The 144179-nt window shown below is 41.1% G+C and overlaps 4 protein-coding genes across 9 annotated transcripts; 2 read left to right on the top strand and 2 right to left on the bottom strand.

The window, feature by feature from the left end:
* The first annotated feature begins 44916 nt into the window (after positions 1-44916).
* Positions 44917-53653, top strand: PRDX4 (peroxiredoxin 4). Its single transcript, XM_032198096.1, has 7 exons — positions 44917-45190; positions 47442-47559; positions 48643-48759; positions 49242-49364; positions 50408-50538; positions 52139-52173; positions 53525-53653. Exons 1-7 carry the CDS (start codon positions 44917-44919, stop codon positions 53573-53575), a joined length of 849 nt encoding a protein of 282 aa, XP_032053987.1. The 3' UTR covers positions 53576-53653.
* Positions 53654-56151: 2498 nt separating this feature from the next.
* On the bottom strand, positions 56152-79086 carry ACOT9 (acyl-CoA thioesterase 9). 5 transcript variants are annotated; one of them, XM_032181869.1, is made up of 16 exons: positions 79040-79086; positions 77980-78071; positions 76329-76355; positions 73434-73479; positions 69583-69753; positions 69453-69490; positions 66883-66966; positions 66188-66291; positions 65326-65399; positions 62673-62740; positions 61728-61839; positions 60523-60613; positions 59956-60041; positions 59119-59206; positions 58780-58930; positions 56152-58524 (listed from the first exon to the last, which is right to left on the bottom strand). In XM_032181869.1, the coding sequence occupies exons 2-16, from the start codon at positions 78059-78061 to the stop codon at positions 58466-58468; spliced, it is 1281 nt and encodes a 426-aa protein (XP_032037760.1). In that variant the 5' UTR covers positions 78062-78071; positions 79040-79086; the 3' UTR covers positions 56152-58465. The 5 variants fall into 5 exon arrangements, with proteins under 5 accessions (XP_032037760.1, XP_032037768.1, XP_032037777.1 ...); XM_032181877.1 differs by lacking the exon at positions 76329-76355; XM_032181886.1 differs by lacking the exons at positions 77980-78071; positions 79040-79086 and having other exon boundaries at positions 76319-76336.
* Positions 79087-83889: 4803 nt separating this feature from the next.
* On the top strand, positions 83890-86784 carry SAT1 (spermidine/spermine N1-acetyltransferase 1). The gene is made up of 6 exons (XM_032207523.1): positions 83890-84147; positions 84408-84459; positions 84546-84629; positions 85785-85886; positions 85968-86008; positions 86294-86784. The coding sequence occupies exons 1-6, from the start codon at positions 84082-84084 to the stop codon at positions 86462-86464; spliced, it is 516 nt and encodes a 171-aa protein (XP_032063414.1). The 5' UTR covers positions 83890-84081; the 3' UTR covers positions 86465-86784.
* An 11538-nt stretch (positions 86785-98322) lies between these two features.
* APOO (apolipoprotein O) lies at positions 98323-128957 on the bottom strand. Of its 2 annotated transcripts, XM_032202588.1 has the most exons (9): positions 128904-128957; positions 125459-125569; positions 122967-123086; positions 119601-119655; positions 118502-118597; positions 115648-115739; positions 109604-109711; positions 101206-101301; positions 98323-98354 (listed from the first exon to the last, which is right to left on the bottom strand). In XM_032202588.1, exons 1-8 carry the CDS (start codon positions 128910-128912, stop codon positions 101233-101235), a joined length of 660 nt encoding a protein of 219 aa, XP_032058479.1. In that variant the 5' UTR covers positions 128913-128957; the 3' UTR covers positions 98323-98354; positions 101206-101232. The 2 variants fall into 2 exon arrangements, with proteins under 2 accessions (XP_032058479.1, XP_032058487.1); XM_032202596.1 differs by lacking the exon at positions 98323-98354 and having other exon boundaries at positions 101201-101301.
* Positions 128958-144179: the final 15222 nt, after the last annotated feature.

Here is a 144179-nt window from a genome sequence, read left to right as displayed (position 1 = left end):
CGGTCACAACTTCAGCCTTTGGCTCTAGTCTCTCACTGGTGCTGCTGGCTCCTGGCAGCAGGATCCCAGACACCCCTCTTCATTCAGGCTTCCCCCACCACAGCTTTTCACTGTAGTCTGGGCTTTGCATCCTAGGGGGTGCTGGACCCTGCAGCCCTCAGCATCCTGAAGATCCCCACATCCTCTGCTTGCAGCCAAAATGCCTTTGGTCAATATTTTCTGGTGGTGAGCTGCTGAATGATCCTCTGTTTGCTGCTGGATTTGAGATCCAACTTTTCTGTGCTTTTAAAAACTTACCGTTGTAGAGAATGGCAAACTGGTCTGTTCCTGCTACTTTCTGACATGCGTGACAACACTACAGCAGAAATATAGTACACACCCTTTATTTAGTCTCTGTAAAGCTCTTGTGTTAGTGCTTAATGTAATATATTACTGAGTAATCTAAACTCTGCCCACAAAATGAGCATAAATTGACATCGAAGTTAGGACAATGCAACCTGTGTTGTTAATTCCCAGCCATCTACTGTAATCCAGTATTCATCTGAGAGATTTCCCTCCTGGTAAATTTTAAAAGTTCTTTACACAAATGGTGCTTTCCTTGGATGCAGAACACCAGGAAATGTCTTTTTAGCACTAAAATAGTACAGAGCATACTCTGTAGGTATGTACACAAGCACAACAGAACAGACAAGATACAGATGCTGGATAAACATTGTGGTTTTTAGAGAAAAAACATATAAAAATACACATGACGTACCCATGTATACATTCCTTCAGCGGAGCAAACACCCATAAAAATTACTGAGAACTGTGCTTGAAGTTAGTTACAAAACAAGCCTCCTCCACGGGTGAAGCTGAGGAGGGGCAGAGAGGGAGGCAAGACAAGCAGGTGAGGAGCACTGCCCCTGGTGTGGCTCTGGGCTTGCTGGTGCGAGGGCAGCAAGGGTGCTAGCAGGGACCGTGGCACGCTCGCACGCTGCCTCTCTCCCTAGCCCTCTCACCACTCTTTTACTTCCCACCACTCTGCAGAGCTTTCCAAATGAAGAAGCTGTTTCCATGACACCAAACCCTTAATTTGAAGCATACGTATAAACAGCCTCAGATTGTGATCACAATGCACCATTTCGTATTTATTCTGCGCTTTTTGGGTTCTGCTGCGGGCACAGGCAGCCCGTATGAAATCCAGCATACAAATTTCACGTTATAACAGGTAAACGGTTTCACCGTTACTGTTTTACAAATACCTTGATTTTCTTCTCTATTAAATTTCTTGTCATGTTTAATAAACCTAAGGAGCAGACTAGTTGATTAATCAGGCTGCTCTCTGTGCTTTCCACTCCTAGCCAGGGCGGGCTCTCTGGTGATTTTTTTTTTGGTGCAGTCTTAGCTCACTGCATCCTTTTCCCTGGCTATTTAATTTTTCTCGAAAGCTATTTTTTGGTCACTTTCTTTCTATCTCCAGAATGCTATTTTATAGTCTTCTACCATGGCAAACATACAATGAGAAATTACGAATGTAAATAGTGTCTTCCTTTATTTATCTAGAAGATAAATATATATCTAAAAGATAAATAAAAGAACACTCTTCCTGCATATAAGAGCTGTAAGAAAGTATATGTCACATTAAGAAAGACATAATATTGAAATGAGTAATGAATAGCACTGTCATCAATGGAACTTACCCAAAAAAGCCATTTTATTTTTCAATTTCATAATTGTGTCTACTTAATCACACAGTTTCACTTACTTTCTTGAGGAAGACATTAGTACAAATATCCTCTGCTTGAAACGCTATAATTGTTTGACTCCCAAAGGGGGGGAAGCAGGAGGTAAGGATGGAGGATGAAGGATTTGCGCATCCCCAGCATCCCCTCCCTCACCTAACTCCTCACGCAAATGCAGCGCACTGGCAGAAGCGCCATGCGATAGCAGCTCAGTATTATTCACATCCTCAGCTTCATTAACAAGCCCAAGACACCTACAGGATATACACCCACACACATGCTAAGTCAGCTGCCGGGGAAGGCACGCATTTGCTGAATGCATGATTTTCTGTTGCCTGGCGCTGGCGAGGCAGCCGCACCCTCGGCTCCCTTTTCCACGGGAAGACGAGCACAGGGCCTCGCGTCCCCCTGCTCCGGGCCGGGAATGGTGCTGCGGCTGCAATGCACGTGGCATCCCTCAGCACACAGGGGAGACGCAGGGAAAACTACAAGGTGGCACATTTCCATCTGGCCCTCATTTGTATGCTCGCTGTTGAGTAGCAGCTCATACCTTTGGGCCGTATCTTTCACCGGCCTGGAAGACACTGAGCAACAAAATACAGAAACACTGGGAGCAGCATTTTAATATGGAGGCCTGGAGACTTCCTGAAATTGGTACACGAGATACAGCACTAAATAAATCAAGTGATTCAATGCAAGAGCAAAACCAGTCCTGGCCCTTTTCCTGTCCCCAAATTATTGAGAAATTCCCATGTGCAGAGTCCGGGGCTTTATGGGATGAGAAAAGCAGAGACACTCTTGCAAGCAGAGTGGTATATTAGGGCAAAGGATGCAGAGGATTTCAGAACCGGAGCAATAAATTCTTTTACTGGTATCTTTTCCCCATCCATGGTGACTTGCTTAGACTTTGGACTTTTCCCCAAAAATCAGCCTGTTCCAGAGGCTGAGGAAGGCCCCAAGACTCCCTGTGCTTCCCAGCAGGTGAAAAAGTTGTGTGTGTAACATGGGCAGGCCACCACCACCATCCACGGAAAGCAGCAAGATGAGTAAAACTTGAAATCCCTTCAACAGCAGAAAGCTCCTGGGATGTAGAGATGCACAACACGAGTGACCAGCAAAGCCCAGAGGATGGCCCCCACAGCTGACAGGAGGTCATAGGAGTACATGCACACCTGTGCTGCCCCCCTCCATCCACCTGGCTGCTTCAGCCTGGCACCATCTCCCCTCCAGCCTGGTCACCGTGACGTGATACAGTCTCTAATTTGATAACACCTCCTTCCTAAAGCAGCACCCTCTCCAAGCGGGGCCTGTTCACCCCCGGAAAGAAAAGCTCTTTGGGGCAGAGGTGGTCTCAGGATGGCAGCAGCAGGCAACCAGCCCCGTCTCGCCATCCCCTCACACACGGGGCTGTTGTGGAAGAGGGCTGGTCATGTACAGCCTGGTGAGTCTTCATCCAGAGAGCCTCTCCAGGCAATTCATGCTGAGTTAAAGGCTGGTTCATGGAGCCACTGACCCCATAGTGGCCTGCTCCATTACAGGTTTCCTCTGAAAACCTCAAACAAGGTTTTCAGTCACCTGTCAGAGAAAGACAGCAGCAGGGCCTCACATCACATACGTGAGATGAAGACAAATACACAGGAACAAAGATGAGTCTGAAGCAGCAAGTACTAGATGATATTAAAAGAATCAGAGGGTTTGGGGTTTGCATCCCTGCCTTGCACACGGGCTACCTTACTATGGGGAAAACCTCAAGCATCACCGGCATCAAGCCTGGTGGGTGAAGCATGGCTCTTGTGGGCAGGTCCCACAAGAACTGCTGAGGGGTCTGGCCCCAGGGCACACGCTCGGGGCTTATCATGGTTTGTGGAGGGCAGGACAGTGTCCAAGATGACCTAGACTGTGGTCAGGGAATGAGATGATGCACTGGGAAGCATTAGGAAAGAGGCAGGGTGACTAAGGAAGGACAGAGTGGCTTGCTGCATCACACAGATGGGATGACACGAGAGAAAAGTGATTTGAACAGCAAAGAAGGCCTTTTCAATTCTGGGTAAGGGTTTATACTATTAGGATGCTGCCATTCTGCCTGTTAGTCTGAGGACTGTTCATGCATCTCTATCTTTTAGTTGAATAATTTTTTTCCCCTTTAATAAACTTGCTTATTAAGTCTTGCTATCACACCAAAGGAGTAATTTGGATTTAATTTACGTGTCTCTCTCTGTGCTTTCCATAGCTATTGCTCCTTTTACTTTTTCTCCCCTATCTGCCAGTCTTTTTAATTCTCTGTCTTTTGTGTGAGCCTTGTAGACCAAGGATCATACCTATTTCTATTTTTGGAAACCACCTACAGGGAATAAATTATGGTAATTAAGTCCAGCAGAATTAGATTGTAGTGACTGCCAGACACGGAGTAGTCACTGTCAGATGTCCTCAGAACAAGATCATCTGTTTTTTGCCCTCAAGGAAGATGTACCAGGTCAGTATCATGGAAGCCCATGTCTCTAATCTCTGGCAAAGCACATGGTGATTCTGCCTACAGCCAGGGAGTCATGGGGAGACTACCAGATACTTGAGTTTACCACAGAAAGGATATAATAACATCACTGAATGCTGAATTTCAAATTGAATTCTAGAGTTCCTGTTTGAAGCTATGCTTATTCCCTTGCTCAGGCCTTTTGGGGAGTAAAAGGGTGGAAACAAGCTTTGAACACAATTTTCATTTTACACATTTCTGATATTTGAAATGTTTCAAAATGATTAATGATCTACATTTGGCCTCAGACAAGCGGTAGCTTATCTAATATTATTTTTATGAAAAATATGAAAAGATGAAAATGCAATTCCCATATATTCCAAGTAAAATCTTCCATTTATGTAACAGAAGAAAAAATGGTTGAGTGTCCTAACATCAAAGTAAGTTTGTGGTATAGGTCTCCCCAAGGAAGAAAATTAGTTTTCCATTTGAAGATGCTCAGTTCAGTAGCTTTAAGGTGAAGGATGCTGAAGCTGAAATAGTCACATATTCAGCTCAGACACTTCAGGTTGCAGTGGTGTGATGCTCTAGAGGTAAGAAAGCTTAAGAAGACAAGGTGCAGGTTGGATTGCCCTAGCTTGCTCTTGACTGCTTTAGGCACATTTCCTCTACTGGTGCCTCTAAATGCCTCAAAATGTTTAAACATGGCCTGTGAAGGAGAAAAAAAAATATATATATATATATATATTTTTTTTTTTTTAAAAAGAAAAGGATGTTTGTGCCCTTTTCTTGCTGCTTCTTGTTGTTTAAAAGAACACCTCAAAAGCTGGGAGGCCAGGCTCTTTGTTTTTTGCTGGCTTTTTGTATAAAGAATGCAGGTCTTGTTTCTTGTTCGAGAAACAGCTCGTGGCAGCCGTGTGTGACTGGAGCCGCAGGAGTCCCACCTGCTCTCACGGAGCCTGGTTTTCACAGCTGCAAAGCACACAGCCACCCAGCAGCCAGAGTGGGTCTGGGTACCTGCATATATTGAAATGAGATTATTGTGGATGCTTTTTGCCCTTCTCTGTAACCGAAGTAACCAGAATAATGCAGACTAACATATCCATACTTATCTTCCTGGGTAATACATGTATATCAGCACAAAATGCGGTTTCAGACTGTCCATAGCAGGCCTGTGCTGTCCCAGCTGGGTGCTGCCAAGCCAAGGAGCTGGTATCTCTGGAAGGGCTTCTCTGTCCAGTAACAAACTGCTCAGCCAGGGTGGGAGGAAATTGGACCACTCTGAGCATTTTTCCCCACACTGGGGATCATGACAGACATGATCAGCAGAGCATGGGGAGAGCAGAAGAGAATAGACAATTTGGGTATGTGCCGGGTCTTCCCTCTTCTCTTGCTGGTGAGCTGTGAGTGTTGGAAGTGGTTGTCCTTCCCCAGCAGAGCTGCTCCACGGCCTGTGGCCCTCAATGAACCCCGTGTGGAGCAGGAGCCACCTGGAGCCCTCCCCACTGAAGGGAGCTGCCAGTACCTGCCCCAAAACAGATCATTTCTAAACAAACATCAGAGTGAATGCGGAGAGGCATCCCTTTCTATTCAGGGCTTATGTTCTCATGCATTCATATTGCAAATGTTTTGTTGTGATCAACCCCTCTGAGACATACTTACAGATTTCCATGATGGCTAAGATAAAAAACAAGGACTTCAAGGCATACCCTGACTCTACTAAAATTAGGGACCAAAGCCCCACAGCATTCAACAGGTCTTGATCTTCTCCTGTGAATTGCTGACCAATTGCAGATATTAAATGTCTCCTCAATCACACACAACAGACTTGAGCAAGGAAGCATTTCAGGACATTAACCTCAGTAGTCTACTGTATCAGCTCCTTCAAAGGAAATACAACAGGAAGGAGTCAATAAGGAGTTTCAAACAGAATCACTGAATGGCTGAGGTTGGAAGGGACCTCTGAAGATCATCTAATCCACCCACCCCCCTGCTGAGCAGGATCACCTAGAGCACATTGCACAGGATGGCATCCAGGCAGGTCTGGAATATCTCCAGAGAAGGAGACTCCACAACCTCTCTGGGAAACCTGTCCCAGTGCTCTGTCACCCTCACAGTAAAGAAGTGTCCTGTCATATTGAGCCAGAAAACAAATTAGCCCTTTTTCCTATACCTTTTCTTGCTTTCTCAGACTAGTCCTAAGGAAGAGAGAAATTTTGTATTGATGGTTGAAAACCATTCAACTGTTGGACAATCTGTCATCTCCTCACACTCTGCTGAGGAACAGCTATTTTTTTAACACCTGTGAAAGATCCTATTGACATTTCTTTCAAGATTTCTTGGCTAAAAGAGCCCCTCCAGTCCTTTTTTTCTTTACTCTAATGTGCTTTGTTAGACCTTCATCTACATGTGGTTGAGGAACAGCCAAGCAGTTCAGATAGCTCTGCCCAGCAGCCCTCTCTTTGTCAGTATTTCACATGAGGAAGTCTTTAAAATACCAACAAGTTCTATCACAAAGATTTTTACCTTATTTGTTATTGCCAGGCTTGGTGAATAATTTGGAGGAAGGCAGCCAAGGTGGCAGAATCCAATAAAATATCCTCCTTTTAACTCTACTGATCACAGATTTCTGAACCATTCAGTTCATTCTGTCTTAATCCATCCTCTGGATCCACATCACCCCATCTGAAAATGCACATAGTGGATAAGAACAACATATTTAAACAACCAACATGTCTTACTATAATGTCGTAGTTTGCACTTGCATGGGGACAACAAGTGGCAAGAAACATAAAATATAGTTGATAAGAAGCAGGACCAGCCCCACACACAAAGGTGCTCCCTTTGTAAAGGGGAACCCCTGAGACTCCATCATGTGGGGAACCTACAGCTCCAGCGCTGAAAATAAAAAATTTAAAAAAAAAAAAAGAAAATTGGGAAAATCTGTTTTCTCCAGGAAGCTGATATGGTATCACTGACAAATGCGGAGCTACTGAGTGGTAGCTACCTATCTGGTGAACAGCACCAAGTGCATTTTTATACTCTGAAAACACATTTCTTATTAATTTAAAAAGGTTATCTGCTTGGGGCTATTTATATCTGTCTCTTCTATGCAAATTTTAATAGCCAAGCAGCAAACTTCTAGATAAAGACATCTATAATTGAAATGCTGACTGTAGCATCCTAAACTGTACCATTATAGCAACCCATGCAGAAGTTTTCATGCCCACAGAATTTCAATCCCAGCCCAGCTCTTGGGACTGCTGTATTCCACTTTAAAGAGCAAATGTAACAATTATCTGGTACTGAAGAATAAACCTGGACAAATTACATGAACACTTTAATTAAAACACATCATGACAAAAGATCAGGAAGAGAATAGTGAGGTAACATCCATAAAAAAAAATGTGTTGACACTACTCTGAAATATTTCCCAGTTGTAGAAAATGTAATTGGATTAAGTGAAGAGGAAACAAATTCAATGTGATAAAGGTAATAGATATTTATTGCTACAAAGGATTAGCCAACATTACCTTCAAACACAAGCTGGATGTTAGATATGATAATTTGATAAGCAGAACTTGCTTTTCCCTTTCATATGTTATCAACTTATTTTATTGTGATGTACCATAAAGGAAAAAAAAAATACATTATGGGTTTGCTGGCCTGTGGGATAACCTTGAAATTGTGCCACTGAATTCCAAATCTTTTTTTAGATCTCCGGGATGGGACCAAAATAGTGTTGGAAGTATGTGGAAGATTAAACTGAGAAACAATGCTGGTAAATACAGAGTGTGACCTTTTCTTTGGGTAGAAAAAGCCCCTGCCACCTCCGCTCATTGGGAGTCAAGGCACAAATGAAAGTGCCTAGAGGGAGGAGGGAAAAAGCGTACTCAGAGAGATAGCAAAACTTCCTCAGCTGTGAGCATTCCTTATCAAATTAGAAATAGCTATTTTAAGCCAGCTCTCTATACATATTATGTATATGTAAATATTGGTGACATATCCATTTCACATCTATACTAGTTCCTTGCCACGGGCTGTGATGAAGCACATTACATTTTCTATTGTAAATAATGACTCATGTCCTATCTATATTAAACTAAGCAGAGAGGGGAGGCACAATAGCTACAAATACAGAACAAATGTGTGGTTTTTATAATTTCTGTATTCTTGTAACTATCCTGCTCTGCTCTCCTTCAAGCAAAAAGTCAGCAGTTTTGACTGAGTAAGGGATGTAATAAACAAGGAGTCGAGAAAGTATATTTTGTCTCCAAAACAGACTTCCTGACATCTACATCATTACAAAGTAATTGGATTCTTCCTAAATTGCCAAGTTCTTCAGAGGTGGACCTGTGTCTGTAGGACTGTGCCTAGCCCAGTGGGGTTGCTCCTACAACAGCAGTAACAAACTATTTGTATAGCCTGAAGGGTGGGACCTTTTTTTTAACCAAGAAAAAAACCCACAGAACAAATGTATGACACCATCAAACACACTCATTCCAATTTGTTCTAACTCAGTATTGACATTTTCCCCATTAGCTATCACATCAGTGAGATTTTAATATAATTATTTCAGAACATTGCTAAGCTCTTGTCTGCACTTGGAAATTTACCAGAATAGCTACAGTTATTCCGAGATGGTTTATTTCAATATAAATCCCAAAGCGGGACCTCTTACTCCAAAATAAGAGTTCCTGTTTCCAATTTAATTTAATCTAGTTCTAAAATATCCTCCTGGGAGCTTATTCTGGAATAGCTATTTTGGTACATTTCCAAATGCAGGCAAGCCCAAAGTCAGGGATTGGAGGCTGCAGTTTGCTGAAGAGAAAACTCTATTTCCACTTAAAAAAAAAAAAAAAAAAAAAATCCAAACCAAATAAGCTTCAGAAATCCATCCATTTCAGAAATATAACCCCTTGCAGAAAAAGGATATAGATCCTAATTTAATAATAGTAGTTGCTTAACTCTGCACACATTCATTTCAATTAATGTCTCACATCACAAATCCTCATCAAAAGAGACACTCCATTGCCCTTTTTTCATCTACACATCTGCTCTCAAAGCCAAAACAGACAAGCAAACAATCAGAGTCAGAAACTAAACCAAGAAAATAATCTAGCTCAAGCAGCCTTCTCATCCTGAGAGAAGAGGAATGCCAAAATCTCCAGTAGCTCAGCCAAGGGCTTCACATCAGCTGTTGATTTTACACAAAAGGGATTCAAATGCTGAGCTGTTAGGCAGTGTACAAAAGGTACAGAAAGCAAACTTTAAGAGAAGTAGAACGAAGCTTGCACTCCTACCTGGAGGGAAAAAAAAAAAATATATATATATATATATATATATATATTGCTTTTTAAAAGCTGCTATACATTTTACTACCCCAAAGCCCCAAAGTTTAAATTTTCTACAACCTCTAGAATACAAAATGAACTTGAAGATCTCAGTGTTGTATATTAGCAGATAAATTTTTCGCTAATTAAGTTAGCTCTTAGTTTCTCATACAATCCTCCTGAAATCTGTGGAAAGTCATAAGGTTTTAACGTTCTAATCTAACCTAGTAAGGTTAGATATTTGGACCTATTCCTCTGGGATTTCCACTATATTACATAGAGCAGGCATTAAAAAAAAAAAAAAAAAAAAAAAAAAAAAAAAAGCTTCCTAATTTTCCTAATTCATTAAATGTTATTTCTACTACACCTGTCCCATGGCCTGTCATCTCTGGATTGTGAAGGTTACCAGTAACATACCTTTATTTGCTCCTTTTCCACTTATCAAGCTAACAAGAGAAATCACAGCTTTCTTATTCTCTCTAGAAGCCCTTTCACCGCCTGACCATGCCCAACACGTGCACGGCAGCACTAACTAATGCTGTCGCTGGTAGCCTCCAGAGCCAGAACTTGTCTGATCTATTGTGCATCCCATGGTCATCTTTGAAACCTGACCTGGGTACCACTGACATGTGGGTCCTCTGTGCCTCCCCTGGGATATCCCAAGCCCTACCCTAATCCAGCATCCCTGCAAGGGCCATCCCTGCAAGCCAGCCTTCTCAGTAGCCTGGCTTCACACTGGGTCATGGGCAGCCAAGACCTTGGATGCAGGGAAGGTGTCTGCTCCTTTGAACAACATCCTCTTGGCAAGTCAAACACGTGGAGAGGAAAGGAGTACATAGAATTGCTTTGGGTCCTTTCCCTGCCCACAAAATACAGCAATGACACCTGCAGCAGAAAGGCTGCCACCAGGTACACAAAGGGAATATGCCATGGTCTTGGCTCCCCCTCTTCCACAGGCAAGATTCATCCCTTCTTCCTCCAGCCGCAGAGGAGAGCAATGGTCATCCTCTCCCCCATGATGCTGAGCTGTGCCTCACGGCCGTAAGAGAGACCTCGGCATGTCCCGAGCTGCACAAGCCTGTCCTGCTTGAGACAGAGACCAGAGAGCAAGAAATAGCAACAAAAGCCGTAAGCAGTCCTGTGAGACACCTGCTCCCAGTGAGCCCCAGTCCTCTCTGATCAACTCTTCCTTGGGACACCACCGTCCCTCCCCGGGAGGGCTGCCCGCAGCTCACACCACCTCCCCGTCTGCTCCTCTCCTCCACCTCCTCGTAACGTCGCCGCCACACCGCAGCTGCACGGGGTACAAGGAGTTGCAAAGTGAGCAAATACCCCCATCTAGCGTCCCTGGGTGCTAAAGAGCATATTCTGCAGTTTCCCATCTCTTTTAGTCCCTCCAGGCACCCTGATTCTTGGCGAGAAGGAAGCTGGTGAATTTTGCTGCTCCCTCTATGAGAGACCGAAATTTTCCACTGCCCATCACTGGGCAAGTTCTCAGCCAGCTCACTGCTAATTGCAAGGTTTCTGCAAGTCTAATGCAAGCTCTCTCTTATTATTCCATCCTGTGTGGTCGATATATCTCTGAGGTTTCTTTCTTGGCTTTGTTTTGCTAATCTGGCCACAAGGAACCAGCAAATTAGTTCAAGAGGAGAAATCAAAGGGGTTTTCGTGTGGCCCTTGCCCCCTGTTTTGCACGCAGAGCTTCCAGCTCCCAAAGGTCTCCTCAGCTCTTCTAGAAAAGCTCTCTGGCTACGGTAGCATGTTATTTGAGGGTGAAATGCATTAGCCTCTGTTTGCTCCAAATTTAATTCATCTATTTAAATAATTTAATACAGCATCCATCAGTATGAAAGCTGGGCAAATTGAATCCAAAGGATTTGAAGACACATAGATTAAATAAACTACCTTGAAATCCTGGCTCTCAAATTATTGCTGTCCCTGGATTAATTCTACCTTAATTAGACCAAATAATCTTCTCAAACTGATTAAATTAGCAAAATAAAGATGAAATAAACATAAAGCAAAAGCAAGTGGAATATAAACAGCCTATATAAAAGCACAAGCCATAATACAGTGCCTCAAATCATACACTGAAACTCATTCAGCTTAGGCTCTCGTTAGAGTTCTGTAAAGTCCTGAGAGGCATGAAAGGGATGAATAAGGAGTTTTGTACCTCAAAATACAAGAATGAGGGGACATCATATGAAATCTCCAGCCAGAGCTTTAAAACAGACGAAAGGGAGGACTTCCTGACAGCGTGAATCATCAAATTGCCAAACTCATTACCACGGAAAGCTGCAGATGCTGAAAGCCCAAGTAGAATTTGACAAATTAACAGAAGAAAAGTCCACAAAGAGTTATCAAACACAAAAATCAGGAAATCTTTAAGCCATAAACTGCTGTGGGGTGGGAGAGCATACTGGGGAAATGTCACTCAGTATTTTCCTTGCCGTTACACCCTTTCCCTAATTACCAGCTACTGTCAGAGACAGGATACTGAGCTCGCCGGGCCCTTTGGTCAAGCATAATGGGGCTATTCTTATACCTGACAAGTCATGAATTGAATATACTTTAAATTGTTGACACTGGCTTCAGAGTCTTGTACCAGAAGGTGACTAAAGAGCATCCAAGCTAAACTCCGCTAATGGAATGCAGGATAACAATTAGTCTTGCAGGCTTATCTAACCTGCAAGAGTTGTTCGTGTCGCTGTTCCAGTTAGCTGTCAAACCTATTAAGCACTGTTATTGTAAATACTACGTCAACAGCGCGTGCTGACAGCTAGTTACAACAGAATAGACAACAAGACTCTAGGAAAGGGTCCAGGCAAGCAGATTCAGCAGCAGCAAGGACTTTTAGGACAAAAAAAAAAAAAAATCCTTCTTCAAATAAGAAAACCATGGTCAACAATGCTTTGTTTTTTTTCTGGATAGTCCTTTGAAAGAAAGAGTAAGGAGAGCACATTGTACTTGCCCCAGCTGAACAGAAGAATTTATGATCTGGGTCAAAATGTTTTCGCCCAAGCTAGGCCCTGGAAATGAGAGGTAGAGGAGGTCACCACTCCAGAAGATGGTGTAGTTCCAGTGCTAAATTCAAAAAGATGTAAAGAAATTACCTCCTTTTATACCCTTCCAGTAAGTGGTGCAGACCCAAATCCCACCACTTAATAGGCACCACCACCACTTGGCAGGCTGATCTTGCCCCCCTTTGATGGCAATGGAAGATTTCAGAGCAGCAAAACATCCAGGCATCTCAGTTTTAAGCCATTTAGCCTGGAAATCATTAACAGGAGAGTTGCTGGGACTCTGAGAGCTTGCATAAATACCTGCCCTGATTTGCAGTCTGTGATGAGCTCCTTGCTGGCATGCACCTTGCCGGCTGTACCTGAGCTTGCTGAAAGCACAAACTTAAAAAATGGGGACACATCCCATGACTGAGTTGCAACAATTAACCTGTTTCAGTCAAGGAGAAACGGGTGTTCAAACCTGAGGTGCTTCCGAGAAAAAGCAATCCATGCATTTCTCCCTCAAACCACAGAATGGCCTGACAACTAATACAGCAGCTGATAATCAATATTACCATACCCCAGGTCTCCTGCCAGGGAGATGGATCATTACATCTGGATCATTACATCAACTGTGTGTTTCAGAAAAGCCAACACTTCATTTTCAGCTGCTAGAAAAATTTGCATATAATAGGAAGAAAAAAGAAAAAAAAAAAAGATCAATACATCTCCCAGCCCTGATTCAGCTCCCATTGTCACCAACAGAAAGAGCCCTGATGCCCTCCCAGGGCTGGAGTTCTGCCTTTAGAGTCACATGAAGAAGTGAAACCCCATGGGATGGTTCAGATATCTAAGCTGCTCTCAGAGCCCAGCTGAGGACATCCCCAAGTCTCAGCAAAGCTTGTGGAGAAATAGTGATTACCAGGAGCACCAGAGTGACCTCTCTGCTTTTTTTAAACAAATCAACAACCCCCAAAAGCAAGGCAGGTGAGTGCTCCTGAAGGTGCTGTGCAGGGTCATGAGCTGGTAAGGACGTGTGCCTCACTGCTCTGCTGCATTTCACAGGGGTAGTAAAATGAGATCTTTTTTCCTGAGTTTTCCCTGTTCTCTAAAATATATGAACAAACAGTGGAATCCAAGCCTTTAATCTTTCCTGTAAGAACTTATTAAAATCAATAATCTTTATCATTGTTCTCACTGGGACCATCAAATCCATTGATTTCTGTATCACAGCTTTGGACCATTGCAAAAATATTACACAGGGTAAATCTGAATTTCTGTGTGTTCACAGAAACTCAAAACTATTTCTGGGTCCAGACTGAGGTATCAGGATCCCTCTGTCCCCACACAACCTGCAGATTGTCCAGCATTTACAGAAAAAAACTGGACCAGGACAGCAATCCAGTCCTCAATATGAGTTGTTAGTACATCTTCTGACAAAGGTCCGAAATAACACAGCACAGCTTCATCTGCAACTTGACCACTTTTTTTTTCTGAGAACAGACATTTTCCTCACATAAGCTTAACCTACGTGAACTTTTCTGTTTCTACCTTCTATATATTTCTGTCTTGCAGATTGTTTTCTCCTATTCTCTTTGGTTTATGGTATGAGCAAGAGCCTTCACAGGTCATATCCAATTACATGAATGACTGAGCGCCCATTTTAAGGGAAAAAAAAAAAAAAAAAAAAAAAAAAAAAAACTCTCCCTAGAGTTAATTGAGAATAAGAATAGTGGAGCACAAAGATTATAGAAAAAAAAAAAAGTAATAAATAAATTTAAAAAAAAAATAGACGAAGTATAGCTGACCAACTACTTCAGATTTCATTATGGCTGTGTAATGTGCTCATATTGGTCAACTCTGTGTATCTAGCCCACAGCATTTGCATCTCAGCTACAGGATATGGAAACGATTCTGCAAGGCACAATTTGGGGGGGGGTGGGAGTAATTGCTTCTCTGTAAATTTTGATGCCCAGGAAAGAATAAAAAACAGGCTATTCAAACTCAGTGAGAGTGTTATGCTTTCACACAGGATTTTACCCTGTTCCCTTTTAGAGCTGAACTTCACCATTAGAAATGGATAAATAGGGCTGTGCCACCCCTGTCTGACAGCATGCTGTGGGCACCAGGGGCATGACTGAATTTAAAAGGTGAATTAAAGCAGGTGCTGCCTCTAGATATTCTCCACCCCTGTTCAGATCTTTAATTTAAAAACCGATGCAAAGAAACATGCCAAGAGAGATTGTTTTTTCACAAACTAGAGGTGACTCCTGCAGTAACTTTTCATGGTTAATCAGATCTTGAACAGCAAACTAAGATGAGATGAAGGTTGCTCCCAGGGGCTTCCACAAAATTTGTTGTGCTTTCATTTGTACCTAAATAAGTAAAACAAAACCTCAGAGATGCCAAAGGGAAAAAAAAAAAATAGGAAGAAGAAGCAAAAAAAAAAAAAGCAAAAATGACTGTAAGAAACATTTTCTCTTCTGCAATCTCTGCAGTCACAAAAGCTGCAGAGAATTTGGAGCTCTGGAAAGCCATATTCCCAGTTTACCCTTGTTTCCCAGGAACAAGGTGGTGCTCCAGCAAAGTATGCAACACACATTATACGAAAGGCAGAGTCACAAAGTAGATAGGTAATACGAAGTACATACATTTACTCGGTTCTCCGGGGATCCAAACATTCCTTCCCTTCTTCATATCCTTTTTGCAAAGATGAATCATGCCTATAGCGATTGTATTTTCGTTAGTTACCACTGAATTTGTCTTTCCTGACAGAAAGAAAAAAAAAAAAAAAAAGATAAGATAATGAAAAAAACACCGCTCCTCTGCAGGACACTTAAACCTTTTCTAATCAGATGCAAATCACTAAAATTAACATTTATGTAGTGCTCAGCACATAACTTTTTGAATTATTCACACAATAGAAAATGTCATACTTTCTATACCGGGCCCTTTGCATCTCTTTTGGAGAGTACTCCACAAAGTACACAGGTATGCTTCTTCAAAACATGCTTGCATAAAACTTGTAGTGCAAAACATAAAAATCTCAAAACTTGCTCATGTGTCACATTTCCATGTATTGAAAACTTTGTGTTTTCAAAGTAGATCTAAATAAAACCCCCACAGAAATGAAGAACACTGAAGACTTGCTTACCATTTTTGCATTAGCATAGCTCCCAAAAACATACAGTATTTTCTGTTAGTATTTTTTCAGTTGAATCTTTAACAACATTATTATTTTCCTGACACTGTGTTTTGGCTATCGCCTGTCCACAAAAGCTTCAATTTTGGCTTTGTGACTTGCAAGGCTCAGCTAGAAACTGTAGGGCTCCACCTGCCACAGATACCATAGAAATTACTTGACTCTTTGGAGTTCTTCTGCTCCTGGGCTTACAGCACATGCAACTTCATGGTGGAGGCTAAGATCTCCTGAAATAAAATCTACAAGCAGCCTGAAATGGTGAACTAAGTGCATTTCATTTGGCTTATTTGGTTTTAGCACAACCAGGTTTAGTTATAATATTGTAGTGCCAACACCAGCAGTTTAAGGGTTGAATATGGTGGGGAAGAGGAGTGTGAGTGGTCAGAGGATTTCCTCTCTAAGGAGGAAAAAAAAAAAAAAAAAAAAAAAAAAAAAAGCAGAAGAGAAACAGGAGAGGAAAATAGAAAAGAAGTTGGAGAAGCAGCAAAAATAAAAGGCAGTGACAGAAGTCCCAGAAGGGAATGTCTTAAATATACATCCATGAGTCTTGCTGCTGGGTAAAGATTGGGTGCTGCCAAGAAGCTCTCGAAAATGTCTCATTAATATCAGTGAACTGAGAGATACCAGCATTCCTAAATTATACCTTGAGCCTCAAATGAGGTTTGAGTACTGTATGTCACCATCCTTTCCTGGAACAACAGCAAACCTGAAACAACTCAGCCTGAAAACATTGAGTAGTTACATTGGCATTATAATTCAAAACAAAAGAATGAGGATTTTGTGGAGGAAACTTAACATTTGCTACTTTGATATTTTGCTAGACTTCCACTTCAAAGTTGTGCAAGTAATAGTGGGCTGGCAGGACTTCAGCATAGGAGCTAGAGAAGGATGGCCCTGAGTGTGTATGAAAAGACAGGACCATGGGAGGCTAGCAGGAAAATTGCTACCAGCAGGACAAAGAGTCCAGGGCAGCAAAAGGCTGAAGAGGTAAAAAGAATGAAGACTGAAAGATCTGAGCAGTGACATCTCTTCTGCAAACAAGCAACACATCCCTCTTCCTCAGCTCCAGCAGTGCACCTTGGATATGTCCCATGTCCTGGAACCCAAACCCACTGCTCCTAGCTCTCTGCCCTTCCTCCTCAGCCTTCCTTTCTGCAGCAAGAGAAGCAGACATACATTATACATGTATGTATTACATACATTAACAAGTATGTAACATAATCTTGTCATCACTGGTAACAAGGACTCTCTCCCAAGGAGCTGCCTTGGAGAGCCCAGAGAGGACTTTCAGCATCACAGAAAGATATCCCCCATCTTTAACACTAGCCAGAGCTTCACTGTTTTTCTTGCAGGAAAGTAAACTGAGGAAAGAGTGATGGATCCATCACTTCTGAGTGACTTGCAACAAGTGTCAATTAAAGCTGTGGTTTCAAATGGAGAAGTTTGTACCTGGAGTATAGATTCAGAACCTGGGGTAAATTAATATTTAACAGGAAGCTTAGGACATTAAACTATGCTGCACACTACAGGCACAGCAACATCCTTTTCATCACGCTTTTTAGACAGTAAAAAACTCTTAATACCAGCTAAGGTTAAGTTATATGTTCCTGCACCTCCTTGTAAAGGGGTATTCTGGCAACGCAGCTGAACACAAAATACCATGCCCAGATGCACACACCTCCTTCCAACACACTCGAGTTGCTTCTCAGCTGGGTGAACAATCCTACTTGGAGCTGCATGCTGCTGGGACAAAACTGTCTCCTTTGCCTAATCAGCTCATTTGGCCTGGGTACCATGGCAGTGGTTTGCAGTCTAAATCACAGACAAATCCAGAAGGATTAGCGGCTGGAGAGCAGAAGAAGCTGAACTGAGAAAGTTGCTCCTCCTGCCAAATCAATGTAGGAAATGGGTCCTGGGGAATGGAAGTTGAGGGCGCACTGCAGTTCAAAAGAAATGCACATCACTGTCTCTTAAAATGAGGCCCCTGAAAGGGCTGGCCATAACAATTAAAATAAATCAACTTCACAGCCAATCTTCCACCACAGTATAATCATCTGTAGACAGTGTTATTTAAATTAAGAGCCTTTTATCTCACTTTAGATTAAGCCAGTTCGTAGTAATTTTTTAAAACTTAATACAAACCATTACTGAAGTAAAACCACAGCCTTGACAGAACACCATTAGCTGATCTCATGCAAGCCTTGAAAAAGCAACTTCTCAGCAAGATATATAAAGTTACAAGCAAGGTTTTTGTTTCCTGTGAGAAGATTTATTATTACCACTATTATTTCCAAAATTTGTTTCTAAAGCATTGTAAGACTTCGCTTTAGTGTGGTTGGCTTTTTGCTTGAGTGCTGCAAAGCAATTTGTCTGAACATCCAAAAGTTTTTTGCTGATAAAAGACATTGAGAACTCACATCCTCTTAAGCTTGGACTACTAAATGGCCATAGAGGATCTACCAGCTTCTAGGCACAGTTTTTTTTTAATTAACTTACGGATTTGTATAACCAATCATTAGATAGCTTTTTAAAATCTTCTAAGTTTTTTTGTTGTTGTTGTTTTGTTTGTTTGTTTGTTTGTTTGCTATAGGGGAAAGAAACCATTGAATGGTGAAGCCAGAGGATGGCGTTGGCGGATGAGCACCATTCATCAGATGTAAGAACATTCAAAATTAGTGTTAGAGTGTTCAGGCAGACAAACAGGTTTATTGCCAAAAGTGAAAGAGAAGGGCTATTTGAGTTAAACTGCTAAGGGAGAATAACTATTAAGAGTTTTTGTTCCCTGTAGCAGGGTTTTATTCTCACCTCATCTAGGGCAAGGTTCACTCTTGGAATATTTGCCAATATAGTCATCTCCCCATGTATATACAGCAAGGGAGGAAGGGAGGAAGAGAAACAGAGACAAAACGAGGTAGAGGAAAAATAAGATCATATGATGTTTTTAGACCTGACAACATGGAAGTATTTTTGTTGGAAAATCACTTTAGCTAACCTCATTTCTTTATTCATATCCCTGGTATAAATAACAATGCCAAGTGTAACACTTTTTGCTCTTAGAAGCTTATGAAGACTACAGCTATATTATACAACTGTGAGCTACCAAAATACTACTGCTCAGCTCAAAATTATCTGAGATGGAGTGAATGGTTTTGCACACATCCGCAGTCCAGTTTAGTACAAAGTGAAGTGGGTTGGATTATTTCAGCTCTGGCAGCTTGAGACAGCACTGATATTGAGGTAGCAATTACCAACCCTACAGTTTGAACAGTTTCAACAAATAGCTTACATTCTGAGAGCTAGCTGAGCAACAATAGCTTCTGATCTGAAAACCTCCTGAGCCACTTGAACTCTGGATTTTACACTTGTCTGGTGATCCCGTAACAGGGCTGGGCAGCATAGCTATTCCACTACACTATATATCTTCAGCAGTAACCTATGCCTATGACCCAGGAAGATGTGTCCTGGGACCCCTGTTATACTATTTTGACAGCATTCATGGCCACTTCTCCATCCCTCTAAAGAACAGGCAGAAACATCAGCCCCCAAACCACAGATCAGCAAAGGTTCAGCGCTACCCCTCCAGCCAGCCCTCCGAGGTCTCAGCTCCCCAGACACAGGATTTCAAAGAAATCACACTGGTAGGACTTCTGCTAGCAGCTTCTGTCTCTTAAACTATCTTCTGGGAAGTTTTCCTCACCTAGAAAAGTTGATAATGTCCTTATTTCAGTAGAGAACTCATTAGTTTTCTACAAACACCCCACTGTGCGGGCAGGGAAGAGCAAAAGGAAGAATATGTATTGAGATGATGCAATGTTCTTCTTTGGCAATGCAGAAATTCTGGCACATCATAACATTCAGGAATAATAAACGCAGCTCTAGCACTTTCACTTGCTACTTGATCAATAGGCTCAACATACTCATGCATTTGAAAAGCAACCACCAAGGAGGAGAACTTTTTAAAACTACCTAATATATTCAGATATATACAGATATATACAGTTGTAAAGCAAAAAAAAAAAAAAAAAAAAAAAAAAGCAAAATCTCAAGTAATATAGAGATATATATCTGTATATTCATCAAAACCACTTACAAAGCAGCAAGTAGTAGCTGTCATTTGAGTGACTTGCATCGCCTCTGCTGTAGGCAATGCTCTGTGGTCCAGCTGTACATCTCATCATGCCTGAGGACATCATTCCTCTTCACTCAGGTGAAAATCACCAGTTCCGGCAAACATGGCCTAAGGGCAGAATGGGAGCATGAGGAACGTAAATGACAGCTTTCAGAAGGATTTGGCACAGCACTTCCAAATCCAAAGACATCAGTTTGGGCCGGAGTAGTTTTATATGTGAAAAGAAGTGCTAATTTCTGCCAGAATATCATTGAAGTCTGAGTGGTTATTTTATTACATTTTAATGACTGAAAATGTTGCCTCCTCAAATTTTGGGAATTATCCTTCTTGCTTCATAGGAAAAAACAATGGAGAACAATGGAGTAACCTTTATTCTTACATTAAAAAAGAGAAAACATAGTGCTATACAACTTGACTAATTTTGCTAGACTTTCAAATCTAATAATAGAATTATTCGTAATTGATTTAGTCTTTCTTAATTCCACTTAAGTTAGCTTTCTGCTTTAATTAAATCACAACATATTTTATGCCAGGAAAAAATTGGTCATTTTGAACTGCTGGTATAATTACAAAATAACACCACAATGCGCAAGAGAATCCTGAGCTCTCTAGCTATAAATAAGCATAAGAGTTAATTTTATGCTCCTGTTTCCCTACAATATTTACAGCATATTTGCATTGCTGATATGTTTTACGCAGCTATGTTTTATAGTGTTCTGCAGACAGTGCTGCAACTCTCAGCATGCAATAATAGGAATTAAATATTTATGGTTGTGTATAACTTCAGTTCTCTCTGCAGTCTTCAGGATTCCTCTTAGAAGTCAGCAATTGTCAGCTCAGTGCCTGCACTGGCACCAGCAGTGGCTGTACTGGCACCGCCTCTCACTACAGCAAGGGCTTTCTGTAGCCCCAGCTCATCCATAATTTCAGTGAGTTTCATCCCATCTTCTTCACAGAAAAAGTTATCAAAGTGAAAAATGTTGCCCTATTTTTCAAGCCTGAGAAACACCCAGTCAGAGAGCTAAAATTTTGCTTTGATTTCATGCATCTCATTGGAGTGGAGGTTTGATTCAGTGTGGGACACGTGCAGCTCGTGCCTCTGACCAGGCCAAGTCTTCAGACTTCTCTGCACCTGACACAGAAGAAACATCCAGAGCCACAACAGGAGCAGGGCTAGAAGAGTGTCCAACCTCTTGGCAGAGCCAAAGCTGCAGCTGACAAACACAGCAGCTGAGACAAGCCTTGGTCTACTGCTGCCTTGCTCCCTGGGGAGCAGGTCTGGGTCTCACCTTTAAAACCATTCTGCAATGTTCCCGACCTTTAAGATCCTTTTCTACATAGCAGACAGAAAAGCAACTGAAGAATTTAGATAACATGGGTTGAGAAGATGGAGACAGTGACTTCAAGGAAGGACATAATCTAACTATGGGTCACTTCAAGTCCAGTTCCCAGCAATCACAGGTACAGCAGAGGACCTCTGCTCCCTTCCAGTCACAGTACTGCAGCAAGCTACAGCAAGCTCCAGGTATACAGTACTGGAAACCAAAATCCCTAAAGGCTCACATGGCTCAAGAAGCAGTTAGAAAGATCAGGATCACCACTAGGGTGAATGACAAAGGCGTCTGGGTTCATTGGCCTTGTCCTGCTAGTGGCAGGCCATCCACAGTTATCCTAGAAATTTAAAAAATAGCAGAAGAATTATACATATATAATAATTGCTGTTAACATTTCCTCAAAATGTCTGGACATTTTTATTTCTTTGTTCCCTTATCTGCTTATCTGTGCTGCTTTAAGGACAGGAACTCAAGTTGCCATTATCTCCACTGTACAAGATTGAAGGGACCTCAGTAAACCTACAGGCCCTTCTCCACAGCTTTCACCCTCTGCTGCGTAAACGATGGGGGGGTAAGCTAATAGTCATGATAATCATAGATTGAGCCCTGTTTACTTTCAATGGAACCTCTAAAGAGGGAGTTTATTTGCAGTGTTCCAAAGGACTTGTATTTCTGTATTGTCTGAACCTTTCTAAGAATAGTCCTTCATTCTCACAAGACAGAGAATAACCTGAATTACCTGTATTTGTATTCACTCCTGTGCCTATAAGCATTTGCATCTATTCCCTTGTTTTTTCTCCTTGTTGGATTTGTTGTTTTCTTCTCAACATAAACTGTTAGGGAACTGGTAAATCATTTTACACTGGCACATGTTGTTATTTTCAACCTTGAAAGTAACTATCTAAAGAAAGAACTAAGGCAAGAAAGTCAAATATTATTGTACAGTATGTACTCTTGTATATTGTTCCTAAATATAATTTCCATTTTTATCTGGTGGAAGATAGGAAGGGGCAGCAATGACTTCTCTTAAAAATGACAAAAGCTTAACAAATTATGGAACAAGATTTATGCCTTCAAAGGCGTATTCACCCAAAATGCCCGATGTGTCTCAGGATGAGTGGAGCTGCATGCTTTCCTGTTGGGACATCAGACTGTTCCCTGAGTGCCCTTTCAGAAAGAACATACAGTTTGCAACTCATACACTCATTAAACAGAAGTGAGGATGTCCTGTTTATAACTGTGTGCATAGACATAGAAAATGATCCCTTGTGCGTAATTGCATATGCAAATATCAATCTTTGTTATGTGTGTGTTTGTATATATATATATATGTATATTTTTATTTGTATGTATACAGAGAGATACAGCTAGACACAGGTAGAACACTGCTGCCTATTCTGGTGGTAAAAATATTAAATATTTAAATTAAGTATAACTGTGCAATAACTGAACTGAAGGTGCTTGATACTGTTACATATGCATTCTACTGCATTCTACTACATCTATCTGGACATCTCTATCAGTCCAAAACCAAATCAGGTTTTAATAAACTTTACAAAATGAAAGCAACTAATTAAAGGCCAAGGAGAAAGATGTAGCTTCTTAGCTTTTAGGTTCTACCAGAGTAAGTAGCAGAGTCCCTGATCTTACATCTGAAGTCACTTAGATGCCACATAGGATATGCTGATGTAATAGTTACAGATAAAAGCTATAAGGTGAAGAAAATAATTAAACAAGTCATGAGACATTACTGCTGTACAGATACACAACACATGAGAAAAAGAAATCATGTTAGCAAGAAAAATACATGGAGGAGTCCCAGAGCTTTTCCTGTAAAATATAGAGGAAAGCAATTGTCTAAGCTTCTTGATGTAAACCTTATTTGGCAGCACAGTGGATTTTAAGACCAATGTTTCTCACATGTCAATAATGTAAGGACATTGATTTTCTTCATTAAGTCAGAGCTATAATCCATGAGACTGGTAACAAAAGAATTCATGGTACTTTGCTCAATTTTCAGCTGATTAGCATCCACTCCTACACCCCACAATAAACAATAATTTAAATGACTCATTCAACAACAGACTGAATTGCTTTTCTATGGAAAACTAAAATGTCCTTCTCTGGGGACATGCTGCCAAACTTAACCAAAAAATTTGTTTGTTCATAATCTTCTCAGCATATGACTTATTTGTCATGGTGTGGTTTCTAATGTTTAAGGTATGGCCTTCTCTGCTTCACAGCTCCCATTGCTCCCAATCCCTGTGCCCCTGCCAGTCCAAGATGAGCATTTCTCACAGAGCTGGATGTGGGCAGAAGAGGTCTCCAGGACAGCCTGTGACACAGGGCACACACAAGATATTCAAATGTACTTCATACCTGCATAAGCGGTCTTTGGTCTGACATTGTAAGTCTTTTCTTATGTTAGGTATGAGTACTGGCTATAATTTAATATCCAGAATTGAGAAAAAGAATCAGAAAATATCAGTTTTCCTAGATGCCTTTTTTTTCTTCTTTTTTTTATTCATATTCCAAGGAGTGCAAGTAACTCACTATTTTTAAGAAGTCAAGAAAGAAAAAAAGAAAAAAAAAAAAAAAAAGATCTGTAATGTCCTTGCAAGTAAGTGAATGACATTTAGAATTTCCACTATAGAAGTTTGACTATATCTGATTGATTTTATGCTGGAGAATTTAGTTTAGGCAAGCAGCACCAGTAAAGTCTCATGCATCAAAACAAGGCAGACTTTCATGTGAGATCTCCTGAAAAACAGAATGAAGCTGTACATCTAAACCTTTCAGGTACACTTTGTATGCTCGACCACATAGGAAGCACTCTGAGAGCTACTTATATCCCCTAGAGAGGCACAGCACAGAGTGAGGCTATTAATTCCACCTGTGTGACTTCCTTTTTGCCACATACTTCTATATAAACAACAAAAATTACCTTGGGAATGAAAATACAGAATAAAAGCTGTGATAAAGGAGTTCTCAGAACTAGAGAGTTAATAGCAGGGCAGCAGCTAGCAAAGTTTACAAATTGTCTGCCATCTGGGAAAAAAAAAAAAAAAAAAAAAAAAAAAAAAAAAGCATAAAGACATAAAGATTCTTCACCTAGCAAACTTGTGGGGAAGTAGGGTTGGCAGTGGCTGAAGAAATTGTTCAGACATCTGGTACATGTGAACAAAATCAGCCCCAGCCTCACCAGTCACTCCAGAAGGCCATGGTGAACCACAGCTCCCATCTGAGAACCAAAACGTAGGTGTACTTAATCTGGAGGAGTGCCCAAGAGATTTCTGCTCACTGCACACTAAATATAAAACCCACATTCACAAACTACCAAGAAGAAATTGGACTTGAATGGACACCATCCAGAGGGACCTCGACAGACTTAAGACATGGGCCCAAGCAAACTTCATGAAGTTCAATGTGGACAAGTGCAAGGTCCCACAGCTGGGTTAGGACAATCCCAAACAGGAATACAGGCTGGGCAATGAGTGGATTGAGAGCAGCCCTGCAGTGAAGGACTTAGGGTTGCCAGTGGATAAAAGACTGAATATGCGCCAATGTATACTTGCAGCTCAGAAAACCAGTCATATCCTGGGCCGCATCAGAAGAGATGAAGGTAGGTGGAGGGAGGTGATTCTCCCCTTCAACTCTGCTCTTGTGAGACCCCACCCAGATACCGCATTCAACTCTGTGGCTCCCAGCACAAGAAGGACATGGACCATGGACCAAGGACTGTTGGAGTGGGTCCAGAGGAGGGCCAGGAAGATAATCAGAGGGATGAAGCATCTCTCCTGTGAAGATAGTGTGAGAGAGTTGGGGTCGTTTAGCCTCCAGAAGAAAAAAAAATGCTCTGGAGAGACTTTATATCAGCTTTCCAATATTTAAAGGGGGCCTACAAGAAAGATGGGGAGGGACTCTTTATCAAGGAGTGTAGTGATAGAAGACAGAACAAGGTGTAATGGTTTTAAATTAAAAGAGGGTAGATTTAGCTTAGATATAAAGAAGAAATTCTTCATGATGATGATGGTGAGGCACTGGAACAGATTGCCCAGAGAAGTTATGTTTGTCTCATCCTTGGAAACGTTCAAGGCCAGATTGGATGGAGCTTTGAACAACTTGATCTAATGGAAGGTGTCCCTGCCTTAATTTCCTTTTGTCCCTGTCCTTTTATGACAAGGTTATCCACCGTGACCAATGGAATCAAGGTGATGTAATCTTTCTGAACGGCATGGAGCTGGGACAGGGGAGGGTCAGGCTGGGTGATAGAGAAAGGTTCTTCACCCAGAGGTGCTCGGGCACTGGGACAGGCTCCCCAGGGCAGTGGTCACAGCACTGAGCCTGCCAGTGCAGGAAGTGTTTGGATAATGCTCTCAGACACATGGTCTGATTTCTGGGTGGTCCTATGTGGAGCCAGGATTTGGACTCAATGATCCTTGTGGGTCCCTTTCAACTAGGGATATGCTACGATTCTATGATGAGGGCTCATACTAAACACATGCTTAAATCCCTATGAAGCCAATCATATTTAATCCATTGCGATGGGACAGACCTAGGCAGGGAGCATCATTGTTCATTGGAGAGTTGCTTTAAAACTTGGATTTGCATTATCATAGTGCTAGTTGTCAGTGTGATTTTAAAAAGAAAAAATAAGTCATTTTACTATTTTTATTTTGTTACAAATCCTGGAATTTGATAGACAACTTACTAACTTGTTCTGCTCAAATTCTGTTCTGTTATGTTCTTACAGTGACAGTCCAGCTACTTGCCTTAGATGACTAGACTCCAGTTAAATCTCACCATCTGAATTAATTCTCGATTTCAGACTAATTTTATCTTTTCTAATCGATGTTCTGTCATTTGAGTGCACTTTCTGACCCTGCTTATTAAGGGGAGGGTTTGATTTGAGTTTTAAATTAAAACAGCATTCTTCCCTAGGATCACATGCTGATAAAAAATGCTTTGCAAGTTTTGTGACTTTAAAAGAAAAAAAAAAAAAAAAAAAGAAAAGAAAAATAACATTTTTATCTGAAGAGCACAATTATGTTTGAGGTGACCAACAAAGACAAAACAACATTCTGATAGTTTAAATACTCTACAAAGTCAACACAGTAAAAGTGGGCTTGACTGAAAAACACATCAATCAATAAAGCAACAATCATAATTTCACATCACTCAGAAAAATATGTTTACCTGTGGCTGCACTAAAGACTGAAAAATTAATTCTGCCAACTTTCAGAGAGAACTAAATGACCTTTTGCCAGAACCACCATAGCAAATGTTTAATTACTTTCTGACCTCTTGCATGATAGCAAAACCAAGAATCCCACAAGGCATGTGATTGCAGAGTCACATCAAATAGAGGTCAAGGAGAGGATCTTACATACAACCTGTTCTAGTCCCCTATATATTTATAGCTACTCTGATTGGGGTGAAAAAGAAAATAGAGCAGGATGCATGTGCTAGCTCAAATCCACGATAAGTTGTGCTACTGAATTTTGGATAAATTGCAAGTGGCAGGTCAGTTTCACTAAACAAAAAAGGAGTTATGACTGTTAAATCTCACAAAAGCACGGGCTATTATTGCCAGATCAATACATGATAAATAACAGTGTATCCCACACAGACTGTGCATCTTAAATCAACCCTGTCAAACCATGCCTGTTGAAGCAGAGCTAAAAATGACATTGACATTTTTCATGCAGTTTGAACTTCAGAGTAAATCCAAGGAGAAGTAAAGAAAGAATGGATCCTCTCAGAGAAATTACTCTTATCTAGCAACAGCATTCCTGCTTCACCAGGGCTGAGGACATCTAGCTAGCAGTGTCACTCAGGCATTCCTTCCCACAGAACTGAGTCTTAATTTGAAGAGTACACAGAGCAGAAAATACAGAAGTGAATCACGACAGCCTTATACCCCATGCCTCCTGTTCATCTCCCCAGACAACTCCACTTTTGCTTTCAGCGACTAGTTTCCAAACTTTTCTGACAAGTGAGTCACTATCCATCCACCCATGTTTCTTTTGGAGAAAAGAAGCCTTACGCAATTTTTTGGTGCTGAGAAAGGCTCACCCATTGCAAGTGGGTGACAGGGAGCAGCCACCACACAGAGCTGGAGATGTGGGAGTGCTAGCCTTAACACCATGGCCACATCCCCCATTACTATGCAAAGTCCTCTTAGAAAAATGGCTGAAGGCTGTAATTAACATAATATTACCACTAACAATTATGTTATTCATCAAAAAAGGCAACTTTTCTTTTTTTCCTGAGTATTTGAAGGAATCACCTTCTTAATACCAACTTCCCTTTGAACCTCTGTGTTTAACAAATATTTTATTTCATGCCTACTTAACCCTGACTCTGGTTTCCACCTGCATTCCCTCCCCAGCTTGTCTTCTCTATTAACAATGTGTTTCTGTTTAACATCATTTAAAAATTACAGTTTTAGGTCAGTACATGTAAATGTGTTCTGTTGAAAAACAAATAAATAGGATTAAGCATATTTGAAATTTCTCTGCTAAATATCATCTGAACTGAAATACACCTCCAAGGATTTCAAAGCTGCTGTAGCTCTTTGTCATATTATATTGATATTAGCCCTATTAGCTAGCTAAAGATTTTTCTTTTTTTGAGAGTGTGAGCCCTTTTTTTTTTGCTCTCTATTTTCTCAGACACAAAATTCTTATTGTTTTAACAACCACTTGTTTTTTTTTTCTGGAAGACATCTCTTCTGGGTAGACTTTCTGGAAACACCAGCAATAATTTCTGACCTATTATGGGTAAATCAGCAGCATTAAATGATCTTCAAAGCACTTCTGAGGATGGTGCAAGCTGTATATAAACTGCTACAGTTATTGACAGTTATCTACCTTCTGGTGTCATTACACAGAACAGCCTAATATACATAATCACAGTAATTATGCAGAGTACAGCACAAACAAAAACAAAATGATATGCTGCTTCACACTGCCACTCTTTCAAACCAAATTCATTTTCACATTTACAGTATTGCAAATATGGACAACATTATTAAAGCAAAATTTGAACACAATTATGAGTACCAACTCCACATTAGATTTGTGTTTTCCATCTTCAGTAAGTTGTAGCTATTTTGATGCATTTTTGTTGGCACATTAAACAAATGAAAGTCCAAAAACCTGTAAGTCTATCCACTTTTCTGGCAGCAGTATCTCTGAAAGTTAAACATTAAAAAATCTGTAATCACCTACTGCCTTCAAGCTAGCATTCCCTGATTTATATAGCACAAGGAGCTGGAATTACAACACAATTAATTAATTAATTAATTAATAGAAAATCCTGACACCAAGTCCAAAAATCTGGTCCAAAATCTCATATGTAGGTTGAAGAGGAAAAATAAAGGATGGCCCAGTCTAAAGCCTCTAAGGGAAAAAGTTTGATACTTTTTGATTTGGATACTAGCACTTTCACAAGTGGTTTCATCTATTCAGGCTTATGACATTTGAGTATGTAAAGGGGGAGAAAGAAGGATCATTACAAGCAAGATCCAGAGGAAAACAAAACTCTGAATATTTTGTTAAAGGACTAAATTAGTTGAATGTTTATGCACACTGACCCATGCTAATGATGTCCTCCTTCACACCAAGTGGGTGCCCTGGTGGGAATTCAAACCAAGACCACCAAGAGATGTAGACTAAGGGAGAGTCAGCTAATGTGAGAATAAACCTGTTTAGTCTCCTCGTGGGTCAACAGGACCCAAGGGTGATGTTCAGGTAACCCAAAATGATCAAGCACAGGAAAGACCTTGGCACCAGAAGCCAGATTCCTTCAGCCCCTGTCATGAAGGTTTCCAGTCCCAAAGACCTGCATGAGCAGAAAAACACAGTTTCTCCCTGGACCTTCCTTTAATCAGCTTCAGTTCTTAGTTTAAGAGTAAAAACTAAAATGCTAACATTTCTTAGGGAAATAAGGCCATGAAACAACGCTGGCTTGGTGTATACATCTGTGCCTGTTTGTCTTTCATTTCAGTGTCTCTTTCCTAACCTTTTGTGAGCCTGTTGGCCAATTTTCTTCTAATACGACAGGCAAGAAGTCTCAAAGACATTAAGTTCCTACACATTTCCGGAAAATAGGGTGTGGGTAGAAGAGAAAGACCTCATTAATGCTGCCTGCGAGGGAAAGGCTGTCGGGCAAACTCCCACCTCTTTAGGAACCAGATTGCAAATGAGAGAGAAAACAACAAGCAGTAATGAGTATCTCAAGTGTGGAAAAAGCTTCACTGAGTGCTTGTACCTTAGTAGGCTGCAGAGGATCCAAACACAAAACCCCAAGCTGTAGGAATCCAAACTTCCTTTTCAATCTGTTTTCGACATTCGGTCTTATCATTTGGGATAATTCAATCTCATTTAGTTGCAGGACCAGAAATGAGAAAGGGACCAGATATGTCTGTTTGGGGTCCAAGTGTGCACATCTGTGAGCTCACATAAGCTTCATGCAGGAAGAAAATGCCCCAAATAAAATAAAAAATTACTCAAATACAATAGATGTCCAGAGGCTGGGAAATTGCTTTCTATAATTGCTGACAATTGATGGCCATCGATAAAACTGATGGAGTGCTGGTTGTTGAGTGAATCCTGCTCAGGAGTGCATTATATGGACAGTGCAACAGCTTACAGGAAAGGAAGTGTCTGATTTCCACAAAACAACTTAAACAAAGATGAAAGCTTTATGGTCAGAGTCAAAGTTGTGGCTTGCATATTAGATAAATATCTTGCTTCTGTGTATCTAGCTGACTAGAGCAACTTTGATGAAATTATGTATTTATGGTTTAGAGTCAAACAGTAGCCAATTCTTCACAAACTTCTTCACCATGAGCGTGGTTTTGATTATTTTTATTATTTTTATTTTGTCAGCAGGTTTCATTCTGTGTAGTTTGTGACTAGTTTTCCACCAGGTGCAGATATTCAGGTCCTCACTTTCCTTGGCAGAAAATCTCCCACAACTCCCCTGAAGTGCAAGTCTCAGTTCTTCACTCCTAATATACTCTGACAATAAAAAGGTCTTCAAGTTGTCACCTAGAAGTTATGGCAACTGCTTGAAGACAATGTCTGAATCTAGCTTTTCAAACACCTATTTTTTCATCTTAACATTTGTTTTAACCATAATTTCTGAAGAAACAAAATATAAAAGATAATAAGGTTTTAAGTATGAAGTATGACATTTTTGTTTATTTTTTAAATTGAAATATTTTCAAAAATATTTCCATTTCAAAAGAAAAATTCCTGATGCACATACTGGGTAAAGAAAATGCACTACATAGAATATTTTCAGCTTCTGTCTTAGAGTCATGATATTTAATTTTTGCATCCTTTTCTTTTTTTTTCCCTAGGAGTGTTGTGTCCATTTTACTTCATCCTGCGATGTTACTAGAATTAATTAATTTTATGCTTAGATCAAACCACCTCCCTAATAGGTTCACTTATTCTTTTGGCCGTGCTGACAACACTCAATGGAGCACAACACTGAAACTGTTGAGCCAGCACATGCAAACCTGCAAATACATATGAGAGGTCAGTTCAGCTTCAAAAAAAAAAAAACAAAAAAAAAACAAAAAAAAATCAGCCACAACTGCACCAGAGCTAAAAAGTCTGGCCTTTAAGCAGGTATAGCCAGGTGAGGTGAAATATAGGGTAGCCACTTATGGCCACGGGCTAAGCTTTCACAGTTTGCATGGCAGGCTGGTTGATAAATCTGGAATTACAGTGACTCCCCAGGAGGAAGGCTGCATGCAAGCTGCATGGGGCTTTGATTGTTCAGAAAAAGGGCAAAATGTTAAGGATCTCAAGGAGCCCATGTTGACTCGGTAAAGTGAACCTTTTTGCAGTCACCTTTTACTAACTCTGCAGAACACCAGGGCTCTGTTCTCTGCTCCTGTTCTCACAAGAAGGTCCTAACCTCTGAGTAAAAAATGTATTCAAAGTTTACAAAATCACAGGTTGGTTGAAGTTGGAAGGCAGCTCATGTGGTCCAATCCCCTGCTCAGAATATGTTTACCAGCCTTTTAGCAGAAAGGCACAAGTTTTGCCTATAGGTATCTTTTCCAATAAAGTTCAATGTTAAAAGAAGCAATACTTCTAAAAAACCTATATCAACTGGTTTAATAAAATATACTCTCTCTCCCTAAAATTTCACATCTTTTATTTGACCGAAGTGTTTGCTACTGGTACTACTGCTGTTGCTACTATAAAAATTCAATCTTCTTACATAGGCTTTAAGAGTAGGTTTTATGGATTCTTCACCAGTAGTTAAGAACTCTTGACTCTTACCTCTGTGTACTTGAATAAATTGCCTCATATATTTTGTTAAATTGTTATTAATCATATTTATTACCTGAAGATTTAATCCGTCACTTGAGAGTCTCATACAGAGAGTAAGGAGGTATACAGTACTGGAGGGGCACATCTCTGAGTTGTCTACCTTTTCCAAGATACCAAAGGCAAGATCTCTACCCATACAGCTACCCCACTTCACAGCAGGTAGTGATCTCCCTTTAATACCTGAAAAGCATTTCTTATTTAACAATGGCAGATAATTAAATAATCAGAGAAGCATATGCCTATGGAGACCACTCAGTCCCAGGCACAACTGTAATGTTTTTTTTCCCCTCTAATTAGTATTGAAGCCGATTTCCTCCTTAACTCTTTATCTTACCATGCATTTGAATTTCTCAGAAGTGTTCACTTTGACTCTAAGAAAAGCAGTGTTTCAAACACTTCCACCTCTGCTGATGCCTGGATTAGCACTCCTCCTGGAGCAAAGTGTTTCACAGAATGGCTCTGCTTAGCAGGATGTGGCACCCTGTATTTGTGCGAATCAATCCAGGCAATTTCAGGGTCACTTTTAGCAAAGGAAAGCCTGCCTGTTAAGACCAGATAAGAATGAGGTCATTGATTTATTTTTTCCTCATTATCTGGCAAGGTTTCAGTTGAAGCCTAAACCCATTATCTCTGTGGAAATACAAACATGAGTTGGTCCCTTGAAGCAAGTTAATTTAGTTTGAAAACAGTTAGGGAGTTACCTTCTGAATTCAATTAGCTAATAACTCCTGATGGATATGGGTCATAGCAGATCAAGGCATCGTGCTGGTTCAAGCTGAATGCAATTCCAGGTGATATCAGAGAAGCACATTTCCCTTTCACACCAAACCATGGCTGCAGCTTCCAGCCACCGTCTCCAAGTTCTCCATCAATAAAAGAGACAAATTCATGTCAGGGAGGAACACCCTGGGGACAAGAACAGCTGCAGTGCCTTTAAGCCACGGCTCCCCCAAAGCTTTCCCTTTGTGCAGGGAGGAAATCAGCAGGGGAAGGACTTGCCCTTTCCAGCCAGGCTGAACAAGGCCACACTGCTCCCTCACAGTAATTAAATTGCATGGATGTTAAAATCCAACCACCACCACCACCACAGCCCAAGGTGGGATCCATTTTCTATTCCCAGGCAGCACACACTCCCTGTTTGCCTGTGTTTCTAAAGGAAAAGCAACATTCCTTCGTGGGCCAGCAGTCCTGTTTCAAGCTGGGCTGGGAAAATGCTTCCAGTTTAACGGCCAGGTTAGGAAATAACACCACAACAGAAACCCTGACAGGCTGGCGTACGCTGTAAAACCTCCTGGTATCGCTGTAATGAAGGGGAAGCAAATGGTGCAAGGGCAGCACATTGTGACTGTTCCCTGAAGGAAATGCAGGGCTATGGCAAGCTAAGTGCAGCTCCCTCCCACAGAAACTATTTTTCATGTTACATGAAAGCAAATTTCTTCCTATTTCTTCCCAATATTACCTCAGGACATTAGCTGGATTATAATTCTTGTGTGTTTCCAAACTGATTTCCACCTTAATTTCGTTTTGAGCACCTGATTAAATTTACCCTCCCTGAAGAAACAGACATTCAATTTAACTCCAGCTTGACATTACCGTCACGCTGAAATACAGTGCTCACGGTTGTGCTTTTAGTTACAGAGCAATTTTGTCACTGGTTTGAAGAGGCAGTCCCCAACCACAGCTTGTTGCTGTGCAGAGGCTCAGAAAGCAATCAGAGCAATACCACATACAGCGCAAAAAAGGGGAGCCAGCCATCTCTCTTCAGGGAGCTACAACGCGCTGAGTTACAGGCCAAGGGAGGCCGTGTGTCATGCTTGCCCAGCACACTTTACCTTTCCCAAATTACTCTTTTCATCCCACCAAGATGCACCGTGGGACCACGTGCAAGGTGCTGCACCAGTGTTCATTTTGTTTCCTCATCCTTTGGGGACCTGAATTCAACACCCAAAAGCATGGGGCTCTTTTTTTCATCAGAGCAGTCCTCAGGGCTCTCCCTCTTTCACGTGGCTGGATCAATGTTAGCTACTTTCTGCTCTGGGACTCTGAGGGGAAATCCAGGCTACATCTACATTATATCAGTACAGAACTCATGGGTCTCTGGGGTATTTCACATGCCTTTCTCCCAGGCTGACCCCTCATAAAAAAAAAAAAAAAAAAAAAAAAAAAAAATTTACTCAGAAGAATTATATCGGATCAGACTGAAGGCCCATTTTTGGTCCAGTGTCCTGCTGCTGACAGGAGCCAGTAGCAGATGCTAAGGGAAATAATCTTTTAAAAAGAGTCATTGTGCAGGCCTTTTCCCTGCTCTGTGCCCAGCAGCCAGCCACCCAGGGGACTCCTGCAGCAGAGACATCATCTCTGTGCTGCATAGCCCTGGATGGCTTTATTTTTCCTTTTACTTTGGTCACTTTTGAGCCCGTCCAAACCCTTGACACCCACAGGACGCTGTGAGGATGGTTCCAGCATAATCGCACATCATGAGGAAAATGTTTACTGTTGTTTGCTAAACTGCAACCCAATAATTTTACGTGATGTCCCTCATTCTTGTTCTCTGAGAAACACAAATAATCATCTGCTACTTATTTTCCCTGTGCCACTCATGATTTCAAACATGGCCATCACATGCCTTTCTACCTTCTCTTTTTCCCTCTGAGGAATCTATTTAATCAGTCTCAATGCAGAAGCCACTCCATATTTCTGCAAATACTTGTCAGCTTCCCCTGTTCCTTTATGGCTCAACTCTGTGCTTTCTTAGACAGGGAGACCAGAACTGCCTGCAGTAATCAAGAGGTGACTGCACAACAAAATGATTTTGTTTTCTATGTCTTTCCTAGTAATTTCTGACAATCTGTTTGCTGTTTTGAACATCGCTCTGCCCAAGCCAACATTTCTTAGAATCACTCCTAGCCAATCTGAGCTCTGTTTCCTGAGAGGCAACGGGTAATTTAAAGCCCATCTTCAGCAATGTACAGTTGGGTTGATTCTGTCCCGCGTTTGTTATTTTGTACTTGTTGGCTCTGATTGCATGCTGCCATTTCACTGCAATGTCACTTGGTGTTGTGAGATTTTTCTACATTTTGTAAGGCAGATTTTTATTTTTCCTACTGTTAATAACTTAAAGAAACAGTTAGTGCATCACTATTTAGGACGTTTTCCTGGCCACTAATAAGTATGCCGGACATCACAGATCTTAGCACAGACCCCTATGGTATTTCATATGCTACATTCTCCTACTGAAGTAGCCGCCCACCTATTCCCACCCTTCCCATCCCCTTCTTAGCTACTGATCACTCCCAGAGGGGATCTTTCCTTTCATCCTATAGAAATGTTGCTTCTTCAGGACCTTCAGGATCTTTCCTGAAGTCCCTTTAAAAACTGGTGTCAAATTGCCATTTTCATTTTCTGTGGTCCTTCAGTACACAGGATTTATGCGAAGGGGATGTGTATGCCTTTCTCCTTAGCTATGGCAAGTTGGCTTTCACTCCATTTGCAACTCTTGTGGATTGCCCATTGATGAAAAGTTTGAACCCACACAGCTGCACTGACCCTTCCCTTGATGATTCTGGGTTCATCATCTTATTGTTATGGTTACTCATCTAAAGCCTGAGATGTTAAACAAATGAATGCCAGCGACAGACTTCTTCTAATAGCATCCAGTCATTTGGCAACAGATCTGGTAGTTATTCCAAATTAATCTGGTTATTCCAAACAAGATTTAACTTTGCAAACATACTTCAGTGCTTTCTAATTTTGCTTGTTTTTATGTTAACAGGCTTGTTTTTACCTTAGCCCTTTTCTGATTTTTCACTTAATGCCTTGAAATATATAAACGTACCAGTTTCAGTGACAAAGCAACTCACCTCCTCAGAATATGGCACAAGTCCTTAGAGCTTTATACATACAATAAATTAAAAAACATCGGGATCTTAGACACTGTTTTGCGTGTATGAAATGCTATCTGTGAAAGAATTCAATCACAAAATTCATTACAAAATGTGACAAGTGGCCCGAAACCTCCAGTCCTAGCTGCAGTATAGTGTATACCGAATTTTATGAAGTGGTGTAAAGAGAAAATTGTTTCCAGAAGGCATCAGACAGATAAGACAGTAAAGATAAAGACTTCCAGACAACAAGCTGGAAAACAGATCACACAGTGATGCCCAAAAATACACCAGTATAATCAGGTTAGCAATGTTCCAGTTAGCTCTGAGCAGGTAGGTGTGTATCCATGCATGTGACGTAAGACTGGACATTAAAAATGTTCTTGCCTCTGAAAGCAGATCTTATGAAGCATGTTAACATTAATAGATAGTTCTCCACTGATGAGGAAAAAGCTACCAGTGGAAGAAAACTAATGAATTGGAGTTTTGTCACTGACACCCGTGCCTGTGTGTGTACAAGGACGTAAGGATGGACACAGAGCACATGGAGTGCTATAGAAACACATGCATTGAGCTTTGCAGCTCACACATCTTTTAAAATTGAAATGTGAAACAGGTACGCTGGTGCTACTTTCTCCTTGGGAAACGCATTCAAACGATTCATTTCAGATGAAATGCTTTTTGGATGGGGCCGTTTATGTCACTGGAGCTACAGCAAGTGCCACTAGTCAATAACTAGTATCATTTACTGCAAAATTTAGTGTACAAAAATACCTCCCTCCACAGCACTCCAGCAGCCAGGAGGACACATGCATAACAAATATTTCAGTACTTAGCACTCATAAAGAAAGGAAAACCCAGCCGCGTTAGATCCCAAACTCAACCACATTTGGACAATCACTGCACAGAAGCACAGTGTGAATGAACGGTTTCCAGCTAATTAAAACCTAACAGCCACAGCAATGTTTCCAGCCCAGCACGTCTCACTAATGTTTCCTCTTTTTTTTCTCCATTAATGTTCATTTCATGTAATATTTCAGCGGTGTTTGTGTCTCTTGGTGCAGTGTAAGTCCTGATGCCCAGAGCTAGGCCAGTTTCCTTGCATTCATCTTTCATGCCAAGCAGCTGCATCCAGCATTTGTGTACAGCCACAGTGTAGGGCCACAGGCCAACTCTGACCCATGGCAAAAAGAAGACACTCCTCAATCCATCCCTGTTACCATTTCAACCCCCCCAACGTTTTAGCATTGGATTTGGCAATGCTGCACAGAAGACTCAACACTGCCTTTCTTCCAGGTAGCTCTTACAGCTGAGGTGGATTTTTTTGTTATATTGCAAGTTTGTCTTTGTGATGGGACAAAGATACATCTGCAAAATTCCAGGAAACCGGTTGCCTGACAGGTTTGGGGCTTTTCTGTGCCATTGGGGATGAGAGAGCGGGGGCGGTTTCTATCAATTTATTTCCTCTGCTGCTGTGCCGAGAAGCATATCGCCACCGCTGAGCAAACCTCACGCTGCTGACTTGTGAGAGCAGCACCGGCACCGACAGCAGGCTTCAAACCACAGAGTTTCAGGCTAAAAGCAAAAATCCTAGCAGCTTCTGAAAAACAGCCAGCCTCTGTGGCTGCAGACAGAGCAGATTTGCTTTTTTTTTTTTTTGAGGGGGTGCAGAAGGAGGTAGCACACTTACTGACCTCTACGTATCCTGTCACCTGCATCTTCTGTTGGCTCGTTATTCCTCATTTTTCAAAAAATCACCCATCCAGCATTAAAACAGGTCTAGGTAGTGTGTCCACTAAGTGACGTTGGGAGGAGGGACGTACTCTGGGCTACTGGTGAGTTTTTTCCCACCACCACCCCCCTGATAACCACCCTGCAGCTCTCCCAGCATTATCAGAAGCGCCCAGGAGCACCGAGATGAGAAACGCGGATGTGCTGAAGCACGAAACGGCGTGGGATTGCAATGAGCTGCTGATCCTTAACAAATAATTTGGTAAACACAAACAGCCGTTCCCTATGGTGACCTGTTCTCGCATGCCCCGCAGAGCTGTGTGCCAGGTGCGGGAGCAGGCGACTTGCACGGCGCGCTGCTGCTACCTGCAGACAAAACCCATGGCACCGCCAAGCCTGCTCACCACAGCTGGTTCTGACTTTTCCAGTAAGTAAACTGGCCTTAGAGGTAAAAGAAATTGAATCACAAAAGAGGCGATTTGGGGCATTTTTGATGGGGCAGTTCTTAACTTATTCATTGCTGAGCAGCCATATGTTCCAGTCTGCTTGTAATATGGCTACAGGCTCACCAAGAATAAAAGCGTGGTATCAGCCCTCTGTGAAACAGCAGCACATGTTGCAAACGACCTTGAAGACTGTTTTCCTACAGGAAGATCAAGAGATATGGAACCTGACTTTTTGGTGTGGTTTTTCTTTTTTTTTTGTAAGTGCTGCCTGTCTTGTTTCCATTAAAAATACCATCTGGCAGGAATCTAATCTCAGAAATCAACACCCAGGTCTAAGAGAGGAACTCTGCCCCCAAAACTATTCTGTGTTATCAACTTCTTTAACTGGGAACTTCAGCTCACTCAGCCAACTTTTAATAAGCATTTCAAAGCATACGCCTGAGGAGAAATTCCATTTAACAGCTAGCAGTGCAGCAGGTCAACACTGCTTTTTATTTCTCTTACCAATGCCAGCCATCTTAAAGATCTTTGAAGGTTTTGCAGTTTTAAAATCTTTTTTTTTTTTTAAAACAGGGTGTGTTTAACGCTGCCTCCCACATGGTGAACAGCACAGATGAGATGAATTCTGACAAGAGGGCTGCAGCTCCGCAGTCACCCTGCCCTGCCCGTACCCGTACCCGTTTTGGGGTGGTTTTGCTGTTCCTGAAAGCATGGGGAGCACCCCTATGCATCAACAAGAACTGTGTGCATGCTTAACAGCTGGAAGCAGAGATGCGATTTTATTTTCATATTACAGCATGACCAAATCCACTTTTTTACCACTTTAACACTCTAGGTTCCATACAGAAGAAAGTGGTCACGGTATTTTGGCTTTTACCCTTTTAATTTCAGTAGTTATGTTGCACACCATGCTTTACCATACCCTTTAAAGAAGAGAGCAGCAGATACAAACAAATCAGCTGCACACGACCACAGAAATTTTAGTCTCTTCTAAATGTTTTCCTCCATTTTTTGATTCTGTAGTGGTGAGTAAGATCGTAGGGTATAAGCATACAAATGCATTGCACACAAGCAGTATATTTTAAGCGTAGCATCTTGAACACATCTATTATCTTGAAATCCCTATGCTTTTAGTTAAAGAGTTCATAAACCTGCAAACTTGTCTAAATTTTTATGAATAATGTTCTTCAGAAGAAAAAGTAAGCGAACAATAATACACAAAGCTTTTAGATGGTAATTCATCATGGGTTTTGCTGTTATGTTTGTTTGTTTTTTTCTTTTCCCCTAAATTATGGGAAAACAACAGCACTCTTTAAAGTTTAGATGTGGTAGATCAAATATGGGCTCTTGCCCAGAGCCATGGCTTCTCAAGGTCCCGTGTGAAGCTGATAGCCCAAAGCAGAGAAGGAGCTTTGGCTCACGAAGTGGTGAGGTTTGTGTTGACTTAAATCCATGTACAGTTCACCACCAATACAGCTTAAATGCTAAATTAAACTGTGAAAAATACATGAGGTAATGGAAAGAGATTCAAGAGTGATACCTATAGTATATTATGTCTATTTCATTTCCAACTACAAAATTTTGCTTTGCAAGAAAATGTCTAGGTCCTTGCACTACACCAAGCTGACATGTTCAAAGAGTTGAACCTCTGAAATATATGCAGAATTGAATTGTAACAGATGAGGATATTGCCATAAAAAAATGGTAATGTCTTAATTTAGTTATAGTAATTCTAAATGGAGCAAAGAGATTTCTGAAACAGCAAAAAAGAATGAAGGTTCAATATGTTCGGCTTAGTTAAAGTAGAGATTATACTTTTCTGGACTTCTGCTTAAACTCTCAGAAAAAAAAAAAAATGTATGTAGCTAGCAAAAAGGAAGTAGAAACAAAAATCAATTTCAGTACTGCATAGTGACTGGGTTAAAAGTTATCTTCTGTAACTTGTTTCCACCTCTTTCACCAAGAGTCTTATGGCTAGTTTTTGTCTCACTTCATCCTCCTTTAAAGTCTTTAAAATCTTTAAAGACTACTTTAGTCTTCCAATTTCTTTCCTCTTAAGAGACATATTAGAGAAAACTTCCCACTGAAAAATTATACAAGGTTGATTACCTTTATTGTTCACAGAAATTGGGGTAGCTGTTAAGTATTGAATATATCTTTTCATCTTGCATTTCCTACACTTGTGGGTTTCATAATTTAAAAACCAAAACAAAACAAAAGCTTCTGGTACCAGATCCCCAGGTTTTAGAACATGATGGGCACTCGCAGAACGCACTTCAGTTGTTTTAATCGGTATAACAACATCTTACTGCCACCTAGTGGGCAATGTAAAAGCGACCAACACACTAAGGTGAGTGAATATATCTGGTGAAAAGCGATTTTACTCTTTCACGTGTCCAAAGAAAAGAGAAAGAAACCCTAGACATTGAATGGTGCTAGGTTTATAATATGAAAAGGTTTAGCTTTGCAACCAAGGAGAGAGAAGAGAAGGAAGCAGGAAGGAGTAAGAAGAGGAGGTGGGAATTCTTAAAGACCGTTCATTATCCCTGTATCGTGGAAATGACGCCTCCTCTTCTCTGGAATGCCTTGATGTGCTCCACGCCTTGGGCAGCAGGGTCTACCTTTTCAACCATTTCATTTTCCTCCACTTAGCCCAAATGAGAAGTACGCAGTACACCCATAATGTTAAACACAGCTTTAGTGACCACCCACACAAGAGCCATAGACAAGTGTGAACAACCATCAGTGACCTCTGTCTCTGTTCTGGTCTGAGAGGAGCTGGATTTGGGTTTCTACAGGGTGTCTTTCCATCTGTGAGGCTGCTTTGGCAAGCCCCTGTGAGGGCGGGAACACTTCTTGTCTTCTTGTCTGAACTGAGGAGCCAAATTTTCCCCATTTTTCCGGAGGCAGACTGAGCTAGGGGCTTGGGCAAGAATGAGCTAACCTAAGTGCAGACCTCAGGAGGCAGTACCAAAGTCAGGACCCCAAGGGAAAATCCCTACAAACCAATACGAACAACGCTGGCAGGGATCACTGAACTTGACACAGCCGGGGTTATCACTCTGTGGGTCAAGGGCTCCCTGGTCAGCAGCACTGCACAAAGTTAGTTGGGCTGGTTTTGCTCACAGGCTGCCAGCTGTGATGGCTTGGGGCAGGTCTTGATGTTCAGCATTTCTGTTCAGGTGTGGTACCTCAACTCTCCTGGGCAGAACAACAACTTTTAGAGGATGGCATACGCCTAGCAGATCCTGTTCAGTGCTGTTTTTCTCTGTCCTCACTGGTTGGTACAACTGTCCAAAAATTACAGTAATGATCAGAGAAATTTTGAGCACTTTCTTTTAATAATTGTTTTTTAATGCAGTGAGAATAGAAATACAAAGTAAACACATTTACCCACCTCCAGGTGACAGCCAAAGGAGAACTGATAGGGCCCTGCAGGGATGGCATTATTTATTAGGTCAAGGAGACAGCTTTGCAGAACTTGTTTGTTTTCAACACTCTGTAGATTCTGTCATCACTTACACAGGCAAAAGAAAGGTTTGACCGGATGGTGCTTTAGCAACTGTATTCCCACATCTCACCATGACTAGAAGCATCAAGTTGAGCGCTCTGTTTTGTCATGCTCAGTCAAACACATTAATGACATGTTCAGTCCTGTTACTATCACAGGAACCCCGCAGGGTGTCTGACATTGATACCGTGAGGAAACAGAGCTGGCCTCAGTCCACTCACAAGGAGGAGAAAGGGAAAGAAGTTAAACGCAACTTTCCAGTGGGTGGTGTGTTTGCAGAGGAAAAATATCACTTCATCCCCAAACACTGGCATATGCCCCAAAGGTAAGCTGCAGGAGTGAGTATACCTGTTACACCTCTACACTACCTAATGGTGGACTTCACGAAGCTTCAGTTCATATTTAACCAGCATATTGCTTCAGCAGTGACAGTATTAGCTTCAGCTGGAAGTCAGAATGAACCTCCCGTAGAGACAAACACCACCACCAGCCTGACAGGATCCTCAGGGACACTCAGCAGTCAGCAGACACACAGCTAGCCCCACTACTCTAGCCTTAACAAGAGCCAACAAGGAAAAGGCTTCTCTAATTGGTAGTATTAATTGTGGTCATTCTGATCCAGTAACACTTACAGCACAGATGTTTTCCACCATCCTTTCTCCAACAAAGTCTTCTATGCTATAGAGTTTCTGTCATCCATGACAAGCAATACAATATATTTGTTAAAATATCCTTGAGGAGGATAAACCATGAGGAGAATAAAACCAGCTGTGAGTTTCACCAGCACAATACTGAACATCTGCGGCATCTGTTCCAGGAAATGGTGACAGGCATCTTGCTACAGCATGCTATGCTAATTTTTCCAAGATATTCTTATATTAGGTCATTTAAATGTACAGACAGAACCTGTATAACCATTTCTAAGCTATGTCAGTATCCTAAATCACTCCCTGTTTCTGTAACTTAAATGCCATGGTGGCAACGACACCCTGCCACAAACAGGCACTTGCCCAAACTGAATCATACCTGAGGGGTTGAATATGGCATGGCTTGCAATAACACAGCCTTTAATGCAGCTAAGGAAAGGAAGGATTTATAGGTTTTCACTCTGGACATGGTAAACCCTACCAACTTCAGAAGAGCTGTACAAATGGATGATGTTCAGCACAGTGATGAATGTAGCCGGGTATTTCTCTTACTTCATATTAACAGCATAACTTAATTCCATGAATTTAAGCACAAAAATCAGTCTTTGGTTTAAGTATTTCACCACTGGAAAAAGAATGGTGCTTGTGTTCTCCATTTGCACACTGAAGATTGATATATATTTGCATTTCATTGTGGATTCCATCTACAACATTTTTCATTTTTAATTATGTCCAGAAATCTTGATAGTGCAGCAGTAGCCAGAAAGTCTTTCTTGCTGCTCTTTTGAATTCTTTTTAATGCCTACACACACATAATCACATATGAACTTCAAATTAGTGCTATTTAACATTATATTCTGCAGATAAAACCCATTGTCCTTCAGCACTTCCTTCCCTCAAAAGTGGCCTGATTCTTTTCTATGTTGCTGCATTGATTTTATTGGTTTTCTCCTTCATTTATTCGTATTTTAGAAGATCTGCAGGATGTTAACATTATGAGAAATGCATACCTCTCAACCTCTCTTCTTTTTTTTTTCAACTTTACAGTATGACTACTCTTCAAATCATTACTCTTTCTTATGGCTCAAAACACCAGAAAAAAAGAGAAGAGTGGGACAACCACAATAATTTTCTCTGTGCACGCATGAAGGCCATGACTGTCACTTTCCTTACAAGCAGTGAGATTTAGGAAAGTTTGGTTTTAAATTCAGTAGAAGTAGAGATGGATCATGTAAGGCAGTACTCTCTCACCACATTTTAGCAACTTTAACCATAAGGTCACCTGAACCCGAAATCAGTGGGAGTACAAGGACTCTTCAAGCACTTTTATCCACCAGGCCCAGAGCGCATAACACTTTGCACAAGCCAATGAGTTTTGCCCATCTTCCCTTTAATGACTTGTCCCTGATAGAGGAGGAAAGACAAACTTAAATGGCAGCATTTAACTGAAGATCAGACTTTATCCTGCTTCCAACATATTTGAAAGTATAATCAGAGACTGGCCACTATCAACTCACTGTGAAAAAACAAGACAAGAGGACTTTATGTGCCATCAATTCCAGTTCCCCTGCAGGTAGACATTTAATACAACTTCTTATAATTTGCTCACGCATACCAATCAAGCCCTATAGCTGTGTAGGTATTTTGCTTCCATACCTGTCAGAAGGCTGTTCCAGAAGCTTCTTTGGCTCATCGTTGGTAACCTTCAGTCTCTGGAGCTGGGCAAATATGTATGATTATTCCTGTGACAACATCAGTGTGAATGTCATTTTATTTGCACGATCCCTAACCTGTAGAACAAAGAATGGAACTGAAAGGCAAACATGCTAAGATGTGGAAAGAAAACAAACTCCTGGAAAGGAGTATGAAGTTTGGGAGAAGGGAACACTAAGATCACACGTCAAGAAGTCCAAGCATGCCTGTAGAGTCATGTTTCTCCCACTTCCTTTAAATTATTTTCATGAACTATCTTTTCAAAGTGTGGTTTCTGTTGTAGTAAAGCCAGAAAAATAGTAAGATGTGTTCAAGACAAAATATGTTATGACAGGTGCATTGCTAATTCCTTCCTTTACAGAGGCCTGTATTCTTTGAAAACATTCCTCAGTTGTTTTAGCTCTACACTTTAATGTCCCAGAAAGTTACATCCCGATATGTTCTGTATCGTTTTTAAAAGCAAAAAATGGTACTGCCCATTCTGGCACAGGTACTGCACCATCCTGAAAGTACATCTAACACAGATCTCCTGCAGAGATAGGAGGTGATGTAGATGTTCCTCTGTCAAAGCCTGAACTACCGGTTTCTCCAGAGGATGGCATCCACTGAGCTCCAAGTGCAAAAGATTGATGGCGCCCCCACTTTGGATGAGGCATGCCTTCAGCTTCTCTCATCTTCACTTTCATGGACACTGGTTACAATTTAACTCTCAGACCTGAACCGTCTCAAATAGATGTACCTGGCAAAGCCCTGTTCAGCCAGATGCTGTGCTGCAAAACCTTTCCTACAGCTTGTCACAGTTTACTTATGGTCCTCAATTTTTTTGCTCCCTGCTGAATTACCCTCGAGGTATGCTTACATGTGACATATGCAGCTACTCTGATATATGAACCGCATTTTACTCGGCGCTGAGCAAAATGGTGTCCCATGAGGCAAACAAACTGGCCTTAAGAGGCACGTTGCAAGCCTCGGTTGTGTTTAACCACGTTCTTCATGCAGCCGGCACCTGCGTGACATGGGGCTCGTTCACAAATTGATGCCTATATGGCAGCTGTTCGAGATCCTTGACCTAACACCGTATGTTCGCATGCGTTTAGTTCATCTGATAGGGTAGAAAACAAAAGCTCGGGTCAGCGTAGATGGATGGATATAACCACATATGACGAAATGCCCACAGAACCCACACTGCCGCAGATACGAGATAAGAGATGGGAGAAAGCTTGCTGCAGCCCCCCCCCCCCCCCCCCCTGCAATCACGCACGGGACTACACACACACTCTTTTTTCGCATTTTCCTTTATTCTTTCCCTCAGGAGAGGCACAGCACCGACCCCTTCCCCCCATGATGCCGGCGCAGCCGCCGTGAGGCGAGGCCGGGGGCCAGGCTCCTCCCCGCCGCCGCCCCTCGGCGGGGACGTGCAGCGGCTCGGCGGGCCATGGAGGCCGGGCGGCGGGGGCTGCGGGCGGGCAGCGGGACGGGGACGAGGACGAAGACGAGGACGGGGACGGGGACAGGGGGCAGCGCCCTGCTGGTGGCCGTGCTGGCGGTGCTGGCGGTGCGCGGCGCGGCCGCGGAGGCGGAGGACCCGCGGGCGGCTCGGCAGCGCGGGGACGAGCAGTGCCACTACTACGCCGGCGGACAGGTCTACCCCGGGGAGGCGGCGCGCCTGCCCGTCACCGACCACTCGCTGCACCTCAGCCAGGCCAAGAGTAGGTGCGGGGCCGGCGGGAGGAGGAGGAGGAGGAGATGGAGGAGGAGGAGGAAAAGGGGGGTGCACGGAGCCGATAGCGGCTGTGGGGGGCGGCGGGGCCGCCACGTCAGGCGGAGCGCCCGGGGCGGGGCGCCCCGAGCCCGGGGTCCCGCCGGGAGCATTTTGTGTCCCGCCCCGCGGCTCTGTCGTGGCACGGGGAGGGCTGATGTGGCGTTTAACGGGTCGTCCCCGAGGCCTGCCTTCACAGAAGGGTCGGCGGGTTAAGGGAGGGGTGTTATGAAGCGAGGCGAAGTAGCGAAAGGTCACCTCAGGCACGCCGTGCCTCAGGGAGACGCTGTGCTGCACCGCCTGCACATGGCAGCGCCGTGAGGGCACACAGGCAGAGGGCAGGCGGGTTACACCTCCCCACAGCAGCAAAATTGCTGCTAATTAGACAGCAGGACAGCTCACGGCCATCGCTGGGGTTGGTTCATCGCTTCTGTGCCTACACGGGTTAATTGCTCTGCGGCAGGTGCAGGTGCAAGCAGCTTTGCTGGAGGTGCAGGGTAATAGTGTGCAGGGACACCTCTGCCCTTGGAGAGCCCAGTTGTGTGGAGCAGGGAGGGGAGAGATGCCCAACAGCTGTAAGGTTTTAAGGCCTTTCCCTGCACCAAGCCGGGACATAACTTCCATTTTAAATGTTTGCTGAGAGATGCAATGAGAAAAAGCAGTCAAGATCCGTGTAACCAACATTGTTTGTTTTTTTTTTCCTCCCTGTGTAATACAAGTTATTACAGTATCCCCGACAACTATTTTTAAAGAAAAAAAAAGTATTTAATTTTAAAAAAATCTCAAAATACAGCAAGTTTAGTTTCCCTGCTGCCTTCTTCCATATCTGAAGGTTAGCTGACCTTCAGTCATATCCTACAACGTGATATGATTGGGGTGGCTGTTTTTTTTTTTTAAAGAACGACATACTTGAAACACTTCTGAAAAGCTCTAAATAACTCAGATATCAATACCAGCTTTCACTTGAAAATTGTCCCTTACCTACAAAGACTCAATAAAAACGCATTGGAGTGAAGTCCTCAGCTTGGTATATGATAGAAAGAATTCTACAGAAGAGTCAAGAGGAAGAACGTTTCTTTAAAAAAAAAAATTCAAAGTAAACTGAAAGTATCAGTCATGGCTACTGATTTTCTGTACTTGCATTACTGTATCCCTTGTAGGTTATACAAAGTGAAACCTACAAAGACTGTTACCACTTACAGGCATGGCTGTGTCTGATGTTTTGGGGTATTTTTTTTTTTGTGATCTTTATTGTATATACCCTCTAACTATATTTTGCAGCTGTGGGTTGCCTGAGAAAAAACGACTAACAATGTAGTTATCATCTAGATAGTAATTAAGATTCCGTATATTTTTCTCAACAGCAAAATAGTTTCCTGGGGCTGCATGTCAAGGTCCTTGACATCACAAGTATACTCAGATCAGTTGGGTTGGACCTTATATCTCCAGCGTACCCTACATTTGTCTCAGAATTCACATTGAAAATAGTACCTATCAGAATAATTTCTAATATTTTAAAATTCAAGGTTAATCCCTTTCAGTAAGAATAGTAAATACCTTTCATCGGTTTTAATTTGATTTCTTTTAATACAGCCATCTTCAAGACACAATTTGCTTAGGAGTTGTAATTTAACATATACTGCATTTTCAGGCATTTGCTTCTAAACATGTTGTAGCGTGTATTTTCATGTGAACTTGAATTGCAAGTAGTTTTTCATGGCTAAAGAGTATTGCTCTAAAGAGTAACAATATGAATTTAGACCATCTTACGCTTCTGTTTCATAGCAGTTATTCAGACAAAAATAATGTAGTTTCCTGAAATCTAAAAGAGTTTCTCCTTCAGTCTGACAGATGTTCTGTCATGAGCTGCTAGTGAACATGTGGTTTGTTAAATATGCAGAGATAATGTTTGTGTGGCCTTGGTTATGCAATTGTGTGAGTGGTTCAGAAGGCTCATATATAGCACAAGTAAGTCCAATTAATTGCTTTCCCTGCATACTTAAATGTACAGGTCTTCATCATTCTGTAACCTCTGTCAGCTTTGAACTTTCTAAAGTTTGTTTCTGTAATTGTGTGTGGTAGGTTGTTATTCAAGCAAAGGAAAGAACAGTCGTCCTTGTGCATGAGCTGGCTAATAAGCAGCTTTGTTTGAACATGTGCTTTGTACTCTGACTGTAATTTCAATGTTCTTTGTATTCCAGTCTCCAAGCCAGCACCTTACTGGGAAGGAACAGCAGTCATTAATGGAGAGTTTAAAGAGCTGAAATTAACCGATTATGAAGGAAAATATCTTGTGTTCTTCTTCTATCCTCTTGACTTGTAAGTATGACCTGAGTGGACAAATCAAGTGCACCTACAGCAGACCGATAATTCATCCCTTTTTATCTTTTTTTTTGGGGGGGGTCTTTTCTGTTTGGAAAGGATTTGGAAAAGAAAAAGGGAGTGATAGAAGAAAATGCATTATTTGCATTTGTATTTTCATTGTGCATTGGTAGAATTACAACACGATATTTGTCATACTAGTGTGTCCACTGCTTTGTGTCTCCATATAAAAAAAAACAAAAACTGCAGTCTGTAGTACCCAGTAAGCAACCTCTATGTTTCATACTGTGCTGTAAGTCGCTGCTGCAAACAAAGGAGAGCATCCCATCGGGATTTTCCGGATTACATCTAGGATGTTAAGAGATAGTGTTTTCCCTTTAAGTTCATCCCATAACATCCTAAGAACATTTAACATTACTCCCCTTTATTTGGAATGCAGTAAGTCCACTGGCTGAGTGAAAACATTTCTACTTTCTGCGAAACAATCCCGTTCTTTCCCACAAAATGAAAAAAGGAAGCAGTATAGTGACAAAGATGCATAACTAGCTTGCTTTTATATAGAGGAGTAACTTGCCTCCTGGCCCTTAGTTTCAAAGCCCTAGAAATTGTGATTTTTTACCACTTTATTTCTTCTATAGTGGAAAAATTTCAAATCAAAATAGACAATATCTGCAGATGTATGCTGTAACAAGAAGTTACCAATATATTCCTCTGAAAAACTTGGCATGTTGTGCTTAAATTCAGCCCCTTAATATTCATGAAGTCTAAATGAAAGTAACTATAAGAACACTTATTATCCAGATTGCAAACTGACTGACTGTAGGTTTCTAATATTCAGTAATACACTGTATCAAAGCTAGAATCAGACTGGAAAACTTGTCAGGCAGCATTTTGGTAAATAATTGAAGAAGCATTAAAAAGATAAGTAAAGGCTGAAATATTTCTGATAAATACACTGCTCTTTTTTTTTTTTTTTACTTAAAAAAAATTAACTGCTTTGAAAAAGCAACTTATTAGTTAAGCTGAGAACCTACTAGATGATCATGAAATTTTGACTGTATTTTCTTTTAAATTATCTAGTACATTTGTATGTCCTACTGAGATAATCGCCTTCAGTGACAGAATTGAAGAATTCAGAGCAATAAATACCGAAGTAGTAGCATGTTCTGTGGACTCAAAGTTCACTCACTTAGCATGGTATGTATCTTACGCTTGTCTTTTACTAAAAATTATTCATGGGTTCATCTGAGCTGAGGAACTGTGTCCTCTGTTAACTCTAGTGTGTGAGAAGTACCTCTATCTTTGAAGCCTGTTTAATATGCATTGCTCGAAATATGTCATGTTCCACTCCAAAATACGTCAAATACAAAAAAAGAGATAAGGATTCCAGTCTCTGTAAAAGTGAGTTGCATTCTCCCAATCCATTAGTATGTTGGACTATACTGGTATAAAGCAAATACGGTTGAGTAGAAAGAGGTCTTTATTAGTAGATAAGGCCAAATACTGCAGAAGATCTACTGAACCATAGATAGCGTTCATCTTCCTTGTGTGCAGAGCAAAAAAGAGAATTGTTACTTGCACAAAATCCTTCTGTCTGTACTGTTCTGTTTTTTACTTAATTTAGTGTAGAGAATATAAATCTTTATGAAGAATACATCTGTATCTCATTTCTTTCAAAGGATTAATACTCCAAGAAAACAAGGAGGACTTGGACCTATGAAGATTCCCCTTCTTTCGGATTTGACGCACCAAATTTCAAAGGATTATGGTGTATATCTGGAAGACCAAGGGCATACCCTTAGGTATTTCACTTGGTTACAGTTCGTGTTGCTTTGGGGTAGCACTTACTGTTTCATATCTAAAGATGCTTTTGGAATTTCTCTTTAATGCTCTCCATTGAGCGATATATATTAATATCAAAGTATTTTTTGTGGGTGTGTGCAATAGCACATCCCGTGATCTTGCACTGTGAGCACTTCAAGCTCCTCTTTATGGTATATTGGCAAGCCTACCACTAACTTGCAGCATATACATACAAAAGAGCTTACCTTCCCATTTACACAGTCTAAATGTCACAATAAAACATCATGCCGGTTATCTATATCCTCATACAAAGAAAGTAATTTGTGTTAAGGAACTTTCATATGAAGTCTTCCTTTAATTCTTGAAAAATAGGAGGACTCAGCAGTCTGATTGGGGTCATAGTAACCCCCCACAGATGCAGGCATACTTCTTTGTTGACGAGCTATGCAGCACCAGAATGTGGTACTGTCGCAAAGCAAGAGCGGTTTTGACTTGAGAATTCTTGCCCAGAAACAAAATAAGTACTCAAGAACACCAAAAAAAAAAAAAAAAAAAGCTGTAATGAATCAAAACAGGGGGCATATTTGATAACCCAATGTAACAACAGGCATCAGCAGATGCAAGGGCAAGGCAAGCATGCAGCGAGAATTCCCCAGAATTGCTGTTATTCAAGGACTTCCCAAGTCAAGACTGGAGCCAAGACTGCTGGTAACTAACAGCTCTAAAAATTGTATCTTTTGTAAACTTGATCAATTCCTTTTGGGAACTGCCTGACACCATAGCATCTGCAACATCCCCTGGCAGAGCCTGCCAAAGTTTAGTTTTACATTCTGCATGAAAGTACCTGTTTGTTTTTAATTTGCCCTCAGCTCCTCTAATAGCCCAGGTAGAGAACAGTGGGTCAGTAGTATTCTAAGGAGGTGGGTATTGTATAGGACTTGCAGGGATCAAATTCTTCCCATCCAGCAGACATAAAGTGTTTGATAAAACAATGTAATTAGTTATGTTTCCTACAAAAAAAAAATATTTGTTTTTTCAACAGAGGCCTTTTCATAATTGATGATAAGAGAATCCTTCGACAGATCACCATGAACGACCTGCCCGTTGGGAGATCAGTGGATGAAACTCTCCGTTTGGTACAGGCATTCCAGTACACAGACAAACATGGAGAAGGTGCTCTTTTAAATTCTTTCAAGTTGAAGATACTTTTACTTACCCTGAAAGCTGTCTTTGTAGCTTTTGGAAGGTTACTCAGGAGCATTAGAGACTAGCTTTACGAACTGAATGAAGTGGTTTGGTTGTCCTGCGATGAGATTGTGTGGTCCTTGTTCCCTCATAGGCTGTTTCTAGTGTAGTAATTTTCATTTTGCTTCACATCTATGTGAACTCAGAGCATAAAGCATTCCCCAGCCTGAACAGAGGCATTGTGTGCTACATGTCAAAAGCAGAAAGCTCTTAAAACACCATGCCCTGAAGAACCAGGCCAAATATTTCAGTATGTTCTGACATCCTCAAAGAACTGAGATGCAGGCAGTCCTTGTCCTGTATCATTTGTTGATGGTCTGTGACAAATAACTGAGGGTGCTTCACATCAAGAAACACGGTGTTGCTGTGTTAGACTGCCATTCCCGTGTTCTTTACAAGCACTACGTGATCATTTTCCCCTGACAAAGAAGCTTTCACTGCCTTGTCATTACTCTGTCTCAAGTACAGCTGGCTGTATTCCCCCACTACAGTTCAGGCATAGGATAAGCTTCTCAGATTTTTTGAAATAATACATTTAAACAAATACATCAGTTAGAACATTTGTTTAACTATTAATACACAGATTCAGCAGCTTAACCTCCATTTTAACTCAGTTTCACTTGGTATTTAGAAGTACCTTTATCTGAAGGTACAAATCATTGTTACGCTTGACTGTACAGAATTTTAACAGCTAAATGCTGATACTTAGGATGTGTGTACTTGAGTAAGGAAATTGAGTCTCTTATTTAGATACAAAGCTGTCTTAGAGAATCTTGATCTGTGCAGTGTGTTGTCCAGGATATCATTTTTTCCACCTGTTCATGAAAACTTTGTAGCTTCTGCATGAATGCTGAGAGCCTCCCTAGAGGTTTTACTGGATTCTTTGCACAAAACAGGAGAAAAAGTTCTTCACAGTTCCTGAATTGTATTTGTTGTATGTTTTTTGTCTGATAGCACACCTTAAAGCAGTGTAATACTACAGAACCCATTGGGCTAAAGCCTCACAAGGAGACTTCTGAATAAACTGCAACTGCACGGATGGTCACAGAGCATTTAGTCACATTGCGTGTGAACTGCATGCTGTAGTCCCTTTGCTCCTTAACAGGGCTTCAAATAAAATCGCTCAGTTTCTTCTGGGAACTCCGAACTGAGAAAGGTGGATAGGTCTCTGTGTAGTCACCTGAACTTTATCATGAAACTTTCATGTCCAGACAGCATGGGTGTTTTTAGATGCTATTTTCCCAGTGCTTTGTCTAAAACAGCCTAAGAATTAAACCAAGGTACAGCCATCCACCCAGAAATGGGCAGCTTTCAGTTAAGAGAAGTGCTAGGGGGTATCAGTCATGGACTGGTACTGACGCCATCCCTTGTATAACAAAAACTGTGTATCTATTAGTGGCAGATACTTAAATCTGACGCTTGGTGCTGTTTTACTTCAAGTTCAGAAGGGGAAGTGTCTATAACTTTACTGAGCGCAAAATTTAAGCGTGTTATTCTTATAAACTATCTTTTTTTTTTTTTCTTCCAGTTTGCCCTGCTGGTTGGAAACCTGGCAGTGAAACAGTAAGTCACTTTTGATACTTAAATGCATGTATTCTTGGAAAACACACAATTATCGTTTCCACTAAAATCAAGTCCAAACTCTTTGCAACATTCAGTAAGACGAAGTAAGTTGACTCACAACGTTATGGTTAAAGCTTGAGTGGAAGTCGGAAGCTCCTGCTTCCAGTTATTTGACCATACAAATTGTTGGTTCTGTGGAGTCACTGTGGATCCTAGGCACTCCCCAGGAAAAATGATGCAAGCTCACAGGCTGCTTTCGTGTCTGACAGAGACAGTGTGCTACTATCACAGCTCCAGCAGAGAGCACTGCTTTGCTGTGCAGGAGCTCTTCTGCCTCTCTCAGTACTCGCCTATGAGTGAACACAAGCAGAAGAGCTGAGGTTCAGATAAACACCCGTTGAACTCATTTGTCTTCTCTGCGCTTGGATCAAGCCTCAGCAGAATAACGAAGCTTTTACTAGAGGTCTGAGCTGCCTAGTTGAGATGAGATCATGGTCATTCATTTGAGAATGTGGCTTTCTTCTGAATTGTCTGGTGATGACTGAGCATTGTTGTTTCAGGGCTGTCTCAACAAAAAGCAGGTCCTAGCAGCCTCCAACTAAGGAGAGTAGTGAGCATTTTAATTGATAATAAAACCAGGAACGTTTCTTTACTGGATATGAAAATTTTCCAGGAAGATTGGAGTCACCTCTTTAAAGCCAGCAGAAGATTGTCTTAGTGGACAAAGCTGGATATTAAGAGCATAAGGTGAAAGAGGGCTTGCTGACCTCATAGAAAGACACAATCTGGCACTGAGAAGTTCTGCCCTCCATAACCACAGATTACCAAATAATACATAGGCAGTTCTCTTTCTCCTCTTTGCAAAAGATGCAGATAACTTAAACAGCAGCGTAGTTCAGAATCACTTTCTCAAAGATGTAGCCATGCCTTGTAAATGTGTTTGATTTAATTAGATCAAACCAGAGGAAGCCATGAGAGTGTGGTGGCCAAGGGAAGAACTGTAAGTAAATTCTAAGGCACTTGATTAGAGATACTAGTTTATTAAAATACCTTGTTCTGGGGGCAAGCGACATAGAGGTATTTGCTCTCATCTGCCAAAACTCTTCCTTTGGGAGGCTGCACTCTCTTCTTCCCCCAGTTAATTAAATATTTCTGCTACTGCTGTTAGGTGTCTTTAAAGATGAACAGTAATCTAATATCAGGTCAAATGATAAATTACTCTTCCATGTGTTGCTTGTGGGTTGGTCTTGGCATCATCTTTTGAAATATTGTGCTGTTCTGGTTTCACGATTTGTTGCATTTGCATGGGTTTGTTTTTAGGCTAACACTTCCCTTTTTGTTTCTTGCACAGATAATTCCAGATCCAGCCGGAAAACTGAAGTATTTTGATAAACTAAACTGAAGTTCAGTTCTCTTGAATTACATAGGTCACATTCAACTTGATTTTTGCCAATAAAATTTCCTTAATTTTGTTAACTTTCATGAGTGATTAATATATAACTCTAGTTGCTCAAGTACAAGTCTAACCTGCTTGAAGCACAGATACTTCATTAGTTATTCCTATGAGGTACGTGTTCTCCCCGTAAGTTTTGGTTAGGTACTTGGTTTTCCCAAAAGTTATTTTTCTTAGCAAAACTTACAAATCTAAGCTGAGACTGCTATGGATAGATTGCTTGATTTCGGCAAAAATCTTGTCTGCTTGGTCACAGCCTAGAAACTAAAGCTAGAAAAGAATCACTAGGTTATGGTATGTTAGATCCAGGGGAAGTAGCAGCGTTGACCAGCTGCCCAGATTCCTCACTGCACGGAGAGAGGCAGAGGCGGCTGCTTCAGCTCTGAGAGTACTTGCCTAAGCACACGCCCAGGGCAGAGGGACCTTACAGCCTTTTGAGTACAGCCTTCAGCAACCCTGAAGCACCAAAGATGTCAACGTGCTCGAATAACTCCAAGCAACAGCAGCACGACTAATGCAGGCCCAGCCTCGTGGCTGTTCGTAATCCCAAGGCACAAAACAAGCCCAATATACGTGCCTGCACTGTAGCAGTTGTGCCCTCCTCTCCAGCAACACCTGTAAAACTTCGCCTGCCTCTCTGGCAAGGCTACTCGTTCCCACCGAGTACTGGCAGAAAGAACCTTTGTTACACCAAGCCAGCAAACGACACAAACAGAGATAACTTATCGCCTGCATTTTAAATGTTTTCCAGCCTACGGTGCCTTGCTGAGCCAGGTGAGGAGCAGCTTAGAGGAACAAAACCACAGGTTGTATCACGACAGCAGATAGCAGCAGCAACAGCGTCAAACAAAAGCAGACATGGAAAGCTGTATGAACCCTGAGCCAGGAAAAGAAAACAGCACCAAGACGTTTACTGAGAAAAAACCCAGATCCTGATCTGCACGCTTCTTTGAAAATAGCACATTTAGGTGCACAGCAGTGTAGCTGTGCCCAGTTTAAAGGCCTCAGTCCTCTAAACACGTGTAAGGAATGGGCTAAGGAATCATTCATGGTAATGAAGTGCCGAGGCAGTAGGTACCCACCCGTCTTCTATGTGCACAACCCATTCTTGCCTACTGCTTGGTTTAAGGGTTTCCAACATCTTGTTAGCATACCTGGAAGAGTTTCATGCCCAGCTGTAGGATCAAGAGCTTCAAATAAGTGCAAGCAGGACCAAAATTGAAATCCTAAATATTTTTTAGGCAACAAATAAAAGCAATGTTATCTTCTGAAAGGAAAAACCACCAGCAAAACCCACTGAGGTTGCACTGAGCATCTTCAGCACTGCTCAAAACATGCCCCTTTCCAATTTCAGTGCAGAGAGTTGAATCTAAGAATCTGATTTAGAGACACTACTTTGAAAAATACTGATTGGCATCACAACCACCTCAAATTAACTCAAATACCCTGGGCAGGGCCATCTGCAATGCTCTCTTGCAGAAGACACAGTGGTCTGCTCTGCCCGTGCTTTCACCTGAGATCTGAAATGGTGGCAAATTGCACCTCACACAGCTCTGCCTCCCCAGCCTTTCCTAGGGCCAACACCTCCCAGTATTCACTGGCCTCTCTTGCAGTACGTGAAGTGCAGATGCAGACTGCCATTTTGAACTTGTCTTTTGAAAAGGAAAAAAGACAAAATTTCCAGGGCTCCAATTTCTTCCAGCCTTAGCAAAAGCTATCCTCGAGCTCAAGCCCATGAAGCCGTATCTCACGTACATACCTAGTTTAAAATTCATTCAGCAGAGCACCGACAATCAAACAAGCCTGTCAGCAGACAAAGAGTGAACATACAGTAAAAAAAATAATAATAATAAAATATGCAGTAATTTTAGAGAATGTTTCTGAACTAAAACCCTCACTCCCCGGCTATGCTGAGCCAACAAGTTTCTTCCATGATTTAGTTGCAAAAGTCTCATGAATATTTGAAGAGGGACTACCAGAAGCTGTTAGGGTGAGTTTGAATAAGTAACTTCAGGCTTTGAAAATAAATAAATAAATAAAATAAAAAAACATGGGAAAATAGAGAAATTTAAAACAAAGTGCTTTTTCAGACACTGAGCTCAGCCAATGCCAGAGCTCCTTTACATCAGCAACAACTGAGAGGGCCAGGGGAGGCAATCCAGCTACCACAGATCTCCTCCTTGCTGTAGTCCATGACACGATGACACAGAAACATTTCCATTACAGAGCTACAGCCAGTTACACAGGTATGTTCACTACAAATAAAAAGATATTCTATTAATAACTCTAGGGTTGAGTGGTACTGATTCGTCACAGCAGTGAGGGGTTGGTCGTTAAGTTACAATACAAGCTCAGCATTAATTACTATGGTAAAATATTTCTATCCTCAGGGTGATATCTAAGAATAAGTAGTTTTTATTTTACACAAATGTACATAGAGACATGTATAAATGATATTCCTTGAAGATTCATTTACCTATTATCAAAGATGGTGACAGCTTGGAGTTCTTGTCCCAGACGAAAAATAGGTGACACAAATTCTTTGTGTATTTATTACTGTATGTAAAAGATGTAACATACATGTACATATACATATCTGCATATGTAAACACAGAGGTTCTGCATGACTGTAAATACATTCCTATAACTCCTGTAGTTGTGGTACACGATTGCATTATCATGAAGTACAAAAACACAGCAATTCTCTCAAGCATCTTCATTCATGGGATAGCTCTTTTAAGCAACTTCATTTGTGGGATTTGTTTTCCTCACTGCATCCAGAGGTTTTGATGCCAAGCCTTGCTCCCTACTCTATAACCTTTTTCTCCCACCCCCTTCCGAAGGCTGAATTTAGAAATTGTGATAAATTCATACTGAAATATTGATACTTATAAAAAGCTGGGATAGATTTTCAGTTCTTTATTTGTTTGGTCAGTCAAGTATATTCAGCTTCGAAAGAGTTTTAAAAATCAGGAAAACAGAAAATAAAAAATACATGCCCAGAGTGGCATAACCATTACAGAAAATTACTAAAAATAGCTGAATCAGCAACAGAGTGTAACTGAAGGGAGAAACTCCATAAGGATCTGGAAGCTTGATCTCTCTGCAGTGCATTAATCCCATCTGGATCAGGTAACATCCCTGTTCCTGCACTGGAAAGCTGCCTAACTTACAAATACAGGCAGCACATTCTTAGAAAGGAAAGGCCAAGGTGTTGCATGCTAGTTGTTGTAACATTCAGTCTCTTTATAGGAGTAACAGTCAGCTTTTAGGAGCCATGAACATCACACTATCCTTCTAGCAAAAATAAAGTTGCTTCTAAACATTATTTTTTTTTAAACTTTCTTACTCTGAAATAAAAATCTCAACACTGTTTTATCACTCATTTCATGCATCTGTGCTGTCATACCACTTTTACCCAGTGCTTCCTGATTTCACTAATTTTAAACCTAGAAGGGCCAGATGAGTCTATTCTCCTGGGTTATAAAACACCACAGTTCATCCATTTAACCTGCCATGGAGCCCAACTACTCCAGTTTAGGTGTCTGCCTTGCTAACACAGAACATCAGTCTTGATTTGAAGGTATCCAAGGCCACATTTTGTGCTTGTGACTCATCATCCCCACTGCTAAAAGCTGATGCTTTCTATCCACTCATCTTCCTAATTTCAGTACGTTCAGCTTTATCTGCCAGATATTGCAGATGAAAGCTTTCTCCACTACATCAGAAGTACTTCAGTATCAACTACTTTCTTCCTGCTACTTATATACCATAGTTATGTCCACTCTGTGGTGCTCAGTTGCTCCATCCTTCATACTTTAAAAGCCGTGCAGCACTCACATTTCACTACAGCCTACTGAGGAAGCACACAAATAACCCAGCTGTGGAGGCTGTTACCTCCACTGCTCAGTCCAACAAAAAAAAAAAAAAAAACTCTCACCACTCAGCACCTGACTCAGGAGCTGTTCAGCAGAGATTCTCTGGGCCCTTAATTCCTGCAGAAATCAAACATAACCATTACCATGTTAGCAGTATTTTCCTTCTCTGCTCCCGGTTCTGCTCTACACTACCATTTCCTAGTCTTACAAAATGTCACCGATCAGATCACTACTCTATAAGCTACAAGAAGTTACTCATTCAGGAACTAGCGTGCAGTTACAGCAGAGAAAAAAAAAAAAATAGAAGAGGCTGACAGGGCTGGCTGTATGCCTACAATGTCAGAACAGACCATCTAGCCACCTCACATCATTGCAAACAAGTCTACCAAGTGAGCATGAAACCATATAAAAAAGAATCTGCAACAACCTTGTAAAATCCAAACTGATGGAAAATACCTGCTTGTACACTGTGCACACTAACAACTTCTGAGCTTCTGTTGCTACCCAGATGCCCATGTCCTTCTTGAAAAACAAGACCCTAAACCTAATTTACATAAGAATACAGGTCAAATGGCTTCATCTGTGTCTATTTACTTATTGCACATTCTTCTGATAGAACTTCTATCCATTGTCAGAGAAGCACAAAGGGGAGCTACCAAGGGAAAGAAGGCAGCTGGTGACAAGACAACAAGGGGGGTAACAAGATCTCCCAAAGCAAAGTATGATTGTATTTTTTCACCCTCATTTCCTAACAGAATTGGTGTGTCAAAGGAAATTTCAAGAAATCCTAGTAGCAGAGAATAAAAATTCCACTTATATGCAAATACATAAATAGTACTAAAAGGGGCGGGGGGGTTATTTTGGTTTAGTATCGAGAGCACTTGTTTGTTAGCCATCCTTGGCGATGACTCATTCAGTCTAAGGCAGTGTGCTGCTACACTGCTGATGTACTCAGCACCTCTCAGATTTCTTTCATGGTTGCAGCAAAGTGTCGTTTCCCGTCTAAATACAACATGGACTCTGAAATCAGGTGAAGAAAAGAGAAAAAACACATTAACAACTTAGTATCATTATCGAGCAACTAACTACACAGAATGGTAAGATTAAGAAGCAATCCACATTGTCGTCACAGCATAAAATAAACATGCTTTGCCACGAAATCCTGTTAAAATATCCAAATGCCAATAATTCATCTATTAAAATGACAAACGTTTCAGCAGAAAGGAAGTGTTCTTTTCCACAGTTTCAATGGCAATGCATTAACTGGATACTTGCCTCCGTACGTTTTGGGCACAACACGTGGGACCTCGTTTTCTGATATGAATGTAAAATGGAAGATGTTGGTTGTGTGGTGCTCTCTAGTGTCTGCATCATACACCTCGCTGTGCACTCGAACCTGGATGTAGTTTTTCTCCGTGTAACAGACCTACACAGTTAGGAAAGGAGTTACAGCTCATACTTCATCACTGGCACTGAAAAACTGTAACAGACGATTTTATGGCTTAACAAGAGAAGTCATAAAACATTCATAATGCACAGTTCGTTATCAGTGATTAACACTGGTAACAGGAAGGGTAAGTTATTTCTCTTTGAAGAGATGACAAAAACTCCTACCTGTCCAGAAAGCAATAATAAGGATCCAACCTCAACTGGCCTCTGAAACATGATATCATCAACAGATACAATAAAAGGTCTGGAACCCCTGAGAGAGAAAAAGAAATTTAATCTCAAGAACAACTAGTATATTTGGAGAAATTTAAACTATTTCCTTCCCAGCATTTCAATCATGGGTTATTAGAAAATAAATCTTTGTTTAAAGACAAAAAATAAGAGGAGGAAACCTCTTGTAGGTTACACTATTGCATCACCATTTTATCTTATGACTTACACTCCCTAGGCAAACTTCATGCCACCACGGCTTAGGCCTTGGTTTTCCAAGCACTGACATAGGCACCTTTCTAATAGGCTACGCATGCTCCATTAAACTCAGGCATAGATCTTTGTTGGGTGATGACAGGTCACACTTCCTAAGCACAAGCAGTTATTACAAGTTGTTCAGAAATCATTCCTCTTGAGTACTTAATTAAAAGATGCAGTATTTATTTAGGAGAACGTTTATTTTATACATTTAGGAAAATAAAAAAAAACATATCTTCAAAGTCAGTCTCAGTAGCTTAGCAAGACAGAACAAAACAGAAAAAAGATGCAGTTTCTACCCCTATGTTTAGTGTTTAAAAACCAAGCTCCAAGGAGCATGATGCAAATCTCTTTGCAAATATGACAGGTGCTCTAAGTAAAATAGTGCTGTAAAATAATACTGCAGCATCCTCCTCTTAAACACGTCGGTCTTTTCTGATCATATTGTCATTAGGTTGGCTAGCGTGGTTTCCTGACCTATCCATACATGCTCAATGTTCCAGGTTTTATACACATAAAAAGTCTGCAACTCACCCACAGCTGCAAGCAGTTGCCCATCCCAGTTCAAATGCCTTTCTCATTAGAAAACCCCCAAAGATCCTATTGAAGATGTTCCGCTCCTGTACGTAGAAACAGAAAAATCAGACTGCTGCATCACGTATGTTCTTCTCAAAGCACTGTGTTGAAGTCTGCGCTTCAGTTCACAGCATTTAACAGAACTCCAAGCACCTGAATGTATAAAGACATGCAAAAGTCCAAATGGCTGAGGCACCTTTGTTTAATAGGCGTTTATTTGATAACATAAAACTCTAGACTGCATCATAAACTGGAAGCCCAAATTAAATAAATTGGGAATTAATTTCTTTACATAAAATAAGCAGTCATAGGAAAGAAAGTAATGAGAAGTCCTCTATTTTGCAGTGGCAATCCAAGTAGATACAGATTTTCTATTCCATTAACAGAAAAATGGCAAAAGAAACTAAGATCTAAACACATCGCAAGCACTGCAGAACCTAAACAAAATAATGTATTAATTAGTCTTAAAAGACAATTCATAATTCGGTAGCCATTTCTGTACTTTATTCATATTTTTCAAAATACCTGAGGATGGCAAATCTGTAGGCCCTTTAGCTTTGCATCTTCCATCCAGACTGAATTGGGTGGTAATACACGACTCCGAAAACTTACTGTCCTATGAAGGAAACACAAAAACTTTACATGAGCAGATTTCAACAGGTCAGAAATGCAAAAGACAAATACAAACAACAGAAAAATTGAAACCAAACAAGCCACCATCCAGCAATGCTGTCACTGAAAGCTGCTCCAACTGAGCCTGAAGCTGTATCTAAAGAGATACTTATGATTGCAATAACAAATTAAAAGCCTACGTGTCTCTTCTTTTGGAAACTTCTGCTAATGTCCAAACTCATACGAACAAACAATCTCACCTTGAGAAAGGTATATTAGAGAAAAGATAAGCCACATCCACAAAACACACTTTCCCAGATAAGCCTTACACTATTTATTAAGTCAGAGTATAAATTAAAAGCAAGTAACGAGCTAACAGAATAATTCAACATCAAACATGCAGACAGTCTGAGGCTTTCAAACCCAGGCAGACTGTGTACAAAACACCTCTGTTATTTTTAACAGAAGGTATGCCTCACTTTGGTGAACAGCTTTGAAAATAACAACTGTGTAAGGTTAGTGAGTCAAAGAAATCATCCACAAACACAATAGCACGCTAATGTTATTAGACATTGTTCTACAACCATTGGCAATTGGATGATTTCACAGAAATCTGAACTGTAAGAGAAGTGTGCCAACACTAGTCTCCCCCAACTAATGTTGCCCAGAATTATACCTAAAACACACGGCAAATTACCCGATCAAAATATGGCCGATTCCTGCCCTCAGGCTTTCTTCTACCTACCTGGCAGAAAACTCTTATATTGTATAAATCACACAGTGCAAAACCATTGCATTCCCTCATATGGTTAAACATCATTAACCTTTTTCTTCAGGATTATTCCTAACATCTTACTCAGAAGCTCTCTGTTCTAACACTTTCATCATCTTGGCACAGCTAACACTCCTCAATGATGAAAGCCTCTTAAGAGGCACAGATGACATGTCAAAGTTTGTACCTGTATTTCAAGCAAAATGACCCAGAGTTTAAATAGAAAAATGGGAAAACAAAACATGTGCCTTTATGCCAGTGTGCCCCCTAAGAGCCCACTCAAAATGCACATGAATTTTCTTCCTCAAAACACCACTTCTCTTCCATCCCTCCCTCCCTTTCTTGCCTCGTGTCCAATGTATTAAGGAATATGTCATGAACAATGTTTCTTTCTTCTGCAGTGGGAGCCATTTTCAGTAAGGAAGCGGTGCTGAAATCAATCCTCTTTAACTTGTTCACTAAGCAGAAAAGAAAAAAAAAGTATGTTAGAGTTCAAAGGAAAAAAAAATGATTTGGCTTTGATGATTTGAATCTGGAATCAACTGACTTCGTATTTTTTTCCTCTGTTAAGTTAAAAGCTAGAGCTTGACAATCCTAACTCAAACAGAGGTTTGGCTTTTAGAACTGACTGCATATAAGAAAAAAGATAAAGATCCAATGAAGCTGATACCCAGTCCCCTTACAGGAAACTTAGGTACTCCCCCTGAAGTACAGAAAAACGTATCAAGCAAGAATCACTAAATAGCAACCTTCTTCAGGTTTTGCCAATGGTACAAGAATACAAATTTATGAATTCACTGCCATAGGCCATAATGACTGAAATTTTAACTTAAAATATCTTTTGTTCAGTTTACTCAGTCTTTAATGTTTCTCTTTAATTCCCACCTTTGAAATTCCAGCTTGAAACAAAAGGAAACAGAGCTATGCTATTTCTTCTGCTCTCCCCTCCATGTTCAGTACTCAGTACTGATGTGGAGTGCCTGTTAGTTTAGCCAAAGGTTTCCAAGAATGTGAGAGCAGGCTTTCAAAACCTGAGCGATATTGACACATGAGACACGACAAAAATCTTCTTTTGAACAAATGAGGACCATTTCTAAGTAGAAGAACTTCTGAAGTCTACTTCCTTCCAGCTACTAACTTGAAACTAAAGCAGATTTATATGCTACCGGGAAATACAGAATTATTTAGGTTGGAAGAGGCCTCTAAGATCACCCGGTCCAACCTTTAACCCAACACTGCCCAGTCCAGCATTAAACCACGTCACTAAGCACTACATCTGCATGTGACATACTTTCCCCTTGCTTGAAGATTTCTTCTTCCTCGGGGCTCTCGGGAATGAGTGGGTTAACAAACGCTGGCCTATGGACAGAGATTTCTAAATTACAAACTTTACAAGAATTTGCCCTGTAAATACACTGTGTTTCATTTTTGCTTACATATATACACAAGATCAAAAGACATCCTTCAGATTATACCATGCTTCAGATTATACCATAGAAATAAATACATTACTGCACAACTGACAGCTGCCAACAGAATATCACACTTGCTTAACTTCCTCTTCAGAACTGAAGCTATCCAACCACGGTCTAGTACAATTAAGGCAAAATAATTGACACATCTGTGCTTCATAAAGAGCAGAAAGCTATTTAGAAACTCAGCAAATGAAGTGGTGATCTAGGATAGTCTAAAATAGATACACAAAACTTGAACAGCAGCATTCCTTCTGGAATAGAAAGAGCACAGTGCTGTAGCTAGCGAGCGTTCTCACAATCTACATGTTCCCATGACAGCCTTATCAACAGCCAAAAGCTGTTTACCACATACGCCACTTATCAAAGAAGATGACATGAGGCTGCCTTGAGTCCCAATTCATACATTTGCTTAACTGCACAAATAAATTCACTCTAACTAAATTGCATTAAGCTTAATTATTTCTTCTCACAAGGCAGGGAAAATGCTTATTTTCAAGTACCATTTTTCCCCGTGATTTCCACAGATTATTTTTAAACACTATTTTAAACACTTATACAAATACTCAAAACAAGATATATATGCAAATAAACACATACATATATGCACATACATACACACACACAAACATGTAAATCTGCTAAGCATATTAAGAACCTCTGTCCTCAGACTTTACTTGGGCTGGTAACAAGAAGCATACAAAGAGACCTTTCACTTGGAACAGCCTGCTCTTTTCCCTTGTTTGCCAGAACTCTGGATTTTCAAGGCACACCAGCTCCTGCACTATTGCATAGCTCATTCCCCCTCTCTTCAGCTCCGGACACATCTCCATTAGCTCTCCTGTCCAAGCCCCTGAGATGCAAGTTTTTTATGGTCTGCAAGCCATACAACCAGATTTTGGGACATTATACCTATTCTAATATACCCTGTAGCTCTCTGAAAGGTTTCTACCTCACACACAATGCTTCCAGAACACACCAGGTTTGTGGTGACCTGGCTCGAAGAACAGACACTGAAGTTTGAGTGAAGTCTTATCTACATGGGCTTATGCAGACAGCATATCTCCTCAGCTGTCCTCAGTCTGTTTGTAAAGCAGAATAAAAACACTGCCTTGGATAGTTGCTTGGAGTATTATTGTTTGTTTTGCTACAGTAGACAGTCTACTAGTGTATAATGCCATTTGTGCAATTTTTGGGGAAAAAAAAAGAGGGGGAACCATAAAATTAAGTGTATATATACATATATCTCTTTTCGATATATAATGCTCTAATAGGATCTAAAAATAACACAAATCTGATACAGAAAACTATACTAGTAACTCCTTATAATAGTATCGGGATTAAATAATTATGTCAAGCAAAGCCCCTCCAATAAATATCCTTCTTCATTAAACATAGACAATTATTCAAACTATTTAAACAGAAAATCGTTTATTACTTCTGAAAGTTATACAGGGTGTAAGAAACACAAGAAGTAATTTTTTTCTAGTACTGGAGTCATATAAACCAAAACTGAAACTGAGCAGTCTGTTTAACAACTAAGTATTACAGAAAGGGTGAAAAACATTTTTTTTTTCTGTTTTTTTTTTTTTCTCTTTTTTGTGTTTGTTTTTTTTGTTTGTTTGTTTGTTTTGTGAGAATACTCACCACGGCCATGTTTTTTTATTCTTTGTTTTACATATATTTTTATCTAATTTAGGTTGAAGTATTCTGACAACACCTACCATACCAAATTACAGAGTTAATGATACTATTACACTCAAAGGCCATTTAACCTACCTGAAAGAAGGGTGCAAAGAGGATGGATCCATGCTATTTTCAGTGGTGCCAATGCTAGGATAAAAGCCCATGAGCACGAACTGGCACACATGAGCTTCATCTGAACATCAGGGAGCACTTTTGCTCTGTGCAGGTGACAAAGCACTGGCACAGAGTTTTCAAAACCCTCCTGCATGTGCTCCTGGGGAACCTGCTCTGGGTGCCCCTGCTTGAGCTATGGGGTTGGACTAGATTACCTCCAGAGGTCCCTGCCAACCTAAGCTGTTCTGTGATTCTGAACCACTGAGACTCAATCTTTCTGTTTTTTTTTTGGTTGTTTTGTTTGTGGGTTGTTTGTTGTTTTTTTTTTAGGGCAAGAAAGCAATCAATTTTAACAACTACTGTACAATGCACATGGGTCAGTAGTCCACTGATTTACTTCTTTGTTCATCAGGCCAGTCATTCAAACACAGGGAAAATCTGTTATGGAAAAGGGACAGATCCAAAGACTAACAGCAATGCCTGGTATCATTTGACTCCTGAATTCAAAGCTCTGACGCTTGCCTCAGGAAAGTAACATTTGCCAACAGAAAACATCAACTATACGATTCATTTATAACCCACACCATACAGCTTCACACATACACAGCTGCCACATTTGCCACTTTCACCACAACAGGAGCCTGGAGTCTATTTCCCTGTCCTACAAATTACCGTTTGTTTTCTGGGTCCCGGGCCACCATGACAAAGGTTGCATCTAACACAGGGCAGTAATCACCATCATGCAGCTGAGAGAGACAGGAAAAAATTTTATCTTTAAACTCTAAAATTATAAAAAGTGCAAGCTATTCAGTTGGTACCACCTACACAATCACATCGTTATCACAATGTTTACTTTCATTTTATCATCCCTTCTAAGATTTCCCGCAGTAGGCTGAACAGAAGGAAAGAACACAACTTAGAACTCCGTTTTCAGGAATTCTGTAACAAAACCATTAAGCAGAGGAATGCTGATTAAGTACTATCTTCAGCTAGGGAAAAAAAATATAAAATAAAATTGTAAAATGCCCAGTTCCTCTTTATTCTGAGAAATGCCTAAACAATTTTATAAGTAATACCAAATTGGCACCACCGTCAGCAATGGGAGGCAGTTCAGACAACAAAGGTGTAACGTTATCTTCTACATCAGAGACTTAAGGACACAAACCGAATCCAAAAATATTTACCTGTTTATCTGACTCATAGCCACTCCTATCATGTAAGTAGACTACCCTCACTACTCTAAATAATTAAAATACTGAATGTTTCAGCTAACTAATCAACTGACTGTAAGTATTCAATAGAAATATTAGGGATTTTTAATTAAATTAATATTCATTTTGCTTCCTGTACAGTGTAGAGTAGTTACACCTATTTATTTTAAATTATTTAGCATTTAATAACTTATTACCTAAACTACTGGAAGTCACCTTGGTTTTTCTAGAAATGTAATTTAGGCTGTTAGTGTCATCATCCAGAATTCACTCTGAAACACCTTGTGACTACTGCAGGAGAGACAGAAGTGCCAGGAACTAACCTGCAGCATGTGCATCTTTACTTCCATTGAGGTCTTCCCAACCCAAGAAACATTGCCGGTGAATTTGATGTCGCAGTCAGGGTGTACGACCTTCTTGCGCAAATCTGCAGGAATAAACGTTAGAGGTTACTGGAGACAGATCACTCAGGTCTAATACTAGAAAGACTGGTTCCTCTAAGGTCTTTTTGTGTTGTGTAAGCAGCAAAGCACACAAACAACCCCGAGGAGATGGCTCTTGCACAGGACCACACTGCTAGCCTGCAGTTCCTGCCTTATCTGTTTTCACTAAAACCAGAAAAGGAAGAAAGGCACATGGCTGGCAGACCCACAGAGGTGGTCAGCAGGACGTGCGACACAAGCAAGGTCCAACTTCACCAGAACACACACTGTTTAAAAATGAAGCTAAGAAACTCACATGCTAATACAAAACCAAACACAGAGGTGCAGGAGGCACCGAAGTTGTGTTTTTAAAGGAAGGGAAATCTGAAATGCTGAAAAGCATCCACTTAACCCTCTTCCCCTCCTCCCTTCTATAAAAGGCAGAATATTTAAGAGGTCAAAGGCAAAGCAACATGAAGGCAACTCAGCAGGGGAGGGAAGAAGGTATCCCCAGTAACAACGACAGGAATGCAGTAGCTGCTGAATGAGTAAGATAAACAGATGAAACTATTCCTGCTGATCAAATTGCCACTTACTAATTTTATCCACCAGGGCTGTAACTATCGATAAGGGAGACCTTGGCTGCGCTTCCTGCTTGGTGTGAGTGTAGCAAATAAGAACTGTGGAGAGACCGAAAACGGAGTCAGCATTTAGTTCTCTTGTATTTTAACAAGAATTTTAGCAGAGCAGATCAAAACCATCTTTGTGAAGCATGAGAGGTACCTGCAAAACACAGACCGAAATATCACAGCGTAGGAGTGCACGACTTCCACATTTTCATGTACTTAATTCAGGGGAATGCTATAAAGAAAACAGTGATTCGGCAGCTGTCTCAGCTACATGTATATTTACTTACTACAACGAGAAATTTAACTGAGTGCTTTAAATCAACCCGTCACTCCACTCTTTCCAAACCCACATAATCTGTTCCCTTATCCCTGTAGCCCACTCTCTCCGATCATTCATTCCCTTCCTACCTCCTACTTCGATTTCATGCAGGTTGTTCAAGGATACATACTATCTGCAGACTTGTTTTCAGATACTGATTCCTTTAAAGAGGTGCAGATTAGATAAACTGTGCCCTACAGGCATGAAAGCATAGTTAGAGGTAATTATCACACCATAATCATTACTAGCCAAATGATTACTTGATTAATAAGCTCTGCTCACGAGGGCATATGCAAGTAAACAGACTCCTCAGAGTAATAACAGACTCAGAGCAATAGTGAAGAGTAATGTTGCAAAGACTTCTTCTTCCTAGTACTCAAGTAATTTTCACTCAATAAAGGTTTCAAAAGCATCTCATTAGGTGCAGATACTTTCCAGAGAAGGAAAATCTCTGTCTTTCCAGGAAATTTAAGTAAAGGAAAGGAAATTAAATTAAATTAAGGAAATTTAATTTAAAATTAAAGTCATAATTTTAAAAATTGTGATGCCTATCAGTCATGGCATCAATACAATCAGTAACAGTCCGAATGGGATTTTCCAGAACCCTAATGCCAAAGACAAAAACTTAGAAATTGATCAGCCGTTCACGTGGCACATTTGCCAAGATCACTGGATATGCTGGGGAGAGGGTGGAATGGTATTTGTTCCCATGAAAACCGCTTACCACCATTCTGAACACTGTGTAACTGGCACAGAATCTTGATTTCCCCAGAATAATATATCCCCAGTAGAGCTGACTGAAGACAAGTATGACTACAACAAGGCAAGGACATTCTGTGCTGTTACCAGGAAAAATCCAAGATCTTCACAGGTCTACAGAGAAAATAAGCATGGCACAGAACGAAAAACAGGCTCATCTCATTTATCAGCTGAAATGCGCCACTAGCTTCAAGTCTCCTTTTCTAATTTAGGACAGGTCCTGAAGCTACTATCTTCCATCTCCCAGCACAAAATACAAGTCATCTAGCTCTTTTGCCTATCCTCACAGATAGGTGATACGCATTCACTTGTTTCTCTGCCTGCCTCACTCTTGGCCATGCGGACCCACAGAAGGTCTTTCTGTCCTGCTGAAGGAACCATTACGTACATGCTTCCCCCTCAGACCTTTCCCTTAACAAGCACTCTTTTTTTTTTTTTTTTCTTGCAAAAAAGCTCCATCAGAATGCTACTGACCAGCTACAGAACTTTACTGAAGAAAGACGTCAACTGGTGACATTTTAAGACAGAACAGAATAGTTGGAAGGGACCTACAAAGATCGTGGAGTCCAACCGCCTGATCACTTCAGGGTTAACCAAAATCTTAAGCTTATTACTGAGGGCACTGTCCAGACGCCTCTGGGCACCGGCAGGCACAGACAGCAACCACCTCCCTAATAAGCCTGTTTCAGTGTGTGACGGCAAAGAAACGTTTCCCAATGCCCAGCCTGAACCTCCCCGGCACAGCTTTGTGCCGTTCCCACGCTTTGTTGCCCTTCTCTGGGCACTTTCAAGGTCCTCACATCCTTTTCATGTTGCTGACCAAACTGCATGCAGCGTTCAAGGCGAGGCCGCACCAACGCTGAATGCAGCGAGACAATCACCACTTTTGTCTAGCTGGCTGTGCTGTGTATAATGCACCCCAAAAAGTGGTTTGCCCTCATGCTGAGCCTGCTGCCACCAGCACCCCCAGGTCCCTTTCTGCTGAGCTGCTCCCCAGCCACCCGGCTCCCAGTCTGTGCCTGGGTCTGGCATTGCCCTGTCCCAGGGGCAGAACCTGGCATCTTCTCTGTTGAATTTCCTGCCCACTTCTAAGAGAAAAACATCAAGTCATACTAACAACCCAGCAATTATTTTAGCTGCAAAACAGGAATCAAAGATCTTGATATTTTAAAGACCATGAATAAATGACAAGGAAAAATAAAATAAGAAAGCTAACTCGTGAAGCAACTGAGTGTAATTATTCTTATAGCTGCTCCTTTACAAACTGGCAGAAGCTGGAGCTTAGCGTTTTGCTTCTGACTGTTCCTATTTACACTTCATCCTCCTTCAGCATCAGTATCTTTTTTAATTCCCCTCAGAGACAGCACATTGATGCAATCCTTGCTGAGGTCATACTGTATCGGTACTCAAACTCATTCTGCATTATTTGTGTATTCTTTTCAAGGGCACAGATACCTACCTCCTAAACTGTCAAGGTCTTCAAGTATCCTTCCAAACCTGTAAGATACATTTTTGACAATTAAATAACTGCTTCCAAAATACCTTAAAATTAACACTTTCCTGTATGTGTAATATATTTACTTTGTTACCTTACACTGTTGTATACATTCAGATACTTCTCTCTTATTTGAGGTTGACTTCCTAGAGGCAGGATAACTTCCAAATAGCTATCTTTCATTCTTCTAGGGGGCAGATCTTCCTGACGTTTTGCCAGTAAAGTATGGAGAGCTTTTCTTTCTTGCATTGCTTGCACATGATCCCTAGTAAGAAAAGAAACACTTCATCTGGAGTATGAGAAGAGTATATTGGACAGCTGAAATTCTCTCTAGCTAAAAGATGTCACACTGAAAATTACCAAAACAAACAAAAAAAAAAAATTAAAGATAGGAAGACAAAGTAAGTGCGTCTTGAAAAGAAAGAGAAATGCACATAATCAGATAAAGGAAGACTACTGCCAAAAAGTTTTAAATAGCTTTGTGTACCAGTTGCAAGCACATACTTTTGTACTAAAGAGACAAATTTAATTTATACAATTCTGAATGCTACAAAAATAGTTCCCCTTGAAAACAACTTAGTTTTAACAGGAAAAAAAAAACACAGATCACGCCTAATTTAACCTATAAGGTTTTATGTTCATTCACACCTTCTGTAGCTACTGTATTATAACTCTTCCTTACAACTCTTCCTACAGTGTCAGTTTTACAGGACTGTCAACTTAATCTCTCAATGTCTCAAAGTGTCAACTGAATCTCTCTCAAGGAGTAAAGCAGATGTACAGTACTGGTTAGCACTGACAACAAAGAGAGCTGATCTGGTAGGAATTGCTATCACCTACAGATGACTTCTTCCTTTACAGCAACAACTGTTATTCATGCGGCATACACAAAAGAGGCACATAAAAAAGGGAAAGTTAATCTACATATTTCCCTTTCTACCCAGTCATCTTACAACTACACAGGAAAGGTGTGAAAATAAATAACACAAAAAAGGGAACAATTAATTCAGAGATGCTTTTTCAGCACCGTGAGGCCAGAGAGGTTACAAATCTCACAAGGGAGACAGGGCCAATGTACTGTCACTTCTTTCCAATTCTTTCCAAGCTGGTTCCTTGCACATGTATCTGTGATGCATAACAGCAACCTTGCCCAACACACTCTCTTGCCTGTTCCTCCAAAGCACCCTCCCTTTAGAAGCGCAGCCTAACTAATAAAGCAAGTATTTCATAACATCCCTAGAATCAATAACAAAGCACTAAATAAATGAAAGTTAAGCATGCAACAGTTCAGGCAAAAATCAAAAGAGTGTGCACAACTATTAATCAATTTTGTGGTGTTTTACGCCTTCTCACGCTCTAAGTAACCAAACATAATTTTAAACTTCTGGTGAATGTGCACCATTCATTCAGCTGTGCATGCTGTACCGTTGTGATTTGAGAGCCACTCTGTTCAATAAGGCCAAAAAAAAAAAACAAACAACAGAAAGAAGCTTTTCACCAAGAAGCTCACCAAAAACTTGTCTTCACTTTGGATGAATTCTGGGTATTAGTCATACTTTAAAATGACAACTTTTTTGGCTTTGGTTTTTATTTTTGGGAGAGGAGGGGTAGAAAAGTCACATTTAAACATTTCTACTCCCTCTTTGCTCTTTAATAATTCTGGGGGAAGTGTGAATCCATAATCAAAGACAGTAAAGGTTTAGCAGAAAATCTCTCTTTTAAATTTTACTGTTTATAAACATATGAAACACAGCTTACCTCACCTGGGCAACATGACAACTGCAGAGTTCAGAAAAAATGAAAAGAGAACAACCTATTCCAGTGTGTTTATGTTTGAAGTTGGGCCACTGCATAGAAATAGAATATCCTAGATGACTAAGGAAAGGTGCAATGTCCCAGATGATGCTCCTTTATGGGGGTGGTTTGGTTTTTGTATTTGCTTTTTTTTTTTTTTTAAGGTTTGCTTTCAAGGGCTTTCATTGAAAGGTTTAAGAGAAATCAGTCAGAGACTAAATAAAAAATTTGACTACAAACATATAGAAAACAAGTGATAAAAATGCAATTATGCTCTGTTTTCACCAGTCCTATCCTGGCTCCTCTGAGGGCAGCAGCAGAACTCCTCACTTTGCCTTCAGAATGTACTCTTCATTATATAGAAATATTGGGCTCAAGGCAATAACATTTTTCAATGGCCAAGTACTTCTACATCCTGCAATTATCAGTCATACAGTAACAATATTTCAAAGTATTAATTAATAGCTGCCCAAAACATTCTGGGAAATTGCATTATTTGTTTCTGAAATGGCTACAACTCTACCTAAACCCTAATGTAAGTCACCCCACAAATCTGTTATCAGATTGTACCCCAGACAAATTTTACAGGCCTTCTAATTCAGTGAATTAGTTAATTCTTACTGACTTCAATCAGGTCTAAATCCTCCATAACCTAGATCTAATATCTTTGTGAGACCTATAATAAGAATCACTGCACTATATCAGCAATGAGCAAACTCATTGTTTTAGTCACATGGGTAGGAAAGCAGAAGGCATTTATAAGCAAGGTGTTACTTTTTAAAACAAAACACCACTGACATTTACAAGAGAAATCATGAACCAAAGCTTCCTTTCAGCAAAATTAATAGCTCGAAGCGTTCTCCCAACACATGCCTCCCAGCAACCTAGCTGGATACACATCAGGCCCTCACAGTCCTTCCCCAGCTCCCATTTCACAACCCTATCAAGCTCTTTTCTTGGGTCGGTCCCCTCTCGTCATTCCATGGTCTAACTCGATGAAAGCACTGGCTGTTGACCCTCCACATTTATCAACTCTGTGTCAGTCCAACATAAAAGTGGGTTCTCCAAGTCTACATGACCCACATCCTCCAAACCCCCCCAGATATTAAATTAAGCCTGTCATTCTCAAGCACTCCTGACAAGGGGCTTCCTTCTTCATGGCAGTTTGCAAGACACTGTATGCTTCAGCTGTTCCTGTTGCATTTTTTACTGCACAAGAAACGCACCTAGACTCAGTACAGTAGGGGGAAAAGAAATGGATGGAGGATCAGATTTGACCAGGGCCCTCTAAAGCCTCACTCCTCAGGTGGTATTTCCACGTGGCATGGTTCCTCCCTAGCCACTATGGGCTGCTGGAAAGGCTTTCTGAAGAGCCATCTTCTAGACTCCTTATAAAAATTGCAAGCCCCATGATGCTTAATTACCAGTCTTCCTAAACAAAGCTCAACTTCCCCGATTCAGGCATTTTCTTCAGCAGGCCTATAATGCCGCTGAGATAAACCTATTCAGAGGGCCATGACATATCAGACACTCCATCCAGGCAAGCCCCTTTTTCTTTCCTTATCAGTCCTCAAAATGTGTAACAGGAGCTCAGCAAATATGGTCATAAGATAATCACCCATCAAGAAAATAAACGTGGGGTCAACCAATCAGCAACACAAGTTCCCCTGATGGCTACAAAGTGTTAGCAGCTGCAGGATTACAGGCAACTCTGGCTCATCCATGATAACAGAGGGGGAGGCAGGTACACTGGGCAAGCCAAAATTTAGATGATTTAAAGCAGATGTAAATTGGTCTACAATTAAGTTCTGGCACAGAAAAGAAATGCCTCAGCTACACCTGACCAGGATAAGTCCGCCAGCAGATAAATCAAGAGGTAACTGCAACATAACATTTCCAGTATGGCCCTAAAGCTCCCAAACTTCCATCAGATTCCAGGGTCGCAAGAGAATCTTGTAAGCATCAGGACCTTGCATTTTGTTCCCCCGGTGCCGAGGATCTGCCAGAAAAATCTTAGCAGTTTGTGATCCACAAAGTAACAATCCAAGAGCGTCTGCATTACTTTTCAGTTTGAATTCACATTTCTACTGCAACTCTGAGCTCTCTCCACGTTTGACAAGTGAAGTAAAATACACTTAATGTACACTGTACCTCCAGTTGGTAGATGCTCCCACTATCTCCCTCAATCTGCTTCGCACTGAAACAAACAAACAAAAAAATCAAAGCAAACAAAGCTTAGTTGGGCACGGGAAGAACGCGAGGCTGGCTGCCTGGTGCGAAAAGGCACAGTCCTCATCCCAGAACAAACAAAAATTAAGCAAATTCATGCAAATAGAAGCCTGAAAAACAAAAGTTTGGCCGAATTCACTGATGCTGTTAGTAGGCATATCACAACAATGGACTGAGTAACATGATTGTGTAGCTTATTTTGTACAGCCAATAGAGAATGCATTTAGAGAGGTTGTTAATTAGCACCGCAGGCGTTTGATTGCATTAACAACTGAAAGAGACGGCAGATCAAGACCGGATTGAGGAATTCTGATGTGAAAATATTTCAGCCTAAACACAAACAAACAGCGGAGATAACGCAGATCAGAAAGCTGTAAAAGGAACATTAAAAGGACAGTGCAGCTGGGAGACAGGGAGTGAAAAAAAAGTATTTTTTTAATTAGACCTACCCATGAAGGGCAGGTAACACCAGCAGACAGGCTGCTGCCAGGAGGGTTTTATAGCCTGAACTTCTAGAAGCCTCAAAGAACACAACATCAAGACACTGAAGTGAGACCTGTAAAATTGCTTTCCCATACTGGTTGTGCTATCAGAGTTAATACCAGCTCTGCATAGGCAGCTCTTTTCTGCTGGGGCTATTAAATGTGCTAGGGTCTCACCAAACCTACCAAGATATCCTGTCTCTGTTAGGCAGGTGAATATGTGCTACCCGGAAACACTTGAAAACAAGCAGCAACGATTCCCAAATTCATAACTGAATAGAGCTGAAAATTGGACAGCAGGAATCCCTTGCTTATTCCCAAAGATTTTTAATACGAGAGGGCTGAAATAACAGGATAAAATAGTGACACATCAGGGAAGGGCTACAGAAATAAAGTGTCACACAAACAGAAAGAGGGCTGCTGGTGACTCATGAGCTGATTCTTTTTACTTAAGTTTTGGGACACCATCACACACTAAATGCCAGGTCAGAGTACTCACAGCACTCAGCTAGCTGTTCTGTGACCCCTGGAGCTAACAAAGCCTGATCCCTATGGACTGAAATCACATACCCCTCCCGCTAGCCCCCCATTTGCTCATCCCCTACTGCAACACCTTCAGCTCCCCTCCCAAACCTCTAAACCACCCTCTGCTTTGCCAGGCCTCCAGCCAAGCACTGCTAGGAGCTGTGGTTAGCCCAGGGCTCTGCCAAGCTAACAGCAGGCCACTACAAAGACCCCAGGAACTTGGCAGCTGCCATCAAACACAGGCTGACCCACACGCAGCACTAACTCGGGCACCCTATCGAACCTCTGACTCAGAAGCTGGTTTTCACAAACCTTGTGGGAACACAGTTTGGGATTTGTGCTTATCTGTCTCGGCTGGCAGCAAGCAACAAAGGAGTCTGGAAGAAGAAAGGGACAAGAGGACAGACAAAGACAAAAATAGACTACTTAGGCCTGGGTTCTTTCGGAAATTAAGCTGAAAATACGTTTTGAAGTAAGACAAGTTCCATTACTAATTCCAATAACAAAAAATATTGAATGAAAAAGAACTGATTGAAAATTTTAGAGCTGATTTTTTGGAAGGGCCAGGAGGATCTGATTCTCTTTTTTTTTCTTAAGAAGCAACAGGCTTGTTTACATAATAGGAATTACTACTTTCCTGTTACTCACACTCCACCTGTGAAGATGCCATAGCATGCATTGATTAACACAGTGTTAGCAGAAACACTGTCATAGCTTCTAGAACACAAAACCTCAATTTTCCAACAGCGTGCAGCACTTTCTCTGTCTTGGCTTAAACTAGGTTCATCTTCCTTTTCAGCTTTAGAGACGTAAAAAGCTCTGAAAAACCTCGAGTCCAAACCTGCAAACATGTATACAACATTAGTCCCATTTAATATTTCTGATTTTAGGTATACAAGTAAACATTTGCCAGGCTGAGACCACATAACTTTCATTTGAACAATAAAAGGACAAAGCGTAAAAGTGTTTCTAAGATTTTGCCAATCTAAATCTAGTCCATTTACAGGCTCAAAGCCTGTAAGTCTTCTCTTCTTTCTTCCCCCTAGGAAAATTATACTGCTTTTCTAGATTTTAATGATTTTATAACATAAACTTCGGTAATTAAGCATAAAAATTCATGCATTCTCTCTTCTCATTGGCAAATGTCTTAGACACACAGAACAATTCCAACAAATGGGTTTTATCCATCATTAACACACCGCGTATTTCACACTAACTCCTCAGCTGTGGTCAGTGGATCACTAAAGCCAGAGCAGCAGGGCCTGAGTTTATTTGAGCTGCACAGCACAGTAACGAAGGACACGAGGGCAGCTGAACGAGCTTGCTGCATCCATCTCTGCCATCCACAGCCCCTGGTGCTGGTGCTTCCCCGGGTTCAGGCAGACCACGCGGGTGTTTTACCACCAGTCTGGCGTAGAGCTTTGTCTGGCCTTCTGTGAAAGATGCAGAAATCCCCTGTGTCTGAACCACAGCCTTTTTTTTTATTCCAATGTCTAAAATGAAGCTATGTACTGCAGGAGATGCTACATAGGAGATTTTGTATCCCACAAGGCTGTTAAAAAATGCATTATCCAGCATGCCATCAGAAATACACTGTGCTGTCCAAGACCTAGTAGGATATTTCCAGAAAGATGACCAGAGACATTCACTCGTCATGACTCACAACATTAAAGAAGGCAAAGGGGCTGTAAGCAAGTCGGCAGAGAAGAAGTTTTCATTTTTCATGAGCAATAAGGTAAGGCAAAACAGTAGCTCAGTAAGTTTAGCATTGTAGCAAATATCAAAATATGTTCAGATTACCACAACACACCATTATTCACATGAATGGGTAAGTGTCCTGTGGAGCGGAAAACACAGGTTAGATTAACAATTACAAGAAATGACGCAAATGACATCCATTAAGGGGTTACCTGATTATTTCACCTGCTTAAATTCCATTTAGGTACATGTCCCTTAACTTTAACCAACTCTAAGCAAGCTGCCCTTGCTCACTGCCAAGGTTTAGGGCCAGTATCTTTGTGATTTCAGTTAAGCCAGTCACCTCCCTCAAACACAGCTTTCCAGTTCCTCTGTCTGCTGGCTCTGCACAGAACCTGCTTGCAGTCTAAGTCCAAACATTTTTTTCAAGTTTGGTGCTACCATTTATTGCTGACTAACAGTTTTGCAAAGCCTATCTGCAGCATTTTCCAGGAAAGGAGTTAACTCGGAGGAAGCTTCTGAAGATCCACTTGGTGTGCCTCTAGGAGTACCATGGAAGAACTGAGGGTGTTCACAACTGGGACCCACCGGTTGGGAGGAAGCACGTGAAAAGCTAGTAAGAGTATCTGGTGTTTTGTGAAAGCACATACACCAAATTAAAGGGAATTGGTTTATATATCAACACGAGTTTGCAAAATGTTACTTAAATGCTGCAGTTTTAGAACAGAATCTCGAATATCTGCAGCTATTATAGTCCAAGAAATATTAGCATCCCTTAGAACAAAAACAGAGGCAAGGCCAGGATGTTTCCACTACTTTTACTGGCCTTCTAGATAGCATCATCACAAAACATCCAAATAAAAGAGCAAGGTAATATTTGCAATTATGCAACGTCCTGTATCCTTGCTTCTCTCCTTCGACCTCCCAAATTACTATCTTTAACCTATAGTTTTTGTGTTTGTTTTTTTCCCAATAGTCTAGATAAATGTCTATCTAACAACCAATAACTTTCTTCTCTTTTACTGGATAACCTTGAGGTTCTATTTCAGAAACAAAGAGGAAAAGAAAGCATTAGAAACAAGCAGAACTCCATGAAGGAATTCTTGGTATCTTGTTTCAGCTCTTTTTCTGCTCTCCTTTTCTCAGTACATGGGATAAGAATGCAAGAAAACATTCTTAAAGCTTCTGAAACAGGAACACTGGTTTATTATTATTAGAGCATTAAAACAATCTTTCCACACAAAACTCTATTGAGAGAGTGCATTTTCATGAAATTAATCTGATTAAAAAGTTCCTTTCACTGTGTGAAATTAGCAGTAGTGACACCCTAACAGTTCTGTATGACTCATTTCTACTCAGTTTCTCTATTTTTCAGCCATTCTAGCCAAGCTCCTCAGCACCTCTCTGTATCGCACTGACTTTCTATCTAGAGCCTCCTCAAGGAGCAGCTGTCCCTCTAAAAAAGAATCGCATCCTCTTCCAAGTCTAAAGAAGCAGAGTAGCCACTAAGCCTGTAAATTCAGTGTCCTATATGTATTTGTAGCCAACGATCTCCAAACACGTACACTCTGATACTTCCTGAACATTTATACCATGAGCTATGGTATAAATGGTACAAACATACACGTGGTATAAACAGTCAAGGACATGCCCAGATGCGATGTGTGCAAACCACAACAACTAATTAAGGGCCACCACCTGAAAGAATAACCTCTTCAGAAACATTTCCAAATCTCCTTCCAAAGCACAGCCAACTACTTTACCTTCAGCCATGTCTGGAAGCAATGGCAAGCCACTGGTCCCAGAAGTGAGCGTCCGGGCCAGGAAAGAAGGAAGCTTCCACATGGTGCACAACCTATAGACAGAGTGGGAGAATTTGGTGTCATTAGTTTTAACGCCATGAAAATAAGTTATTTTCATAAAGATTACGATCTCTTCATAAAGATTTCATTAAAAGTTATTTCTGAATGTCACCGATTACTCCAGAAACCCCGCTCCTTATTATCAGCCTGATTTTTTGAATCAGGCACAGTCCGTACAGCACTTCAAGCCGGACGAAGCTCAAACCAGCACCTGCCATTACCTGCACACAGGAAGGAAGAGTGATTCACTGCAGGCACCCGTTCTTTTCACTGACTACTCAGAGGCCCTGTGACAACCAGCTCAGACTGAATGCCAGCTTTAACACCACGGACATCCTGACATGGTGGCTGTGCACATCTAAAAGCCACCCGTGACTCCAAAACAGTCACTTCTTCTGCGCCTGGCTGGCACCCCCTCGGATGGGGATCGCAAGGTGCCAGCACAGTGCCATTCAGCCAGCCCTGGCATCCCCCCCACGGCTCAGCATGGGTGCAGCTCCGAATAAGCCTAACGTGCAGGGTCACAGCGCCATGAGGGCTGGAAGACGCCTTCAGGATCATCCTGTCCAACCACCTCCACACTGCCAGTGTCACCCACTGAGCCCTGTCCCCAAGCACCGCGCCCAGCCTTTCCTCGAGCACCCCCAGGGACGGTGACCCCACCACCTCCCTGGGCAACCCGTCCCAGTGCCTGACTGCTCTCTCTGAGCAGAAATGGCTCCTCATCGCCAGCCTCAACCTCCCCTGCTGCCACCCCTTGGGCCCCGAGCTGAGCCCGGCAGCAGCGCAGAGCACAGCGTTAAGCTCCCCCCCGGCCCGGCCCAGCCCAGCCCAGCCCAGCCCAGCCCAGCCAGCAGGGACAGCCCCGAGCCCGCAGCCCCCAGGCACCCGCCCTGCCCGCAGGAGCCGGCACAGGGGGCAAAAATCCGCCCCGAGCCCCCGGGGCAGCCCCGGGCCTCACCGTGCGGCCGCTCCTCCGCCACCCGCCGCTGAGGCGCCGCCCGCCCGGCCCCGCCCGGCAGGCGCCGGGCTCGGGGAGGCTCCGGAGCCGCTGCAAGGCCCCGGGCCCGGCCCCGGCACCGCCCCGCGGCGCTGCCTCTGCGCCCGACAGAAAAACGGGCTGAATCGGCGCCTGCCGCGGCTGCTTACAGCGTGTCCTTCCCTGATTTTGTACCCCCCCATCGCTATTTTTTTACCCCCAGGCCTAATGTTATGCCCCCTCTCGCATGTGGGAGATCTGTGGGTGCAGCGGGAGGTGGCTGAATCCCAAATTCATCACCTCACACTATTACAATAACCATCCCAATGTGCCGGCTTATAGGAATAAACTCCTAATGACCCAAAATACGACCTCATAGCAGCAGCCCAAAACGGCCATCCTTTCATCTCCAGTACATGGACATCCGTGTCATTTTCATCACAGAATCACCTAGGTCAGAAGAGACCTCCCAGATCACCCAGTCCAACCTCTGACCTAACGCTAACAGTCCCCACTAAACCATATCCCTAAGCTCCACATCTAAACGTCTTTTAAAGACCTCCAGGGATGGTGACTCCACCACTTCCCTGGGCAGCCTGTTCCAATGCCTCACAACCCTTTCAGTAAAGAAGTTCTTCCTAACATCCAACCTAAAACACCCCTGGCACAACTTCAGCCCATTCCCTCTCGTCCTGTTAGTACATATTTCTTACAAGTTTGCATTTCTCCCAAATTCAGAGCAGTGCTACTGCAATATTTGTTTACTTTCCTGACAGGAAATAGTATTTTTTTCCTACGTATGGCCTAGTGTAGATAAACCCTTACTGTAAGTTGCTTGAAAAATAAGAAACTCTGAACTGGAAGCAGTTGTGAACTCATCAATTCAAGTTCTGAGTATTAGGGGAAAAAATCGCTGAAAATGCAAAGTGAATCCCGAATGTTGTCCAGAGACTAGTCAGGAAAAGTAACAGCTCAACAGCAAATACTAACTGAACATGCATTCTCTGTATTTTGCTCCAGAGATTTGACAAAGAGATACAACTTGGATTGAAATGCTTGAGAACAATTAATACTGTAATCAAAAAACAATTCGCTCACTGCATTTTAGTGTGGAATAAGCAGATCTTATCCTTCCCTCTTTTATTTGTTATAAACAGTGAACCTTAGAGGCATGAGAGAGGCATTCATATAGGAATTTGAGGAATCTTTCCAGTGAAGGAGGAAATCAAAAATTAAAATACCAGAAGAAGAGTTTGATTAGTGGAACACTGAAGAAAGCAAACTGGTGCCCACTACGAGCCTTTCCCTCTGGTCTCCAAGATAAGAGGAAATTCAGATATTTAGATGCAAGTAAAAAGTATGCTATCTGTATGAGTGTCCAGCAGAGGTTCCCCAACTCTGCTAAATTGTCAAGTCGCGTCACCATGACAGGGTCCTGCAGAACCAGCAGGGCTGTTTCCTGTAGCCTGAGACTAAACAGGACTTCCATCTGCTGAGGATGTGGGGGAAACGTGCCTCAGTAACATACATAGCATTCTGAATGCTTTTATTAATACCAGTTCCTACTGCATGCTTGAAAAGAAATTACTGCTTGCTTTCTTCTGTTTTGCATTTCAGAATCACAGAATCATCTAGGTTGGAAGAGACCTCCCAGATCACCCAGTCCAACCTCTGACCTAACACTAACCAGTCCTCCACTAAACCATATCACTGAGCACTACATCTAAATGTCTTTTAAAGACCTCCAGGGATGGTGACTCAACCGCTTCCCTGGGCAGCCCATTCCAATGCCTCACAACCCTTTCTGTAAAAAAGTTTTTCCTAATATCCAACCTAAACCTCCCCTGGCCCAACTTTACAAAATCACTGTAAAGAAAATGTACAGAAAATTACATCTTCTGTCTCCTCACTTACAAGTAAGCTTAAGAGAGAAGATAAAATGAGAATGAGGGGATAAATGTGTAGGATCTTTTCAGACAATTGTAACCATTTTACCCCTCAAGCACCAAAGTATCATCTCTTTTGGTGAAACCACCGATAGATAGCCAGCAGGCTCTGTGTGCAAGAAGCTGCTGGTTGCTACCAGAAGAAAGAACTGATCCAGACTTTAGTGCATATTTCATTGTAACAGGTTATTTCAACATTGTTTTACGTTAATGGCATTTGCTAACCACTTTACAGCACACATATTTACATATTTTTTCCACACATCATTTGAAAAACCTTGATCTTTTTCAGGAATCTTACACTACTTATTCCTGTCCAAAGTGCAGATAAAATAGGCTGACTGCTCAAGGACAGAATATGAGCCCTGTGGAAGTTGTAAGGAATTTCAGTATTGACTTCAACTACATCAAGATGTTACGAAACGTTCTCAAAGGTGAACGAACCTGAGGCAAATCCTAGAAGATGCCTTCCTAAAGTACAAGGCCCAGAAGTCTGATTTATTCACAAAACTGAATTATTTCAGAAGCTCTTTGTAAAATATATTTGCCATTACGCTGAAGAAAAAAAAAAAAAAAAAAACTACAGTAATATTTATCTAAAAAAATGCAGCGTAGACTCTGAAATCTAGGTATCTTAGTCATGTGTTGTATCATCTTTCTTTTTTGTGTCTTTTTTTTTTTCTTTTTTTTTTCTGTATTTCCTATTGGTTCACAAAACTATTTTGACACTTTAGGAGTTTTTTAAATATTTTCTGCTTCTGCCTTATGATTTCGAGAGATAACTCCAGTGAACTGGGGTAACAACATCGGCATATTTCTAAGCTAGTTAAAGCAGGACTCTCAAAAACAGTCAAGCTGGAAAGTTTTTTTTTTTTTTTCCTGAAACTTCAGTTTCTAATATCACATGACTTTTCTGACTTGGAATTGAAAGAAACCAGGCACTTTCTGCTCTTACACAACAGTAAGTTTTTTGATAGTATGACTTCCTCATTTAAAACGGAAACGGGTTAAGACAACACAAGCACTGCCTGACAAAGATGGTATCCCCTCTTTCTGGTCCCAGAGTGATTATTTCTAGGATGTGGAAAGATGTATGCTCATGGAATCCCTTGTAGTTAGGCTAGGTCTATATTTTGGTAGTTTGTTCAGTCTCCCTACCAGAAGCTCAGTCCCAAAGGATTTCCATATCCCTTACTGTACCAATCTTCTACTAGCCATTGGCCTTAACGTCTTGTTTTGGAAATGCTGCTGTTCTGTGGGCATCTCAATTTTTGCTCCAGCAGAGGGTAAACTGCTTTTAGGGCGTTTGCATAAATTCAAAATTTCTCTTCCAGGACTCTAAGCTTGTCCCACTGCATGCCACAGGATTTTCTTGACTCACAGTGGCCACCAGAATACACACTTCTCCATGCAAATCTTTTGCAGTATCATGTTGCATACCGGCCCCTCTGTCTAAATGAAAGGTGAACCTCCTACGTCATTGTACACATACTGAAAAATAGGGTGTGAGCGTTGTGAGTAAGTTTAGGAATCCAGGTTTTAAGGACTGTTACTCTGCCTGACTTAATGTCTTCCCATACCTGAAATTGCTCTTAAAACAAGTCAGATTAAGCTAAATATAAAATAAGGAGTGGACATGATAGTTACAAAGGTTATAGGAGAAGGTGTAAAGAAAACCACGCGTATTCTGAATAATTACTTCTATACTTATCCAGGCAGCCTCATAGTGGGCCTACAGACACGCACATCACTGCGGTCAGGATCCAGGTCCCGCTCTGCAGTATGCATTTATGTTAGCTCTGGGTTGTGTTCAGGGGAAGAAGAACAAGGCTGGGGATAATTCCTCCTTCCTTTTGTAGTCCAAAGCTCCCTTGGGGAGCTCTACTTATTCAGGCTGAATTTCTTCAACACGCTTTTGTCCTCCAGGACGTTCACACCTCCTGGACAGAGTCTCAGCCTTCCTTAGAGCAGACTCCTGGCAGATTTCCACCTGTTGCTGCCCTCTGTGTGCTGCTCCTCCCTCCCCGGTAAGGTTAGTCAGCCCGGTCACTTACGGTTCTTGTAAATGCTTTTTTTTTTTTCCTGTCAGGCAGGAATACGTGCCCAAGGCAAAACTGTTGTTTGTTTTGAACTTTTTTTTCCCTATATAAACAGCTATTTGCAAATCCTACTCTGTCCTAGGAAACAAGCACGACTAATAATGTAAATTACCAGGTTTCATTCAAACATAGCTAGAAAAAAAAAAAAAATTAAAGACTGGGGGCTGCAACAGATAGAAGGATTCCAGCCCCCCCCCCCCCCCATCCTGTCTGTGAGCAGCTGGACTCAATATTGTGCCAGCCCCCTTACAGCCTACATGGTTCCTCCTCTCCTCCAGGGGGGCACCTTTGTGTTAAGATTTATTTATTCTTATTTAAGGGGTCTGTGTTTGGTCTTTCTGCCAGGGAGCGCGGGCAACCCGGGTGGCTCTGTGTGCCTGTGGTGAGCGGAGGCCTGTGCCGGGGGAAATTCGTGGGGTACAGTTTATCAGTTTATGTGATGCTGCTTGGTCACGTTGTGGCCACCCAGCTCTGGTTGTCACTCAGCTCCCCGGCCCCACAGGGCCCGTCCCTGGCCCCACAGGCCCCGTCCTCGTCCCCGTCCCTCAGCGCCCCGCCGGGGGGCGCCATAACGGGCGGGGGGGGGGGAGGGAGGGGGGCCTGCTGTCACGCGACAGCCGCACCAGCTGTTGCTGGCAGGGCGAGGCAGGAATCCGCGGAGCGGCGCCGCCATTGGCTGAGGGCGAGCAGAGCGGGCGCTCCCATTGGCTTGTGCGCGGGGGGGGGCGGAGCGCGGGCATCTATAAATAGGGCCGGCGGAGCGGCCGGCTCCCCAGTCGGGGTCGGAGCACCGCCGAGGGAGCAGCGGGAGGAGGGGGAGAGCCGCCTGCACGCCGAGCGCCGCCGGGACATGCTCGCAGCCTGACTGACCGCAGGTGGCCGCCGCGCCCGGGACACGAATGAAGAAGCAGCTGCTCCTCCTGTTCACGCACCGGGGACTCGTCAGCCGAGGGGGCCGCAGGGGGAAGCGCCGTCGAAAATGGCTTCGTTCAGTATCCGCGCCGCGCGGCCCGAGGACTGCCCCGACCTGCTGCGACTGATCAAGGTGCGGCCGTTGGGAGGCCGTTGGGGGCCGTTGGGAGGCCGTTGGCGCCTCAGGAGGGGGCGGCGGGGCTGGGAAGGGGGCGTTGTGAGGGGTTTCGGGGGCGTTGTGGGTGTTTTTGGGGATGTTGGGGCGAGGGGGAGGTGTTTTCGGCTGCTGTCTGGTCGCAAACAAGACGTTGCGCAAGGCCGGGCGGCGGGGGGGGGAGGAGGGGACGGGTGAGGGCCCAGGGGAAGGGCTGCTGACATGTCGCTGCCTTCCAGGAACTAGCCAAGTACGAGGACATGGAGGATCAAGTGGTGCTAACTGAGAAAGGTGGGTGTGAGGCTTCATCTTGCCTGTGAGGGTGGCCCGGTGGCCATGCCTTGAGGCTTAGGGGCTGCTTTGTTCTGCTTTTTCAGAGCTGCTTGAGGATGGCTTCGGTGAGCACCCTTTCTACCACTGTCTGGTTGCTGAGTTGCCGAAAGAGCAGTGGTCATCCGAAGGTGAGGCTTCCTGCTGCTTATTTTTAGATGCTAAACACACCAAAGATGTCTTGTATTTAATGCTATGCATGATATATAAGGTTTCAGCAATGAGTTGGGGTAGGAGGAGCAGGCTAACTGTTAAATGCAGTAACATATAGTGATACTCATCTGGAGTAGTTGCTAATCCTGGAGATGTGGGAAGATCAGGTGTAAACAATGTACTTAATTCCAGTTAATTAAATGGCTTTTCTTGTTTGACCCTAACTTAACTTAATGTAATCCTGTTGAATCACATTTTTTCTTTAATTTGTCCCCAATCTTCAGGTTACAGTCTCTAGCTTCGCCATGTACATGGCCCTTCTGTGTACATGGATGGGCGGGGAGGTAACTAAAAGATCCGTTACACAATAAAGTAGATGATCATAACATGAGGTAAGGTCTACAGGGACAAGTGCTATTCCCAAACCTTTACCAAAGACACAATAGAACAGAAACTTGTTTGCACGCTTCTCTTACAGTATGTGCAGAGTGTTACAGCAGATGTGGTTGTAGTTCTCAGGGTTTAGGTTTGAGTGTGCTACAGTTGGAAGAGTTGGTTTCTCTTTCCTCCTGAGTCATGGAATTTTACTTGAAGCTGTAGCTTTACTTAGCGTGACCTGTTGGTGCTGAAGATAAGAGTGTGATAGCATCAGTGCGAGTTGCAGTGCTAGAAATGCTGCTGTAACAGTTGTTTGTGAGCATGCCTTCTCTCAGTATTCACTGAGGAATACACCTTGAAGTTCTATTTAGAGTTTAGTAGACTGTTTTGTTTGCCAAGAAAGCAGAGTTGAGCAGTTTTCTAGGTTCTGAACTGCTCTGTAATGTTTTTATTTGCATTCCAGAATGTAAATACTGATAAATCAGTAGGGTTTGTATTTGTAGAGAAGGGCTTGTGTTCAGTGCTTAATATAATGTTGCTCTTGAGCATTTCAGGGTGCGAAGAGGGCAGTCTTCATTCTGTTAGGCTGTTAAGTTTGTATTTGTATTTTCAGTTGTGCACTTAATTCTTATTCTAACCTAATAGCAAATGGCTGCATGTCACAGCATCTGTGTATTTAAACATGCATGTAAGACTTGAAAATAGTATTTTACCTTTTTAATTCAGACTGGCTAAAGCTGCACATCTTGTTTCAGAACACAGCATCGTGGGTTTTGCCATGTATTACTTCACCTACGATCCATGGATTGGGAAACTGCTGTATCTTGAAGATTTTTATGTGATGGCTGAGTACAGAGGTATGTGTTCTGGAATCAGACAGGTTGCTTCCCATGGGGCTTCTTTAATTTTAAAACTTACTGTTGTTTTTGTTCTTTTAGGACTTGGCATTGGGTCAGAAATTCTGAAGAATTTGAGTCAGGTATGTTGCAGTGATAAGCCTAAAGGAGCAGAATGGTGGATGCAGGATAGTGGTGGTGCTGTGCTGTTACCTGCATGCCAGCTCTCCTCGAGTGCTACTCATTAACCTGTCTGAGTTCAAGGAGGTTGACAGGGCAGCAGGCAGCTTTACACCCTGTCCGGGCTGTTAAACAGTGACAAGTGCTGAGCTGGGAGGTGGAGTGAACTCGATGACTCGCAGTGATAGCAGTTGGCTCTTACCTGGCTTACCTGGGGCTGCTGTCGAAAGGTGTTGTTGCACTCGCAGGTCGCTGTCAAGTGCCGCTGCAGCAGCATGCACTTCCTGGTGGCGGAGTGGAACGAGCCGTCCATCAGGTTCTACAAGAGGAGGGGGGCATCGGATCTGTCCACGGAAGAGGGGTGGAGGCTCTTCAAAATCGACAAGGAGTACCTCCTGAAGATGGCGACGGAAGAGTGAGGCGATTCCAGCGACTGAGTTCTGCCTATATGTGCTCTGAATAAACTTCTTGCTTCGTGTTAGTAGTGGAATAAAGTAGTGTGGTTGCTAATGCCAATGCTATGCAAGCGTGGTCATGGAGTAAGTGGTACTGTGAGCTGGAGTTGAGGCATCTGTGAAGTTGAGTGTGCTCGTATGCATCCTTTACCAGTGTGGGCTTGTAATCTTTGAAATGTATGTAAAACTTCATTCTTGTAAGTCATTCAAATGTGTACAATGTACACACTGGTAGGGTTTGTTTTAATTATTTCCTTTTATAAGAATAAATAGTTTTCACTTCACGGTGGTGGTTTTGGCTTTAATTCTCACATGCAGCCTGTGTACCTTCAGTCACCCAAACACCTTCACAAGCAGGGTGCTATTTACCACGGTTCCCAAGAGATGAGGTGGCTTTGTGTGCCTCTGGGACCTGGTGGTGATAAAGTGCTTCCAGAAGCACTTTGAATTCCACCTACACATGACTGGGCCAGAATGCTGGCACTTGCGGGGCTGTGTGGCTGGCAGCAGAGGTGAGGCACTTCCAGGTAGTGAAGTGCTAAACGGGAAAGCTCACACCCTGCATTCAGCCTCCGTGAAAGTGAAATCGTTGCCTCTCATCAGCCTTCTGATCCCTTCCCAAGCACACCCATCACTTGGGCTTCACACTGCTGCCTCTGCCTTTCTCCTGGGGTGGTGGTGAAAGCGGGTGTGTGCTGGTTTCACATTGCTCTCCTCTTGCCCTGTAGGAACCCCCAAATGAGAGGCTGCTTCTCACTTCAAAGGAAGTGCCTCAAAACACGCAGCAGGTTAAACGAAACAAGGTTTTGAACTGCTGTTGGCTGTTGCACAAACCACGCATCATCTGGAGGATGTCTTGGTTTGCTGTGGCTGCGTCAGCCATGGGCAGCCAACCCTGACCCAAACGGCACACCAAGACACCCCTCTGCCTAGCTCCTTCAGGAGGCTGTGCAGGGTATTCAGCTGCTGCTCTTGGTTTCTGTTTGGTTTCTGACTAAGGCATGGGCAGCCATGTGCTGCCTCTGCCCAGGCGTGAGCTGCTCAGGGGCAAGAAGTAGAGGAGCTCCTGGAGCTCAGCTGGGCGTGTGTGTGTGTCCGAGGGGCTGTCTGGCCAAACAGGCAGGCTGAGCCCAGAGTCAGTCACTGGATTTCACTACTGGAATCTGGTTTAAATTACTTCAAGCTGGTGCTTTTTGCCCTGTGTGTCAGTCCAGTGGGCTTAAACTACTAGCGGGGCAGTTTAAGAGCGCTTTTATTCTCGAATTAACAGCTCATTAGGTATCTGGGACAGAACTGCTTGACACTCAAGCCCCAGACTTCAGGAGCACAATCAGGCTATCAAAGCTGCATGACTGAACGCAAGGAGCTAACTAATTAGGTGTTGTAATTAGGAAAGTAAACAGGCAAATTTTCAAGCAACTTACGAGTGTTTATATCTCACTCGTTTCCTTCTGCCGATGGCAAATGAGCAGACCTTCCCCAGCCACCCGTAACCGCGGCCAGCCTTCACAGCTGCGAGGACAGGCACTGGCTGAACTTTCTGGATGTGACTTGTGTTAGGAGGCAGGGTTTTGAAAATCAGCAGCACCCCTCCTGTGGCTATGACGGCAGGGCTTCTATCGGAGTGATGTGGCCGTGGCCTGGCTCGAGGGAAGACCGATGCTAAGAAGTCCTTGGATCACTTCTTCTCGCCTTATTGTGGCAGCGATTCCTTCCAGCGCAGGAAGTGCGGAACCAGCCCAGGGCTTGTGTGGGGGCTGCAGGCAGCGCGGTCTTCTTATTTATCTTATTTCCTCGTTGCGTTTCTCCTGCCTCTGGGGAAGAGCTGGAAAGCAGGTGTTATGACAGAGATGGTGATGTCTGTGGGGGAGGGCAACGCTCACCCTTGCTCTCAGGCTGGAGAGAGTCTCTTTACACCAGGCGAGCCAGCAAAGTCGCCTCAATTAAAGCCTTTCCCATGTGGTGGGGCTGAAAATGTGGCCTCGGGCGGAGGGGAAGGACCCAGGGACAGGGACAGGGACACTTGCCGCCGTCTCACTGCTCCTGGTGTTCCTGCTCACAGGCTCCCTCGCAACCGTAGCCATAGAGACAGCGCAGAGGGTGGCTTTTTATCTACACCACTGCAATTAAAACATAAAATGTGCGAGACAAACACCGCTTCCCCCTCCCCTCCTTGTCCTCGCAGGGGTGGCTGCGGAGCAGTCCCGAGAGCAGCCCGGTGGTGCTTGTGGCTTTGGCCTGGCAGCTCTGCCCCGCCAGCTGACTGCAGAGGTCTCGCTGACACGATGTGGAGGGGAAAAACACCAGTGACGTGTGGAGCAGAAAGGCAGGAAGCGATTGCAAAACGTCCTGCCCCGCGGGCAGCGCTACCAGCGGCTGGGCTCTCCCCTCGCTCCCTTGTGAGGCCACAGGGAGGAAACGCGGAAGGCGAGACTGCCCCGAAGGAGGAAAGCTTGCAAACTCTTTGGGGCAGCCTGAAATGCTGCAAAACCAAGCGGGTAACTTAAGCTGAAGGGGAACCAGCTGCCCCTTGCCCAGGGAGCATCCCCCGTGCCCCTGTGCCCCGGCACTGCAGCCCCCCGGCCCACCCGGGTTGTTCTGCAGCCGCATTTCCAGGGGACCCCTCCAAGCCTGCGCAGTTGCTTTGGTTCTGTGGGCAAGGTTGCTTCAGTGGGGTTGGGGAACTTTGGTTTCAGAGGAGTGGCTGCAATTTAAATCAAGGCATCAGGTACCCTCTGAAGCAAAACAAAACACAAGCTCGTGTTTTGGCTGCTGGTGTTCAGGCTGCAACCTTGCCGTCCCGGCACAGCTCTCTCCCTGTGCTCTGCTTTCCCCAGGACCTGGCTGATCACGAGCCTTTGCAGCCAGAAACTGTAGCCACATCTGACAGCAGAATAAAGCACAGGTACACCCTGTGACCAAAAACAGGGTGGGGAAAAAAAAAAATCCATCTTCCAACTGGTTTTGGTTTCATTTCACAGATTTACAGGAGGCCAAAGCAGAAGCAAAAGCCCCAGGGGACAGCTAGCTCCCGAGGGCAGAAAACAAACACCGGCTGCGGAACCTGCTCTGAGTTAAATGGTTCGGTTTATTCACAGTTTTCTACCGTTCACCAGGCAGGTGTAAACCCATTGTGTTTACTCAAAAAAGAAGACAACTGCGTTTCCCAAGGCTCTCTTTTCCTTCTCTGAAATGGGTTCAGAAGGACTGGCCGTGCTGAGGTGACACCTGGCACCTGATCCCCTCTAACAGCACGGGGTGGTGTCCCCACATCCCCTGGCCACTCCAGGAGCTCCCCGACCTTTCACATTTGCCCCGTTTCAGCGGCTGGCGCAGGAACAACAACAGAGGGGTGGGCGGGAGGAGACAGACAAACAGCACGGTTTCAGGCTACGGTCTCGTGCCTTGTGCAATCGGTTTGGACAACAGAATTGTGCTTTTTTCCCCAAGCCAACTTCCTACTATGAGCTAATGCAGATTCGCAGAAACACTTCCCACCACACAGCTTGAAATCTTTTTTGCTGCAGTTGCAGGCGCGTGGGTCTTATTCCTTTTTGCTTCAAAACCCAAGATTTATGCCGAGGAGCAGCTCCATCCTTGCCTGGGATGTTACCCGAGCAGGAGGCGATGCTCCAGGGGAAAAGAGGAAACACACCCCCTTTATGTAAGGACACATCTCAGAGCTGGCAGGCTGCAATAAGGCCAGCAGGACCAAGCCCGCTGCATGACGAGGTGCAGCTGGTCCTTATGACAGCGCAGTGGGGCGAAGGTTAACGAATCCCCAAGGAAAAAACCTTTCCATAAGCAGATATTCAGGATTTTAGGCACCGGACAGCTACCTTTGCAGCCCAGGGAAGTAACAAAATGACCCTGCCTTGCCGCACTGAGCTTGCCATCACCAGGCTTTGCCCGAAATGTGACCGCAGAAGTCCTGCGGGGAGTCACACCCAGGGGAAGCCTCGCACGTGCGAGGAAGTTGTGTAACGGGCAGGACCCCAGGGCTCCTTTTCTTGCCATTTGGGCTCGGCGTCAGCAAGCTGTTATTTGGTGCGCCTGGAAGCCAAAGCACTTTTCACCCCTGTGGTTCAACATCCCCAGCAGCACCAGGTCTGCCCCCGTGGCCACGTGCCCCCAGCACGGCTCAGACAGCTGGGGCTTTGCTTACACAGCTCTGGTGCCTGAGCTTGGGTTAGCTTATGGAATAAGCACAGGGCTGCAGGAGCCAAAGGGCCTTCTAACACACCTCCGAAAGTGAGAAGGGTTTGGGCTGGGTGGAAGAAAATGTGACGCTATCATTACCCATTCTTAGAGAAGGTGTTGGGCCTCTGGAGCTATCAGGGCACCTCATTCACCTGGTGGGGAAGGGAAGGGAAGGGAAGGGAAGGGAAGGGAAGGGAAGGGAAGGGAAGGGAAGGGAAGGGAAGGGAAGGGAAGGGAAGGGAAGGGAAGGGAAGGGAAGGGAAGGGAAGGGAAGGGAAGGGAAGGGAAGGGAAGGGAAGGGAAGGGAAGGGAAGGGAAGGGAAGGGAAGGGAAGGGAAGGGAAGGGAAGGGAAGGGAAGAATTTGTTGCAGGCTGCTGCCTGGCACACTTGGTGAAATGGGCAGCGAGGTTCATGAGCCAAGAAATACAGCACAAATGCCTCCAGAGGTGCCCTCTAACCTTACAAAGTTTAGGGGTCAGCAGGCAGGCCAGCCCCCACACTGGCTGATGCCAAGGGGTTGTGCCAGGGCTTGGTGCTGGTGGCCAGGGGGAGCCCTGCAGCCGCTGAGGGATGACACCAGCTCACACCAAGGGCGAGACGCCCCAACAGGCACCAGCACGCTGCCAGGAGGATATTCGGGGCTGACCTTGGTCTGCCCTGGCTGCTGGCACCCACAAGTGACCTCTCATGGACATCCGGTAGAGGTGCTGCCGCTAATTACAACCCTTCTTCAGACTAATTTATTACAGGCATAGGGCCTCGTGGCTGTTTGTGACTCACGTAATGGATGAGTTGGAAGGTGGGTGTGAGCTCCTCTTCTTTTGCTCCGTTAAAGGCAGAGTTAAAAGACTTTTCCGAGATAAATATAGTGGGACTGTAGTTACTTCCCAGCAAGCCCAGTGCCTGAGCGGTGATGTCCCCGAGCAGGCTGCCCAGGGCCATGGCCAGGTGGCTGTTGAAGATCTCCAGGGAGGCCACGCTCCTCTCCAGGCTAAAGCTTCAGTGGCATTTTCATGGGCAACTTCCAGCCAGGTAAGAGGAAAACAAAACACAGGGCTTCTGTGGGGGAGTGCCAGGTGCCACAGCAGCCTCTGAGCGAGCCTTGGCTTCCTCCTCGTGTGCCCTTGCAGTGCCGAAAGGGCTTCAGGCTATTTGCTGGATTCTTCAACAGTATGTTGGTACCAAGCGTGGGAATTAGATCGTATTTTAACTGTTCAAAGGCAATGCTTAAATGCATGCTTCATGCTGAGATTTCTTTTGATTGTTCCAGGTAACGTATTCTTTAAACATTTTGGCATTTAAACAGTTTGACTTCAGGAAAAGGAAATTAATATGAGATGCTAAAAGCATTCCTAGAGAATCTGACTCGTAGTAAGGTGTACAGAAAGGCAAACAGCTTGCTTCTCCTGGGATGGAGGTTTAGCCATGGGCTTATTCACTATACCTACTTAACTTGTCCTAAGGAAAAAGGAAGAGAAAAAAGAAAAAAAAAAAAAAAGAGAGAGAGACAAGCAACATTGTGTTTATAAAAAAGAAGGAACTAACCAGGCCTCTCCAAGTATGCCAGTGCCATTCCAGTAACCTGGGTGTTTTTATAGGCTGACAAGCTGGAGCCCTCAGTTACCTTACCGAAACCGAGTCAAGGCTCCGAAATAATTTATTGTATGATAATTTCAGCCTGGTGGCGCTTTTGGTTGAATGAATGTTGTTGAACGCCTTGCTGAAAAGGGCACCAGCCACGTTTCATGGCGCACACTTGAAGGCTGCAGCTGCCTCTCATGGCTCCCTGGCAGCTGCCCCAAAGGCAGGGATTTCCTGCAGCACGCTGAGCTGCCCAGAGGCTGCTTACTTTAAGGTGCAGCGAGGGGTTGTCTCAGGGCAGGAAAGAGAAAGGCAAAAAGCCTCTGCCTGAAAAGAAACTGACAGGTTTCGGCTTCCTGGCCGGTATTTTTAAGGCTTGTCAGAAGGAAGCCGGTGCTGCAGTGCCCTGTGGCCGTGACGGAGGAAGGCGTTCCTGCAGCGTGGGATTTTGTGCTCCTTGCAGTGCTGCCCAGCACCAGGCCAAGAGGCAAAGGGCACAGAAAGAAACACACCGGGAAGTGCTGCTTTGCTGTGTGGCTGAGGGAGCCGGCACAGCCCGCCCAGAGGTTGTGGGGCCTGCTTCAGAGCGAGCTCATCGTTCTCCAGCTCTCCAGATAATGATTGACCATACTTTAAGGAAACGCTGCCTCAAAATCAGTGATAAAAGCTGCCGGCAGTACCCGCATTTGCGGAGCAAGAGGGATGTGGGCAGGAGGAACCTGGATGGCAGGGGAAGCTGGAGCCCCCCTGGAGTCACTCCGGGAGAGGCCAGGCAGGGCCCAGGGCCAGGGAGCACGGGGATGGCGGCCAGACAGGGGTCTGCAGGGCAGGACAGGGGGCAGGTGAGGGAAAACAAGCCGGTGCTGAGACCTAAAGACACATTGTGGAAACCTTGTGGGGTGTTTGGCAGAGGAACCCCAGGGTTGGGTGCAGGCAGGGATGCTTAAATGCCAGCCACGCAGGCTGAAGTGGGGTTTTCCTCAGCATTAGGGGGCAAAGGGTTGCGCCGTGCTGGGCTCGCCAGTGGGGCTGCACCACAAGCACGGCACCAGGGCTGGCTCGGCCCCGGCTCCAGACACCGTCCCCAGACCCTCTCAGTGCGTGGAAGCCGTCCCGGCTGGTGCACGACAGCAAACACACTGCGCCCGGCCAGCCCCGTGCTTCCAGCAGCCCCATTTCAGGCAGGCAGTTTGTAAAGGAAGCTTTTAAGACAGAAGATGAGGGAAAAACAAAAACAAACACCACCGGCAGCACAGCTCGTGGGTACCCGCGGGGATGATGTCAGCAGGCTGTGCTGAATACCAACCCCCCGTCTTGGTCCAGAGCCGAAGTATCAGCGCGGCGCTGTGAACGGAGGTTACCTTTATGATTCACGGTATGAATGAGCACTCTCTGGGCACATACAAGAGCGCCCTACGAGTCAGGAAACGGCTCTTTCAGGTCCTGCTACAAAAGGAAGTGAGCCTGAGGCTTGCTAAGTTTACAGAGACAACACGAGTGAACTTAATCTAGGACAGGGGGTGGGGGAAGGGAAGAATCCCTTTTGCTACGGCTGGATACAGAACTCCGCATTTCTGTACACTCATTTTAACAAAAAAAAAGAAAGGAAAGGGGCCAGAAATGTGGTCGTGAGGGCTGACTTCACAGCTTCCTGCTTATGACCCTTGGCTGATGTGTACGTGCAGCTGCTTAGGCTCATCTGGCACAATGCTTGTCGTTCTCCCTACCACCAGGAAGATGAAAGAGCTTTTTTACACCCCTCGGGGGAAGCTGCGACCTGGCACAAAGGGAGCACTGCTGCACATCTCTGCGCAGGGCTCTGCCTGCTCCCCCTCTGCCTCGCAGGCTCGGGCCGGGTGCCAGGCAGTGACCGTGGTCAGCTCGAAGCAGCAGGTGACTCCGTCAGGGGCAGGGGTGCCAGAGCTGGGTGAAGGTACATCAGGAGAGATTTGTTTTGTTGTTACAGTGGGACAGAGAATGCTGTGCCGTGAAAAATTTTGGTGTGGACTGTGGCATGGTTGTGTAGCCAGCACACAGCAATAGCCAGAGAAGGAAGAACGAGGTTCTCCTTTTAAGTTTATGCTTTTATTCAGGCACATGGTCACTGCTGTGTTATAATGCATGCTGAGCGAGCCCCTACACCACGACCTGGACCTGTTCACACACAGCCCCTTGGTGTTCATCTGCAAGCTACCTTCCCTGGGTAGGACGAAGCCGCTGATGAAGCCAAGCGGCTACAGGACAGCAGTAAGAGACATCTGAGTGCAGCATCTGCCCTCTGACACACAAAGCACGTAGCAGATGACCCATCCTACGACTTCATGTGGCTGTCTCACAAGCTTAAGCTTAGCACTCGTGCCACGTGTAAAGCACAGCCTTCAGCATTAGTCCCTGTCAAATTAAATTCCTGAGTCTTGAGCAGGTCCTTTATTCATGGTATGAACACACAGAGAAGCTCCCTGAGCAAGCTACTCCATCAACCCCCACTGCCGTCCTCATGCTAGGCACAGAGACTTGAGCTCTGGGACTGTGAGTCTGTGCACAGCTCAGGCTGCTGCATGGCTATTCCTGGGGACAGCAGCAAGCCACCCGGGGTCTGTCTCCCTCTTTCCAGGACCACTGAAAACAAAACAAAACAAAACAAAACAAAACAAAACAAAACCAGCAAACCTTTAACAGGCCAGGCCTCACAGGACACTGTACCAGTTACCAAGATCATGCCTCAGTAACTGGGCCTGGCGATGGAGCATCACATCCCACTTTCCTGCCACAGCTGGATGTGGTTCACAAGGCCAACTGGCTTTGGGTGTGGGTAGATGTGAACCTTTAAACAAGGCCTGCATAAGTCAAGAGAGCCTGACAGCTTAATCTGGTGCAGGCCCTGTAGCTCTGTCTCCCTATAGGAAGCCATTTTTAGAAGAACTCTGGTACCTGAGCTACCCTGAGTTATAACCCGAGTTATAGGTGAGCTATCCTGAGCCCACCTTTGATTTCTCCAGCTTTCAGCTCCAATGTAGCAGCTAACAGTAACACCAGGTAAGAATGCGATAGTAAGAGCAGCACTCAGGGGCTTATATCTGTTCTGAGGTAAATGCACTCACACAGATTTTTCTGCCGGGACTAATGAGCAGGGCATCTTCAACTCCCAAGTTGTTCTTTCCTCCAGCTCTGAAATAATTCCCTCCGTGCCATCTTGCTCTTTCTTGCACTGCAGAATTACAGTTCCTTGCAATGGTGACAGGTGCAGTGAGGAAGGCTCCAAAATACTTCAGCTGCAACCTCTGCTAATAAGTCTGTCCAGAGCCTCCTGAAGTTAGACTATTGTCTAATTTTCACAGTGAACACGTGCCAAAGCACTATGTTCTTATTCAAGGTTGCAAGATTTTCCACATTTACCTGGGCTAGCATGATTATTCCATGTTGGTGAAGGTATTTCTGGCAAAAGGAGGGGCTACTTTATCCACTTTTACTCAAATACAAAACTTTCTATAGGAAACTCCGTTTCAACACAAATGGCGTCAGCTAACCTGATGACCTCCAGTTCTAAGATTTTTTACATAATCCAGAGGTTAAAGACTGCATTTCTGAGACAGCATTGCAACCTGTCCTCAGCGTATCTGCTGACACTGCGACCAAGGGTATGGAGAGAAGTTTCCACATTTGCACAGACTCGGTTACCAAGTTGAAAGGCTTAGGGTAAAAGGTTGATCAAACTGCTGATGCGAAACTTGGGTGGGGAATATGCTGTTTTCAGCTTGTGTTGTAATACCCACAGGCAAAGCCTGGCAAAAGATAACACACACAAAAAAAAAAACATAAAAACAGTCCCCAGCATCTGTGTATGCATACATATATACATACATTTGTATGAACAGCGGCCAACTGCTCCTCGTTAGGAAGGCTTGTGCCAAGTGAGTTGAATGTTTACAACCTCTTGCCCCCTCAGCAGCACGAAACATCACTTTTCTGTACTTGTACAAAAAGCTGTAGCTAGGAGACATAAAGGAATGATTTCAGTTAAGGCGATCTCGATCACATTTTGGAACCACCCGCTTGTCATCTGTGTTTGCAGGTGGTTGAAGGCAGTCACTTCCTGCTAGATAAAAGCATTCCACTTCGCAGTCTATTGTTCTGGGACATTTTTAAGCAGCAGCGTAAACAGCCAAGACGAAGATATGAGCAAACGAAAAGCATTTGATTCAAGTGATTCTTAGTTAACCCAGGATTTTTGAAACGCACCCACACACTCGTATATAAAGATTAAAAGCTGTTCTGTTTTAGTTAATGCAGCAGATGACACAATGACTTTCATTTTTCTCTCACAGGTAGCAGAAAACCAAAACAGGCAATAACTGCATCAGAAGGAGAATGAGGAGAAAGCACAGGTTGGTGGAGTCTAGGGGGGTCAGAACACCCGAATTACCAGGTAATTATCTTCTTAAATGCCAACGTGGCATACGCTGAGTATTACTGAACAGAACACAGGTATCTAAATTTGTATTCCTAACTTGGTGGTAGCTCATTTTCTTTAGGATATGAGAACGCATAAGGGAAGGTCTGTCTGTAAGGGAAGAAAGAAACCTATGCTTGTCTTGCAAGAGTGGTGTAACAGCAGTTCTAGCTCAACTGATGTTTGCCCAGGTTCCTTTCCACTACTGACAAAAACACTACTTTGATCCTCCCAAGCCTCTTTGAAACTACACCAGCAAAATCAAGCAAGGCTTCAGCTCCCTCTGCTAAATCAACATCCCATCTTCCCCAGCCTGAAGGATTCACAAAAACAAGCACCGAACACGTTGCGAGATACTGCTTTTCTGCTTGAGGCGACTCCGTGCCTTATGCCTGCATTAAAGAACCCGCCTGTTTTATAATGCCCACACAGACTGTTGTTTGCATTGCCAAGATTCGTTTTTCTCTACAAGTTTGTGGAATATGCCCAGCCAGAATACCCAACCAAGCAACAACAAAGATGTTTGCAAATGTTTTAAATCCAATTCACTTTGTATTTTCTTGCCTGCTCCTTTCAGATAACCTATGTATCGTACCAGCACTCGTCTAAGTTCCAACCTTCCCACTTTCCTCGTATTCATTAATGATTAATTTAGGAACATTTAAGTCTCACCAACAGAGCTTCAGAAGTTCTGAGCTACTTGGATTACAGTAACGTGTGCAGCAGCACAATTAACCTGGATTACAGTATCTTCTGAAGCATCACCAAGACAGATTAGTGGAAATAGCCACAAATGATGAAAGGGCTTTATTGTGCAAAGATTTCAAAATGCTGGAAATCCTTTTATATTTCCCTTCGCCTCGCTTTTTCTCCCCTCCCCTAGCCAGGAATGAGGAAACAGCCAAGTTATTCTATAGCTGGTTCCCACCACTGCCACGTTCTGATTCCCATCGAGCTGTGCATTCAAGCAAAAACAAGAACAAACGGTAACAGCTCCATTCCCATCCATCCACCAGACAGGAGCTCACAGATGCTTCATTATATACCTCCACTGGCACTGATGAGGCAGACGATTTGTATAGAAAGGAGGGGGAGCCTCAGACAAAACACAAGATTCATTGTAATTGTTCTCATTCATAATTCTATGAGCTAACATTAACCAAAACATCGTGCTACTTTAACCTTTTCCTCACTGTTAAAAACAGAGGCATTGTCAACAACATCTCAAGAGCCTTTCATACATAGGATAAAGGTCACACACATGAGTTTAAAGAAGACGAGAAGAGGAAAAGAAATCATGACCGTTTTATGCAACTGGATTTTTATTTTACATATAAATAATAACAAGACCGAAGAATTTTGAGACTTGCTACTTGCAATGCCGCTCCTGCAATGGGACAAGCACGGCAAACTTGAGTCCCACCGCAGAACTGAGGATTTGGGTATCGAGACTGACCCAAACGTAATGTCCTTTCACGGATTCCATCCCAGAAGCCCAAGCAGCACACTCTCAATCTTCCTGAGAGGGAAGGCAGATTAGTCACATTCAAAATCAAAATGGATTCAGATGGTTTTCCTCTTTTTCTTGGGAAATTGTTGCTTGCATCTGTATTTTTATTCACCTAAAGAAAAAAAAAAAAAAAAAAAAAAAGGGGGTGGGGGAACAGAGGATAAGGGGGAAAGGGAGGGAGAAAGCAGAATTATGATACGATAGGCCTTTTCTTTCCATTGTTGAAGTGCAACTATAACTTTTTGCTTTGATATTGCAGGTTGATCAAACTCTATTTCAGGAACACTCTCGGTGCAAATTTAATTCTAGTACAGAGATTTCAATATTCATATTATTGACAGTATATCACTAATGATTATCTCTGCTCTAGAGAATTTGATTCCTATAGCTGAGCTGTATAGAAATAGAGAAGAGAAAGAACACTTCATAGCAACAAAACCCCAACTGGAGTCTTTTGTAATAAATCAACTTTCTCAAATGGAATTCTTTTTAATTCCCATCAAGTGCATTTATGTAATCTCACTTACTCTGTATAAATCTAGGGTAATTTAATGGGAACAAATGGAATTAGATAAAAATAAAACTTGAACAGGGTGAAAGTGACATATGCCATGGAAAAACACAAGCTGGTGTCACTTTCAAGAAACTCTTCAGCACAACAGCTGGGTAAAATTAAAACTTGCTTCTCCCATGAAGGGATGTAGCTTGAGCCGTAGTTTACATATAATTATTAACTACAAACATGCACTGAAGGAAGTGCAGTGCTGCCATTTTTTGGAATGGAGAAATATGTTGCTGCTTCCAAGAAAAACCGATTCTGTGAATTGTCAGCCAAGCACAATTCAAGGAACCACGCTAGGGCAAATCCTTATGAGGAAAGTGCAAGAGTGTTTATTTTAGTAACCAGATTCAACTAGGAGCATTGACAATGGTTTAAAATACAGTGAGACTTTCATGACTGATCTCATGCAGAATAAACAAACACGTCTTTTCACAGATCACAGCAGTGGCCCAACCTTTGGGATCACTCAAATCCAACAAAACATCTGGACTTGCGTGTGGAGTTAAATAACTAGGTTTGATTTCAGGCAGAAGGCACGAATCGCCACCCCCACAGAACAGATGGAAATTGATACGGAATTGAACTTTTCACCATCCGGTTGTTCTAGGTCAAAAATCTAGTGGCTGTGTTTATGTATCTCCTCCAGAAACAACACGGGGCAAAGCAAGTAGATTTCAAAGTCAGCAGCACCCAGATGCTTTTAACATCTGAGTAATCTTAACTCCTTAAAAAGAAAGACAACAGCATCTGAGACAGCAGCCACTAAAAAGCATTCCTCAAAATTTATGTTCATGTAGTAAGAAATGCTGAAAGAAAATAAAAGCTATTTGTGGGTTTCTGTTTGTATTGAACCTCAGTGTTTGTACAGTGTCCCACATAAAGAAAATTTCAAATTTTCCTGGCTTTTTAATTATTTAGTAGCTCTATCCTAACTCACCAGCAGCACAATATTTTAGTGAATTTCAGAGAAGCTTTCCTCCCACTTGGTTTTCCTGAATATCTTTACTCAAAACAAGACTGTTCTTCCTATTTCATGTTTTTTTTTTTTTTTTTTTTTTTTTAATCTTATGTGGTTATTGTATAAAATACTAGCAAAACACATTTAGAGACTTTTAGTTTTCTGAAGGAAAACTAATTCCTATATCTGAAGGGAAAACTAAGGTACTCAGTAAATCAGCCACTCAAATACCTTTCCCCTTATGAGAACTAGCCATAGCAATTAAAATTCATGAATGGAAACAACATTAGAAACTAGTTTTGCTGTTAAAGCTGGCTGTGTAATGGTAGAATGCTGCTGCTCAGCAGATGTGTGCACTCCATCACATCTGCATAACATTCATGACTGGTGGTGACGCATGGAAGAAAAAATTGGTGCAGTTTCCTAAATTTGGACTCTACTTACACAGTTGTCAGTTAGGGAAAAAATAATTTTACTGGTAAATGGAACTCTGAACAAAGCCCAAAGAAGTCTCTACAACGCTAGAATCATTTTCTGATGAAAAATAATTCTTAGCATAACATGAAAGTAATATAGGACAAAAACAAGCAACTACAAAACATGTTCAGAAAAGATATCCTTAATGTTTGCTCTCTGAGAAGATAATAATCTGATGTTTTGTCCTAAATGTTCTCCAATTACATTACCATTTGTGATAAGCCTCAGACACACAGATATTTTTGTCTGACAAATTAGAACTACTTTTAGAAGTTAGAAGAGTTTTGTTTTGTTTTCTTATTTTCCTTAACAATCACAGGACTTGCTTGAGTTTAGAAAGCAACCAAGTAGCAAAGTCAGACCAGAACTGGAGCCTCAGCTCTAGTTTCTGTCTCGGAGAACTGGGAAACACTGCCTCCTTTTCCTCCATCACTGGTTCCCAACTGATGAAGCACCTCTCGTTAGTGAGGCGCATCAACACAAAAGGTCAGGCACACCATGGACTGTTACTAGCTGTAAAATGCGGCTGTACCCTGACACTGACAAAACTTCAGAGAAAATATAAGAGTAGGGAAGAGGTTCCTCTCCCCTCCTTCACATCTGTACAGCTGTGACAAAGACAGCAAAGAGATTTTTGCTACAGGAGCCAGAAATGGGAAGAGAAGAAGAAAAAAAACAAACTAACAACATATTAAAAAGGCCTTGTTAAAAGAATTCATAACCCATAGAGGACACATTTACATTTACTTTCTATGCTCTAAAGAAGAATTTAGATCATTTAACTTAAGCACTATTAAGAAGAATGCATATTCTGGACAAACTTGAAGTTTAATAACAATAAAATAGAAATTGTTACCTCTCTTCCCCATTCCATCAATACGAAGAAGATAACTACAAGTCAAACCTGATGTTCAGCTTTTCCAGGTTATTTTGCTGCTGCAGCTATTAGCAGCCTTTAGCCTTTACCTGTTTGATGGCGAGTGATTTGGTGTTCTACTTCAGGGCTCGCTCTTCATTTGAAGCAGCACGGATGTCCTGGGGCTTGTCACCCTCTGCATCACCCTTGAGGTGGCAAAAACAATCACGATTAATATTTTTGCTACAACAGAAGACCTTTTAAAAAGATGAAACAAAAACTTTTGCAAAATCAAGTGGTTGATGAGGCTAATTCATTATGATATACCCCAAAAATGATCTCTCAAACTGCTCCTAGGATTTCAGTCTTCCTGTAGTTAGCTTAGCAATTAAAGGATTTGAAAGAACAAGTAGTTCAACAGAAATGCTTTAATTGACTCATTTTTGCCTGCGTTAATAAGAGGGGATGAATTCCCACAGAGTGGTTGCTATTTTGCATTCTTTGAATTTGTGTGGATTTATACAATAGGCCTCTTTCAGCACATATCCTTTGAAAGACTGTCCTTACACTTTCTCTGAAATAAATTATAGAAATCAAAGAATGAAGAGAGGCTTGTTAGAGCATCTGATCTATCTATTTGCCAAGTATGCTATAACGAACACTCTCTTCATTATGGTTTTAAATAGATATCAATAAAGAAAATACTTAAAGGGCCACACACACGGCTGGGGGACTGAAGCACGTGACATATGGGACAGAGACCTGGGTCTGTTCAGCCTGGAGAAGACCAGACAAAGGGGGAATCTAATTGCTATCCACCCTTAATGAATATTTGCATATTTGGAAGAGCCAGCCTCTTCTCAGAGGTTCACAGCAGAACACAGTTGCAGTATGCAAATTTTTGCTAGATATAAGGAAAAAAAATATCACTGTGCTGATCACACACAGGAGCAGGTCACCCAGAGAGGCTGGTGAATCTCCACCCTTGGAGACTTGATTGGACAAAACCTGAGCCACCACATCTATCTTCAAAGCTGGCTCTGCTTTGAACATGGGGATGGATGAAATGATTGGAGGTTACACACAACCTCAATTATTCTTATATTTGAAACATGAAAATTAAGTTATGCTTTCTTTTTATTCTAAAAAGCAGATTTTTACCAATATGCCTTAAATAAATGTGATGGAAAATATACCAAAAGAATGCAGAAGAGATTGGAAAACAAACAAACAAAAACACAGGATGGTTTGAATTTACACTCCACTACACATTAAGCACGATGTAAAGGCACTGAGTCTATGAGACTATATATATATGGTCATATGGTGTGTATATATATATGGTATGGTATATATATGCCATATATACATATATACGAGACCAGTATATGCTGTGCTGGAGATACGGACCCAATACACCAACATTTGATTATGGAGATAATACTTGAAGTTCTTATTCAAAATATGTCTAGCAAGATCTTAAAAAGCTAACCCCTGCTTAAAAAAACTAAATTCTTTTGATCACTATCCTGGGTGTTTCATAGCTAATGAAATCACATCCACAAAGCACACCCATTTCAAAGCAATGACCTACTCCATAATCCTCCCGGTACAGGAACTTACAAATTACGACATTTTACAACTCACAATGAACAGTCTGACTCATGATGCCTCATCTCAGGGATTACTCATTTCTGAACAAATGAACCAAAAATATGCTGTTCACAGAGGGCTCTGTGTTCTTCCACTTGCTTGTCTTGACTTGTGGGGAAAAAAAAAAATACCACCACCTAGGTAAGGTATTTATTTCATCCTAACAAAACAAAACAAAACAGACCAAGACAACTAGCAATAAAACCTATGGGAAAATAGGGGTTTTGCTCAGTTCCTTTGTATCTGTGAGACTGGTAGGTCTCATCACAGGGCTCGTCTTTGCTGATCTATCAGCCTGAGTTCTAGGCTCAAATCAGCCCGCTGCTAAGCAGTCTATCCTTACACACAAACTCATTAGCTCAATTATCATTTAAGAAGGTCTTTTAACTCCATTTGCTGTATGTGCCCACTACATCAACAAAGAGCGAGCGAGACCGATAAAGCAGTAATACGGGTAGCCAAAAAAAGAAGTCCTTTGAGGTGGCAAAGGTAGCAAACACACCTAATTTTCCTAAGTGTCAAAGTCCTCCAGTCACACCCAAAACAAATCAGGAGCAAAAAACGTGTTTAGATCAACGACCCGAAAGACCGCCTCCTCCATGGCATTCTCATTGTTAGAAGCAGGCACATGCTCAAGACACGGTCCTTCTACTTTCTGCTGGACACACAGCCACCTCGTAACGTGTCTGGGTGGACAGAGTTCGCGCGTCAGAGCTGTACCCCGCAGCAGGGGTGGAAATGTTTTGCATTCTTACACAACTGCGAGCTTCAGCTCAATGGTGACTGGTAACAGATCTCCGTGACACACTCCTAAAGTCTTCAAGGTGCTGGGATTCCACAGGATTAAAAAAAATCATTATTTGATATCCAAGGTAATACTGGAATTAAGGGGACTGTACGCGATGTTCTTTATAAAGCTTTAATACTTAAGTGATTAAAAAAAGTCAGCTTAGCTCACTGTGTCTAACAGACATGAATTGAGACCTAAACTTTAAACAAAACTTAAAAAAAAAAAAATTATTTCTATCCAAATTTTACTTACGTATGAAGAAAAAAGTCCAAAAGGAACTTAGTCTAATTAAGAAACCAACCAAACAAAAATGCTGGCTTTCTCCTCACATTACATCCTACTTCAATGCAAAAGTCAGTTTCTGTTGCTCCCTCTGCAAGGAAGCAAGCAGATGGCTGGGCCCCTTTACAGTGGCACCTAACCACGGGAATTATAACTAAAGAGGCACACATGTCTCTTATGTTTATGGAAAACTCCTAAAAGGTAGAGTCTGGCCACCAGAACAGAACAACAGTTACAAGAGTAGAAACAAAGCACAAAGATTAATAATTTACCCTTTCTTCTGTCTCTTGTTTGCAATGTATTGCTTAGAATAAAGATAACAGCACTGTTTAACCTTATTCATCATCTCCTAGTCAATCAACAACAACATGTTCTCAGTTTTGTGATTTTTGCTGAGCTTGAAATTTACTCTTAGAAATATGGAGCACTTTAAAATGTTACCATGTTTCAAGTTGCTCTAAAAAGCACAACTTTATGTAGGGTGGATTCTTCCTTTCCCACCTCTTATACACTTAAATTTATCATCCGCTCATGTTTTATTTTACAAGATACTCAAAACACAGTTTAGGTTTGCTGCGATCACAGTTTATGATGTTCACAGTAAAGCCATCCAGTCAAGACACCGACACCACAACTTCCACTTTCATCATTTCCTTAAGGCAAGTACAGGAACCAAGCCCACCGAAGCTGAGCAGTCTTTGCACTTGGAAGCACTCTGTCACCAGCTGACACTTAATAAAACACCAAGCAGCTGTGCTTAACTAAGCGTGCGTACATACACACGTACTTAAGTACTTACGTTATGTATACGCAGGGAGTATTGGTAAATCACAGATGGTTTCTACCAACAGATCAGGAATGAAAACCAAACAATAAGCTGTAAGAGCTTCTTTCAATTTCTGAAGTTGTTTAAACAACCAAGTGGCAGGCAACAAGGGAAGAAATACAGTAAGCAGCAGTCTTCTGCGAGATCTTACTACTCATTGGAAGGAAGTGGGGAAGAGCACACAAAGAAGTGAACAGGGACTGAAAAAGGGGATGTTTGTAGAGCTCTAGCACTGTTCTGCCAATGTGTGCCTGTTCAGTGTCATGGCAAGAGGAAGAATCCAAAATAGCTGAAAATACAGCAAAACACTTTGATTAGTGTAAAGAAGAGAAAGTGAGAACTGACTGACTGAAGAGAATGCTATTTCTGTGTGTTTCACTATGTTTTAGCTCACTGGCTGGAGCAAAACCTGGGTCTAAGCGAGCTGGTATCAGAACACAAGCCTTTGTCACTTGAAGACGAAACCACTGAGCGAACAACCCTACAGTACAGCATGAACGACAGAAGCGTAGAGACCAGAGGCAGAAGAGGAAGGGCAGAAAGGCTGCATTTCTCGACAATAATCATCAAATGAGCTGACTGACAAACAAACAACTTACAAGTCATCTGTATTAAACCATGGCTCTGAAATACTGATGCCAAAGCAGTTTTCTGTAAACAAACGATAATCTGTTGTACATAAAACTACAGTCCTTACAGTTATGTTGCTGCACAAAAGTCTTCCAGCTGCTATGGTCAGTCCAGCCCTCTGACCTAAGAACAGGTATTAAAGCTGACAAACGCAGCAAGAATTAAACAGAGAGCCTGGGGGGGCGGAGGGGAAGAAGCTGCAATTCTCTGGCTTAACAGTTTCAGCTAGCACTAAAAGGCAAAGGTAGAAGAAAAAAAGCGCAGAGAAAGATCTTGCATAACATCATGGGCCAGAGGAAACAGTTATTCACAAAGAAGTCACTGCAGGGTATGAGCCTTCATAATTGTGAAACCCCTGTAATGAAAGTTTGATGCTGCCTGAGACTACTCAGAAGTGTTTCGAACACTAGACATCATTCTTAAAAACTGTTCAAAGGCATAGATATGATTCTTTATAAATTTTGCAAACTAGCATAAATAAGGTTTGAAGGACGTATCTTCTACTCCACTATCGCTTTTTCCTGAAGACTCACAACCTGGCAATATTAATTTTAACAGTAATTCCACTGATTTTTGTGGAATTATTTCTTGGGTGCAAATATGACTCAGGTAAGCAAAAAATTTTCAGAAGACAAAGCCCATAAAATACACCTGGCCTATCAACAAGCCGGCTACATTTCTTATACCATCTTCTATTTTGGGAAGAAGAAGTAGTAAAGTTGTCCACTTCATATCAAGGTAATGTATACAGAAGCTAAATAACTATTCCTGCCATCCCTTATTAGGAAAATGTCTCATCCTTCTGTAAATCAGAAATGTGGACACAGATTGTCACTTATGATACCTGCATAGTTTTACCAGACAGCTTTCATCCTGACAACTACTTCCCACAACGAGCTGGCTTCAGGATACCAGAAGTCTATACTGTAAATAGTGTATTCACAACTTTACAGACTGACTTGCTGGATGGAGGGACTCCAGCCAGTGTTTCAAAATGTTGCAGCAGAAGATCCAGGAATTCATCTTTCTTGGCAGAACTTAGATTGGAGTTGATGATGACCTCAGTTTGGCATAGCTTTTTACCTCATAAAACCTTCAGAAAATTAACACACTGCATCTATTTTAATGACCCACTGCTGCACAAACATGAAGTTATTTGCAGCTGTGGTACCTATGACTATCAAACAAATTATGAGCAGCGTAACAAATTATCACGAGCCAAGAAGAGCCACCCATATATTGTTTGACTATTTGCAGGGATCCTTTGTGTAGTAACAGGCAAATGCTAGAGCAAATGACACAAAACCAAAAAATAACATCTTTTGCCCTGGCATGGTTTCATGAAATGGGTTACAACAGCCGTATCGACAACTCAAGAGGAACATTTGTATTTGCCTTTACTAGGAAAGAAATCTAGGTGCGTACTATGGCAATAAGGAACAAATATACAAAACCAATATGATTCTTTCACCAGGCTGCCAAATTAGGGCAGAACTTGTCCCAGATTAGGGTAGAAAATTAGGGTAGAACTTGTCCCAGAAAACTTTGCCAACTTTAGTACATGAGAGTTAGAAGTATTTATTTTTCTTCCTTGGCATTTCTATACCAGTAAAAGCTCCAATAAAAACACAGTAACCAAAATCCTTTTGCTGGAATAGTTGATGCTGATTAGCTGAATCTTATCAGCTGTATGAACCAAAAGTACTTTTTTTTTGTACTAGTATAACACAGCATTAGAGATTGACTGAAAATGTGTTTCTTGGGTAGACTTCCTCTCTGCACTGCAGTGGCATGCTGATGCTTGTACATACAAAAAAAGTAGAGGCTTTCATTATTAAGTGTGACTGACCACATCCTGACAGAACAGTACTGCACGGTCTTTAATAAAACAAACAAAAAAGCAAAGTCTCCCTCTCCCTTCCCCTGCAAAACCAAAACACCTTCTCAACCACATATTTCGTACTGTTTCACAAACTCAGACCAAAGGAAGTTTCACAGCAGACTTCTCCCATCAGAAACACTTTTCACTCCACCAACTTCTGAACTGCTGTTTGGCTTCTCTAGAAGGCATAGAGACAACAGCCTCTCTTTAACAACTTCAGAGAACTAAAAAAAAAAAAATAATAATAATAAAAAAGAGGCTGCATACTTCAGTGGTAAGCAATCACTGAACTTCTGAAATGCAGGAAATTCCATCCAATTCATCTTGCTTCTTCATTTTAGTCACATTTTTCTTTTTTCTCTTGCCTAATTCACCAAGTTAACTGGCAACAGTTAACAGTAACATCTGATCAGTTAGATGAACTTTAAAAGGAAATTGTTCAACGGGATTTCATTTTTTTGTCCAAATAACATTTTGGCATCTAAAGGGTGTGATTTAAAGACTCTGCAAGGAGGAAGAGAAAGAGCTGTGTTTACTTAGTGGTCTCTCCAATTTCACATGCCCTTTGTTTTTCTGCTGAGGTAGCAAGTGCTTGAATAAACCTTATAATAAGATAAAAGCTTCAAAAGTTTTCGCCTTCCAATAACAACCATGTGTTTCCTTTTGAAAGCCTAGGACACAATAAAATAAAAAGCTCAGCTAAACCTTACTGATGCTGTCAGTTTGTCTTTCTGAAATATTTTAATGTTGCTTATTTTTTTGATGCATTTTTTGACAGCCTAGGTTTTACGAAAGGTACAATATGATTGACTAAGCTTTGTTTATTCAAAGAGTTACACAAGTACATTTACTCAAGTGTCCAGGGGCCAATACAGGGTGAGTATCCACTGATGAAGGTCTCCACCAGTGTTCAACTGGTGACCATTCTCAAAAGGATCAGCATCTGATAGGATATGTGAACATTTCTCCAACCCCTTTGTTTGGAACTATTCCCACACCCAAACCCACCCAGAGAACTCAGTTCCATACCTGCAACCTCAAGTGCAATTGCCTCTCCAAAGCATCTCCCCCTCAGTGGCTACCCTTCTCATTTCTTAGACCTCTGGGTTGCAAATACCTTGTTCTGGTCAGACAGGACTTCTGGTTTCCAACAACCCAGAACAGCACCATTAAAGCCACACACCACTGACAACCTAGGATGAGCTGTTACCAGTTCTGAGCTAGGGCTCAATCACAAGGTCCACAGTGAAACACCAAGGCTTTCTGCTGGTTCAGAGTTGTTTTCAAAACACCTTTTAGTTCTGCTTTGCTGCCTTAAACAACTAAAGTAAGAGATGGGAAGCAGCCTGCTGCTAGGGCAGCAATTTTTGTCAACAGAAGCAGCTTAGAACAAGCTTTTTGCTTAGAAATCAGGAATTAAAGATACAACAAGTCTAGCAGTGGATTTAAAACCACTGAAACTTTACGTTACACTTCTGAATTTTTATTTCTTCAGTTAAAAAATTCCCTGAAAACCTTACTGGCTCTCCCTCAAATATATTTTATCAACTCACACAATTCTTCAGCCTTTTATACTCCAATTCACTGAGCCATCTACATATATTTCTTAGAAGTCAGTTTGTTTATCTGTATCAGAGAGGTACAACTATTGAGACAGCTTGTTCCTGTGGGATAATGGAAATGTCTAGCAGATAAAAAAACAAAACATCATTAAGATAATTAACTGCAGAAGCTTCAGGCAAGTTATAAATTATGACCTAGACATTATATAGTATAATGTTCATTAAAGCAAGTTCATTTTTAATGCACATTAAAACATGTCTTCACAAGTCAATGCTAACCTTCAGCAAGTATCCTTAACCGATCATAGTGCACTAATATTGAAACTTGCTAGTATTTTGTAGAAAGTGAAATTCATAATTCATTAAAAGCAGCAAAATAGAATCTTTTTTCCTTACAGTTTTATGAATAGTTGCTCTAGCATAATTATGACACTGCATTCTGCTCCGCTAGACATTACTATCGAGTCACAACACATAGCATTTTATAGAAGTAAACAACTATAGATAAACAACCCTAAAATCCTTCGATTCATTGCTGTTGTATATGATATCTGACCACCTCTACAGGCAAAGTATCAATTTAGCATTCAAAAAGGCAAGAAAGTAATGTCAGACTGAAAAAAAAAAAAAAAAAGCAACTTGTACGATAACGTTCATCTTTATTGTCTATTCTAACTAATAAATTGACTATGTGAATGTTAACCTGACTGTTAGAACAATGTTTAACAAATGGGTATCTGGAAAGCAGAAACTTTCAGCAATGACTGCACTCAGTACTGCACTGGGACACAGATTCAAAGCTGATTCAAAAGAAACTTGGTGCTTATTGGTATTCTTCCATATTTTCTCCTAATCCAGAAATCAAGTTCCTCCGACTTCTTACCTTATCATCTTTTTTCCCAGATTTCTTCTTCTTAGCATTATCCTTCCAAAGAGATTCTACGGCAATATATCCCTGAAGACTCCAGTCATACACCTGTGTACCAGCAACCTTTGAAACAAAATAATTACAAAGCATGAATTTAATAATCCGAGGAAGATTGTTCATGTGGAAGAAATCTCAGAATCCAAGATCCGTAACATCTTCCCACTTAATCTCAACGTGACACATAAGGAATAAGAAAAGCCAATCTACTACAAAAACTGTTTGAAGACTACATGAAATATATCTGTATAAAAGATTGGGATAATGCTGCATGGAAACAATTCTGGATTTTACAGTCTTAGCATTCTATGTTCAATAGATTTAACATATGCAAATTGTTTCTTAATTTGACCAAACCTGCTTTAAAGACAAAATATCCCTACTTAGTTTGTCACTAGTTTGCAGTTTTACAGTTTTCACTGTTGTGACAGAACAACAGAAGTACTCCTTTGTTTCTTTTTATTTGCAATTTAGAAGAAAGACATGATTTGCGGATAGATGGCTATAATAAATAAGCAGCTGTCAAACTTCAAAACCGAAGACATAAGAAAGACAACGTTTGCTATCTTACACCAACAGATAATTTTATAACGGGAAAAGTCCCTAAGTCTAATACAAGAGTATCTCCTGCCCCTTTGCATCATATGCAACCATAATATTCATAGCATTCGTCGATCCATAGCATCTTAACACTTAAGAGCATTAGGGTTTTAGAGCTCCAGACTCAAGTCAGTCTGAAGGCTTAACTTTCAAATTAATATGTTTTCTTACCAAAAAAAAATGGAAATAAAAAGGGACAATTTTCTCAACAGACATTAAACAGACAGACATTAAACTAAAAAAAAAAATGGTATCAAGAAATGAGAAGCTATCACCCTATCTCCAAGAGAGGACAAAGCCGGAAAACTACAAGAACAGGGCAAGTGTTTCTTCTCCTTACGTTTCTTCCAGTCTCCAACAATTTGCTGCTCATAGATTTCCTTAGCCAGAGGCGATTTCTATATGTATAACCATGCCCAGTGAATTTCTCTCCTATGAACTCATCTTGTCTCCTAATAAGCACTGCATAACTTTTTTTAGATCCAAAACAACTTTTTTGGATCCAAAACATCACGTGCTGAGGAATTTTACCACTTGGCACACATAATGTGAAGAACCACTTCCCTTTGAACAAAAATTAACTACACCAGTTGTGCACCACCACCATAACAGATGTACTTCTGGGCAAGTCACGTTACCACCTTTGTGTACCGCAGCTCACACAACATGTTTTCAAACCACACTGAGACCTCTAGCTTTGTATCATGACTTTCAGTGCTGCGTTAGATTTTAGGTAGAGCGCAAATACAAACCTGCCCATTTACAAACTGCATACAAGGACACCTAGTTTGCAGTAGATTAAAGATCGTGGAGTGATTTTCAGATAGCAGTTAAAACTCTACTGAGATCAGTAAGGATTTTAGATATATATTAGATGAGCTTATGTCCACAAATGCACAAGATTGTTGCATTCAAAGCCCAAAGGCTTTATGCAGCATCAGTGTGACCTTCTACTACTACACTAAAATCACACATTCACATTGCAAGGCAACTGACATCAACATCTCAGCAACAAATCCCTTGTTCCTTAATCTGTGTCATGTCATAGAGAAACTCAGATGATCTCAACATATCTGCACACACTTTACTAAAGATGCTATTTAATAATGAACGTATTTAGAATTAAAACAATACAAACCAGAAACCCAAACCCAAATCAGCAACTACTTTTCTGAGTCACAACTAAATCCAAACTGTAGGATGTTTTCAATACCAAGAGCAACCATAGTTGTAACCGCCTTTGACAATTATAATTGTCTTTTGATTTTAAATGAGTTTGTGTGATGCACTGAGTTTTTCCTATATTTGAAGGTGATAAAGGTCATCAGACAAAAGGCACACCAACTGCATTGGAAATGAATGTGTTAAACCTCCAAAATCAGGCATTACAGTTATAAATATTTATTTTCTTGTACAGTATTCAGGAGTGTTCACTCTCCAGTACTTCAGCTAACAAGTTCTGAAAACCTATGGCTCAGCTGGAAGGATAGTGCTAGCAAAAGAGAAACGCTAACAAGTAGTACAAGCAGTGCAAAGCTACCAGGACTGGAAAGTAACTACTACAAACAAACAAAAATGAACAAATGAAGGCTGGTGGTTTTTTTTGTTTGTTTTTGATTTTTGTTTTGGTCTGCAATGTCATTGAGGGCACGGCTATCAACATAAAATGAGAAACAACAGGTATCCATAAGCCATCTTGTGTTCCTGCTTAAAAACACGCTCAATCTTAACAGTACAATATAAATATATTCTAATTATAGAAGTCATATGATCAAGGCAAGTATGAATTATCCTAAATGAGAAACTGGCCCTTCACACTGCTGGAGCAAAGTGGCTGCATCGTAAGTTACGGCAACCCTCAAAGTTTGTTTTGCTCTGGTCAACCACTGCTCCAACACCATGCACACCCCCCCCAAGAGGCTGGACCCACGCACAGGTTCACAGTTCACATGGGGTTGAGAAATACAGTTCTAGGGAGACTGTAAGCTGCAAGTTACAGGGTCAGCAGGAACATATCCAAGATGTTTTTGATAACCACCTGATGATTACTCTCACAAACATGACACTGGAGGTTGTGTATTTTATCTCATACCTTTTGCATTTCATATACCTCTCTTCCCCATGGAGCAGTTTAAGAGGAAACAGTCAGGTACTGCAGTTGCCACTACAGTTCTTGTGAGTGACAGTACCAACGAGGAAAAGTAAAAGGCACAGGAACAATACAAACCGTTCATTTGAACACTAATACAAAGAGTTCCTTTCAAAGAGGGACATGCTTTTCCATATAGTCATCTGGAATTCTGAGTTTCTGGAAGATAATTTCTAGCTTGCTTGTGTTAAATTAGCACATGCTAACATACCACCTCTGTTCAGTGCAACACTGTAAGAAAGTCTGTATGCTAAAATGTGAACAAACAAGTTCAAAAGTCAGATTCAGCAGTTCTCAGCACAGACTCTGCAATATTTTGAAAACGACCTTAGGCCACAAATACCCGTATTAGATACTGCTGTGGTGGCATCAGCAGTTCCTAAGACCAAATATACATACAAACAAGCTTCCGTCTCCTATTCCACTCAAGATAGTAAGTATATAATATCAAATATTTGGTATGCTGTACATCAAGATTATCAAGCTGAATTATAGCCAGCAATTCTTTACCAAAATTGTATGCTAAGAAACTAAATTGAGCATCTGCAGTCTTTTCCACATTTATACTGCTAACGAAGTTGTCAATAGCACAATTTTACATGCCTTTCATCCTGCAGCGAACATGGGCTACACGACCCCAACTCTTTCTTTTCAATTCTTAGTTCCTGTAATTGTGCCATGCTCTCAGTTGTGTCACAACAGCTGTTTATGCCTTACAGACTAAACTGGACAAGGGAAGAGTTGTACTTTCAAAAGAAATACAAATATAATTTATTTTGTTGTCAAAGAAACAAACTTCTGTATTAGGGGGGTTTTATTTTTCAAGAAGCAAGCATAAAACACATGCTGCTTTATGGAACTTCTAATACCAAGGAAAAAAAATAATAATTCTAATGATAGAGAGACTGATTTAAGTAACTTCATAATGGGAAAGTTTTCCAGATGGAAGATAAACCACAGTTAATACAAAACATTTTGAAATTTATTATGATTAGCTGGAACACAGTGCAGTTCCAAAACACTAGTTAAAGTTCCACTACAACAAAATAAACATTAGTATTAAATTCAGTTCCCTTACCACAGAAACAGTCTGACCATTTGTTCAAAGTTATACAAATGAAAGTAATGTTAGCAGTGATGAAATAAATCCCTTGCAAATTTGCGATTTGCTAGAATGATTATGAAAGGATGGAAAAAAATCAAAAATAAAAATAAAAAACACCTAGTCCTTGCATTTCTTCCATCTCCAGTTAGAGAAACAATGTCTGAAAACTACATTTGGCCAACACTGAGCTCTATTGCTATGACTTCAGTTAACAACTTCGACATCTTAGCCAAAGAAAAAAAGATTTCTTCCAGACAGATGTATCACATGTTGTACCTCAACTGCAAGTGTACTGTGTTTTTTTATTTCCAATGGTAAATGATTAATAAAGGTGGGAAGGAAAAAAGTACGGCCAAATCCAAAAGTTTACCAAATGAAGGGAACAATTCCATCGCAAATGAAAATCAGTGAAGTAATCAAATATAGAAGAAAAAATATAAAAAGCAAATTAAAAAAACCTTAAAATGTGTGTTCCAGAATACTTCCTATAGTGTTCTATTAACTCGGCACATAAACTTTGTCCTGCAGACATCTTTCTTACGCTTACAGGTCTTTTTTTCAAATGCTACTAAACATTTCAAAATAATTACTAGAGAAGAAAGTATTTCTGATTCCAGATTAAGGCATAAAAATAGTAGATAGTAAGATGTGGTATGCTTAAATGTTGCTTGTTTAAAGAAAGAAAAGCATGTGTGAGGTTAGAGGAACCAAAACAATATCTAAGATTTCACTCTTTCCACAGAAGTTTCCAAACTCTTGCATCTATTGCCCTGCCCAAGTCAACAAAGCTAAACCCACTCCAATCAAGTTCCAGGCTCAGGGTCTCTCACTGGATTTTTTGTTATGGTTGAACTAAGAACCGTGAATTGATCAAAGTGCAATCATACACTTCAAAGTTATGGTAAAATAAACAAGGCATTGTGAAGCTGTTAGTAGCAAATCCATAGTTAAGACTGAATTAAGCTTCTTTAAAAACAATAACATCAGTTTGATCACCATTTAATCATTTCCCACTTCACTGTTCAGAAGACAAATAGAATTTCAAATTTCCCAACAGAAATGTCTACACTTCTTAAATTTTAATGTTTTCTTTTTCCCCTGCCAGTTGTATAATTTTCACTCCCCGAGGATAAGCCAATCTCTATTTAGAGCATCTGAATTCTGGAAGCATCAGTAACAAATTCCTTCCAAGATGAGGGTATCGCTGTGCTGTAAAAGTTCAAACACAGCATTTTTAATTCTCCCTAGGCCTTTCAAACCTTTCAGGTTTCAAAGAACACCATATGTTCTTGAGAACATTGTGTTTTCTTCCTGACATCTCCGCATCAAACACAAGCCATCTGTAAGCCAATTAATCAAAGCACCAAATAAAAAGTATTTTTGATACACTAAGGTATGTGCACTTCGAGTGGTTAAAGGCCAGATTTGAAAAAGAATTTGGTGTGGAACTGAAGAATCTCAGTCAGCACAGTTAAGAGTGCAGGGACAGCAAGTCACATGAAATGACATCAGAGCCTTTAAGTAATTGTCTGGTCACTTCAGTTCTTTCTTTCACAGAAAGGCGCTGTAACTGGAAGATAGCACAACATGTACATGCATGAAACAATGAATACAACAACAGGAAAGGCATCCAATAAGCAGCACAATTCTCACCCCATTCCAGAACAGGCATACAATCTTTCTTAAAACTACCCAATAAACCCCAGAAAAACTAATTAATGATGCTTATGTCAAAATGTTGTTCCTACGATTTCTCTGTAGAATCTCCTTTTAATTTTTTTTTCTTTAAGCCCTTTTATTCCCGTTGCTCTCAAGACATTTCAGGCATCCTCAGTATTGTAACTGAACATGCAAATTGTACATGCTAAGCATTATTTAATGTTTTATTACTTGAGGTTCAAGATTCAGAAGGAAGATTATGTACCTCACACTGAAGATTCTGCGCAGATTTTTAAAAACAAACTTACTAAAAGAAATGGAATACCCAACTTTCTCTCAGTCTAGACTACATGTTTTTTCATGAAAAATCTTATCTTGTTAAGTGTCAAGCACGCAGACAGGACTTTTACGAAAATGGATTACCAGTTAATTTGAAGCAACAAACAAAATAAAAGACACTTTTCCAAAAAAAAAGGTATAGTCACTGACCTTTGCAACAGCAACTGCTTGCTGAGGATAATACATGGAAGTACCAATACCCATGAAGCCTGCAGGATACACCAACTTCTTTATTTTTGAGCCTGTTTCACAACAAAAAATATGTTGTTAGAATATATGTTAACTGAGACAACTGAGTGGCCCTACTCAACTTTTACTTATAAGCAGTGAGATTTTATTTTTTTTAATATAGAGCTTAGCATATTTTTTTTAGATACAGCTTAGCTGGTTTCATAATAAACATTATTATGCTGATCAGTGACCTTTTTACAAAATCATTAACATCTTTCCAAAGTGACAATTTACCTTACAACTATATTTTCTATAGTTATACATAATTTATTTTGGCACTAAATAATGAAGTCATTTAGTCACAGTTCAGAAATATTTAAGAGAATTATACCAACTGATACTCTTTTCTAAACCAAAATGAAAAACTGAGGCAAAGAAAGCTTAGGTCAGCATTCTTTCAATACATTAAGCAGAACAAGAAAAGTTCTACTACAAAGTTTGTAAATTACTTTTACTCACAAGTATTGGTACTTCCACAACTGCTACTTAACAGCTAATTATGCTGTATTCCCACTACTCAATCCCCAGGTAAAATTTGAATATTTCAATCAGTTTGAACTCGCTATTCAATTATATGCAAGTCTAAAATGATCTAACTGCCTAAAAAGTTCATCCTTTACTACACTTGGCCACAGGTTACATATCCTGGCTGTCCAGTGAAACTGTATCACGGAATTGGCTACAGGGCACCCTGCAGTTTATCAAGGCAAAAAAGGGATATAGATGAGAGCCGGTATAGGAGCAAAGCAAGCAGTAAAGCAGAAAAAAGGGAAATGGGGTCACAGAGCAGACATACAGGGGTCAGGATGAAGTGTTTCTCTTCCTCAAAGAACAGCCTGTACTATATGCAAAGCCATATATGCTAATAGGGAGAGAATGGACTTTGAAGCAAAAATGTATATCCAAAGTGTTCCTGCAACATATGCTCATAATGAGATGAGGAACTGAATGGTAAAGAACTGAGAGTTTCAGAAAGTGATGTTTCTGTCTCATGAAAAGGAAACTTGGTACCAGTTAGCTATAAGAAAGCACAGAAAAGGCAAGTTTGTCTCTTTACAGCCAGAAAAATTATGCTTTTGTTGTAATACCTGAGAATAAGAAAATCTTCCTTATTGATAGTGCTTCAGAATGTGCCTACAGTATTAATTTAGGAATAAAAGTAATAGTTGAAGATCTTAGTGTTTTCCATCAGCCTGCTACCTGCTGGAGACATCCATTAGAAGGAAGCTCAGGAATACTCCCGTATCTGTCCAGTGCTACTCACCAAAATTAGAACTAACTACATTCAACAGCATTTTAAACCAAGCACAATGACTCTACTCCAAATACAGTACTTCCTCCCTAGCTAGCAGCAATACCTTCAAGCGTTGTGGTTAGACCTGGAAGATTTGATCTGTATCTTCCGAGAGGACAACCTTTAAAGTGAGAGCAAGAAAGGAAAAGGGGAGGAAGATGAAGTGGAGAAAGGGTAGAAAAAAAAGAAAGAACAAGGAAAAAAAATTTGGTTCTAACTTTCTGTAGCACCAAAAATAAGAGGCGTTTTCTCTTACAGCCTGAATAACTTCTTGAAATAACGGTATTTTGAACTATAACCAGACAAAAATTTACAGAGCAGGGCTTCAGTCCTAAAAGGTTCACGGCTCAGATATTTAAATAATAAAATAAATAAGTAATAAAGGATTTTTTGTTAAATTTACGACTCTCTAATCATTCAGATTCATCCCTAAAATGGCTATTTTTCCCTATAACTTTGCTGCAGTCGTAAAAGCTGGAAACTGATTTCAGTCATAACCACGTAACTTGAGAAATAGGACTTTGAAGAGAAAGAATATCAAATGTTAGAAGTTAAGAGACGTTTAGAGACCTTGATCTTCATACAAAATCATATGCTAGGAAAAACATGCTTTGAATATTTTCAGGATTGCATATAGGAACGCATATATTCACAGAATGTTTTCCATTTCTGAATACCAAGCACACACTTTCTTCAACACATATGGAGACCACTAAGATGTATTTTTAACCCAAGCAAGTCCTCTCTAGTATTTAAGTTCTGCAACTTCACAGTTCCTTTATTACAAGCATTCTTCTTGTTACTTTGTTTCACTGTATTAAGAATATTTCACTACAAATACAAAATATTCTTCATAATTAACACTTCTTAAAATAGTTTTTATTTCTGTGAAAGCATAAACGTATTACTTTCTTCAGCCAGTGTTATGAAATTATCTGTATCACATTTCTATGTCACAAAAAGTGTATATATCTATAGTACACCCACGATTCACAAGTATTTTCCTAGATATCACCATATGCAGGAGCCCTGTGCCTGGACACACAATACTTTGAAGGAACTTGAATGCACAACTAATTGTACATGCATCATCATTCAGGAACCATGTGTTTCACTATAATTTATTCCTCTGTAGTGTTCTACAGTAATATGTGATCAATAACTTCATAAATTAAAAAGATTTTTAGGCTAAAAAAATCCTTTCCCACTTTTGTTATAATAATCTAGAATCGAGAAAGATCAAAGACTAGATTCCAGCAACAAATACAGTATTCATAAACAATAATTACTGGTTATTATACATCTTTTACATTATACCTTCTGTATAATTGGAGGAACACTGTAGAAACATGCTTGTACAGCTAAGTCAGATCTCATGTGTCACATTTAAGAATTAGTAACAACGACAACAACAACAAAAAAAAAAGAAGTGATTTATCCTAAATTAAACCATAAGCAGTTCAAAAGGTTCCCACTTACCTCTAGCAAGAAATAATCCAAGAATTCCAGCAAAACCTATCACACCAAGCCTTGGATAAAATCCATCAGGGGGATTTTGCAGAAATTCAAAGCCCTCTGAAAAGAAGTCAGAACACAGTGCATTAATGTAATGTGAAAGTGTTTTTATGGTAAGAAATCATCAATACATGCTGGCAACTGTTACTAAACATAAAAGAGTTATCAAAACACGTTTAACTATCATGCACATTTTAGATCTGCTGGCATAAAATTCAAAGCCTCTGAGATCTTCTCTAGTGACACATGAATGAAACTGAACATTGTATTGTATTTAACAATTTTCACAGAAGATTTTGCCTTTGCTCCTGGGCCATCTGTTTTGCTTTGCTCTTTTGCATCTTGATTTTATCTTTTTCAAATTAGTGATAAAAACCCTTGCAAAGTGGATTCTTGCATTTACGTGTTAACAAGAATTAGTTTCAGTGAAACACTGTACAAAAAACAAACCACAGAACAAAGGAAAGACACAGCAAAAACAAAGCTCACTTCAAGATGGGAATCTGATGGGGGAATGGTAAACTGTGGAAAACCTTCCATTAGGGGAGTTCAAAAGACTAAGAGTATTAAATTCAGGAATATAGAGGCGCAGTATCTGAAATAAGGTCTAAATATCATCCAGTCCCAATGAGCTTAACTATGAAAGGATGCTCTCAAAACAGAAATCAACAAAAATTACTTTGAATTAATTCAAAATTCTTAGGAGATCCAAAGAAGGAAACCAACACGAAGTACGATTTAGTTACTGGGCTGAGTCACACAAATACCAGTAAATTATGCTTGGTTTTGGCTGGGAATAATTTGTCAGAACCTTTTTCCTTCTTTTTCTTGTCTGTCATTTTAAATGGCATTGGCTGCGATAGATGCAGACCTCACATTTTAATTGTTTAGAATAGCAATGATCTAGAAAGGAAACTTAATTTGATATATAGTGCGCAGAAAAATAGTCTCAAATGGAACAAGGAAACTTACAGAATGATGCATAATGAAATTCCCTTTTAATAGAAGAGAGAGTACAGTCCTGCATTTTAAATAGCTAGTTAAGAAAACTAAACTGATTTACCTCTACCACGCTCAACAGCTTTTTCTAATTGGGGCTTAGCTTTGGCATAAAGATCCTAAAAAAAAAAAGAAAAGAAAACAAGGGTAAATGGATACCAATTAAGTAAATTAACTGCAGATTTTCACTGATCTGACCAAAAAAAAAAAGAGGAATAAAAAAAAAAATTGGGGTCCCTAAGATAGCCTCCAGGTTAAGCTAACGGTAATGCATTTGTAGGCTTGGGCCTGTAAAACCTGGCTGCAGTTATTTCTGTCAAAAGAAGAAATAATACTGAGTTGTTTTATACTAATACACAAAAACAATGAAGGAACTGAGGAAAAACAGAACACCTTCGCAGTTCCAATTTTACCCATCTCAACAAAGTTAATTTATTCCCACTTCCCCCGTACACTTACAGGACTACGTTTGCTCAACATTACATTTTCTGTAACATACATACTTTTCTCAAAGTAGTGTTTGGACAGCAATCAAGTATAATACCTCAAAACACTGAAGTCTGCTTCAATATTTTATTGAGTTCCTGAACAAGTAACTGAATTTTGGGATTTCCTCAGATTTCTCAGTTTATTTAATCATTGCAAAAAATACTTGAGTTAATGCAAAGAAGGGAAGTACGACACTGCAACAGACTCATTCCTAGCTCTTCACAGGGGGTACATGACTCATTTGGCAAGGTGCTACACTACCCTTTCCAAGGAGCTGTATCTAACAAAAACACATTTCCAAAGTGACTTGGAAAAAGAGATGCCCCTACACTGTCCAAAACAATTGGGCAGAAATATGCTGATATAACAGATATGCAGATATAACATACACATGCAGAATTCACCTCACTTTTTATCAGGTTAGAAAAAAAGAATAAAAGCAATCTTGCTAACTGTTATTTTGATAATAATCCTTTAGAGGTTAAACAGTGTAAGACTGTCTATTGATTAGGGAACAAATTCATCAACATGTATGCCCAAAACTAAAAAGAATGGTCTTGCAATATCACTTGAGCTGCATCTGTGAAGAAATAAAAACAATTGTCTGAGATACTGCACGTGGATATCATCTTTAGAAGAACTTTCATTTCCTCATTGCCAATAGTGACCTAACAAAAATGTGATGGGGAAAAAAAAAAAAAGCATTAGCATGTGACACACAACAGAGCCTTAAATAGGTGTTGGTCTTATTAAAAGCCAGTGGGGGGAAAAAGTCAACTCAGAGACAACTAAAATGTTATTTTTTTCAGCATAGGTAGGGGGAGGGTAAAAACCAAAATGATCTCTGACTATGGTCAAGCAAGCATGATGATCCCAAGCCTATACAGGTTGCATGCTCTCTTCATAAAATGAGTCAGTAAACCACTGCCAGGAAATGGTTTGTTGTGTGTAAGCAGAAGAGCACATCTTATGAGACAAAAATAAATAAGGTAAATAGGAAGACAACAGGCCAGCGAGACAGATGCAGTGTTCAGGGCTTACCTGCAATCAGTCCAATGGGGAAACTGAACTTGTCTCAAATCCCATTCCCAGTTACAGTTACCACAGGCAACCAAACAGAACCCATGCATTTAGGAGGTCAGAGCTCTAACTAAACTGTGGAAAATTCCCCTTCCCCTTCAAAACTGAAGTCAGTGCTTCTGCTGATGATGACAGTTTAGAAACATGTAACCGGACTGAATAACCCTGAATATTTCTGCAAAACAGTTTCGGTATTGTTAGTACCAAAACACAGAACTCCTAGGCCAAAAGGACACCCTGATCTGAACATCCTGAGTGTCTGTATAGAACAGGAAGAACAATTTGCAGCTTAAGAGGATTCGGGACAGCCACTGTGCAAAGCGGAGCATCACCTAAAGCTGTCAAGAGGCAACCAGATGACAAGGATGCCCTTGCTTCAGAAGTAAGCGCCACCATTCACCGGGTCAGGAGAGAGCAAGAAAGCCATGATACAACTCACTGGTCTAACTCTAGATCTTGATTGCAAAGATCCTAGTTATCCTCTATACTCCACAGACTAGTTTTGTATTTAACGACTGTTTATTATCAACATGATACCTAATAAAAATATAAAAAGTTTTTGGGTTAAGACCCAGGTCATGTTTGCCACTGAGTAGCAACTAGAGAGTTTTCCCTCTTCTGGAGGGAAACCCAGGTATCCCACATCTTGTGATACTATCAACTTTCAGAATATAGCTTTTCAGGATATAGGAGTGGAATGTTACCACTGCCTCTTTTAGACATTTTTCCCCCTGACTGAAGTTACTGCTGTTTGTGGTTTTTTTTTTGTTTGTTTGTTTGTTTTTTGTTTTGTTTTGTTTTAAGAAATAAATTCTACACCGAATGTGTTCAGCACAGCATGAAAAGCTAAGGGATAGGGGTGAAGGACATACAATGTAAAGACACATGGATTTAGATGCGAGTAACATACTAAAGGGCACAACCCTAACAAATTGGCAACTGTGAAATTTACACACAGAAATGGAATTGTAGGCAGCTAGTGAACTATACAAAACAAAATATTCAGGTGATGAGTTTGAAGCTGATACTCTGACTTTGTATCAGCCCAAATCCCAGTTGGTATCAATTATGGGCTTGGGCACAAGTTCTTAAATAAGTGCTTTTACTAGCCAGTCTTAAGGCCTGCTACACAAGGGTTACTTTGACTCTGCATGATTAGTGTTTGTGTGCTTAACATTTTAGGTACTTGAACATTTTTTATCAAAAAGACAAAAGTTTCTAATATCTAGTTATCACTGAAGGCACTTTGAAAAGCTTTGTAATACTCCCTGCACAGGAAATTTATTTTAAAGGTAATGTTACCTTAAAAAACATTTTACAAACGTTATCAGAAAGCTAACCTGAAATGATACTCCAAAACAATAAGCTTTTCCTGTTGTGAAAAAAGAAAATAAAGCCACGGGGAAGATTTGTTTGTGGAGACATCAGCTCTTCCAGCAACAGCAGCTGATTCTCAGTTTACGAAGTTAATTATCAACCTCTCAAGTAACTTTGTTCCCTGATAACTACTTCCCTGTAACTACCTTACAGAAGTTAACCACTTAAAAAGTGTTACAGAAAGCAATTCTAAGCTTTAGTTAGTTATTTTTTTCGAGGGACAGAAAATGTGAAAAAGCAGAGGTTTAATTCAGCAAATTAATAGAAAGAAGCAATTTACATGCGAAAAGGGGGTAAATATGAGCTGAATTGTGGAAAACTTTAAGTCATGCAGCACTTTGGAAGAACGCTTGTATAGCTATTATTTTTTTTCTAATTTTTTTTTTTTTTTTTGCTGTTGTCTATTAATTATGCATCTAAAACCAAAACCCAGCTTGACCCTTACCACCAAACCACTACCAGATGCAACACAAAACCATTATACCTGACACCAGGCTGTGTATGGCTCCATAGCATGCCGTAAATGTGAAACCCCCTCTTCCAATTGGGTTTGTGGATTCTCCACATATTTAGTCTCACGAGCTGGAGAGGAGTAGAGTGACAGCTGTGAATATTAGCAAACAAGAGGTTAAAAACAGAGGTGTAATTGTGTAAGTAAGTCTTCAGGGTATGAACAGCCTAACCAGAGAACACCTAACATGGTGCTTACTGTATAAACAATGCATAATATAAATTCAGGTACAGCTGTGAGACAAGCATTATGAGCAAAGTTTAATTATACATTATGATGAAGATGACTTTAATTGCTACACAATTCATCCATAGCTGCTATATGATCCAAGTCACAGGTTATAAATTAATATTAAACCAGATTAATAAGAAGACAAAACATAATTGTGCAAAATGTTTCTGGTCTTAATCAGCACTTCTGGTTCCCAGCTAACATACTACATGTACTAGAACTCTGAAATCACAATCGATCATCTTCTATATTTGTACAAGCCATCATTAAAGAGGCTAAGTTGTTTCTAACAAAGGTAACATCCACTATAAATTTGGCTGTGACAAGCAGGAAAATGGTACTGCATTCCAATGTTGCAGTCATTAACCGCATTAGCAACCGCCAGCACCAACAGCACCATATGGCTGAGCAAATAGGAACTGTAACACCCACCTGAAGAGCAATGGGCATCTTCATGTAGTAAATACAAAAACACAGTGTTCAGGGTTTAACATCACAATGTATTTATTACAATTACCTGAACCTATTTAAGATTATTGTATTTCACTTAAAAAAAAACAAACAACTAAGTCCACAATATTGAACAGCAAAGTTCAAATGAAAATGAAAACTATTCCTAGCAGTTTATATCCTGCACTGATGTTTAGAATGAAAAGATTCTATTTTATACCACATCTACTTTGGGAGTTTATTTTAAACTAATGTTTTTGGCAGTTCATTCTCAATTAATGTTGACACACATTGCTGCTTCAAAGCACAGCTAGACCTCTTTTCAAGACAAGTTGGATAATAATAGTGTCTCTACAGTAATAAAAAATGCTGCTAACTGTAACAAGATACATATTGTCATATTCTTTGACAAATTCTGTGTCAATCTGTGCAGCTGGATTTCCCACAATATTTTAAAAGACACGCATTTGAAGTCTCATTTCCCTTGGAAATCTGGTCACCTCTGGCAATCGTTCTCACAACCAGTTTAACTTTGATCCTGTTAGACGTCCTAATGGACATGTCTGACACTAGAAGAGAAGTCTCAGAGATAATGCAATTCCCATACATTTTATAAAACTGGACAGCTGGCAGATCCCAATTAACATACGCTGAATGTTAAGAATGGCCACCAGAAATCCACTGCTGCACATTCTGCTCTGCTGAAGCTGATCAGGAAGCCAATTATTCAGCACACACACAACTTCAGCCTGCTGCCTCATCACTGACTCATGCCAGTGGCGGCACAGGGCACGGAGAAGCCCAAGCTAAGGTTACTTCACCGAGGTGAAGCCAGGAGGTTGCTCCGACTATTGATCCTCTCAAATTGCGTATGTAAACTGCTGATGCCAGCACATCCAAAAGACCTACATATGCACTAAAATTAGTTTCATTTAGTTTCACTGCTTGTCTAACACTTACGTGTAAGTACTCAAAATTATAAAATAACTATAAACTCTCATGTATATAAAGCCATATTTAGTTATGAATTACAAAAAAAAAAAGTCTTTTAATGCTGGAGATTGTTAAAAGCTTATGCAACAATGCCGGTGAGTCACTACGCTACAGTTAACAGGGTGCCTTAGAGCTCTGGTTGTGATGTAACCAAAACATCCGTAACACTTCAGAGAAGAAAAATCAATACCATTGCTTACCGTACTTCTTGTTAGTTAGCTCTGAATGCTGAAAAGCAAGGCAGTTATTTAATTCTGTGCAGATGCAGCATAGCCTGTAAGCTGCAACACAGGATTCAAAGCATTACCAGGGCAAGTAATTTTGCCTGAAAAAATTAGAATTACTGTATTTTTAGTAAAACAAAAACTATTGACTTTGCTGTTTTACTGGAAAATATGAATGGCATCTTATTACAAATACTATTCGTGAATTCTAATTTTAAATATATGGTGTTTCTTGGACAAAATGCAAAGAAGATAGTCCCATGGATTTAAAATCCACATGATCGCTGGTAAATCCACAAACATGGAAAGGTAACTTCCGAAACAAGTCTACACTATCAAGCAGTAGACATCAGATGCAGCCCTCAGGTTTAAAAAATAAAAATTAAAAAAAAAATAAGCACAGCCATATCAACATCTCTAATATAGAAAATTGAGAAGCAAGTTTAAAGGTAAGAAACTAAGAAGCTAAGCAGTAAAGAGAAGTACCTAACTGGTTTCATGCGTCAAAGTGTGTCATCTTTCAGAATTCTGCAGATGTTTCTGCACTAGGGCTCTAACCATACTTACCTCATCAATTTTCAGCAACTCTTTTTTGGCAGTTTCTTTCTCTGAAGAGGAAGCATAAACTTGGATAGAGAGCAAGCTCAGGCTTACAGGGGTGGCCCCCAGCCGAAGTACCTAGAAACATTATGGGAGGACAAGCAAATAACTGAGTCCAAACAAAATGGCATTAAACATACCCCACACAGACAATGTGTATGCCCCAGTATATGGTAATAAAAGATGAATTAAAATGCTTGGAAGTTGGGAGAAAGGAAGGTCAGTGGTACAAAATCTAATGCTGTCAGGCACTCATATGATAACACCCACATTTTTCAGAAAAACCTAATGCTGAAGGAGAAGTAGATATAAATGCTGACCTCATTGGTTTTCATCTCACAAAAACTTCTTGTTTTCTCTCATGTGAAATATAATTTGACAATTTTGCCAGTATAGACATTAACAATACAATATTCATATTTTAACAACTTTATGAATGTCCATAACTCTCCCATTTTTCTGCTTTTAGTACCAAAGAGTTCAGCATCTTATTTCTAGTTATTGTCTATATCTAGATTTCAGAAAAGAATAAATGAGACCTACAGTTGAAAGTATCGGAATGTAATCACCAATTTCTAAGAATTTTAGGAACATCTCCTACTTTTATGTGAGAAATGTGAATTACAGCACATCATGTCAGACACTTGACAGTTTTTGAGTACTTCAGGTTCCATCCAGACTCTCAGCCACAACGTGGAAAGTGAATACAATTATTCCTGGATTCACGACCTACACTAAGTTATATTTCTTTGCAGAAGAGAATGCTTTAACAAAAAATGGAAGATAAAAGTCTTAGCTGTGTAGCAAATAAAGAATGCACAGAAAAACATTTTCCAGCAAATGCCTATCCTTATTAATAGCAATGCTTTACTCAAGAAACGCAGTTCAGACGGGAAACCTTTCAGTGCCTCACACTCTCGTTACTACTCAGATCAACCTGTGCCTTAGATGTGCAGCGTTACAGCAGCCCGTGTTTGGTTGGATCAGGTCACAACACGAGTGAACCTAATTGCCTGCGCCCACCAGACTGGAAAGGTCTGGTTCTGCCCACAGCATCCATGCCGAGCAGTCCTGCTGCCCACCTGGCCCTAGCTTTGGTGGCTGGACGTTTCCACCCCAAGGCAATTCACCTCGCCCTTTTGGCAAAAGATCTGCCCTGCAAAAGAAGAGAGCTTTGTGTGGGTTAGAGAGTTGAATCTGTCTGTGAACCTATTCATGCTGACAAGCACTAGAGGGCTGCATGACCAGGAAAGAGGGGATGAAGGAGGAGAAGGCAGCAAGACCTCTTCCTCGTCAGTAATTGTAAGGGTACGTTGCACTGACCTAGCTGCTTGTGAAACTGAAGCCGTGATCAAATCGATTCATATTTCACGACAACTGACTTAGCAGCTGCATGACTTCTGAAGCTGTTTCTGCCCACTGCAGAACTTCCAGGAAACAGCTTTAATGTTATTCAGGCTGTATTTTCATTGCACGCAGATCAGTATTTCTCCCACTGCTTTGCAAATTGAACACATATCTATGTATTAAGCATGTAATGTAACCAAGAGACTCCTTCAAATTCAAAAATAGAATATGTAATTGTTGAGCTTTCTGAAAACGTTCATCTACAGGCAGAGAAACAGCACACAAGAACTAGGTCGTAGGCCTGCTTTTCAGAAAAACATAAGGGATCTGATGGATCAGAAGGTATGGAAAAACTTCCTTAAAGGGGAAGTTTTACCTTATTTGTGTTTATGGACACATTATTACAGCACAATAATGAAACACCACAAAGACCACCGGGTCAGCTCAGTTTCACAGCCAACGAAAGACGTGAAAAGTCTGCAAAAGTGCTTGCTTCAAGACTGGTCACGTACTTTCATTAGCCAAGCTGCATGAACACCACTAACCAGTAAGAATTGTAGAATATATTTCCTCATTCTTTCCTTTTCTCACTGCAAAACTGTTCTGCCACCGAAACGGCAAGAATCTGAAATGCATTTTCATTCTGAAAAATATGCTTTTAGTAAAATATTACTTTCTGTGATTTCTCAAATGCTTATGAACAAAACATGTGGCTAAAAAAGACATCGGGATATTCTTCACTCCATCCACTTTCCTCAAAGCAGTTTCAGATTTATTTCAACTGCACCTAACAGCCATGTTCAGTGGAAACATTTTGCGTGAACCTAAATTTCAAGCAAGTCTAATAAACTCCAAATAGCTTTGTCAGAACTGCTATTCCATCAGTGGCATATACCACACTCCAAAGAGTTTAGCAGCGGGGAAACCTTTTGGAATAAGCCTTGAAAAATATAACTTCAGAGAGCCACTCAAAAATACAAGTATATAAAATATAATTCCTGAATATGGCAGAAGCCTGTTATGTGAATACACATGAACAGTTTTTACATCATCTTCTTCAGGGTAATGCTACCACACATGTTTCCTGTATTAAAAACAACAACAGCCAGCAACATCTCCAAAATAAAACTTTAATTAAAGTATAATTCATTGTTGAAAACCTCTGTTTAGGACAAGCAAATCCAGTCTACTGTGTTAGACAGCAGGTGTGGGGTTTTCTGCTATTTAACACCATTTACATTGTTTGAAAGTTATCTAAATGTCACCAGAAGTAGCAAGTTCAAATGCTTTTAAATAATTGTGCTTTTTATGTTAATATGCATGCAAACAGCGGAGCCTAAGAATGGAACCAACTTGGTTTCCCAAAGCGACTGCTCAAATAGAAACTTCCACTGTTCATATTGATCAAAATATGGCAGTGCAGGTAGTTACCAAAGGTTTCAAGTTTATATGTTAAACAAGAAAATGAAATTAGCCCTTAGAAGTGCAAGATTAACGCCTCCTACTTAAATACATGGTTCTCGCTATACTGCAGTGGTCCTCTAGATCAGCTACGCTTACGGGACAGACAGGACCAGCACCGCAGCGGTGTATATACACACGGGCACAGCATAACCTTTAGGCCCTCGCCCCTTAATTCCACGTTAACCAGATATTGCCAAGCCGAGGGGCTCAGCAAAACATCTTGGTGTCACCGTGCCTTCTGTTCGCCTTGCAGCTGCTCAGCAGGCTAAAAACCCAAACCAACACGATTCTGCCTGGGCGGTGCTGCGGGTTCACGTTAACTGAAGAGCACCAGAGCGGGTTTCCTGACGGTTTTTGTTTCGTTTTGTTTTTCGAAGTGGAGAATCCACCTTTACGCGTAGGCACGGGATGGCTCCTGAGGGAATCACCCCCGAACCCTGCATGCTCCACCTGCCTCACCGCCTTTCACCCCCCTCCCCTCCCCCCCCCGGGTCGCCAACGGCCGCCAACGGCCGCCAACGGTCGCCAACGGTCGCCAACGGTCGCCCACGGTCGCCCACGGTCGCCCGGGACCGTTCCCGGCCGCTCGCGGCCGCCTCACCTTGAGCATGGTGTCGCCGCGCTGTGACGTCACCAGGCCGCGCGCCGCTGAGCGGCGGGCCGGGGGAGCCCCGCCGTGACGTCACGCGCCGCGCGTGGCCCCGCCCGCAGCGCCGGGACCCGGCCCCCAAGATGGCGGCGGCCGGGCGGTGGGGGGGGCGGGGAGAGAACCCGCCTCTGCCTCCCCTCAGCGCACACAGATGTGCACAAAGCGACTTTCATTTACTGAATACCCTTAATTTTCAGTAGCGGTGAAAAACTCGCTTTAAGATTGTGAGGAATGTTTTAACAATTCGTGTCCATGAAGAACAATTCTGTTTGAATCCTGTCTGCCTCTGGGCCCTGCACTGGCAATTTAATTCTTGAACCACAGATGCAGTGTGTCCCAGTCTCCCCCTCATTCTAGTCAATTTATCAAGTCTTCAGAAAATACTCCTTAAATTTATGAACCTGTTTGCTTTTGTTATTCCAGACTTCTATTTCTAACAGTTACAGCCTTTTTTTTTCCTGTCTTCTTCGAGATTAACTTAACACTGCTATAGATGTGTCTGTGAATGGCTGGGGAAGAATGTTTTAATTACTCGTGAAGCGTCAAATAAGAAAGCTGTTTGTGTTTGATGTCTGGGAGTTTCAGAACAACTGATAACAACTAGTGACTGTTATGGGATACTATGCGGATCTTTGGTATCTGGTTAGGGGGGCCGAGAGATTAAGAGGAAGGAAAAAGAAGCTGAAGGACGGCTGGGAGACAAGACCTGCAGAGAATGTTCTATAAACTTGGCATGGTGCCAAGTAAGTACAAAGGGGGAGAGGAAGACTACGAGCCTTCAGCATGAAAGACCCCTGTAGACCCCCAGAAGAGACCCCCACAGGAGACTGCGCATGCTCCAGTAGGAGGGACTGGACCCCGGAAGCTAATTATAATAATCTATTTTTTTAGAAGTAGTAATGAATATGTATTAGTCTAGGAGCATAAAAATCAGCTGCTTGATGTAACTGGTGTGCGTCCTGGTGGAGCGGAGACTCCCGGTGCACCCAGCGCTGTTTGCTTACCTCTATTCCTTTATATTCTTTCAATAAAACCTATTTTTTTATTTAATCCTAATTTGAATCCTGAGCCATTTATAACAAAGATCAATACAGAAAGATATTTTCAATCACCTCTCTGTCCTCTTTGTTCAGAGTACTTGTCATGCCTGGAAAATGCAGGCTCCAGAGCTGCGCCCTGCAGCGGCCGCCGCAGATCACGGCTTGCCCTGAAGAGGCGATTCAGACCCTCCAGCCTGACAGCAGCCTGTGCTGCGAGCTGTGGGTGCAGTGCAGGCTCCAGCAGAGGGTGTTAAGAGCACCGTTTTTCTGCTTTGAAACGTGCTCTATCATCTGGTCCTTTTTTTTTTTTCTTTTTTTTTCTTTTTTTTTTTTTTTTTTTTCTGGGACTGGAAGAGAAGCTTGCACTCCTGATTTAGACACGCAGAAAAGACACCGAGAAAATAATGTTGATCCTCTCTCCATGAGTTTTGTCAAGTCCAAACATTACAGTAATTTAGAATAGGTAATACTGCTTTTAGAATACAAAAGCTAGTGTCCTATTAGTTCTGGGAAAAACGCGTCAAAAAGATCTTTTACCTAAAAGGTTAAAGCACGCAAACAACATGGTAGCAAATAGCTCATCAGGAAATTCAGGAAATTCATTGTGGAAAGGCAGATGAAGTACTCTAATAATCTTACGTTTTCTTTGTGATCATAGTTCTTATAGTTCCACCTTAAAGAAAATTCCTCCATTTGTTTATCGTAGTCTCTTTGTAGACTTGATGAAACCAGGAATTTTTTATTTTCCAGACTAATGGAGAAGTTTAACCATCATATTATTATACTGGGCAATGCTTCTCAATGAGATGTTTACAAAAATAGTAGATGATCCTTCTTATTTGTTAGATTGAACTACTGTCAGAAGCAATCTGAAGTAAAGTAAGAAGACTGTAGTTTGTGCCTGCCATTTCTTTTTACAGCTGTATTGCATTTCATTTTTCTGCTATATTTTACAGGCAGCAGCTGATGCTTGCAAGTTAAATGAGATATCCAAAATATTTCAAACAAATGGTGCAAGATGAGCTTTGGTACCAAAACATACAATAACAGATGAAACACATTACTACAGTGAAAGATTACATTCATGAAGGAAATGTTTTCAGATATTCTATTAGAGGTTTGATTACAAACATTCTCTCTTTAGCAAGGAAGAGTTGTATCTAAAATGTAGGTATAGAAGTGACCTTCGGTTAAAGAATGGGCCTCTTTCACCAGTGAATTGTAGTTTGTGCAGTCAGTTAAATCTGCAGAAAATAAGCAGTCAGGATGTAGCAAACATTTGTGGAAAAATGTTTCCTCAGTGTTTTACGGCAGATTTGTGAGTATGGAGAGTGACAGGGTAGTTTGCAAAGCAGGCACATTTCTTGATGTGTTTTATTCATCAGTGGTGTATGTGATACGAATACACATTTTTGCGATCTGTTTATATGCAGTAACTACACAGCAATTGATAATGCAGATATAAATGTTTGAAGAATAGATAGTTTTATAAAATTTTCTAATGCAGATAATTTTATTGGCTCCAATTTTATCTTGAGTTCATTTTTTTTGTTTTGTGAAAGTTCATCTTTTAAGTGATTGATATGACTGATTAAAAAGAATGGGAAATTCTTTATAGAGAAGATCAATGGAGATGTATTAGTTTTCATGTAGGTGTATTATTCTTTTACAGTAATCTGGATGAGATCCCTGCATACTTTGGTGGCCCAAATAACTGCTGAAGAAGGTTGTCTCTACAAAATTTCTCTAGGACAGTGATAGCATATGACATAATGGACTGTGCACAGCCCAAAACACTGTAAGACAAACTTAAAAAGGAGCTGAAGTTTCTGCTGCTGAGGCCACAGAAAAAAGACCTTCGGCATGATCAGCTCCTGGCTGCTTCTAATGTTAGGTAGGAACCTGGACCAAGCCTGAGTTTTAACTTGCAAGGAGTATTCTTCCCTTTCATTGGTAATTAGCTTTTCTAAATACTCATGAAATAAATATTTCCTTTAGAAAGCTGCAGCTCAAAGAATTTTGAAAATGTTGTCACAGTCCATAAATTATGTCAGTCCAGGCAGAAACATAATTTAAGATACTAATCCTTTGTCTTAGCTATTAGGGTCTGATTTTTCATAAAGTTGTATTAGAATGCTTATTTATAGTTCAATTTTTTGTCAGTAAAATAAGAACAGTCATTTCTTAGCAACATGACAGCTATTTGCTGCACATTTATAGGTACAGTAGAAAAAAAAATGGATTTGCTGCACATTCCTGTTAAAATTTGAGGTTGTAACATCTTTCCATTAAATATCAGTGCCGTTACCTACTGACACTGACCCTTGGAAAACATCATATATATGAAAGGCTGGCTTATTTTAGGGTTCTCTTTCATGATAATTTTTTTTTTTTTTCCAAGCACTTTTTCTTCACTAAAATTAAATTATATTCTTCATTCATTTTTCACTAATGCCAGGACTTGCCACTATTGTTTTGTCAGCCTGTTTAAAGCTTATTTTTAAAATCTTTATAAAATAAACTGCTTTTCTGCCTCTCACTGCTTTTTTGTGTGCTTTAAGTTAAAGGAATGCTGTTTGGCAGGTCCCTTTTCCTTTCAAGTTACTGTGAAACTATGTAGTTAGTAGAAAATATATAATCACAAGGGCTCCAATAAACTGAACTGAAAGTGGTTGTATATTTTGGTGGGCTTTCTAGACATTCTGCACAAAGTGCAGTCGGATGTGACACATCAGGAATACAGCTTTAGTACGTAGGCCTCCAAAGCACACAACCCTTTTCTCATGTTCCTGTCACTTTTAGCACATATTTGTTACACAGCTAATTGAACTGCTTTTTATAGGGGTGGCTGATGATGGACCTTTTCCAAGTTCCTTTCTGAAGGGAGGGTATTTTGTATATTCACAAGCATCCTATTTAATTCTATTTTATTTGTTCCTTAGTTTGAAAAAACAACAACAAAACATGCGTTAAATATGTTTTATTATTATTATTAATCGTACGGTTTTATCTGAAGTGAAACTTACCTTGTGCTTTTGTTTTTCGATCTTAAACGTGAGTAGTTCTTAAAGTATTTTGAATTTAATGCTTGTCAGAGTTGCTCTCCTAGAAGCTAAAAGGTCTGAAATAATACACTAAATGACTAAATTGAAGGATAGAGATACCATTGCAGATTTCTTCTTGCTTTCTTACTGACCTACCTTTAACTGCATGAAAGGCATTACTGCATTTTAGTACATGCTGTGCCATCAACTTTGTCACATACTGACAGCGTCCAAAATATACTCAGTGGCTTCTAAATCCTTAGAGAAGCCAGGGAAAAGAAAGAAATGTATCCTGGAAAAAAGAAAAAAAGAAAAAAAGAAAAAAAGAAAAAAAGAAAAAAAGAAAAAAAGAAAAAAAGAAAAAAAGAAAAGAAAAAAAGAAAAAAGGAAAAAAAGAAAAAAAGAAAAAAAAAGAAGAAAAGAAAAAAAAAAGAAAAAAAGAAAAAAGGAAAAAAAGAAAAAAGAAAAAAAAGAAAAAAAAAAAAAAAAAAAAGAAAAAAAGAAAAGGTAAGTGTAATCCAACTGAATATTGTTTCACTTTCGATATTGCTATGGTTAAACACCCTGATGTTCCTTCTGTAGTTCAGATCGTTGTCTTCTTACTGCAGCATTCAGTAGCTCTAGTTCCATGTTTTTGAATTACACCTTTCCAGCACTGATGAATAATTCTTCTGTTAACAAGTTGATCATACTTCCAACAGAGGTATTAGCTAGAAGTGTGATGTAACGATCATCTTCAAGTGCACAGTTGTAACACTGCTAATGGCAGTGAGAACATATAAACTAACAAATTCTTTTTGATATTTTTGGCACCCATCACAACAAAGTCCAACTCTTTTCAAAATTTAACTACATCTCAAATTTCAGTAGATCTGGATATATTTTGGACATTAACTGAGGCTAAAACATAAAAGATGTAAATAACCTAGAGACCATCACCAGTCTCTAGATTATTTACTACATCAAATTTTTTAACTTCATCAATAAGTTATTTTCACAGTAATGCTTCATTTCTTCGCAAGAAAATGTGATGTCGTTCCTTCATTTGCCTACAAATGTATTGATATTTGTATCTACATATATTCTAACAGTATCCACTCACACTTCTAGGACAGGAGGAGTTACATGAAGTCCATGGGACTTACCAACTCACACAAACAAACAAAGCTCCTGGAGAACGCAAGGTAAACTACTATATGCTGTGCTACACCTTGCATGATAAAAGCTAGCTGTACTGAGAAAGATTTGTGTATGCTGAATAGTAAAGCCCATACTTATGCAGTTAGTTAACTCTTGGTTTAAGCTTTGATTTGCTTCCCTATTAAGCCCTTAGGCTAGAGTGTGAAACCTTGGAGGATCCTAGGAATCCTAAGAGAAAAGGATCATTCTCCAGAGGTTTATTGTACAGCGTAAATGAGGAGTGAGACGGAGCTGAGTAGCACAGTAAGGACAGCGTGAATTTCTTTTCCCCTGATGCTGCCACCACCATTTGATGTAACAGGAAAAAAGAGCGCAACAAAAACCCTGTATTGTTCTGTTGCCAGAAGGTAAAATTTAGTTTAGTGGTTTTATTTGTTCAACCTAGAATAACACCCTTTTTGGGAGGAAAAAAATGTATTTGGTTATTAAAAAGGTTTGCTTTTCTAGGTCCTCATTTCCATATAATTCATTAGTCACATTATATTTCCATATAATTCATTAGTTCACTTTAGTTTTCTTGGCCCACTATGGCGTCCATGCAGTCAAACGTTGTTCTTATTAAGCTTGACAGAAAATAGCTAAAATTAAGAGGGTGTGTTTGAAAAAGAATGAATGGTATGAGGCAAAACTGGAAGCATGATACATTTTACAGGATATAATCCAGCATTTTTGTGGAGAAGTCATTAGCCAGGAAGTCCCACTACAGTTTCTTGCTCTTTAGTACTGTGGCAAATTATGGTTGTTCAGGCTTGTTTTGTACCTTTGCATTCCCTTTGCTTTCTTTGCCTTATATTCATCAAAAAAAAGATCACATCTGCTACCTTCAACTATTTCCATTCTAGGAGCCTTCTGTTTCTCTTTTCCACAAAAAAAGTAACATTTTCCAAGGAAGAGCAACACTCAGCTTCACACAGGTTTAATCCTGAAGTGCATTTAGGAAGTGCTAAGACATGTTTCAGGCTCTTTCAAAAGCATTAAAGAAAACCTTCACCCGCATAGTTTGCTGCAGCTTTTTCTTTCAGAGCAATCATTGGCAACCTTATATCTTTACCATGTTACCACCTAGCACTTCTTATGGGAAGTGAGTTACATTTTCACCCCTAGATCCTATGGAGAAGGGCTGGGGTCATAGTTTCTGTTGTAGGAACTAAAGAGGTATTTGGTAATGGTATAAATACTGACAGGCTTCACTTTTCACTGTTTTTCTCTAGCACAGCGTTTGGAACCACCTCTTCAACTTGTCAGCTGCATCAGTCTTGCGTAGTACAACACAGCCCCAGTGCAGCTGAGAAAACAATGCTTTAGCAGTTCTACAGAGGAGAAAAAATGTCACGTTTCTCAAGTGCGATTTAATAGATTCTTATTCCTATATTTTTGTAACGATGTTTGGTACTACACAGGTACCGAAACTGAATGTTACGAATAGGAATGACTTTGCTGAACATCAAGAAATGGCAATTTCATAAACTGAAAAGCCCGAGGATCAGTCTACTGTTGCAGCAGAACAGGAATATGAAGCAGCTAAATTGTACGCCTGGTCACAGGCATTATCTCTTGAGGACACTGGATGATTTGCATCCTCAGCTGATCCTCAGCACAAGTCTTCAAAGTTAAAGCACTGGAAAATTGCTAACCCACATAGTTGCTTTAACACATTCTCTCCTGCTTTGTGAACAGACTGCAAATATGAAAACGTGGCTTCCTGCATTTATTTAATAAGTTTAGCAGAACTGATATATTCACTGTAATTATTTAAAAAAAAATAAAAATAAAAACGCTAATAAAAACCACGCTCTGTACTGCAAAATTTGGATAAAACTAAAACAATTATCACACTTGCTTAGGTTCAGAACTTCTCTGAAGAGCAGCTGGTTGATTATTTGGGTGTTAATAAGCTTGTATGGAGATTCCTCTGGCTACAGTATTTAGGTTATTTCACGTACTCACCTTGGTTTCAGAGAACAGCACTGTGCCAAAATCCAGCTCTTTCAGAAATCAGCTAAATATTTCCAATAAGCTTGGTATAATTGGATCAGCTCCTATCTTTAGGGACATGAAGTTTCATTAAAATAAAAGCTTTAGTTCAGTTAATTATCATTACTTATTTTTCCTTGTCTACAAGATTATTTTCATAGAATATTTTGGATATTTTTATTATCCAAGTGTTTTGGATGATTTGTCAGGAGAAACAGTGAAGGAAAAATATGAACTGAGGATCAGGGACAGGGACGTTTTGCACTGTAAAATGTCTTCTGAAACTTACTTTTTTTAATGTTTTGGGTTTATTATCATATTAAAAATTACTGCTGGAAGTTCAAATAAATTCCTGGTATTAAGTTGCCACCCATGTTAGATAAGAAATGTGAGAAGAATGACCTGCATGAGCCAGAAAAGGAAGCCAGAAGAGCTGTTACACAAGGCAAATCCCACAGAACATCCACAGCTGGTCAGGAAGGCTCAAGTGATTAGGACTCCATCCCAAGAATAAATTAGCCAAGAGGGGTTTCCGAGAGGCACAAGAAAATAGCAGAGCAATTTCTTTCTAGGGGTGAGCTGAATTTTCCTCCAATAGGGGAGAGTGCTTTGGTCGTCCTTTGTACTGGCACCACCACAAACACCATTCTGTGGATTTTGTAAGACTTCAGGAATCCGGGAAGGTAAATATATACAAGAGGAATATACTGACCACCTTGGAACTGTTCCCTTCAGGTTATGGAAGTTAAAAAAGCAGCACGTGGGTGAAATACTTGTTTTCAGTTAGCATCAGGCGATTCTTTTGACAAAGAAGGGATGGTGAAGTGAAAATCTCATCAGTAGTACTCAAATACATGTACACATACCCATAACATGCACGATTGACCACAGGAGAGAAAAGATTGTCACAGAGAATAAAGAATTACATGGTCGGTTTAACTCAGGCTTGTGAGATGAGCAACACGGCAACAAAGAGTAAAAGAAACAACACTTGCGCTGTGCCTGGGGACACACTGAAAATGGGTGGGGGAAAGAAAGGCGCCAGTTTAGGTCAAAGACAAACCTGTCTGGTAAAACTAAATGCTGCAGCAAAAGGGTTAACCGCTAAAGCCATCTATCTCATTAGAAAACAAGTATTTTACTCAGCACCATTTATTGAACTTTTATCCGTTAGAGGAGTGTTACCAAGGGCGACATCACCATGAGACACATTTGACAGATACCAGATATGTGGCAGAGTTTTCTCTTATTTTCTCAAGTAATACGTAGCATTAATCCAGAAGGCTGGGTGCTCAGCATGAGGCACTTAATCGCTGGAATGAATGTCAGTGACAGAAGACTGGGTATTTAAACAGAGATCACCGTGAGACCTATTGTTACCTGTAAGCATTGCCAAAAGCTAACTTTTCAACTAAAGCAGCAACGTAGAAGTAAAAAATGTCAACGAAAAGAAATTACGATCATCTTTACACACATTCCCTTACCCTCTCACTTGAACAAGCAAAAATTTTGCATGTGCCTAGAATGTTGCATTGGCCAAGGTGGTGCTATGATGAAGAGATGACACTGAAACATCAACAAGACTCGATAGGCTGAAGACTTGATACCCTGGGGGCAGGGAGGGGATTCATCAACAAGTACGTTGTGAACTCCAAAGGTACCAAAGAAATACAGCATCTGTGGAACACCCAAATCAACAGTTTTTGTTTTAATATTATGAAGCTGATGGAATAAGAAAAAAAATAATCCATAACTAACAGGGAACATCTGTTAAAATTAAGAATTTCAAGTCAACAAGGGTGGATAACATACCAAAAATCTAGAAGGAATTAACAAAATTACCTTTGCCAAACTACCATTAATTTAATATCACACAAAGCAAGTGAACACAGATGAGTGAGCTACCATGAAAAAATGAGGCCACGTACTCCAAAAAGTAAAGAATTTGGTAAGAACAACTCTGAGCCAGTTAATCTGAGAGTCTCCACAGTGAAACAATGGAAGCATTACTTAAGGTTCCTAATCAACTAAGCAGGTGCTAAAGGCAGCCAAGTGTAGCATCATGGTAGAAAGGTACCACCAGAAATGTGACCTCGCTCACAAAGAAAGGAAGCTAAAAGATGAACAAAAATAATTGTAAATAACAAATCTGTGACATGGAAAGATTGCTGTCATCTTCTGTTCTGTTGTACCTGTCTACTACATTTGGTCTGAGCCAGAAACGGGGGACACATCACAATTCAGAGGCCCCTTTTCTTGTGGCACACTCCCTGGGGCCAGTGGATCTGCGCTGTTCTCTGCTGATTTGTGCTGCTTAGTGTGGCATCAAGTCAGGCCACCCAAGAGGGAGGAAAAGAAGCCACTTTGCGCAAAAAGTCTTAGGTCACTCCATGTACCAAAATAAAATTAGAATACTATTTTTGGACTGTGATAAGACCATCAGTTATTTTCAAATATTTTTCGTAATAGCCTTTTAAACCAGGGATTTTGACAGCAAGAGAGTTGCTGAAGAACGCTTGCAGAGAAAAGGAAAAATGTGTCAAGGGACTGACAAGGAAGGCTTACGTCAGCCTGCCTGAGAAAACAAGGATCACAGCCTCCTTCATTTTACCTCCCTTCTTGGTATCAAATCTTGTCCTAATCCGATACATCAATCCTGAAATTAATACCTTGTTATGGGAAACTCAAAGTGGTAGGACTTAGCTTTCAGAGTCCAAGTGTGTAATAAATGCATGTTGTCTCAGAGCCCCCAGTTCCATGTAGTTAATAGATTTGGTTGGACCTTCTCTTCTCCCAGCCTCTGAGGAACATGAAATGCTGGCCTCAGTTCCCATTTTTGTTGTTTAAATGTAAATTTAGTAAAGTCCTGCAAGCCAGGTACACTACACTAAATATTACAAAGTATACACAAGAGCGTTTAAAGCTTAAAAATATTTTATTTACACTTTTCTTTATACACATTTTTATATACATCTTTTTTTTCAGTTTAAAAACCAAACACAGCGCATATGCAAGTCTGAGCAAGTACTGTATCCATACCTAGGGAAAATTACCTTCTGCCAAAAAGATACAAGATTTTTTTTTTTTTTAAACAGTTTAAAAGAGGCAATTCTTAAATAATTCAGAGTTTATAGCAGCCCTGGGGTAGTCATTAGACAGTTAATCCAAATGTACATATGAGGTCATATATATATATATATAATTTTAATTTTATATAGGAAAAGTATTTCCAATTGCTAGACAGAAACGCGGCAGACTCTGAAAATAACTCTTCCTGTTAACTTATCAAATACATTCCTCTCAATACAAACAATCTGATATCGTACACTGGAAACAAGTGGGATACTATAGCAGAATTGCATTCTTCAGCATATAATAATATATTTTTAAAAGATCTAAAAAAATAACAATATATAGGGAAAATATTTAAAATAAAAAACATAGCTCACTCTTCCCCTCCACCTGTTCCCGTAACTGACATGAACGTTAGGTGGGTTCCACTGAGGTAATACAAGCCCCCTACATATAGCCTTACAGCCCTACGTAACACTGATTTCCTGGACTTACACCAATGCTTTCTACCAGAGCCATAAATAAAAACTACTGCCTGCAAATAGAAGTGGTTTTCCCCTAGCTACCAACTTGATATTAATCCAAAGATATTTGATCGTTGAGAGTTATTTTAAAAGACTATATAAACATCAATTGAAATCTGGGAAGTGGAAAAAAAATAGCAGAGAGAAATCCAGGAAAGCTGTACACAAAAAAAAAAAAAACATCAGTTTTTCTGCCACCTGCCACACTGACGATGCTTTTATGAAGTTCATCCATACAAAGGGAAATTCTAAGTTGCTTATCAACTTCCAAAAATAGAATACAGATGCAGAAGTAGTCATTAGTATTTACTTTAAGCAGCTTCAGATTGTTTTACAAACATTAAAACCTCAACAAGATAGCTACAGGACACTGGCAAGCTTTGTTTTAAATGAGTTACGCGTACTTCCCAGTTCTGTTCTTTCCCAGATTCCTTCCGTGAGCCCTGCCACATGTGATGGACCACGCTTATTCAAGTTAAATTCGCCTTTTTTTTTTTTTCTATTAAATGAAGAACAACATGGATGTTTTCTTTGATGACCCAACCCTGGAAATACTTAAGCACAGCTTATAACATTTGTGTCTTTAGGTTAGAAGTACCTCACAGTTCTGTTTTCTTTACATTGGACTGTTCACATACGTGAAGGACGCATTTGAAGTGCTGAAAGAACGAGGGGCCCAATTCACTGCTTTAGTTTTGTATGGAAAAAATGCATTAAAAAGGCTAGGCACCTCTACAAATGGGATTATTTCTAAAAAAGACTGCCACTTACAAAACTGACATAAGCTTGAAGTTTATTTTTAAAGAGCCATTCGCATCTCCTCGTAGTGCTTGCCTTCATTTTGCAAAAGAATGGACATATTGAGTTAAACAATGTTTTTCTTTTTGAACTTCCTATAATTTGTGCCAGCTGAATATTATCTTTTGCTTCCTGAGCGTCAGTGCTTCATCCCCAATGCAAATACTGTATTATCAGCAGGAAAAAAAGGCAGCACTTGTGTTTGTAAGGCAGGAGGTCCATAAGAAAAAACAGCTGCAGGCCTTAGAGAGCAGCACAATATTAAAGTCCCAACCCCTTAGAACTAGGTACAGCAGGACGCCGTCATGCTGCAGAAAGTAGGGCATCCATGTTTCAAAAGAAGGTAACACAAAAGCAGGCTGTCAGGTACCTGCTATGCTGCTGCTAGCCCTTCTTGCTAGCGATGCTTTCGGAAAGAGCACTGACCCTTTGTCAAATCAAGTCCTGCCTTCCTCCGGTTGAATCGATGAGGAAAGAATTTCAAAAGGGTTTTTTCCCCACCTCATACCTCCCGCTATGAAACTACTGCCAACACTTTGTGGGGAAAAAAATGAGCTAATTCTTCCTTGTGGGGTACTTTGAAAAGAGTAATCTGTCCTGTAAAAACAAACATGACAGGATGCTGAATGGCAACTGGCAGTGTTTAACTCACAGAAGCACTACACATTTTGTCCATTCTGGCTCATTTGGAAACAAACCTCCTTCCTGGAGCTAGGTGCTACATTAAGACAAGGAGCTGATACATTTTGGTATAAATGTGAATCAACTAGGCTGTAACTCACTATGTCCACCTTTGAAATTAAAGGCAAGTACACTTGCTATTTAAAAGGAGGTGATACATTAAGTTCTAAGTATATAGGTAAGATCAGATTTGCTGGTATTCTTTTAAGGGTGGGGAGGAAATTGAAGAACCTCCCAAGCTTACTGATCAAACACTGTAACTTACCTTTCCCTTGATGAATGAGAGGCATTTAGATGGTCTTAAAACCCTCCTTATATTAACTTATTCATAACACTTAAAAATTGATAGCAATAAGCAATTCTTTTTAGCCAAACTAATTTTGTTTAAATAAAAACATTAAATGATCTGGAGCTAAATACTAAAAGAAAATACAAAGAGAAACTTTCAATAAAATCTCTCTCTGAGACAGGACATAACAAAAACGACTGGCTCAGAAGTTCCCACTGCAGTGGAAAAAAAGAGAATGTAAGCTAATTTTATATTTTGTGTTTGAAACAATAAAAGCATGGTAGAAATGTTTACAAAATTAATATAACATTCTTACATACCCACACACGTTCTAAACCCAAGCAAATTCCAGTCATTCCTAATGCTCGAAGATTGCAGCCAGCTTCTCGACAGAAACACAACTTCAGGGAAGCTGAAACCAACAGTGCAAGTTGAAACCTCATGGAATAATTGCTGTTACAATCCTGAACAAGGGCTTCCAGAACTGGGCATCTGAAGACTGTATCTGCTTCAAAGCAGAGCACCTAAAAATGATCTGGTTGTTCAGGTCGGTGTCAATACTCACCAATGACTTCACTGGCAGTTGCTTAGCCCACAAAACTAAGAAGGTACTTAAATGCAGAGCTGCAAACTTTATTTGGGACACCTCCATCCTTATTTTTAATCGAGTCTTAGCCATGTGCAGTTAGTACACCTGAAACATGGAAGACCAGGTTTCCAGAACCACATCCATTCCCCAGACTGATTGGTAAAGTACTCCATGCCCATTATGTCCATTAAAGCTTACTTGAGCAGGATTAGGTTTTTGCTGCCCCATACACTTAAGAAACACGCTGGTAGAAATAGACTATGAACAGGAAAAAAAAAAAAAAAAAAAAGTATTTTTTTCTTGTGCCCTAGTATCCTATGAGATAGGTACAGCAGAACCTTTTTACTTGCGCACAGCCAGCACCTCCTGGAATCAGGTATCTCTGCGCCCACGCGGGGCGATGTACACGGACATCTCATAGTGAAACTGAGGTTTTAGTGTAAACCAAGTTGGCTTTAAGTTAAACTATTAAATTATATTTCTTACTCAGTAAAGAATTAAATACAACTGCAAACCCCAGTCTGCATCAGAAGACTGAATATCAATATTTGGTCCAGTCACTACTGACATAGATAACTGATCACCACAGCTATGATGGCATATATCCTCTCTTTCTGTTAAAACTTATGGAAAGAGAATACTCTATCAATAGATCATTTTTATGGAAAAGATCCTGCTGACTTGTCATGTAGCTCCAGATCCTCACACCTGAACCCAGCATAACTGCTACAAAGGTATTGTTAAGTATATGGATAAGGAGTTTTAGACATTGTTTTAACTTCTATTGATGATTTCATATTTAGTTTAGGCAAGTAGGTGTTATTTTTAACACAGGACGTTTTGTGTGATTTTGGTCCCTCTGTAAGTGCATTCTTTTGAGCTCCCTGAGTACAGTACATTCCTTTTCTACAGTGATTTCTGACTGGAAGATGCTGAATAAAGTGGACTTGCATTGCTGCATATGAAGTAGAGTCTCTTGCTTAAAGAAAAACACAGCAGCGTAAGATTTTACAAAATATGCAGGTGCATGTTTCAGCATTTTGCCCCTACATGTCTGAACTAAGCCTCTGACTTCCACACATTTCTCCTTCAGATTCTAGAAGCGACTACTTTCACGTAATTAGAGAAAATGAGGATTAAATAATTACTCATCATTATTTATGCCTTGGCAGATAATTCTTACCCATGTAGTCTGAGTATCGGCAAGTTAACACAATGGACTTTTTAAATGCCCACTTGGACCACACAGCTCACTCAGTTCAGGCACTCTGAGGTCAGTAGCTATAGGTATGAAGGTTGTTGTGGATTTTTTTGTAAAAGAAACATAAATGTTACCAACCATCCAACCACCGAGGCTCCAGATTTTTAAAACACAGTAGTTCACAGCAGCTGATAATTCAAAAATTAATAGTAATAAAAGATTATACCACTCCAACATGAGTACAAGCAAAGTCACTGCTGAGAATAAACAAAGTACATCCAGTTCCAAAAATAACCGTGGGTCAAAGCCGTGCCGTTGTGCATTTGCTTACTTACATTTTCCATTTTCATAAAAATGATGACTGGGCAGCACATTCAAACATAAAAGAAACTCAGGTAAGATATGTTTACTTTTAAAAAATAATTTATAAAATAACAAATTATTAACAGTTCATTATGTAGAATCAACGTAAAGATTTTAAAGTTACTGAATCAATCAGTATATGCTAAAGAGAATTTGATACCAGATGAAGCCTCCAGTTACTTAAGAACTTTGAATTATGTAGTTTATGAATGGAAAATACTATACCTTAAATTCAACAGATATGGCTGACTCTGTGCACTAGTTAAAATATAGCTGCACATGAAAAGATTTATTTATTTTTTTTTACAGTGTATGCATGTGTGTGTAAATATCTTACTCACCAACAAACACAATGCAGACAATAAAAGGCAGCACAGAAGTAGTGTTTTGAATAAAAAAAAGTTCCATTTTCAATTTTGTAGAAAACGTGTAAATTGCGTTTTGGCAGACTCA

This window comes from Aythya fuligula, chromosome 1, assembly GCF_009819795.1.
Source record: "Aythya fuligula isolate bAytFul2 chromosome 1, bAytFul2.pri, whole genome shotgun sequence".
Taxonomy (NCBI): Eukaryota; Metazoa; Chordata; class Aves; order Anseriformes; family Anatidae; genus Aythya; species Aythya fuligula.
Note: the sequence above shows the minus strand (reverse complement) of the source record. Positions and strands in the feature narration are given on the sequence as shown.

Excerpts from the sequence above, each read along its gene's own strand:
- ACOT9 (XM_032181869.1), bottom strand. The coding sequence starts at position 78,061 with ATGTGGAAGCTTCCTTCTTTCCTGGCCCGGACGCTCACTTCTGGGACC. Across the intron at positions 73,480-76,328 it reads ACCCATTCATGTGAATAATG|TGCGAAGCAGATTGAGGGAG; the intron begins GTGTGTTGTGGT and ends TGTTTGTTTCAG. Across the intron at positions 62,741-65,325 it reads CGGGACCCAGAAAACAAACG|GCCAGCGTTTGTTAACCCAC; the intron begins GTAATTTGTAGG and ends CTCTGTCCATAG.
- SAT1 (XM_032207523.1), top strand. The coding sequence starts at position 84,082 with ATGGCTTCGTTCAGTATCCGCGCCGCGCGGCCCGAGGACTGCCCCGAC. Across the intron at positions 84,630-85,784 it reads AGAGCAGTGGTCATCCGAAG|AACACAGCATCGTGGGTTTT; the intron begins GTGAGGCTTCCT and ends ATCTTGTTTCAG. Across the intron at positions 86,009-86,293 it reads TTCTGAAGAATTTGAGTCAG|GTCGCTGTCAAGTGCCGCTG; the intron begins GTATGTTGCAGT and ends TTGCACTCGCAG.
- PRDX4 (XM_032198096.1), top strand. The coding sequence starts at position 44,917 with ATGGAGGCCGGGCGGCGGGGGCTGCGGGCGGGCAGCGGGACGGGGACG. Across the intron at positions 47,560-48,642 it reads TTCTTCTATCCTCTTGACTT|TACATTTGTATGTCCTACTG; the intron begins GTAAGTATGACC and ends TAAATTATCTAG. Across the intron at positions 48,760-49,241 it reads AAGTTCACTCACTTAGCATG|GATTAATACTCCAAGAAAAC; the intron begins GTATGTATCTTA and ends TTTCTTTCAAAG.
- APOO (XM_032202588.1), bottom strand. Across the intron at positions 119,656-122,966 it reads CATACACAGCCTGGTGTCAG|GATCTTTATGCCAAAGCTAA; the intron begins GTATAATGGTTT and ends TTTTTTTTTTAG. Across the intron at positions 118,598-119,600 it reads AGCTGTTGAGCGTGGTAGAG|AGGGCTTTGAATTTCTGCAA; the intron begins GTAAATCAGTTT and ends ACTTCTTTTCAG.